This window comes from Pagrus pagrus (genome assembly GCF_965226575.1).
Source record: "Pagrus pagrus genome assembly, chromosome: 11".
In the NCBI taxonomy this organism is placed as follows: Eukaryota; Metazoa; Chordata; class Actinopteri; order Spariformes; family Sparidae; genus Pagrus; species Pagrus pagrus.
The window spans coordinates 17,815,025-17,958,086 of NC_140195.1; the positions used below are offsets into that span (position 1 = coordinate 17,815,025).

General features: G+C 41.2%; 9 protein-coding genes across 18 annotated transcripts; 3 read left to right on the forward strand and 6 right to left on the reverse strand.

Annotated features, from left to right (window-relative positions):
• Positions 1-17,129: 17,129 nt before the first annotated feature.
• Positions 17,130-43,972, reverse strand: kcnc4 (potassium voltage-gated channel, Shaw-related subfamily, member 4). The gene is made up of 4 exons (XM_084367977.1): positions 42,481-43,972; positions 24,268-25,204; positions 23,224-23,400; positions 17,130-18,111 (listed from the first exon to the last, which is right to left on the reverse strand). Exons 1-4 carry the CDS (start codon positions 43,096-43,098, stop codon positions 18,044-18,046), a joined length of 1,800 nt encoding a protein of 599 aa, XP_084224103.1. The 5' UTR covers positions 43,099-43,972; the 3' UTR covers positions 17,130-18,043.
• Positions 43,973-45,325: 1,353 nt separating this feature from the next.
• Positions 45,326-48,855, reverse strand: hspa1b (heat shock protein family A (Hsp70) member 1B). Its single transcript, XM_084366986.1, has 2 exons — positions 48,479-48,855; positions 45,326-47,345 (listed from the first exon to the last, which is right to left on the reverse strand). The coding sequence occupies exon 2, from the start codon at positions 47,321-47,323 to the stop codon at positions 45,404-45,406; it is 1,920 nt and encodes a 639-aa protein (XP_084223112.1). The 5' UTR covers positions 47,324-47,345; positions 48,479-48,855; the 3' UTR covers positions 45,326-45,403.
• A 68-nt stretch (positions 48,856-48,923) lies between these two features.
• Positions 48,924-69,544, reverse strand: ahcyl1 (adenosylhomocysteinase-like 1). Of its 2 annotated transcripts, none has more exons than XM_084366987.1 (17): positions 68,906-69,544; positions 60,019-60,133; positions 58,653-58,796; positions 57,779-57,879; positions 57,580-57,682; positions 57,013-57,107; positions 56,803-56,909; positions 55,040-55,156; positions 54,074-54,137; positions 53,854-53,942; positions 53,617-53,687; positions 53,294-53,388; positions 52,690-52,788; positions 52,210-52,278; positions 51,989-52,067; positions 51,138-51,258; positions 48,924-51,038 (listed from the first exon to the last, which is right to left on the reverse strand). In XM_084366987.1, the coding sequence occupies exons 1-17, from the start codon at positions 69,095-69,097 to the stop codon at positions 51,032-51,034; spliced, it is 1,668 nt and encodes a 555-aa protein (XP_084223113.1). In that variant the 5' UTR covers positions 69,098-69,544; the 3' UTR covers positions 48,924-51,031. The 2 variants fall into 2 exon arrangements, with proteins under 2 accessions (XP_084223113.1, XP_084223114.1); XM_084366988.1 differs by lacking the exon at positions 68,906-69,544 and adding an exon at positions 63,276-63,379.
• Positions 69,545-71,782: 2,238 nt separating this feature from the next.
• On the reverse strand, positions 71,783-78,273 carry nfyal (nuclear transcription factor Y, alpha, like). Of its 6 annotated transcripts, none has more exons than XM_084367166.1 (10): positions 78,172-78,273; positions 77,287-77,391; positions 77,033-77,116; positions 76,035-76,181; positions 75,366-75,497; positions 75,171-75,273; positions 74,903-75,054; positions 73,999-74,172; positions 73,653-73,763; positions 71,783-72,811 (listed from the first exon to the last, which is right to left on the reverse strand). In XM_084367166.1, exons 2-10 carry the CDS (start codon positions 77,365-77,367, stop codon positions 72,746-72,748), a joined length of 1,050 nt encoding a protein of 349 aa, XP_084223292.1. In that variant the 5' UTR covers positions 77,368-77,391; positions 78,172-78,273; the 3' UTR covers positions 71,783-72,745. The 6 variants fall into 6 exon arrangements, with proteins under 6 accessions (XP_084223292.1, XP_084223291.1, XP_084223289.1 ...); XM_084367165.1 differs by having other exon boundaries at positions 77,030-77,116; XM_084367163.1 differs by having other exon boundaries at positions 74,885-75,054; positions 77,030-77,116; positions 78,172-78,272.
• A 129-nt stretch (positions 78,274-78,402) lies between these two features.
• On the forward strand, positions 78,403-80,108 carry ngrn (neugrin, neurite outgrowth associated). Its single transcript, XM_084367169.1, has 3 exons — positions 78,403-79,002; positions 79,094-79,204; positions 79,288-80,108. The coding sequence occupies exons 1-3, from the start codon at positions 78,785-78,787 to the stop codon at positions 79,865-79,867; spliced, it is 909 nt and encodes a 302-aa protein (XP_084223295.1). The 5' UTR covers positions 78,403-78,784; the 3' UTR covers positions 79,868-80,108.
• A 963-nt stretch (positions 80,109-81,071) lies between these two features.
• sort1b (sortilin 1b) lies at positions 81,072-98,172 on the reverse strand. The gene is made up of 20 exons (XM_084367162.1): positions 97,541-98,172; positions 95,254-95,313; positions 94,943-95,016; positions 94,752-94,854; positions 94,453-94,614; positions 94,044-94,117; positions 92,961-93,010; positions 92,593-92,720; positions 91,499-91,643; positions 91,174-91,329; positions 90,654-90,760; positions 90,126-90,228; positions 89,847-90,018; positions 88,609-88,799; positions 88,327-88,516; positions 86,982-87,098; positions 85,379-85,487; positions 85,157-85,269; positions 84,892-85,021; positions 81,072-83,224 (listed from the first exon to the last, which is right to left on the reverse strand). The coding sequence occupies exons 1-20, from the start codon at positions 97,811-97,813 to the stop codon at positions 83,210-83,212; spliced, it is 2,472 nt and encodes an 823-aa protein (XP_084223288.1). The 5' UTR covers positions 97,814-98,172; the 3' UTR covers positions 81,072-83,209.
• Positions 98,173-103,058: 4,886 nt separating this feature from the next.
• sypl2b (synaptophysin-like 2b) lies at positions 103,059-107,270 on the forward strand. 2 transcript variants are annotated; one of them, XM_084367170.1, is made up of 6 exons: positions 103,059-103,242; positions 103,385-103,462; positions 104,138-104,256; positions 104,343-104,544; positions 105,004-105,195; positions 105,936-107,270. In XM_084367170.1, exons 1-6 carry the CDS (start codon positions 103,222-103,224, stop codon positions 106,056-106,058), a joined length of 735 nt encoding a protein of 244 aa, XP_084223296.1. In that variant the 5' UTR covers positions 103,059-103,221; the 3' UTR covers positions 106,059-107,270. The 2 variants fall into 2 exon arrangements, with proteins under 2 accessions (XP_084223296.1, XP_084223297.1); XM_084367171.1 differs by lacking the exons at positions 103,059-103,242; positions 103,385-103,462 and adding an exon at positions 103,531-103,660.
• Positions 107,271-108,724: 1,454 nt separating this feature from the next.
• On the forward strand, positions 108,725-114,827 carry atxn7l2b (ataxin 7-like 2b). Of its 2 annotated transcripts, none has more exons than XM_084366149.1 (10): positions 108,725-108,866; positions 109,504-109,575; positions 110,314-110,629; positions 111,617-111,858; positions 112,102-112,184; positions 112,351-112,562; positions 112,993-113,170; positions 113,435-113,556; positions 113,672-114,323; positions 114,490-114,827. In XM_084366149.1, the coding sequence occupies exons 1-9, from the start codon at positions 108,770-108,772 to the stop codon at positions 114,318-114,320; spliced, it is 1,971 nt and encodes a 656-aa protein (XP_084222275.1). In that variant the 5' UTR covers positions 108,725-108,769; the 3' UTR covers positions 114,321-114,323; positions 114,490-114,827. The 2 variants fall into 2 exon arrangements, with proteins under 2 accessions (XP_084222275.1, XP_084222276.1); XM_084366150.1 differs by lacking the exon at positions 108,725-108,866 and adding an exon at positions 109,049-109,132.
• Positions 114,828-116,190: 1,363 nt separating this feature from the next.
• Positions 116,191-125,018, reverse strand: amigo1 (adhesion molecule with Ig-like domain 1). Of its 2 annotated transcripts, none has more exons than XM_084366067.1 (2): positions 124,462-125,018; positions 116,191-122,579 (listed from the first exon to the last, which is right to left on the reverse strand). In XM_084366067.1, exon 2 carries the CDS (start codon positions 122,474-122,476, stop codon positions 120,938-120,940), a length of 1,539 nt encoding a protein of 512 aa, XP_084222193.1. In that variant the 5' UTR covers positions 122,477-122,579; positions 124,462-125,018; the 3' UTR covers positions 116,191-120,937. The 2 variants fall into 2 exon arrangements, with proteins under 2 accessions (XP_084222193.1, XP_084222194.1); XM_084366068.1 differs by lacking the exon at positions 124,462-125,018 and adding an exon at positions 124,313-124,443.
• Positions 125,019-143,062: the final 18,044 nt, after the last annotated feature.

Here is a 143,062-nt window from a genome sequence, read left to right on the forward strand (position 1 = left end):
CACAAGTATTGGTGCTTGTGATAAACAGTCAAGGAAGAAGTGCTTTGTAAATATATTTATATTAAATTAGCAATACCAAGTTCAAACACTGACACAAGTTCTGCATTCAGACATTTAACTCAAGTAAAACTATACAGCATACAAGGATCTACAGTAAAATATGCTCACATATCATTTCTCATTTAATAAATGGTGCCTGTTAGAATTAAAAATTTTTTTTAAAAATACAGCCTTAAAGAACAAAAAATATATGATATGAAACGAAGTGAAATATTGAAATTAATTAAATTAATAAAAGTCCACATATTTATGAAAATACATTTACATACAATTTTTTGCATTGTTATTCAACAGTATATTGTTACACTGCAAGTATATTATCAAATATACGTATATATCTTGTGCAATCCAATTGTCTCTGTGCAATTATATTTATATACTTTTTTTGTATCTTGCACGCGTTATGTGTATTACAAATATGGGTGCAATTATCCTGTGCAATTGTCCTCCTTCATAACTGTAAGTGAAAGGCGAATAGAGTGTATACAGGCTTATTATCATTACTTCTTTGCTTTTTCATCCAGTTTTTTTCTTGCTTTGTCTTCTTTTCATTTTTATCCATCGTTGAACCACTGTTTAGCTCTTGAGTTGTTCTTATCTTATCTTATCTCGTATTTCGATATATATGACACTACAAACATAAATCTTAAAAACGTGAAGTGTTGTGTAGTTCTTATCTGTTTATTAGCCCACTCTTAATGATAAAGTGATAATTTACTGTAATGACATTCAATGACCAAAGACGAAATTTTGTTAAGTGCCCTTTCAGCTCCCACTGCTCCTCTTGACTTGGGATATGTGGCTTCTGTTTTAAATCTTCCCACATCCAAATTGACTAAATTGCTCACTTGTGTCCCGCTGTGACTGACAGTTGGTCAGAAATGGACGCAACAGTTTGGTCTGGTAGCCCACAGTGGTTTGCACCATGTGCAGTTTAGCCTACCAAACCACCACGAGCTCAGCTGGAGCTGTGCAGAGCTGTGCAGCCAGCTCTAATACAGCAGCACTGACACTAAATTGGCCTATTGCCAGAGCAAAGGCTGCACATGCTCATACATCCATCACATCGTAGACTTATTATGTACTGTCGACAGGGACACATCATCTTCCCCTTTGAGCTGCAAGGTCCATCACCTGCCGGCTCTTTACAGCTGCTCGCGGTGGCTCATTGTTTATACAAGTGCAGTCAGATGGTACAGATTCACATCAGGGTCACACAGGAGACACTTAGCAGAACATCAGCGGCCTGTTTCTCAGCGCGTGGCTCCTGTTGTTTTCATTCGGAGCCACAGAGAACGCCATATCCACTGCCCTCCACTCAGTATTCACACAACTTGAGAATAAGAGCAGCTACAGTACATAGGATTGCTGTTTGTTGATTTCAGCTCAACATATCCATGAAGCTGATCGGAAGACTTAACGCTCTGGGCTTGAGTACAACACTCTGGATATTGGACTTCCTCACAAACAGACCGCAGACAGTCGCACTTCCTGTACTTTACTGCTCAACACAGTGCTCAGCCCCCTCCTGTTAACACTGTACACCCATGACTGCTCTCCCAGGCACCAAGAGAACTCTTGTTTGAAGACGACACCACCATCACGATGAGATGAGAGTTCATATCAAGAGGAAATCACCAATATGGCAGAGTGGTGCACAGAGAACAATCTACTGCTCAACGTCAGCAAAACCAAGGAGCTGACTGTTGATTTAAGAAAGAAGGATGCAAAGACACATACCCCTTTCTACTTCACTGGAGCTAAGGTGGAGCAGGGTTCAATGAGACCCTGTCATGGCTCTACTTCTTACAGAAACTGGAGGAAGGTTAAATTCCGATTCAAAGTTCTTGCCAATTTTTAGCATCCTGACTGGAAACATCACAAACTGGCATTGATGGTGCACGGCCCAGGACAGGAAGGCTCTACAGTGTGTGACTAAAACTGCCTGGAAGATCATTGACACATTTCCACTAAGCATGAGTAACATTGGGGAAGTGAGATGCCTGCACAGAATCCAAAGGATACTAAAAGACGACACCCACCGGAGCCACAGTCTGTTCACCCTGCTGCCATCTGACAAAAGATACAGAAGTACCCGCTGCCAGACTACAGAGCAGCTTCTTTTCTCAGGCTGAGGCTCCTGAGCTCATCCTCAACACTCCAACATCATTTTTTATTTTGTTTGTTTGTTTTTTGCCATGTTGCATAAAGGGACAACAACGTGCATTTTGTTGTAAAACCCTGTGTTGTTGAATGACGATTAAATAAACCTTGAACCTTGAATTACTGTCTAATTGTGGCTTCTCTTCCGCTGAGCGGTGAATCTAATAAAATGCTGCTCCACTCCAAAAGGCCACCTTGGAGTCTACAGAGTGATTTTACTTTAATTGATATTTGATTGCGAGCACTCAGAGTTCCAATAAAGCCAGGACTGATGCTGCCGCTCCTGCTGCTGCTGTGTTGGTTTTGGCTGCACAGTCTGTGTGCGTAAATGTCAAGCTATTTGTCTCCCAGGCTGCGTCACACTTCCTCTCGGCTGTCCGGTGCACTTTGAAGAACATCTCACTATTCTGTATCCTGTAAACAAATCATTTCCCACCACAGTGTAACACATGACATACACAAATAGGCCGAGGTGACTTTATAATACAAACACAGAGTGTATATGCTCACGCTTTAATGGGAATCCCACCTGCAGGTTCCCCTTACAGATGTTTATCTAAGAACAGCACATGCAGCCAACAGGCCGCTTCCCATTTTCCCACTGCCCCGCCACCTGATCCAGGAAAAGACTGTGTCGGAGGACATTTTTCACACTTTGAGCGGCATTTTCCTGGCAGATCGGGATTGCGTGGGCAGAGGTCCATCACTCATATTCTCACATGGCTCTTTCAGCTGCTGTCGGCTTCCACAGCAGAGGCCAGATGGTCCTCTGTGAGGCCTGCTCAGAGGACTAACCCGACAGCCACGACAGCTCATTACTGTTTGACCAGTTAGTCTCACTGTAAACAAGGCTGAGCTTTAACAGCATCTCCAGTGAAGGAGGCCACATGTTGCTCACTAGAGAAAAGACAGTGATTTCATACTTGAAGAGGTTTGTTTTTTTCTTTAAAGACTAACACAGATGTCAGCTAAATGTGTTTGTTTTTAACATCACAAGGGTGGAGAGGTGTGCACAGAAAAAGTTGTTTGTTTGATTCCTTGTTTGAAACAAGGCTCCAAAATGTGAATGTATGTTTTACAAAACCTCCCAAAAATTAAATGAGTTGAGATGGTTTTAACCTCGCGAGCAGCACAGGCTCTAGGGATGGTAGGGACAGTGTGTCTGCCCACCACTTTGGTCCAGACTAGAATATATCGACAACTATTGGATAGATTGTTATGAAATTGCTTGTAGACGTTCGCCTCAGGATGAATTTTAATAACTTTGTTAATCCTTTGACATTCAATTTGCCACCATCGTCTCAAAATTTTAATTTGTTCAATACTTCGCATATCACGTCATCATGTGATTTCACAAATCCATCTGGCCTGGCTTCAAACCATGTGGCTCCTTTGAGGAGCTACCGGCAGCTCCTGGCGTGGTTTATGACGTGAAGACCAGCGAGAGAAGCTACTATTTGTTTGAAATCAACAATGGCGGCTCAGAAAGAAGTCAGTTTAGATGCTGCTTTTCCATCAGTTACATCCACTGAAGATGTTTTCACTCGTCTCCTGAATGGCTTTGATTAACCAACTGACTTCACTGGTGCTAGCAGCATTTTAGCTAATGGCTTTTCATTCCTGGTATTTTCAGTTTAGCTTTAGCTGGCAGGCACAGCTTAGGGCTAAAGAAACACTGAGCACATTCAGGGATATCTGTCACAATGACAGATACGGCTTACGAACAACTAATATGAAACACAGACAGAGAGGTTGCTCCTGAGTGTGCTCTGGAAAATCCATTTAGGACTGAGACAAGTTAGAGAGCGGTTGATCTGAAAACTCATGATTAAATACATAGTCTATACCTTACAGCTATTTCATAATATTGGTTTAATTTGAGTGTGTGGGATTGTTAGTTGATGAGGTGGTGAGGGATAGAAATAGCAGTCACAATCAGCTGGGAGACTATTGCGACACAGAGAAACAGGTAAAGCAGGTCACGAGAGGCGGCTGTTTCCGCTCCGTTTGTTTTTTCCTGTTGGATGAGCAACACGTTGTGTGCGAGGCTTCACGCACCGCCGTGGGAGCTGGAAAGGTCAATTATCTGAGACGGAGTAAAGGGAAGCAGGAAGCAATGAGACAATTTTAAGAAACACCCAAATTTATCTTGGAACATTTGTTTTTTTCTTAAATAGGATCAGATGAGGATATAGCTACTTAAAAACATTTATATTTACATCACAATATACAGTAATGATGAATATAAAGATTTAATCATTGAAAATAAGTGGAACATTGCAATTATCTCCACACTCGAGCCCTCCTGACCACAATGCAGCTCGTCTTCAGAGATTCCAATTAGATGGTCGAGGCGACTGTGGCCTCAGACACCCACTGACAACCAGCTACCTTTAATAACTGCAGCGATGCCATGAACTGTAAAGAGGAGAACCTTTCATGTTTCACTTGTGGTGTATTAAAGGAGAGCTGAGAATATCTCTGGACGGACAATAAAGATGAAGGGTTGTGTTTCCAGTTGGCCTGTAAAAGCAGCTGTTGATGGACAGAAAACCTTCGTATCAGACAGATTGTGATCGTAGGAAATTAAAATAAAACAAAGCTCTGTTACAGAGAAAATGTTGTGCTTGTTTTGAAAGCAGAGTGGTTCTATTTATCTTCACATAACTCTCTGTTTCTGCGAGGTTGAGAGGTCACAGGTAAACAGGAAGACATTTAAAGTGCACCAGGAAAAGAGAGAGGAGGCAGCGCAGAGGTCACGGGATCCGTCAGACTGATACAGAACAAACAAACAAGCCCGCAGACAAACACTGACATCTGACTGCATCAATCACTCTGAGAGTCAATGCTGAAATATTTGTTTCGAAACAGAAACATAGTTTAACTGTGGTTTGTTTTTCTACTTTTTTTTTTTTTTTTTTACATTTCCACCAGCATCCATTAATAGAAACATTTCTTTAATTTAGTGCATGTGATTTTTATTTATCCATTTATTTTTTAATTTATTTGGAGCATCTGTGTTTACATATATGTTTTTGATTCCTTGACATTGAGGTTCCTCTTTAAAGTAGCTTTCAGGTTGGTGGCTTTGTATTTAATTTCTTTATGTATACATTGACTTTTATGGCACCCCTCAGCTATACTTCAATATAGCCTTGAACCATTTAACACATCCTCTGCCAGCCATCCTCTGGTAATCTAAGAAAGGCAACGACAACTGAAAAATAAATGAATAGATTACGCTTTGTCAATGGCTATATGGCTAGTATATAACTTTGTTTTCCGCAAAATTGTTATCTATAATATTCTATATTGCATGTTTTGTTATTTAACATTTGTTTGTAAAATAAGAGATACAAGCACACAGCTTTGCTGTATTACCAGCTAATGGCTAATCTAGTGTGCTGTCTTGACATAAGATAAGCCACTTAGTTATATATTTTATAAAAATATAAAAAGTCTTTGATTGAGCCTTTTTGTGACTGATTTTTTTATGTTTTGTAATCTCTCCATTGCTTCAAGCTATATGATGTTTACACTGAGTAAACAAATCAAGACCAAAACTCTTGGGAATCGGGAAATATTTTAGGTATATCATTTTATATGTTTCCCCCCAAAATTTAGCCTGACATATTCGTCAATTTGCAGGAAACTTTGAGACCTCAAGTAGAAAAATCTAAGAACCTTTGTGCAATGTGTTGTGGCTGCACAGCACGAATGTGTGGTGTGTAATTTACGGTTAACATCAGCAAAACATTTATTAAACCTAATACTGGAAACTATTGGTGGTGCAATCTCCAAAAATTTCAGTTGAAGGTTTGTGAGACGCAAAGTGGAAAATAAATCCCCCATAAACAAAACATTACTCAAGAAAAGCAAAGACCAGACCCACGAGCAGATGGAAATATCAACGTGGCTTCCTGTGATGAGTGTAGGGAGATATCTGGCAGCAGGATCTCTGGAAATATTTGGACCCAGTTCATTCCTTCAGATTCTTCTCCAGCAGCGCCTTGCAGGAATCTTGTAAGTCAATATTGTGGTATTGATCTCACTTAATCAAGCATCTTAAGTGAAAACACAACATCCTTCCACATGGTGCAGTGACAGTGATGGCTCACACCAATTTTAAAGGCAGGCATGCTGTATTTCCCACGTGATTTTTACCTCTGATTTCCTGGAGTGCCTCTTCAAAAGTGCAAGAGATTACATTTCACTTAAAGAAATGTGTCTGTGGTTACGTTCTTATACACATATATTTGCACACACAGATGAGAACTGTAGCTGATCAACGACATGTGCTTCGGGTATGTTGAAAACGATCCCTGCATGTCGGTTTTGTTTCCTCCGTTTCTCAGCTGCAGACTATCATCCCACAGTGGGAGGAGCTGAGGTGTGGTTTCTCTTGTGAGTCTTCAGACGGTTGATGAGGCTGATTTGTTGCATTGATCGCTGCATTGACTGAAGAGATACTCTTTGGTTGCTATGGTTTCAGGTCTACGCTAAATCTGTCAGTTGATGCTGCCTCGCACCAGGCTGGATTGTGTGAATGAGGAGAGGAAAACACCACCAGGGAATAAATAACCCAGATGGTGAAGCCTTATGTACAGACATGATGCTGCTGGTGCGACTTGCATGTCTAGTTTTTTTTTTTAGAGGTGAATTTTGCAGCTAGAGTTGTTTGTTTTTTTTACAGGCCTGAGACATAGGGTGTAAGGTTATGCAGTGTATTCAAGCTGTGTGGCTTTGTTAGAAAGGCCTGCTTAGCTGCTGTGTAAGAGATACAACCAGCTCACAACTTGAGGGTTAAAAATTTTGCTTCAAGTCTCAAATCAAGTCAAGCCTTTAGATGAGATGTTAAGAGATGCCTCTCAAAGCTCTACTTTCTGAAAAAAATATCCCTACATACAGTGTAAATCTGTCGACAGTGAGGTCGGTGGATCATCCAGAAAAAACACATTCCCTTTTTAATGTGAATTTAAAAAAAAAAAACAGCAAAAGCAATTTAATTTCCATTCACTTGTATTGTGGTCGCAGCTATAATCTTAGATGAATACCTGTTCAAATAAAGGCAAGACTAGAGGTGTGAATCTTCACGCCTCACGATTCGATTACGACTCAGAAGACTGAGCGCTTGTTGAATGTGGCAAACAGCACAAGTGTGACTCTGCTGCACACACCTCTCTCAGAGTTAGACAGTAAAGTTGACAGCGCATCCACAGTTCTTGGCTGATCAGCTGGGCTCGCTGTTTTCTTTATGGCTGCACACGCCTAACACCGCTGCTAGGGGCAGTGCAGACCCTAAATCATGGAGAACAGACTCTTTTTATGTTAGTATGTCTTAAGTCCAAGTTTCAGACCTGCAGCATTTTTCTCTCTTTTCCAAATCTTCCTGGAGTTTCCTGAAACTCAGCTTGAAGTCAGATGATGGACCAACATGCAATCAGAGCTTACTTGACGGGGCTGCCATCACTAAACAGCAATATCAAATATTTAACAACTTCACGTTCAATACCAAGGAGTTGAAGATAATAACATAAGTCTTTGATGATAACAGTGGCGCCTCAATGATTCCCCACCTACCTGGTGATAGCCTCATCACTAATGCATTAGCCATTTAGTGTTTGCTGGCCCGGTCAGAGGGTTGATTGCACCATTCGACCATTTTGTTGGAGTGCAGCTCTGAAACGCCCCGTCCGTAATGACAGCTGAAGAGTGGTGGGCGCTGATTAGACCTCTGCTGAGAAAGAACGTATGTTCTCATTTTCTAAATAAAAGACTTTGTTATGCATAATTAATAACACGCTGTCGCATCAGAAGTTTGCATGTGGCGTTACTGTAAGAGAAGATACAGACTGTTGTGTTTTAACGGAGGCCTTTACAGCACATGAGGAAGGAAGACAGGAGAGATAAATATTCATGAGCTCCCACTTTTCACTTCTATGGTCCATTTTTTAATTATTCCCTTTCATTGTGTCAGGAAGTGAATGCATGGGTATCTAAATGGGCCCGGTATTACAGAGACTTCAGAGGGTATAGTGAGGAGGGAAATGCACATACTAATGGCCGAGCTATTTCCCGCCTGCCTTTAGGCATAATGGCCCAGCTCTTACTGTACTGAAGAAACCCCTCCCATCCGAGAGGAATATCATCCCCCAGTAACGTGACTTTACTAAATGGTAATAAAGAGCTTTAGGAGAGGCTGTCCGGAGAACACTGACTTCAAAGTCTCATACTACTTTCCTGCCGCTTAGCTGACTCCAGATTCAAAGCAAAGATAAGCAGCCACAGCGTTAATGTCCCCCCAAAAATGGTCCCTTGGTTAGTTACCTGTCACTGTGATTGATGATATTGTTTGTAAGTTTGTTCAGGATACATAAATGTTTCTTGGAAAAGCAACCCATGATTGTTCAACTGTTTACTACAGAATCCAGCTGGGAGATATCTGTGTATGAGGGGCTGACTTCTCAGAAAAGCAATAAGAAGCAGCAGATTTTGTTTGTTTCACCAGCTGGCACAAATCCAATCAGCCGGGTCACTTGGTGAAAGTTGATTGTTGAGACTCACAGAGCTCGAACAGGAATTAAACGTTCAACAATCAGGACACTTGAGAGGTGAAAGATGGAGTACACATGGGTTTGGATTGTGTAGCTCATGCTTCTCTGTTATGTAGATTATTGATGTAAGTTATTTGATTTAATGTATTTTCACATAACCAAATGAAACGTGTAAAACATGTTTTATCAGATATAAAATGTTAAAATCTATGTTCCTTCATAACAAGTAAATATAAGCCAAGTGTGTGAGAATTTTTAAGCTATATCAAATCTATAGTGATTTTATTAGATTAATTTCTATTTTAGGTTATATTTAATTATATATATAAGATATGTGAAAACATTTTGGGAAAATATGTGTATTTGTTTTCTTTCCACGAGTTAGATTACAGGATCAGTGCCACTCTCATGTCTGTACAGTACAGCCAGCAGCCAGTTAGCTTAGCTTAGCACAAAGACTGGAAATGGGGGGAAACAGCTGGCCTGCTCTGTCCAAAGATAACGCTGTCCAATTTTCAGCACCTCTAAAGCTCACTAATTAATCTGTTTTATATCTTTTATTTCATCTGTACACAAAACAAAGAGTAAAAAGGACGTATTGTGATTAAATGAAGTGGGACTGATTCTTGAGCAGACAGTCACTTCCTGGCATCGCTTGGCAACTTCATGGTGAGAACAAGAGGGAGACATATTGTGTTCATTTTCAGGTTCATAATTTTATTTTGGGTTGATACTAGAATAGGTTTTCTCATACTGTCCTCCCCTATGAAGCGCTCTATTTTAGCTCCTGTCACTTTGGTGGCATTTTTGGTCAAAACTTGAACTGAAGAGGGGAGTTGCAGAAAACCTCTGTCACGAAGTCACAGAAATAAACGCGGGACTTCAAACAAGGCGGTTGAGGAGCAGTGTTTTCTGCGGGAGAGAGGACCTTCTGTTGGTGTGGACTTTGACCTTTTTAACTTTCAAGATCTCTTACATGCACAAGCACCTACCATAACCACCATCCATTGAGATGGATGCACAACATCTGACACTTCTGGACAGCTGATGGGAACAAAAAAACAATTATTCACATTCACACTCAGTCCTGAAGACAAAAGCAACACATAAAACCATTTACTTGTCTTCACGCACATGTTTTATTATTTCCACTATGTTAAAGCATCAGCGATAATACCTCACTGAGCAAACCTTTACTGTATTATTTCAGACACACGCTGTTTGTGACTGACTGTCTCCATGTCCTGATGACTGTTCTTGGCCTCCTCTTGGCGCTACATTCTCGAGACTTCATCACTACTTAGTGTCGGTAGCAGCCAGCGTTCACACATTATATCCAGTTAACCAACCAGAATAAAAGTGCTACTTCAAATAAAATGCAGTGCTGTTTCTGATTAAAGTGTTTCAACTGGTGGTCTGATCATTATGTGGAGGTGGCTTAGGGAGAGAGTGGTGGCAGGATTGGGGGAACTGGTGTGATGCATAGTCCACCAGAGTCAATGCTGATGGAGCTACACACACACACACACACACACACACTGGGGCACAGGAGAACAGGGAGTGCTGTCCATTAGTGGCCCACAGGAGACTGGCCTGCTGAACACATAATGCTTCTGTGGCGGAGGGAAGCTCCCTTTAGGACAGTTGACTGAGAAATAATTCTCCTGCTCTCCACAGATCATTACGTCTCCTTCCCCGCTCGCAGCGTTGGATTGGTTCCACTTATTATTTTGGGTTTTGTTGTTATAGTCAGTGGACTTTTCACTTGAGGACATGTTGATCTCTGGCGCCCTGATAACACTGAAGCTGCAAACGGACATTTTGGTTCTATTGTAAAGGACAATTGTGATTTATTACAGCCCTTATTTTAATTTTTAATAACTTTGACGATCATTTCAAATGGTTATCATAACTGTTCTCACTAACTGCCCAGATTTGGGATGAAAATTGTTACAACAGGCCAAGAAACACAAGCACTATGATGTATATTGTGTAATTATCCAGCCAGACTTATTGTTAGCAACATTGCTGCTATGCTAGGTCTCTTCAGTGAATATTTGTAATAAACAGTCATCCTCAAAAACCCTTAAACCTTTAACTCTTCATGAGGGCAGCAATAAAGAACACTGAATCATCCACGTACAGCGAGAGAAATGTCCTCTGAAGTAATCTAGATAGCAGGATACTATAGATAGATAACGCTAGATTGATTGATTCACAGCATTTAAGTATGATATGTATGTAACATTTCTGCATTTAAATGTCTAAAAACAAGTAGAACTGTGTTATGTATGTATAACTTTCAGAGACAACAACTCCCATGATCCCACCCTGCTTATGTCTTTTGTTTTGATTGAGCGACTGCTAGTGGTAGAAATGTACAACTGTGCACTTAAAGGGAAATGACAACAAAAGTAGGGATTAATACAAGTATAAGTAACCGATAGATCTGTTTTCTGTCTATTTGGTCTTTCCCTATGGTATGGATTGTGTCCGTGTGAAGTTATGGAAAGAAACGTGGTGCCTTTTTTTGGAAATTAGTTGAATGATTTTTTTTTTATGGTGTTCATTTGCTATTCCTGTCCCATGTGGAATAAAAAGTATGCTGTGAATGCTGATTTATTAATTTAATCCAGACCGTGATGTTTTTAATCTTCTCCAAACCTAACCAAGTAGCTTTGTTGCCTAAACCTAACCAAACTGCGATAGAAAAGTGGAAATACTCCTGCTCTGGAAACAAAACTCTACTAACATGCCAGATGCAAACTCTGGCCACCCACAGAAAAGTCATACATACTATCCACTTTGCCAGATCATTATCCTAATATTCTGATAATTGAGCATTTTTATACTACGTCATCTAAAGACCTACCTTTCCAAAAGGTTTTTCCAGCAGAAGGCTTCTCATAAAGCCACCCAAACGGTCTTACAAGTCAGAATATCACCTTCCATGCAGATAGATGAGGTCAAATACACAAATCTTTTACAAACAACGTACATACAGAGTACGAGGCGGTCACAGAGCATTATTTCCTGTAAAACCACGCCCATCTGGGTGAAATGCCAATTTTTTGGGGAGTCCCTGAAAGATAAGAATTGTTTTACAACATCAGATTTTCTTTTGGAAGAGATTCTCCTACAGACAGTGCTACATTATCTGTCTGTAACCTGTCGCTAGATTCAACATTAAATATGTTTAGGAGGCCCAGTTCAAACTCCAGAAGTTTCTGTTCGCTTGTGTAACGTGTTTACTGCTACAGAGAAAAAAAAACATTTGCCTGGTGGAAATAAGTTAAAAGCATCTCCCAGGGTCGACTGCAGAAACACACCGGTGGCTGATTCATCCGTCAGGCAGGAAGATTTGTCGCTGTCACATATTAGGAGCTCAAAAAAGACTGAAAAATGTCAAAGAAAATTGTTTTGACCGCTTCTGAGAAAGAGACAGGAGAGAGTTAGTATGTGACTGTGATTGAAGTTGTTCATGTTTTACTTGTACATATTTTAATCAACACAGAACAATACAAAGACGTATTCTCTGTTGGACTACACGACTGCTCAATCTGTGAAAAACACGAGAATCATAATGAGTTGTGAGCGCAGTCAAGAAGCAGCACGACACGAGATCTTCTGCTCCCCGTAATGATGGCAGTGAAGAGCTCCTGTGGCTCCACATCCACTCAAGCTCTGAAGGCTAATAGAGGTTAGCTCTCCACATCGAGATGACCCTTGAACTCAGTGAAGAGCCCCAAAGCTGCATCTGCATAGCAACCACATTGTGCTTCAGTTTTCTCCCTTTTTCCAACTGTCCCTCAGAGGCTGGTGGATCCAGACTAAGAAGCGCCTGTATTGCCATCATTGTGGCTTCACTCAAAAGCAGTACAACAACTTTCTACTTGAAATCCTAGATTGGAAAGAGAAGTAAGAGCCAGAGTTTTAGAAATGATAAAAGTCGGGTGTTGCAGGAAGATTAATGGACAGCCTTTTATTCTGAAAGGCGCAACTTGCACAAAGTGAGTTCAATACATTGATCCAAATCTTACTTTACACATGTGTTCATCATCAGTGCACTATTTTTATTTGCAGGCCATATCAGTGCAATAATGGTGTATAATTTATATATTAAATCCACTCTGCCTGTTATAAGCTGATCTCTTAATAACATTCTCATCAAGACATAAATAAGTGAAAGTTATTCCATCAGCCAGGATAAGAAGTCATGATGATCCCTTTTCCACACAGATGAATGAAATGGTGAAGTGGCTTGGGCTCAGCCATTCTCCATGGAAACTGTGTTCAATATTGTCATGACAACCTCCAACGGAGGAGAAAAAAAATGAAACAAGGAAAGGGGGGAAACAATGAAATGGGAGTAATGAAGGATGACAGGACAAGCCCTGACAGATTCTGTCTCTCAACTTCCAGCTCCGACTCCTTCTCCTCTGCCCGAGCTCATCTCGTTTCATGAATCACAGACTCGCGGATCTGTCAATCACCTCTCCTCCGGGCCCCCTGAGCGGGAGATGCTGCTCCGCTAATGGAGTTATTGAGGTGTGGAAAACTATCAGCTACTAGCATAATGGCTGCTTTGTGTTGATGGAGTCATCAAAATATGGCATTCAACCAGATCAAAGGATCCAGCTGGGCAATTATCACCTCTGAGCACAGAGAGGAACACAGGTTTAAAGAGGACTGTTAAGGTGGTATGTCCCTCTGGGGTTAGAGAGATCATTTGTGTACAGATACAGTATGTTATATATATATATGTGGCTCCTGCAGTGGTGAGACGTTATAACCAAATGATTGTGATGATACCATCGATGTATGACCATGACATTCAATTCTCAACAGAGCAAAATGGCCGTTAATTTGATGTAAAAACCTAAAATAAAATCATTAGAATTAATCTACTGTAGAGGAAGCAGCGAAATCCATGTCACTCAAACTTTCAGTGTATTAAAGGGTCAGTTCATTGAAATTTAATAAAGAAAAAAAACACATTTTCTCACACTTACCACTAGAGCAGTGTTTAGAATGGTGAAAAAATGACCTCCGACATGGAAAAGTGCACTGGAACGGACATCCTGGTCAGAATTCCAAGTCGGAAAATCAGGGAAGAGCTGCGTAGCCCGCGTTTGCCGACATAAAAACAGATGACATCATGGCAGTATGGCAGGGCACATAGTGAACAATTTCTTTTTACCTCTTCATCAATTTTGACTTCATGTAGCTGCTTTGTGAAGTCCGCAGAGTTGCCATTCAAACACCTGTTTGCAGCGAGCGTCCAAGTTTTTTCAAGCAAATGCACTGAAACACTTTCAGATTGGAAGTCGGAAATACAGACTCGGAAATTCTGACTTGTAATGGAAAGCACCGAAAATGCTGCATGTTTTGAGATATATTCTAACATATCTGTTTCAAATGATCAGCTCATCATCAAGCTCTACTGAAGCCTGATAACCACCTGTTCATTCATCAACGAGCCATGCAGATATTTTTGTTTTTATTTGTCCATGTTTTAAAATGTCTCCACCCTAATACAGTGGATTTAAATGGAACTGTGTTGGAGGTTCCCACAGCACTGACGAATTACTTCTTATTTATTTATTGGAGGCAGCAGGTCTTCGGCGGATTGCGTATACCTTTCTATCCATTTCCTTTTGTTGAAAAACAGACTGAAGTAAACTTTATATAAAAAAGAAACCACTGCATTGTCACTGGCCTCCATGCTGCTTCCTGTTTCCTGTTTTCCAGTGTCAGTGACGCTGAATGTGGTACACTGGAAAGGCAAATGTGTCTATTGGCAATGGGAAATGAGTCACTTGCCGATTTTCAGCAGGTTTACCCACCCTTAAAAAAACTAATTTGGAGGTAAAATGGTATAAAAGACGTATCAAAAACTGGAAAAACAAATTCAAACTGTCTGCATGATCAGATACCACCTGAGGTAAGTGGAAAAATAGGGAACTGTCCCTTTAAATTCCCTGTAATTTGCTGCATCTACCTTGTGAAAAATGCACTTGTCACAAAAATGTTCACCATATCACAATATATCCACATTTTCAATCAGATCCAGGTTTTGAGATGCCGTCACATGAACAACTGCAATAACTCATCAACTTATGCAATATTTCTCTGTCCATGTTCGTGTCTCTCCTCAGGTTAATAGTTGATATCAGTGCAGCCAAATACTTTGAGAGACAGAGGAAGAGCATCTTGTCATGTTGTCACCCTGCTTCTCCCTGACCAGTCTATGTTTAGCTGTGGTTAAAAACTGGGTCTGCTTTTGTATGAACGCTATTTTATTTTATATTCATGCAGCCTTGATGGCTGAGACTCACCTGTGACATCCTGACCCCCCCTTCATCACCACAGTGCACTGCACAATACATCCCTAAACATCAAAACGTTGCTCATGGGCGACAGCGGTAATGATGATCACGCTGAGCTGAGGTGTGTGCAAGGCTAGGGAGAGAGTGGTGTTTCTCTGCGTGTGAAAGACGGAGGGAGGGGGAGATGGAGGCAGCCGAGCAGTAATTAGTCTCGCCTGTCATCCCAAATCTCCATGGAGATTTGTTCTGTATGCCATCTACACCTTCGCTACATAACCATGGAGGCACAGGAGAGCAGGAGGCACGGCAGTGACTGCCATTACACCGCTTTGAGCAAGCACAGGATCAACCACCAGACGCCACTTTTGTCACCTCTATAAATAGGCGTACAGTAGATGACACAGCAGCAGCGGCGGCGGCGGCGGTGGTGGCACTACATGGCCGCAAACTGTGCAGTTTATGAAAAAAATGTAGATTCTGTAATGCAACAAAAAAATGTACAGAAACAAGAATATTTTATCTTCAACACCAGGAGGGGGAATGAATTTTATTTCTATTTCTGCATAGAAACACATGCCTACATGATACAACATCACACGCACACGCACGCACACACACGCACACACACACACACACACACACACACAAAACATCTGACAGTTTAAATCTATCACAGTCACCTATACAATCCATAATGGCGAGATATGAAACTGATGTGCTGTGTGCTTCTCCGTCACATTCGAGTATATACAAGAGGGAAAACAGGAAATGAGGCTTAAAAGGTGAATTATCAAAATAATAATCTTTCATTATTGGTTAACAGCTATTTCATGATGCATGTCATATACAGAGAAGAAAGGATCCAGAATAATGTACTGTGCTACATACAGTACGTACAGCTGTGCTTATACATACTTACAGACCAGCATAGAAACAAGGCTGGAGTCTAATGAAGATGAAACCAACTTTCCCTTTGTTTATTAAACATAAGGCCACTATGGTAGACCATGAGGAATATATCATAAGTCACAAGTGAAGGAAACCCACACTCCTCCTCCTCCTCCTCCTCCTCCTCCTCTTTCTCAGTGGAAACATGGAACAGAGTTTCTACAGATCTAATTACATTACTGCACACATTTTAGCTCCATTACTCAACATGAGGCACAAGTGGAACTGATGGCGTTGCACTGTATGTATGATGGTACTGAAAATCTACCATGTAATCTAAGCGTCAACATTTGGTCCGGACTCAACCAGTAGTATGTGTTCAACAATACTGCTCCATTGATATTTTCTTCTTTTGTTAAACTCTCTTACTGTACAAGGATTTACAAACAGTGAGTTGCCTGAGCAGCATTCAAGCCACGCCGTGTCTCTACAAAGTATCTGCACGTTGTCCCCGTGGTCAGTGTTAAAAAGCAGTGGCACGACAGAAGGCAGAGACTGGACGATCGGCGGAGAACTCTGGGTCTGTTTTGATGACGACCGAACGACAATTTCAAGTTCGCATCTAATCCTAGTTCACAGTCACAGTATCGCTGTACAAACCCATATGCATTTGGGTGTTTTTACACAACAGTTAACAACATTTATGGATATAAGACGTTAATCCAAATGTCGGTGACCTTTTTTTTTTTTTTTTAAGTTTAAAAAATGACGGTTTCTGTACATATTTATCCAAAAGAAAATAAGAATTACGTCAACAAATGCAAAGAAAAAATGTTTTCAGATGGTAAGCACAGACTCACTTCAGATTAAGGCCCCTGAAAACTTTCTATCAAATCTTTATTACATTATTCATAAATTCATAAACATAAATATTTATGACTAAATAAGCAAAGTCAAAGTTGGGAAACGATTTAGTAAGTTAGTTATTATTTATTGAGAGTTTACGACCTTTAAGAACTTTATCAGGACGGTGTGCGGTGGTGCTTTAAACCTGCACTCCTGCTCATCGCCAGCAGTGGGCGACTCCACTGGTTGCAAAAAGAAGTCAGATTGTATGTAAGCTTATGAGAAAATGACCCAATGACTTTCTACTTGATTTATCACCTCAGTAAACAGTTTCCTAGTGAGTTTATGGCCTCAATCGCTAATTTAAAGTCTTCCTTAGCACAGCACTATGTCCACTTTGTAAATTATGGTCCCTTTTCAACAGATACCAAAGCAGGGTATGCTTTATGGAGTGGCTATCTTGTGATTGATAAGTCGCTACCACAGCGTGTCCTCGAGTTCTCAGTCAGATCCAGTAGGGATGTCCTCCCCGCTTAACCCTCTCGTTCAAATATCGTCACTTCTGGCTCCAAAAAAACAAGATTGCGACAGCCAAAAAGCCAGACTACAAAACGGTAGTCCACAAACCAATAGGTGACGTAACGTTGGTTTTACACTTGTGTTTGACCAGAAACCAGTGATGCTCAATCCTGATTGGACCTCGCAAACACATGATATTACCTTTTAATGATGAGAAGAGTACGAAAAGAAGAAAAAAGAAAAACAGCAACAGAAATGAAATGTTTCAGTATTTTCAGAAATGTGTTCATATAGGATCCCATTACAATAAGCTAACTGAGAAAATTTTCATTTTCAGGGTCATTAAGACAAACTATGACATGTCCACTGAATGACAACCATACAAATGGCAGCCAGTTCTTAAAGTACATCGTACAATGCTAGATCATGCAACACATGCAAAATGTTTGTAACATGTAAAATGAGAGTAAATGCGGTAAATCTGCTAGGCAACTGATTTTGTACCACAGGGTTTAGGATGTATGACAGAAACAAAAACAAAACTAAAATCTTGTCTTGAATAAAAAGAATCCGCCTGCAGTTCATTCAGGAAAGAAAACAAAGCAGGGACCGGAGCTGCCGCTCTGCGCAGCATGTACTCCACAGCCAACTCATGCTCTCTCTTCTTTTCATAGCCAATCAGTGTCAGGTCAGAGTGGTGACCTCCGGCTGAGCGTAGTTTCCAGTGGCAGCGAGGATGTCTTTACAGCCCTCTGTGAGGAAGCACAAAAGACAGAAATACAATCAAACACAGTGACTTATGATATGAGCATGAAAGACTGAGAAAATGGAGCTTGAGTGCTACTTTTTTCTTTTTCTTTTTTTTTTTCATAGAGTAAAGAAATACCTGCTGAATAAAAACTGAGCCTCTTTAGGTCGCGAACACTAGGGCTGCGTCTCATAATATGCTATTTATAAGCCAATCCTTTGTTTCTTAATTATTTTTTAATCACAAAATGTAAAAAAAAAAATGCAGGTAGCATCCTCAAATAGCTTGTTCTGACTGACCAACAGTTTTAATGCACAGTTAATCATTTCTGCCGCTGTGAGGTCTGTCACTCAAAACAACGAAAACAAAAGGCGTAGTTTGATTATGTAGCAAAGGATCATGTGTTGGCATCAGGATCTTGATGCCATTCTGTTTTTAAGCGGCTTTAACGTTAAATGTATCGTTAAACTTTGTTCTTTACTCTTACAGCTCATTCACAAGTGTTGCCAATCTGATTCAGGGTCAGCCCGTCATCCTATCCTGCTGCCTGTGTAAAGTAAGCGTTTAAAACCCAATAAATGTACACATTTTTCTTTTTGATAAGGGCTCTCAGTGTTTCCCATTAATTAACGAGACTCTGGCAGCCCTTCATAGTCTCATATTAAGGCGGAAATATTTGCACTTTTCATTTTGGCGCTGAAGATCTCTCATGTTTGGATGAAATCATTCAGAAATCATTCCATTCTGCTGCTCACACCAGATGACCGGGCTTACTGAACTGGTGCTGCTTTGTCAGTGATGAAGAAAGTGACAAAGACAGGATTGTGTAAAAGTTCACATCTAAAAATGGAGGACAACGCAGCTTACTGGAAACATGTCTACTTGTCGAAAGGCCCTTGACGAAAACAGCACAAAACACATGCTCTTTGTCTGCGGTTAACAGACAAGACCAGTTGTTCCTGTAGAAATTGGACAAATCTTAATATGTGCAAAGGATCATGGGAGTTGTTGTTGTTATTGTTCAACAACCACCACTGCTGCTGAAAATGAATGTGTCGTGAATCAGGCAGAAGTGCTCACGGATGAGGTAATGTGCTCAAGATTTATTCGCGTTGCATTGAGTCTTGTTAGCTGACGTCCTTGCTCACTCTCTGACATACCGTTTCCTCAAAAGTTAAACCGGATGAAACGCATCGTTGAACATTGTTGGAAACATTTTTACGATAATGTAATTACACAACTCAACAAAATATATAACAAAGGTTGGGTCATTTTTAGACATTTTAATGCAGAAATGTTATATATTATATCTTGAAACTTTTATTCAATTTAAAATCACATAAAAAAAAAAACTAAAACGTCAGGAGCATAAACCAGAATCATAACTACTGTTTATTATTTCCTGTTTAACGTATAATTGACTGATTTTAGCTCTTCTCCACGTACAAAGAAATCCTACAGATCTGAACTTAAGCAGGAGCCATTTGCCTCGACCACCCATGTTGTTAATGGAAACCTATTAGTGGTGATCATCCTAAATGGGAGTCACTGGGGAAAATGGGGGCTCATCACGTCTCTCTGCTTGTCCATAGATCCGCCTGCTGCTTGCTCTTAGGAGCACTTGAACGGTTTGCCACAACCATAAAGCAGGAAGTAGGCTGCAGTGAGACAATGCGCCTTCGACCAGGACAGTGGTTGCTTTTGTACGTATAAATTGTGACAGCAAGTGCACACACTGTCACAGACCCCCTGTGACGACCATAATCACTTCAAATCCACCAGCGTTTTGTTCCCACTGCAGGGCGGGTGACCATTTCCTGTCCCTGATAACCATCTGAACATCTTCAGACCTGCTGCATCCATCTGTCCGCTTCTCTGTTTCCTGCCATACTGCTCTGGTGAAATATGATCCATACCTTATATCCTGTAACCCCACCAGCCACTATGGGCATAGCTCTGAAGAGCTGAGCCACTGTGCCCATAATATCTCTCCATCTCATCAAAATGGCTGCAATCACAAAGAAAGCCTTTTGCAAGTTTGACAAAAAAAAGGGGGTTTTTTGTTGTCAATCTCTGCCCCAACAGTTTTTACCACCGTTAGAAAACAGTGGAAGTCTACTTGAACCCTTTTTGCAGGTAATGTGGACTAAAATGTGTTGTGTATGTGTTATATTCCCCTGTAATAGACTGGGATGTCATTATCCACATATACACCAGACACAGGGCTCTGGATTGAATTACTCCCCCCCTTCTCTCTCGCTGTCTCTGTCTCTCTCTCTCCCTCTGTCTCTCAAAGATTGGTTTTGAGGTGTTCTGGCTTTGCTCAGCTTTCCATTGTTTTGTCTCCGCCATCAGGAGACAGCATGCTTGGCAATTTCACGAGCTGACCAGATAATTTAGCCTATTATTAGAGAAATCAGTGTGAAACAGGATGGTTAAGATTTGTGTTTCTATGTTTGCTTCTTTCCCAAGCTGGATGATAGAGCAGTATGGAAATGTACAGTATACAGGATGTATTACTCTCTATTATGACCTTTTGTAGCATATTACAACCTTTTGTCCTAAGTTTAGTGCATTATTAATGACAGATCTTTTATTGATCTCGTTTTTCGGTATGATATTGTGTGCCACAAATTTGATAAAATGTAACTCTTGGACATCTGATGTGCAGATGTCAGTCATTTCAGACACACACAGGACATGGCTGTCTGCACCGTCCTGTCCTGACGGTTAAACACAGAGAGGCCGGAGGAGTGAACAGCAGCAGAGCTCCAACCTGACACAGTGAGGAAACTATGTTGTCAAAATGTTGTCGCCTGTTTTTAATTCTGAAGTGTGCCATAATGGGAAGCCCAGTTAACACTAGCTTACCTGCAGCATGTCAATTAGCAAACGTAACTTAGATTTGAGTGAATAAAGCTCTTTGGATGGGATTTATTCCAGTCTGGGAGGCGGGGTGATTTTTGAAGGTGCTCTGGTCGATCGGCATTAGTGACCTGCAGTGGTCGGTCATTTGAATCAGTCCTGAGTGTATATGTGGTTAAAAGTAGAGTAATAATTGCAGCTGTAATTAAGGCTGTTCATACTCATGTTAGCTCTGTTTCTAGCAGATTATGTTTACATTTGGGCAAACTAAGTTTTCTCAGGCAAGTTCTGAAGAGTCATTTTTCTCTGTTTTTAAGCGGCTTTAACGTTAAATGTATTGTTAAACTTTGTTCTTTACTCTTACAGCTCATTCACAAGTGTTGCCAATCTGATTCAGGGTCAGCCCGTCATCCTATCCTGCTGCCTGTGTAAAGTAAACTTTTAAAACCCAATAAATGTACATTTTTCTTTTTGATAAGGGCTCTCAGTGTTTCCCATTAATTAACGAGACTCTGGCAGCCCTTCATAGTCTCATATTAAGGCGGAAATATTTGCACTTTTCATTTTGGCGCTGAAGATCTCTCATGTTTGGATGAAATCATTCAGAAATCATTCCATTCTGCTGCTCACACCAGATGACCGGGCTTACTGAACTGGTGCTGCTTTGTCAGTGATGAAGAAAGTGACAAAGACAGGATTGTGTAAAAGTTCACATCTAAAAATGGAGGACAACGCAGCTTACTGGAAACATGTCCGCTTGTCGAAAGGCCCTTGACGAAAACAGCACAAAACACATGCTCTTTGTCTGCGGTTAACAGACAAGACCAGTTGTTCCTGTAGAAATTGGACAAATCTTGATATCCTATGTGCTCGGTTCCTGGTTATATCTGTACAATATCCTGACAGAGTCTAGCAGTATAAAAGTGGTACCATACAGGGAGATGAGACTCTCCAAACATGAATTCTGCAACTCTCATGATCGGAGAGTATCTCTATGGACGTGATCATATTTTGATCATATCTTGAACTACTCAGGCATTAATATGGCTGGATTCTTGGGGTTTTTGCGCAGTGATGATTTTCTCTGTTTGTCCACAAACATCCCTTCTTCTCATTCATCTCACAGATATAACTGAGGCTGTGACATTTTTTTAAAATTTCCATCTGCATGCAATAACATGCCATTAACCTAGATCAGTCTACAACACTCGACACACTACAGCGATTGACGAGGCTTTCAGGAAACACGTCCAAATACAATTTCTTGTAATGGGCTGTTGAAAAAAAAAAAAGCGGGGGTATATATACTCTCATAGGAGCCAAGCTACAGTAAGTGCCCCATTTATGTGCTGTTTTTTCCTCCACAGTGACACGCTAATGAGCTTTAGTAGAAAAATGCATGTCGGTAAAGTGCAGTTTTGCAGGAAAACACCTTCTGTGTTGTTGGGCTGTTTGCAGACGAGAGTCAGGATGTTGACTGGGTGGGATGTGTGCTCAGGATGTCAGGAAAGAAGCCATGGCTGCCAAATATAGAGCCTCTTCTCACAGGGGGCTTTTGGGTACTTTGGGAAGCTCAGATGTGAGATCCAGTGGCCATCCAAGCAGAGAGAGATGGCAGGCTGACAGTGAATATCAACTGAGAGAATTAAAGGAGCCTCTTTGTAATCATGTTACCTGTTTCAGACAGCTCTTGAGTCAAAATTACAGAATATTGGTGGTGCATGTTAAAATTTGCAACCGTAACCTATCAGTGCTCCGTGAAGATGGTTATTGAAGATAAGCTCCTTCACTGAGTGCTCACAAACAGATAGATGATGCAATTAGTGCTACAAAGCTCCTCCATTGATTTCCTTTTGATCTGTCCGGTGAATTATGACTGAAATCTGCGTAAGTCAGTTGGAGGTTTTAAGAGAGGTGATTTAAGTTCAGGAGGGGAAGTGGGTACATGGTGTAACTGATATCACCATGTAGCTGTTGTTCCTGCTGAAATGGAACACAGTAAGAGACATTGTATGTCCACATACAGTCCACAGCTCTTGTGAGATTCGTCTAAATGGGTCATTTGATCAAAGAAATAAAAACATTTACTATGTACTAATGAAAAGAGGCTTAGTTAAAGTCGGAAGACAACTTCCCAAATTTGAATTTTGTCAAAGAGTTCATTAAAACTAGGAGACAGCTAAAATGCAGAAAGCTTGCAGTACAATGCGCAACTGTACAAACAGTAAATTGTGAATTGTATGTGAGTTACCAGTATGGACGGTGGGTTCCCCGGAGGTCAGGAGGAAGCAAGTGGACTCTTTCTTAGTCTTGTCTCGCCCCCGGGAGCACCGCAGGGACCACTTTTCACTGGGGGACAGCGGCTGGGTCAAGCTGCAGCCTTCCTCCTCTGAAAGGGCCACATTTGCATCCCCGTTCTGTTTTGAGTCTGACAGAAAGACAAAAACACACGGCGACGTAAATGCCAAAGCTTTTACTGAGACTACCCCGAGGGCCCAGACAAAAGCAGAGGTATATTTCATAAAATCTGTATTTTTCTGTGACGAAATTCAATTTGACTGAGATGTTATGAGGAGTAATTTGATCCCGGTGTGTTACTGTCTATATGAGTGTGTGCGACTCATCTGTCAAAGTCTAAAAAGCCCCAGGAACCATAAAACTGGACATACACTGGCAGTTTATCTTACTTTTAGGCTCAAGATCATTCAAATATTTAGCATTAATAAAATGAACAGGTTAAACAAAATACATTTTCTGAATTAAAAACCTAATGAATAAACACAATAAACAGTAGCATTAGCAGAAAGGGGCAGTTCACCCAAATTATAAAGACAACTTACTTCCAGGTGTATTAAGTCATGCTGGTAATTTTAGTTTTGAGGGATTTCACATGAGGATTAATCTATTACTACGATGGAGGTGAATTGAAATTTGTTTGTAAAATCTCTTCCCAGCAACAATTTCCCCATCATCCTGGTTAATCTACAGAAAACATAGGTAACAAATTCAAAGGGAATATTAATTTGGTCAAAGTATGTCTGATAAAAACTGCTCACAGTGACGTCTGCAGATTATTCAGTCACTAGGACACTATTTCTGGAAGAGAGACATTAGTCATAATTTTTCATGATGACGTCATGTGAGCACCATTATTCTTTTTTAAGACTTAAAATACTTCATAAAACCTTGATCAAATAAAACCAGAACTATTGGCAGGGGCAGCTGTCACAAAAGGTGAGAGAGAAAATCTTTAATTCGGGTGAACTGACCCTTTAATATTGCATTGCAGCCTGACCTGAGCGGTTCCTGCTGACGCTCTCCTCAGCAGCCAGTGGACACGTGTCGCTCTGCGTGCTGTCTCTGCGCGAGTTGGTTTCTGACTTCCCAAACGAGGCCGAGTCAGTCGGAGCGTCTGGGTTCGGGTTGTGCTTCTTCTTCTTTTTCGGCAGCTTCTGTTTGGCCATCGCCAGCGAGTAATACATCCCAAAGTTATTGACGATGACGGGGACCGGCATAGCGATGGTCAACACCCCAGCCAGCGCGCACAGAGCCCCCACCATCATACCCAGCCAGGTCTGAGGGAACATGTCCCCGTAGCCCAGTGTCGTCATGGTGACAACCGCCCACCAGAAGCTGATGGGGATGTTCTTGAAGTGTGTGTGATTCGTGCCTCTGGGGTCGTCCGGCTGGGCTCCGATGCGTTCGGCGTAGTAAATCATGGTGGCGAAGATGAGTACGCCCAGTGCCAAGAAGATGATGAGAAGGAGAAATTCATTGACACTGGCTCTCAGCGTGTGGCCTAGCACTCGCAGACCCACAAAGTGCCGCGTCAGCTTGAAGATCCGGAGTATCCGAACGAACCGCACCACGCGGAGGAAGCCCAGCACGTCACTGGCAGCTTTGGCTGACAGACTGCTCAGGCCCATTTCCAGGTAGAATGGCAGAATGGCCACAAAGTCTATGATGTTGAGCGTGTTCTTGATGAAGACCAGCTTGCGTGGGCAGCAGATGATTCGCACCAGGAACTCAAATGTGAACCAGACCACACAGACGCCCTCCACCAAGGTGAGGATGGGCTTGGTCACTATCTCTATTCTCTCCACTTGGCGTGTTTCATTGCCCACGACAACCTGCTCCGTCCAGTTGTGCAGTTCATTGAAGGCTTCATGAGTCTCCAGGCAGAAGGTGGTGATGGACACCAGGATGAAAAACAGAGAGGCGAGCGCAACTCCCTGCATGAGACACATGAAAAAATTAATCAACACTATTTCATGTCTTCCCACAAGCGAAAACAGAATCAATATTGTGTTTATTATATCAAATATGCTTTGCCTGCATATCGGCCGCCACTGTAATTACCCTGCTAACTGTACAGTATCACCAATAAAAAGATAAGGATGTGCCAATCAAGTTTGTAAAGCAGCTTGCTTAGAAGGAATATTTTCTGGAGGAGGCATCAAGTGTCAGCTGATTGACAGGAAGCAAAGACTAAAATAATGAACACGCTGATACGGGAACACTTAAGTCATGCACAAAGAAATCCGATAACACACAAAGTTTGACAACATCAAAGGAAGGATGTCATTTCAAGTTAGTTTAGCATGTAAAAGAATGATGTGCTGCAAAAAGATGAGCCCTGATACCGCCAACTATCGACTGTGTGCAGAAACTGATGTTCATGTGTTAAGATTATGAAATCAATCCAAAGATGCGAATTAACTTTCAGCGAATTCTCGTTCACCTCGTCGGATGCAGAGCTAGACCTCCTGGAGGAATGAACACCTTCAGTCGCATTGGATTCTTCTCTGATCAGGAGCAGTTTACGAGTGGGAGGAGAGCTCAGAGATTACTTTTAACCATCTGGGATTTATCGTCACTCACGTTTATCAGCCTGACTGCAGCAGTAATCTGGGAGGTGACCTCCATTGTTGGGTGTTTATTTAATCTGTTGACTGGAGCGGCAGCATGCACTTTATTTTATCTAACATACAGAGGAGAGGGCAGAAAGGACCGAAGTCTTAGGCGAGTTCTGAGTTCATTCAGGAGGATCAACTGAATTCAAGCACAGTGTGTGCTGTATGTTGCCCTCTAGCTCACGGCTAATGTACAGAAAAGTATTCGGTCTGTTTGAATAAACACTTAGGAAAAAATAGGAAAAAACACAAATGGTTGGACAATCAACCTCACACCAGTAAAGTGAAAATTTGCTTTGTGTTTGGTGTGAACACACAGTGGTGCTTTGAGGTAAATGCTAACATCAGCATGCTAACATGTGCACAATGACTATGATAACACTGAAGCTGATGTTAGGCAGGTATAATATTGATGATGCTCAGTTTGTTAGCATTTTGCTAATTGGCACTAAATACAAAGTACAGCTGAGGCCGATGAGACTTGGCTGGTCTTTGTAAGCCAAAGTAATGAACAGATTAAATGTTTGACCTGATGGTGGCGCTAGATGAGACATCAGAGGACCAACAAAGTAACAACAATTCACCCTGAGGGGGAAATGACAACTGAACCAAATTTTATGGTAACAACAATGATAGTTGTTCGGACCAAAGTGAGGTCCGAACCCTTGACTGATATTCCTATCTCCGTTCCAAATATATGATATATTATTATTTTATACCAATCATGCAGTCCAAGTGGATCCCACCACGCAGCCCCTAAAAAACCCATCAAACAATCTTTTTTCTCTCTCTGCATCCCCTGTGGCTCCTCGTGACATCCTATTACCTGAATTACCTGAGAGGAAATAATTCATTGTCAAGATGTCCACTGCCTAGTTTGAAGATGAATGAGTGAAGGTATATTTTGTATTATTATTATTATTATTATTATTTTAAAAAGCACTTTGAGAACAGTCCTCTGAATCTCCTGCAGACAGAGAAAACAGACCAATTTCAAACCAATTACTCCCATGAACACAGAGACTGGGTCATGCTGAGAGAAGACGTGATTCTATTAACATGAGGTCTCTCGGTCGCAGACAGCAGGGGGCGCTCACATCTAGTGCCTGAGAACTGAATTACTAAAGGAACCATGGGGCTACTGTGTGAGCTGTGTTTCAAATATATCATGAAGGCAAGATCTCAAACCAAAATCCAACCACAGAGGCAGGAGAGTGAACAGACGAGCAGAGCCAAAGCAGAAGAAGGAGAGACTGACCTGAGTCATGAAGGACTTACAGTCACCTGTCCTGTTGTCAGGTTTATTAGACATGTGTCAGTGCTCCAATACAAATCCAATACAATATAATGCAAATGATGTGTCTTATAAATACAAACTCAACCAAAATGGTGAGCGAGTCGAACCACTTTTACAATTCAAATGGGAGGTAAATTGAATGATGTGGCTGCCTTGTTTTCACCTGACCCGGCACAATGGCCATGCCTGTCTGTGTTTGTGTTAACATTGTGTGCTAACTCATACCCGTGCTGTCTTTATTGTTTACTAAAGCCGGGATAAATTATAATGCCTCTCCAACCTTTCTAATCTTCCAGCTGGATAAATATGTACCTGTGCCTTCTATGCACTTAGCTATTTTCTCTCTGCAGGGCGTCTCATATATCATTCAACTGTATAGTGTTTGGGACAGTGATTAGAAAAAACAAACTAAGCCTGTAATGTCCAATGGGAGCACTTATTCATTGAGGAAGAAACAAAAGTGGACAGTTTATGGAGTTTAGCGAGCCGGAAGAACAGAAGCCCATATTCAAAACAACAAAAACTCACTCACACACTGCATGCATGTCTGTTTATACAATGTGTGCACCGAGATTATGTGCAGCTTTCTCCCGTGACAACCTTCTTCAGCTTCGTCCCTGCAGAGCTCTGAGGCGCTCTCAGCTCGGATCCCCTGGGAAGACGAGCAGCAGGACAAGAAGCCTCAACTCCGTCCCAGGAGGAGCTTGGAGTTCCCCCTGTTGGACACGGTCTCCCTGCACATCACCAAGGCTTATAGTGTACAGTGTGTGTGTGTGTGTGTGTGTGTGTGTGTGTGTGTGTGTGTGTGTGTGTGTGTGTGTGTGTGTGTGTGTGTGTGTGTGTGCCATGGTGGAGTCATGGGGTATATCACAACAAGCCAAACAGTATAGAAACTACATAGAAACTAACAATAACTTAAGCACATGGATGGATAAGTTATTAATTTAGATCATTACAGTGGCTGAAAAAGGATTTTTCTGCATTTCACGACCTAAATGATGTGTTTATTGTCCTCTGTTAGGCTCTTCTGTCAACATTTGAGAAGGATAAAATAAACAGATGCTTGACTTAAAAGGTGCAATATGTAAGAATCAGACACCTGTCAAATTCATATTCCAAACAAATAGGAGGCATATCACCAGGGTAACTGCTGCCAACTGTAGCTGTCGTTAGCTAGTTAGCTCAGTTAGCCGTGCAGCTAGCAGTACAGACATACACAGACGTCATAACGTCGTGTTATTCCTTCACATTCTGTTGATAATTTTAGTTCGTTTTCGAATGATTTCAACTAAAATTCTTACATTTTGCACCTTTACGTAGAAGTACAATTACTGGAAATGTACAATTAAGAGTTCTGCATATATATTATTGGATTAGTATTGCCAAATCATTAACATGTAAACAGCATTTTATTGTTGAGGCTGGTTAAAGCAGACGAGTTACTGTTGGCTAGTTTAATCAATAAATCATAATTTGTACATTCACAGCTTTTGCACGTAAAATCTCAATAGCTATGTAGTCGTGTAAAAAGTAAATGTTTCCTTCTGAATATGTAAGTGCTAAAGTTAAGTGCCTCAAAACTGTACTTCATTAGATCGTTTTTAGATAGATATTAGATAGTTAGTCATTTTGAAATGTATTATGTCTCTTTGAATCTTTATATTGAATCTGATTATATTCTTGTATTCAGTAACACTGAATTTAACAGCCTTTATTTACCAAAAAATGTATTGAAGCTGCTGTAAGCGTTGTTGTTTGTTTTTTAGCTAACCTGTCCATTTTGCAGTTAGCAATCCCCTCCCTCGATCCTCTCCACCTCACCACAAGTGCACGAGTCCTTTCTTTTCTTTAAGCGTTTCTCATCACTTGGCCTGTTTGGTAGTATAAGCCTTCATCGGGAGCACTGGAATTGGTAGCTTTCCATGTTCTGCCATTGACGGCAGGTACCAGAATAGGAGGATCCTGCTTTCTACCTGTTCACCTGGCAGACAGGCCCGTCTCTTTATGGAGTTCTCTGTCCTGATTGGATTAAATGGACAGGGATAACATTTCTTTTCTCTTTTAGCGCATGAGCGGGGCGAGGAGAGACGTGGGTTACTGACCAAACACTCTATAACAGTGATAACTGTTGTACAGGCTGTCTTTAATAAGAAAATAACACTTGCAGCAGCTTTAAGCACTAATTTACATGCACTCACAGTTTCTCTAACGCACACCAGGTTGCAAAATATGTTTTCGCTGTGTCCTCTCATCTATGATTTCCTACTGGAGAGCTATCCAGACAAAAGAGCCCCATATACAGTCAGCGCCAGGTAATTAAGGTGTTCTCCATCAAACAAGAGAGTTCAGCCTTTGTTGAAGCACCTGGGCAAGACTATTTCCAAAGTCAATTAATAAAAAATGACCCCCGTTTTTCATCAATCCTCTCTGGACTTCTGAGTCCCACTCCTTCACTTCATAGACCTGAATAATAATAGCGGAGCCCAGTGTGCACATCTGAGGAAGAGTTGTTAAAGAAGGAGCTTACAGGAACACGTTAGCGGCCAGAAATAAACCAATCATTAATCCATGCAAGTGCATGAATAACAAGGGCATCAAAGTTCTGTCGAAAACAGCTAAATTATCTGGATATATCCAATAGAACAATAAGTAAACAACACTTATCAGGGCGTTCACACCAGAAGTGCAAGTTTGCAATTATTACCTCCGCAAATCCAGGAATCTTTTCTCACTTTCTTTAACATTGCAAGATGGGGCCTTATTCTGCATTTTTGTTAAAATTCTCAGGGAAAAAGATCTGGGGTATTTAGCTGGCTGGTATTGGCCTTAGCTGAGGTATGCACTCTACTCAGTGCCAATGTGGAGAGAGGAAGAGCTCTCTCAGGAAGGTTGCCATCGTGGTGCACCCTACGCATATTATCGTCCAGGTTGTGTGGCAGAAGTTGAACTAAACTGAACTTTGACCCCAGATTCTGGTCACTGACCTCTACAACAGGTGTCATTCTGTGCAATCTGTGGCACAAACTGACAGCTGAATGAATGTGATGAGCTTTAGATTACAGTTTTTGATCAGTTCTAAAAACACAATTAGATTGTTTTTTTATAGAGTAATAGGGTTCAGTAGCCAGACATATTGACGACTGGTGATAAGGCAATACATAAAAAAAAAAATACTTTAGCACTGAAAGCAAATTAATTTAAAAGCAGGCAAGCTAGCCAGACATATTGACGACTGGTGATAAGGCAATACATAAAAAAAATAATACTTTAGCACTGAAAGCAAATTAATTTAAAAGCAGGCAAGCTGGACGAAAATGTGTACTTCTATAAGCATGTTACCACAACAACAGGGCAAAAAGTAGCATCAGTGTAAACAAAAGCCTTTATTATTGATAAATATGAAGCCAAATTGTTTTCACTGACCGAACAGGCCAAGCAAACTCAACAACAACAACTAGCCCTATGGAATAGGCGTGTCATGATAAACCGATAACGACGATAATCCTGATATTAAAAAATGAAAGACTGATATCATATCAAAAATGCACATAAGATAATATTGTGTAAATAATCCAGCAACTTCATTCTTGCATGTTCATAGCAGGTGGCAGTAATGCTCCTTAGCGCTGGTCGCCACCCACCATGAAACATTTAAAGGAAGAAAACGATGCTAGCTAGCTGCCCATAACCTTACTACCAGTGTGTGACTGCTACTGCTGCACAAAATCCTGTCAGAGGAGAAAACAGACACGAGAGCACGACACTCGACTTCAGGTAGATATCGCGATAATATCATTACTGTGAATTCTATCGGCCACAATAATCATATAGTGAAGATCTCATTTTATAACAGCCCTGTGGGATATTAAATCATCCACCTTTGCTCGCTGCATCTGAGGCTTTCTTATCCTCAGTTGTGAATAAACTACAGGTTAGGAAACAAATAACAGAAATGTGAAATGATCGTTTCTTAATTTTTGATACAAGTCCTTGCTGGATACAGCATACACGTGTTTCATCATCAGATCTCTGTATCAGTCTCATGCACCTACACACACAAGAAGTGGCTCCTGCACCGAGCTTCAGTATGAGTATTGAGTATTCACACAAACCAGCAGCCACCAGAGATCATCACATGCTCACGATGAGCCCAACAGGCTCTGACAGCGTTCGGTTGACTCAAATGCCAAACGTTTATCCCAGAACTAAACAGAGCTGGGTATCTGCGGCCGGGGGCACCTCTGCAGGGAAGGCGCTGGAGGTCCTGGCACACGCGAGGACAATTTCCTCTGCTTATGAAAGGCTCAAATTCTAACAATAACATGGCTCAGCTTGACCTCACACCTTTGTGTATGCATCTGGTGGTGGCCGCACGACTGCTCAAAGGTTTCCTGGGTTTGTAGTGAAGTGTTTGTCTCTGTGGCTGTTTGTATCTTTGATATGTTCGTGCATCCACATCCACAAGTCATGTTCAATCAATCTTGTGGCATTTAAATGTGTCTGTAGAGTTTATTTAATCCCTGACACAAAAGGAGACCACATCATATCGTGTTTACAGCACAGTAGTGGAAACTTTAAACACAGCCACAGTGTCGGACTGATTGCTATAATGTCTCTTTGCCACCACAGAGTGTTTCCATGCCGGTCTGCTGAGCCTGCTGATGTTATACACACAGGAATCATAATGAGGCCAGATGATTGTTAACACGGAGCTTTTTATTTTTCATTTCCTGGGAATGTAAATGTACTGTGGCCTCTACAGTGTGTGAAATATGATACAAACACTATATAACATTATTTATGTTGTATACTGTTTATCTTTTCTTCATATATCGTCCGGTAACTTCCTCTAAGTGTCGGTTTCTTGTGTTGCTGTAATGGTAAATTCAATAAAGTTCTATTTTAAATTAGCTTACAGTACATTTACTGTACTTTTGTACAGTTTTGAGTTACATTAACTTTCCTTCAGCATTTCTATTCTACGACGTTGGGGGCAATTATTAACATTTCTAGTTCAGTCTAATTACAATTCACTTCATCCTGCCATGGTTTAGATACTTTCTGTTTTATTTTGTAGTTCTCTCTTTGTGTGTCATGTTTCACTTTCCACTTCTTCCTATTGTCTGTTTATCTGCCCTTCTTCTGTGTACACCTGTGTCTCATTAGTTAATCACCCCCCCGAGTATTGAAGCCAGTGTTTTCCCCTCACTCATTGGTTCATCTGTTTTGTTCCCATGTTTCCTGGTCCCGTCTTCCCATCGTGTTTTAATGCATGTGCTCATGTTACTCCGGTTTGTATTTTGTTTTGTTTTTTGCTTTTGGATTACTCCTGTTTTGTTGTCTTGGTTGTCTCATATTTCTGATTTAGGATTAGGATTTTTGGACTTCAGTTTTCATGAAAGCTTGCTTTTAGTTTCCACCTGCCTGCCTCAGAGTCTGCATTTGGGTCCCTTTGTGTTAAACCCAACACATTTGTTCTATCCAAATAGTCAAACAATTACTGTGGCAATGACTGTCTACATCTGCTGATGAAGACCATGAGAACCAATTAAAAGCTCATGAAAGTGAAATGTAACACCTTAGTCAAACCTAGGGTATCTGAAATTTTGAGAGCGATGACAGTTGATCCAAAAATAGTAAAGTCCGAGTTAAACAATGTTATAAAGATCTGTAGAGCTGATGGGATTGGCAACATAGTATCATGGCAGTTTGAGAAAATGGCACAAAATATAATCTGCAGGATTCATGTACACAGACACAACTTTTAAATTGTTTTATGACAATAAGCAAGATTGTCTTCTGTTCGTGCACCACATTTCTTCGACTGAATGAAACACTACATTGATGAAATGCGCTGGAGCTGCAGCGAGGTGCTTCGGGTCGATTGCAGACATATAAAGTCAAAGACTGTCGCACCAGAATCCAGGGTTTACATCCACCTTGTGGTTCTGTTTAAGCTGCTGGTTAATGTCATATTGATTTTGGTTACATGTCTATCAGTTCAGATACTGACAAAAGAGCAATCACTTTTGTTTTATTTAATCTTTAAGATTCTCATACATGAACACAAAGAGTCGTGCTTAGTATCACAAAAAAGGACAATTTGTGCCCATGCACACGAATCCTATATCTTAAATGTCTTCAATATTTCACTGGGTTGAAATTGACATTAATAATCTGTGAATTTCTCACTATGAATGGCAAGTTGAACATTACACAATGTCATTTGATCCATTGTTAATAAGAATATTGATGCTTTAACTAAAGGATCTGAACTTCCTAAAGAAGAGTATGGTAAAGCCTTTAAGGATAAGTAATGTCAAACACTGGTGCCAAAAAGACATCGATCCAAGGTCATCAGGTGTCAGAGTCCAGACAGAGCAGAGGTCCCCCGAGGGGACAGCCGCTCGGTCCCAGCTGGGAAAATCAGAGCGGGAGGGAGCGAGGCAGGACGGGCGACAGGCAGCAGGCTGTGAATCGGTGAGCAGCAGCTGGGGAGTCCCATCACAGCCATCACCTCCAGCTGTTCAGCATCACGCTCTGTTACTAACAGACACGCTACACGCAAGAACCACAACAACGATCCCACTGAGCAGTCAACAGCTGCAAAGCCCAGGAGAGCAGCCACTTGTGAGGTTTTCTCAGAACTCATGTCACACTGGTTTACGTCTGAGAGTCGGCACAAGTGAGGACGGAGGACGATTAATGTCCACCTATCGGCTCTATTCATGTAACCAGAGGCAAAGAAAATGGTGGGAGGGACGATCTATATTGTTATCAATAATGTGACAACATAATGTAAGACACAGTTATACCTCAGACTCCCTGCTATTGAAGGGCATTTAGTTATTTTCAGCTTTAATCAAACTTCATCATCGATCAGTGAACTGCAGCATGGACAGGACGCAAATCCATAAGCCACCACTTACAACATAAAAGATCAGCAGTGAACTCTCCAGACCGACAGGTACGAGAGACACACCAGAGATGGGTTACAGTCTCCCTCTATATATAGCCATTTGTTATGGTGTGACCAAAGCTCCACTCTTGAGATGACAATAAAGCCATCTGCAGGACAACTAAGCAAACCCTATCCCGATGAAGTCAAATGTCAGTATGTAGATATAGCTGGGGCCGATCTGTCACCGATCCATGTACCGATAGTGACTCCATAGTCTGACAGATTGTCAATTCCCCGTTGGACTAGTTGATAATGTACTGCTGTGCACTTGATTTGTTTAATTTTGTTAGATTTTCCAAACTACCTAAAAGAGTTGTCATTGCAATTTCTCCAACATATGTTTCGTACTTGACGCTTATTAAACCCAGAGTACAGCAGGTGCTACGTGGTGTACTTCAACCTCATGTGACCTCACACATTATACTAATGCACACAATAATATTCAAGAAACTAGAATTACTGCCTTGTGGTTGTACGTCAAGTTGCTGCTCCCAAGCTTTGGCGTGAACATTTTTTGCAGTGCAGTATGACATCATAGTGAAGTTGACCTTTGACCCTTTTGATCTAAAACGTCATCACTTCATCCTATTAGACATTTGAGTAAAATGTTTGTCATAATTATCCTGGGAATTGGCCAAAAATGTGTTTTATGAGGTCACAGTGATCTTTGACCTTTGACCACCACAATCTAATCAGCTCATCCTGGAGTCCAGGTCGACATTTGTGCCAAATTTGAAGAAATGTCCTCGGGGCATTTCTGAAATAGCGTTCACATGACTGACAACCTGAAAACACCGAGCCTCCGACCACAGATACTCTCTACGCGGAGGCCTAAAAAAGAGCTCACAAAATCTGCAAATATATTAAAAGTAAAACAAGAGGAACAGCTTTTCTTTTTTCCGTCCCTCCTGCTGAGGTTTCAAGCTGATAAAAAACACCATTCAATCTTTTTTCCTGATAAATAAACTGGGTAATTAAATCAGTTGAATGCTCTGTAGCAAATTATTCATTTTAACTGTCTAACCAAATTGGCTTTTAAAAAGGGAGAATCACATTGACGATTGACAGTTAAATTGCAGCTCAAATACCAACAGTCCACCTCACTCATAATTGCTCTCTGGTTGATGTTGAAGGGGGATGATGTTTTCAGTAATGTGTAATTATTGATTTTTTTTTCAGTCGACGAAAAAAAGTCTGCAAAGTCTGTGTGCAGACGCCGTGATGCGTTCGCTGATCTCACCGCAACACAGCCAATCTATTTTCAGCAAACAGCTTAGAAACTGAGCAGAACAAACAACGGGCATAATCACACAGGATTACACCCCTCTTTCCCCGAGAATACGGTGTTATAAGAGTCTCCTTAACGAGGCTGCGGAGCTTCGATGGGGTGTGAAATATCAAATTGTGTGTTTCATTCAAAGAGCAGCAGAGAAAGGTGTCGCGCCCAGAGGAGAGCTCCTTTATTATTTATCAGCGGGGGGTTGTCACACTGAGACAAAGTGTGGCATGTGAGAATAAGTTTCATGATCAGCAACACGACGAGGAACGTATCGGTGGATACTGACTAATATTTTATTATATTTAGGGTTAGACCCACCATCAATATTAATATCAACATCAGTTATATCTTGGGTATCTGATCCATAACTAATGATTTGAACAAACATCTGTACTTTGACAATAAATGGACAAAAGCATTCTATGGATTCTTATCCAGGTAATATGTCTGAATGTTTAAATGTCAACCAATCAATCAATTAATCAATAAATAATAACAGCATTGGTATATTGCCAAATAGGTTATTGGAAATTTAGGCTCAGACCTCTAGAATCCCACCTCAGTTAATCCCTCGGTCTCACAACAAAGACAAATTGATTTCTTTCTCTATGTGGGATAAAATACGTCGCTCCTTTCTGTGGGAAAGGCGGTTTTAATTGCTCACCACTGATAACGAGTTGCAGCTCATTACCACAGCGGTGATTAATTACAGGCAGCAGGGCCGTAGAATTAATGAAATATCGCATTGGGGAAGATTGAACAAAGTTATCAGGTCTGAGCTTAATGTTAATGTCGAGTCTAATTGTCACATGTAACGAGGCTGAGATTGCACAGCCTGGCGCTCCATCAGAGACACGCAGCTCTGCAGGTGTTTCAACTGAAATAACAGCATGTCTTGTATTATTATTATTATTACAGCAATTATGTGCTTTTATTGTTTCCGCTCTGCGCTCCAGTATTTTGGTTTAAAGTGAAGCAGTCAATGTGAGGTTAACGTTGAAAGTATTCACGGAAGTGGAAGTGCAGATCTTGACATTTTAATACTTTGTTCCCCACATTAAGGACGACACAGCAGGTAAGTGACTCTAAGGACAAGGCAGCCACGACAGTTTTAAGGCCTGGACGGGAATGTTACTTGACTGGCAGAGTCATTCACCTGACCTCAGTCCATGGGAACATGTATGTCACTTTGTTAAGACTGAACTAAAGGTGAAAAGCCCCTGAACGAGAGAGATATGAAAATGGCTGCAGCACATGCCTGTTCTGTATCACCTTTACTTTCACTATGATATTTGATCTGCCACTTGCTGACGAAGGATGGATATTGGCACAAAGGAAGCGTGCCTGCCATTGCGCAACCAAAACAGGAAAAGGCATTGTTTTCCCCCGGTCACTATCCCCAGGAACAACTGGAATAACTGGAAACTCTACACTGCAAAAGAGGAAGAAGCGTGCTGATGGAGGAGGCGAAGGAGGCGAAGAGGGAGAGTGATAGAAACAGTGAATGGACGAGCATTCACTCAATGGAGAGCGCTGCTGTTGTGTCAAAGTCTGTTCCCCCGCTGATATGTGTTTCCTGTTACTACCAGGACTAGAGACAGACAAAAAATCAGCATTCTTTCAATTAGATGAGTAACAAAACCTGCCTACTGACAAATACAACCGGGTGTTCAACTCTCTCTTTTCACAGCACTGATATCAGGGTTTCTAGGTCAAATTGGGATTCTTACGGATGTTTTTTTGCTTTGGACAGTAGCCAGGCTGCTAACAGTAGCCATGATGCTAATGCTGTCTATGCAACAGCTGCGCCAACAGTGACGCCACAGGGAAATACAAGGAGGGAGGAATCTGAAATGTTGTCTGTTTCCGCTTTAAGTATCAAAAGTACAAGTAAAATTAAATTACACGTATGTTAACATGTATGTATGTATATACTGTAATATACGAGTTGACTGATTATCCGTCTGGACAATTATTGAATCCGATTTTCAGCATTGAACACTGAAGCTAGAAAGGTGGCAGGGTCCGCCACATATAAACAAAGTAAAACAGTATGAATTGTGTTGTCCTCTAAGGTCAGTTTGTTTTTTCAGTTTATTCAGTCATGAAAACAAAGAGTTTCTTTATTTAGTTTGTTTAGGGATAAAAAAAAATTAAAAACAGTCAGTGAAGATCTTTCTCTTCTGATTAAAACTTCTTTCCAAAAACTACATAATGCTCCTTTAATTTAAAAATGTGGTGCTCTGGCTATAATCCTCATTGTTACTTGTAACTAAAGCTATCAAATAAATGTAGTGGAGTAAAAAGTACAATATTTGCATCTGAAATGTGGTGGAAAAGTACAAATACCTGAAAATCTTACTTAAGTACAGTACTTTTGAGTAAATGTACTTAGTTACATTCTATCATTGCAAATATCATTGAAGTCAGTTGGATACATAATCTGAGAACCATGAATGACCCTAAAAAATGTAATGGCAATCCATCTCATAGACGTTGAGATGTTTCAGTCTGGACCAACAGGAAGGTTCATCTGATGTGACAGTAAAACCACTCAAATTAAAGCTGAGAGTCAAAACTTAAATCTCACAGTCGCTGTTTCATTTCAGATCTAACGTTGTGGAGTAAAGAGCCGTCTGCCTGCGCTGTATCTTACAGCTGCATGTGATCCTCTCATGTCTTCATGTGCTGTCTCTCACAGAGCTGCACCTCCAGTCTGGGTTGATAGTCAGACGGAGGATGTGGCTCAAAGTGATAGACATATTAACTTCCCTCCGGCTTTCAGGAATCACATTACCTGAGATGAGCTCGGAGGCGCTTTGGAATAAAAAGGCCATAAAGGTAACGTGAGTCCCCGAAAATGCACTCTAGTCTGCATGCTTTCAGAGCAGAGCACACGGGGAACATGCTTACATGCATCGGCTGCAGAGGAAATGGACAAAGAGGTCAATATTTATCCGCCCTCACTCACTTTTTATAACCTACTTCCAGAAAGATCCACATATGATTAATTTACAAACAATCAGCAGTGAGAGACTTGATAAAGTGGCAGGCACAAGCGCGGTCATCTTCAGATGGCAGCTGTGACTCAGAGATGTCGGTTGTTCCACAGCGACAGCCTGCAAATGCCACCTGGACGAGAAGCTAAAATAAACACTGTTTGTAGAGTGACTGGCATGCAATAAGAGCACCGTACTTCTGCAACACAGTGAGAGTCTCTGAATAGACCATTCAACTTCACAAACAGGCAAACAGCAATTAAAGCGAGCATCAGCCTCTCTCTTTCTGGACTAAATGTATTTTTCTTTTTGTTGAAAGCCCCTGGCCCTCTGCCTGACAACTCCCGCTGTAATGACACTCGATACTTTACTTTCACGTTAACTTCACTAAGCACTCTGCTGCTGTTGTTGCTAAGCCATTAGGCATGGCGTACTTTTAAATGCTTACAGCTGGCTCATTTCCCCCTGTGGATGAAATGAGAGCAAATTGATTTTAATTTACAACGCAGCAACATTTATTTTATCGATGCACCAAACAGAAGTGTATCTTGTTCATCAGGAGAAAACCAGATCTACAGACTCCAAGTGTTGATTAGATGTTTTCTCTCTTGCCTCTGCGCGTACGTAGAGCCTGTTCTTCTGTCTGATATACTGTATGATTTCCTGTATATGGATGTACACTCCAGCCTTTCAAACACTCATGTTTTGAGGACCTGTGAGTGCAAACCTTGAACAGGATGTGTGGGAACACTTCAGCATCACTGTATTTTCGCCATGAAACAGCATTTTCCTCTATTTTCAGCATGTTGGTACAATTTCGTAACATATATCGAAGTGAGAACTGAAAAAAATGGTTATTCACAAGACTGAAAGAAACATCAAGGTGTCTGGAGAGAGCACAGGTCTTCAGTTGCATCATAGGGAGAAGCTAAGTAAATAAATTAATCAAATTAACGGTGACAGCTCGAGCTTGACGCATCATGACGTGCTAGTTTTATGAGAGTTGCTCATAAACATCATTCAGAACCGATCGCATATTTTGGAGTTTTGCTAAAGAAACATGCTTAAACATGTTCCTACTACCTCTCCCCAAATATCGCACATCTATTTGGATTTCTGTTGGAGTTTTTAGACCAAGTTGTTCATAAGAGGCCTAAAGTGGAGAGACAGCTCACTCAGTTTAAAGAGACAGTTCATATTTATGGTGGTATTTAACCATCTAGATTGTTTTGCTGTGAGTTACAGAGTTTTGGAGATATCGACCGTGGAGATGCCTGCCTTCTCTCAAATATAATGTAGCTAGATGGGACTGGGTTTTTCAAGATACATTTGAAAAACTCAACAGCACTGTCTCTCAAGAAATCATGACCTGGTTCCTCAAGATAATCCACAGACCTTGTTGTGAGCAGCTTCATGTAGGAACTGTTTTCTTTGCATCTACTCAAAGACAAGAGGCTCGTGCTCACGTCAGCTCAGGATGTAAACATTAATGGTGTCATACTTGGCTGAGTTGTAATGTTAGCTAGTTTAGTTAGATAAGTTAGCTAGCATTTCGTCTATGGTCCGAGGTCTGCGGATTATCTCGAGTAATTTATTTTTTGTCTTCAAGCATCACAAGTCGAGTGCCATTATGTTCAAGAGAAAGCGGACATCTCTACAGTCGATATTTCCAAATCTGGGCGACTCACACCAAAACAATTTAAATGGGTAAATAACACTACAGGTTAGAGGGAAAATATGCATATTAGATTTTGGGGTGAACTGTCCCTTTAACTGACCCCAAACATAAGTGACAATAGGAAACTATACTGTAGATTTCCGTCTGTAAACAAGTTTATGTGAAGAAAGAAGAAAAAAATATAATAATTAGATTAATCAATTAATTGTAAAAATAATCAGCAGATGAATCAATAATGAAAATAACCTTTAGTTCTAGTACTTGCTCTGTGAAATCCCAACCAATGTTAGTGGGAGACCTGAACGATCCACTGATGTGACTGCTGAACATCTTATTCCAAACCTGTGGGCATTACTACGATGCTGTGACAGCCTCCACTATTATGAGATTTTCTTCTGCTGCTCCCAGTCAGCACCAAGAGCGTCGCTGAGGTCGGACCTGGCTCACAGTCGGTGTTCCAGGTCGTCCCGCAGGTGTTAGATGAAGGCTGAGATCACGGATAATCAAACAATTTCTTTAAGAACTGGCTTACAGGGCTGGAACTGATGCTGGAACCGATTATTTCCAACGATAAATCAGTTGATGTTTTAGTCTATAAATTGTCAATAAATTGTGAAAAAAGCTCGTCATAATTTCCTACAGCGACATCTTCAAAATGCTTCTTTTGTCCTACACACAGTCTAAAACACAAAGACTTCATTTATTATCACAAATAACAAACAGAAGGAGCAAATCACCTCATTTAAGAGGCTGGAAACAGTACACAGACGATTAGCTTCCGATAGACTGATTGATTAATTGACTAATCGTTGCAGTAAAAGGACGCTTTCCACAAACGGTTGCCACAGTTTGACTTTTCTCATTCTTCATATCCTAGAAATGATGTTTTACAGAATGAAAATAGTTTTCAGTGGCAGAAAGCTCCTGACTACCTGCTTTTACGACAGTAACCAACTCAAACAAATGAGCACGTTTGTTTTTTTGTAAGATTTTCCTCTGAAGTGTTGTTTAAACACAACCACAGTGATGTACAATGTAGAGGATGTTCACTATGCCCATCATTTTAGGATGTTCATGCTTGATGTGTGGGCGAGTTTATGTCTGTTTCTGGAAACACAGTCAATGAAACAGACAGGAGCATGTGAACTGTGGCCAGAAAGCAGACATATCCTAAAAAAATCTCATCGAGACTCAACTGAAGCTGCCAAAAACTTCTGAGAATAGTTTCAAACTCAAAGAAATCCATGTGTGTACTTGACCCTAACAGTCAGCCACATGGATGGTGGGGATGCCAGGATATTGCAACACTGACTGAAAGAAGTTTTCTGCAGCTTATTTTGCTGCCAAACAATAAAACAGGAACATTTAAAGCCACTGAGGACAAAACTGAAATCTGAACACTTGACTGGCAGATCGTTGGCTTGATTAAAGGAACTTTGTAGTTTTGGTGAATACATTTTAATCAGAAGAGAAAAATCTTCATTGACTGATTTTCTGTGCCTAAACAATCTAAATAAACTCTCTTTGTTTTTATGACTGGATGAACTGAACAAACAAAGTGACCTCAAAGGACGACACAATTTCATACTGTTGTACTTTGTCTATATGTGGCGGACCCTGCCACCTTTCAAGCTTCAAACAGTGTTCTGGGGACCTTATTTTCCTCTGAGAACAGCTTGTTTATTCATTTATGGAAAATATTTCCGAGTTTGTATTATTACCTTATTATTAATATTGTCAATATTGTTTTTGTGCCCGGTGTTATTTTTGTAAGGCATACAGGAGAACTGACCCTTCAGACGATGACAGATACAAACTAAAACTGAAGAAAGAGGGTTAATCTCCAGCTGATTTTCATTATTTTTTACACATACAGCCGTGGGCTCTGTGCAGAGCTGCAAAGATTAGTAGATCAATCGATTGAAAGAAGATTAATCGCCAACTAGTTTAACAATCGATTAATCATTTTAATCATTTTTCATGCAAAAATGTCAAACATTGCTGCTTCCAGCTTCTTAAATTCAAGGATTTTCTGCCTCTCTCTGTCATTTATGATAGTTATTGAAGAGTCTTTGGGTTTGGGGGACAATTTGAAGACGTCACTTTTTTGCAATGAGCCTTCTCTTCACAGTGTTGTGACATTATAAAGGGGTAAATAATAACAACCTCGCTGTAAATACAAGTGTAGATGTCTCACATCCACTCGGTACATCTCTGCTGCAGCCTGATTGGCTGAACCTCGAGGGGACACCTGTTGATTAGGACAACATGTGCGCCTTTTTTCCTGGATGGAAAATGACTCGCAGGCCTCGCGGTGTCACCCTGACGGATGACCTGCCCGTTAAAGCGCACAGAGGAGAGGAGACACGTGGTGAACTCACCCTGGCTGCTCTGGACGAGTACGGGTCGTCAAACAGGGCCCAGACCTTCGGCTGCCAAACTTCGCAGCAGCCCCTCGACCTGTCGGGACAGTCCTCGATGCCGAACCGTCTCGATATCTCCCTCTCGTCGTCGGTGTCGTCCGGGTCGGGCGGTTCAAATATATCCAGAGCCTCCTCCGCGTCCCGGTGCTGCCGGTAGGTCATCCAGCAGCACGGCTCCACGTCGGTCTCGTCGATGCCCCAAAACGCCAGCTCCTCCTCGAAGAGCGGCCCGCACACGTCGGCCGGGCAGTGCAGCTTGCCGGTCCGGTAGTAGTTGAGCACGTAGGCGAAGATGCCCGGGTGTCTGTCGAAGAAGAACTCGGAGGCGCTCGGGGGCGCAGCGTCCGAGTCCGAGCTGACCTGCGAGTCCGCCGGGTCGGCCAGCCAGGCCAGGCGCGTCCCCGGCAGGGTCCTCAGGGTGCTCTTGTAGGTCTCGTGTCGAGTGCCTCCCACGTTGATGATGATTTTGTCCGAGTCTTCCCCTCTGGACATCTCCTCCTTCAGACATGATTTAGACGGCGGTTTGTTGCCCGACTTGCGCCCTCGGTACGACGAAACACACACCGAGCTTATCATTGAAAGGCAGGGTCCTTCTTCCTTACAAACTGGTGTCCACTCGCAAAGAGACAATCAGAAAATCAACGCAAAGTGCGCCCTCATTTCAGACCTCAAGTCTTACAAAGACCCGTGCGTCTCATTTATCCAGAAATACGAGGCAAAGTGAGAAACCACCTGTTACTGAACTCAGGCTGGCGCCGTGGCAACACGCAGGTGCTCTGTCTCAAGAAAGCGCAATGTGTCTTCAGATGATGCTTCCAGATGTTGCACTCATTTACAAGCAGCAAACACAAGGTTGTAGCCGATTAAAAGGAAACATAGATGGCTAATTACGCGCGGAGGTGCGGACCGACAGGATGAGACACTTTTCCACAAATCTCATCCAAATTCTGCAAAAAAAAATCCACAACTGCCCCTGACAACTTTTCCCTTCTCCACACGAGAAGAGGCAGCCTGACAACGATCCAGATGTCCCTCCTCAGCTCCTCAGCCAGATGTGCGGTTGTTTTCCAGCTGAGGGAGATCTGTTGCTTCTCCTCAAGTCTCCTTCCCTTAGCGACACAGCCCGGTTGGATGGTGCGCTCAACAACAGGCTCGGCAGATTTAACCCTTTGGCTGCTGGCGGAGGTTGGCGCATTACTGAACCACTCCCTCTAATCAGACCTAGAGGACGGGCTCGTGGAGTGTGTGCGTGAGGGAGACGTTTTCATCATCCCTCAGGTTGACGTTTTCTGTCGGCTGAAATGTTTTGACGCGTTCAGGTCCGGGTCGCCATGCTGACCCGCACACACAAGCTTCATAGCATGAGTCATGTCGAGGATCAGCAGCACAGGCAGCAGCAGCTCATTTCGCAGCTCCCATGGGTGTTGCGTGAGATTGCGCCAGGTTGTACAGGTGTTTATTATATGTCCGCTCCTGCGTGTGAAAATGTGGAGGATGTAGATACTGTAGCTGCTCACACAGAAACAGCTATATCACATGAAAATACAGCTGTGCAACATCTTTAATGAGGTCGTTTCATCACTCTCTACATCAGGATTAATGCGTGTCTGAACCTCAGTAGATCAACTGAAAGATCCAGATGTGATTTTACTGTCATTTCCGAGAGTAGCACAAGATTATTATTGTTACACAAAGTGTGATCCAACAGGTAGCTGAGTCCTCCAGTGTGTTTACAAACCTCATGTGTTGCTTTCACAAACTAAGATTGCCACCTAGTGGATCTTTAAGTGAACAACATGTTTAACCTCCTGAACTCTTAATTCTCCCTTTAATTTCCCCCTCAACAAGTGTAAAGGTAAAAAATATATTTTTGGTATTTGCTTAGTTAAACACACCTTTCTTGCTATGATGATGCTTTTAACAGGGGATGGCCCCTTATTTTAAAGGCTGCATCACAACAAAATGAAATAATCTTAAATTCCCCCCAAAATTCAGTATATTTTAAGAAACATTGAGATTTTGGCAAGAAGTTAGATTTCTGTGCAAAAAGAAAAAAACCCATCAAGGTTGCAGTTACGATCTCTCGTTTAAAGGGTAACTCCACCAATTTTTACATGTTACAGTGTGTTTAAAAGGCCTGGGGAGTGCTACTGCAGATGAGGAAAAGTAGTATAAAGCCTTTTGTGGCTCCAGAGGAAGCTGCATGTAATCTGATACATTTCCTCCAGTGATGTCACTCAGTGGCTAAGTTGCATTGTGGGAAATGTAGCTTTTGACAGGAAGAAGAAGATGTGGAGTGAAATGGTGAAATCTCTGGTTCTGTGTTGATTTTGGTCATTTTTTAAAACTGACCGCAGTGACTCCAACAGTGTTATGGGAGTGCAATGTTAGACCAGTGGACTGCTTTTTTTTTTTTTTTTAGAAAAAAACAAGTTTAAAAGTGAAATAAATCTGGGGTGTGAAGTTAAAATGAAGTGAGCTGCTCTTCATTTCTGTTTGAGGCTTCAGGCTACAGTACATCTTACTAGCATAACATCACCGAACAAGCATCATTCCTAAAAACGTATTTTGGTTCCCTTCACATATTTTCTGCCCGTCAGTCACAAGAGTGTCAAGCATTAACATCTGTTGTAAATTATTCCTGGAGGCTGGAGGAACATAACTTAAAGCAAACTTTGTGGAACCAGTAGATGAAATAATTCTGCAGAGTGAATGTGTTATACTGAATATGTATTTGGTCCTTAAGAATAAAAAGAACAAATCAATAAGAGTTTTAGTTTTTAAAATATTTTATTAAGCCATGTAGTTAAATTACAACATTGCTGGTACCAAACAACAGTGATAAAGTGTTCCTGTAAACAAAATGCTGACGCTCATAGTTTTAGTCTACTTCCTCAATGGTAGGGCCCTTAGCGCTGCCTCCTGCCTGGCTGCCGCAGCTTCCTGACGGTGCTGCTCCCTGGTACAACTTTGTCACAATCGGCTTGCACACTTTCTCCAGTTCCTTCTGCTGATGCTCGTACTCGTCTTTCTCTGCCAGCTGGTTGTTCTCCAGCCAGGAGATCGTCTCTTTGCACTTGTCAACGACCATCTTTTTGTCCTCCTCGCTGATCTTTCCTTTCATGTTCTCGTCCTCGACGCTGCTCTTCATGTGGTAGGCGTACGACTCCAGTGAGTTCTTCGCTGCAACCTTCTCCCTCTGCACGTCGTCCTCAGCCTTGTACTTTTCAGAGTCCTGCACCATCCGCTCTATCTCCTCTTTGCTCAGTCGGCCCTTGTCATTGGTGATGGTGATTTTGTTTTCTTTGCCAGTGCTTTTGTCGACGGCGGACACATTCAGGATGCCGTTGGCGTCGATGTCGAAAGTTACCTCCACCTGTGGTACACCTCTGGGAGCAGGAGGGATACCTGTGAGCTCAAACTTGCCCAGGAGGTTGTTGTCCTTGGTCATGGCCCTCTCCCCCTCAAACACCTGAATCAGCACACCTGGCTGGTTGTCTGAATACGTGGAGAAGATCTGGGTCTGCTTGCTGGGGATGGTGGTGTTTCGTTTGATTAGAGGCGTCATGACTCCTCCTGCAGTCTCAATGCCCAGAGACAAGGGAGCCACGTCCAGCAGCAGCAGATCTTGGACGTTCTCTGAAGTGTCACCCATGAGGATAGCAGCCTGGACCGCTGCACCATAGGCCACCGCCTCATCTGGGTTGATGCTCTTGTTCAGTTCTCTGCCGTTAAAAAAGTCCTGCAAGAGCTTCTGGATTTTGGGAATTCTTGTGGAGCCACCGACCAGGACGACTTCATGGATCTTGGACTTATCCAGCTTGGCATCTTGCAGGGCCTTCTCAACCGGTTCCAGCGTTCCCCTGAAGAGCTCCGAGTTGAGCTCCTCAAAGCGTGCCCTTGTGATGGAGGTGTAGAAGTCGATGCCCTCAAACAGAGAGTCGATCTCAATGCTAGCCTGGGTGCTGGATGACAGGGTCCTCTTCGCTCGCTCACAAGCTGTGCGCAGCCTCCTCACTGCTCTCTTGTTTTGGCTGATGTCCTTCTTGTGTTTTCTTTTAAACTCCTCTAAAAAGTGGTTGACCATCCGGTTGTCAAAGTCCTCCCCACCAAGGTGTGTGTCTCCTGCAGTGGATTTCACCTCAAAGATGCCGTCCTCGATGGTCAGGATGGACACGTCAAAGGTGCCTCCACCCAGATCAAAGATGAGCACGTTACGTTCTCCTCTTTTGCCTTTATCCAGGCCGTAGGCGATGGCTGCTGCTGTGGGCTCGTTTATAATCCTCAGCACATTCAGCCCAGCAATCACTCCGGCGTCTTTGGTGGCCTGTCTCTGTGAGTCGTTGAAATAAGCTGGAACTGTGATGACTGCATTTGACACCTTCTGTCCCAGATAGGCCTCAGAGATCTCCCTCATTTTTACCAGGACCATGGAGGAGATTTCCTCAGGGTAGAAGGCCTTGTTCTCCCCTTTATACTCCACCTGGACTTTGGGCTTTCCGTTATCACTGATCACCTTGAAAGGCCAGAGTTTCATGTCGGACTGGACAGTGGAGTCGTTGAACTTTCTCCCAATGAGTCGTTTAGCGTCAAAGACTGTGTTGCTGGGGTTCATGGCAACCTGGTTCTTGGCAGCATCTCCGATGAGCCTCTCTGTGTCGGTAAAGGCCACGTAGCTGGGAGTGGTCCTGTTGCCCTGATCATTCGCAATGATCTCCACTTTGCCATGCTGGAAGACCCCGACACAAGAATAGGTGGTGCCCAGGTCAATGCCAATAGATACTCCCTTGGCTGAGGACATCTTGATTGTTGCTGTAGAGTTCCTAGAAAAAAAGAGAGAAACATCAGGTTTTATTATTCTTCTGAAAGCATTCAAAATGACCAGATCACTGATACCCACAGTACTGATCAACTGTTTGTTGTGCCACCTCTCACTTTTGCATCAGACAAAGACATATCTTAGAGGTCCAGTTCTGTACCAAAGTAAGGAAACACTGACCGAGAAACTTTTTTTAATTCTGCTCTGCTGAGCGGACCGCAGTGATGAAGAAGTATTCATATTATTTCCTTAAGTCAAACCATACATAGGGGCCTATAGATCTGTAATATTTAACTGCATTTATTGCCAGAAAATTACTTTTGATACTTAAGTACATTTAATATCAGATACTACTAAAACTTTTACTCAATTTATATTTGTATGGGTGACTTGTACTTTTGACAAAGTAATATTTTAACACAATATCTTTACTTTTACTCAAGTATGACTTGAGTACTTTTTACAACACTGTTTGTGGCACCGCTGTCCTGCGAGAACCATGAAGTATCTATAAAAAGTAAACGCTTTATGGGCTCAACAGCCTGTTTAGTTTTGTGACAGTGCATTTTCCAGATAATCAAAGATCAGTTTATTTATCTTAAGATGTAGGAGAATTATCTCAACACATAAAGGAACAGTTGAGTAAAAAGTCAAATATTTGCCACTGAGATTAAGTAGAGTAAAAGTTTAAGGTAATATATAGTATAAGGAACTTCAAATTTGTATTGAAGCACAGTACTTTAGTAGACTGTTTAAACTAATTGCTCCACTAGTGAAATAAATAATAATGATAATAAATGGTTACATTTATTCCTGATTTATGTATTTCCTAAATTAGACATTTTTTCATTTTGAAAATGTCCTAAACCACAAGCTTAATGTAATTTTAACACCTTTTCTATTATAAAGTACTCAAATACAGCAGTTTCTGTGATGTACTATAAAATTAATTTCCTACCATCATTAATAATGATATGAGACATAAATGGTGCATTAGTGGCCTAATGGTAAATTTCAATGTTATCTTTCAGTGGATTAAAATAATGTCTGAGGATGCTCCAACACCATTATAAATATTTCAATATATAAAAACAGAAATTCATTTATTTAAAAACAATCAGATTATCAATAACTTACTTTCAGTGAAAATCTCTGTTCAAAGATGTTGAAGGATCTCAGCAGTCTGCTGGAGTAGTTCCCCTTGAGTCTTGATCTTTTGCCTCTTTGTGGTTCCTCTTGTAGTATTGCCTGGACTGACTCAGGCCCATTGCTTATATAGTTACAACCATGTTTCCAGAACACTCCCTGTACTCCCTCCACCCCTCCTCCAGGCTCAGTGACTCAACTGTTAATATTAGCAAGTAATGCAGCTGGCCCGGTCCGAGAGAGCTGGTGAATATTCCAGAGCAGTACAGCAGTTTGTCGTGGGCCAGCAGGGCTGACTGCAAGGGAACACAATGTAGCAGGAAGGCACACTGAGGGAGGTATGTGGAGGAGAAAGCAATCTTTATCCCCAAAAACCACTGAGCTCAAGAGGCCTCTCTCTGTCATCCTCTGGCTTCATTTTTCTTGAGACATCATATTCAAGTTAAAGAACTCGCTTTATTGCTGATTCTTTTACATACATAGTATACACTTATGCATTTTGATCACATGAAATATTACTTTAGGTGACCCAGTTGGATCAAATTAAGACAGCGACAATCATATGGCAAACATAAAGTCTAATATTTTTCCTCAACATATAGCTCATCGTACATTTACAATTAATACCAGAAGCAGTGGAAGGAAGACATCAAATGTGCCACTAATAAACATGGTTTTTACAAAAGAGGAATGCTCATTTAATTAAGGTCAGTGCTGATATTTACGTGTTGAAAATGATTTAAAAGGCACATTCATACCATGGCCTTAAAGGTATTATCCAGTCAAGCAGACAGATCTCAGCTGGAATGTGAATGAGCAAATGGAAATTTGGTATCAAATGAACAAAATTACAGCAGTTTGGAAATGTCTTGTGTGAAAGTGGCTTCTTCTCCTCAACATTTTAAGTATAGCCTTATCTTTAACATAACATCTTAATCTGCTGTTAGCACATTAAACATCCCTTTGGTTCGCACTGGTGCAGGAGAAGCGTTTTTAGGGCGAGTGTTCAATGCCAACAGCAAGAGTCAGGAATTCAAAAGGCACTGAGCCTTTCACAGGCTATTATAAACTCTTAAAATAAACAACATTGGGTCATAATGTTTAGCGAACAAATGCAATATTTCATCACTGTACTGTAATGGAAAGGATGACTGGATGTTACCTTTTAGGGCATGTATGCAGATACCATTCAATGAGGTTATTCAAAGGAGTGATTTGTAAGGAATGGCCAGAATTCAAAGGTAGCTCCAAAAATATAAAGGGTAGCACAACTGCTTACTGCTGCTCATTATACTCTTTGACTGTAGCGATTAGCTGTTGTTAGCAAGTAGCTCATAGCTTTGAAGCTAAGTAGCCCTAATAGCTGACAGAAGTCTGTCCACACTGAAATCTTGGATCATGGGGGGAACATGGCTGAACATCAGACTGAGAGATTGATGGAGGTCATAGTGGTCGAGTGACAAAGTAAGGAGGCGATTTACAGTGTCTCCAGTCAGGACTATGAGTTCAGGAACGAGAAGTCATTGCACACGGGGACGGGAGAGGCATGAAGCGGCAGACAGTGAGAGTCAGCCATCAGAAGCGAGACGGGCATGTAGAGTTGGAATATTTTCACATCTTACTGAGGATCTATTTAGACCAAATCAAAGATGATTGTGGAAACTGTGTCGGTGAGTTTTAAGTCATTCGTGTCAAGTTTGAATGAAGTGTGTTTTAGGATAAACGAGGCAATTAAGCTTGCCTTAGTACTGTCAGAAGCTGAATACTGGTATTTTCTGTTTAGTAAGCAGGAGTACAATTTGTTTTTAACATTTAGGGAAGTAGGGAACTCGCAGCTGACATACATCTTCCAGCTGAAACTACGGTAGTCCCCTTGAGGTACAAAGTGGTATTACGGGACAGGACCACCCCAGCCTAGCTGGTTAGCATGCAACTTCATTATACAATTTTGCAACGCAGTACATATAGATGTCTTTGACATAACGTCAACACTGTTGTTTATTCACAGTCTGTTGATAATGTTTTAATTCTGGCCATATCTTACATATTGCCCCTTTAATGCATGTACAACAAACATTTCTAAAATCAAGTACATTACAATAACGAGTTTGTTTTGGCTCATGGAATGTATAATAAAATGTTAATGTCATTAACAGATAAAACAAAATTCAGTTCCATTCTTCCGGCCATCTTTTGGCACTGTGCGTAGGGTAAACAAACAAATCAACAACTCTGTGATCTAGTAACAGAAGCATTAGCAACTAAATGAGTACATACACATGAAAGCATGCAAGCAGGCTTTTCTCTTTAAAACACGTGACAAGACAAGTAAAATGTTAGTTGGTTATACGTTGTATGTTCCCTACATGTCTTACTCTTATTTTTCATATGTAACACCATGTCTGAAGTGCTATTAATAAGTTACATTCAGCATAAGTAAAATAATTCCTTCGTTTTGTAGCAATTTAGAAAATAAAATAGATATCTCTGTTTATCCCAGGGCAACTGTGTGTTGAGGATCACACCATCAGTCAGACAGTCTCATTAATACCTGTGAACAAGATTCATGTTATTGTAAACATGTGAATTTGACCATTCATTATCATTGTAAAAAAGGAAATGCTCAGAGATGTTCAGAGTTGGAACATACCTGTAGTAATTGGGTTTGAAGGGGCCGTTCTTATTGAGGCCCATGTACTTGGCCTGCTCGTCAGAGAGCTCTGTCAGGTGGGCATCAAAGTTTGGGAGGTGCAAACTGGCCACATACTCATCTGGAAGAACGACACACATTTTAATCTACACTGTCTGGTGACATGTTCAGTGGATGGTGTAATTTTTAGGTCGAGCCACAAGGTGGGAACAATGAGCAGCAGAAATAAAGTAGGCCTTAAAGGAAGGCGCTGCAAAAATGCTATCCAACACATTTCACCATGAAACTTCCGTAGTTGAGTATTATCAAGACAAATTCAGTTAAACATTTTCTGAACTGTTGTGTTTGAATATGCAAATGAGACATTATCTGATTAATTTGCATACATTTTCAAGACAGAAATCTAAACATTGGATAAAACTAGGTTCAAAATTCTTGTTTTATTTTGTTGACATATTAGAGTCAAAGGTTTTATCAATCCATAACTAGGAAAACAGCCAACCCTAACCCTTTTATTAACATTGAAACAAATATTTTTTCTTTCACAAGTTATCTAATATTTTATGTTTAATAATGCAAAAAACATAGGCTATCAAATTGAATAAGGATTAATTTGCATACATTTCAGAACAGAAATCTGAATTAAAATAAACATAAACAAATATTTTTGGATGTTTTATTTCCAGGAGTCTGATAGAAGACATGTTATGGAAGCAGAATAGCCCAAAATCTCAAATGTTTTCACCTGTAATGTCTCCTCCCTTAAAAACTGCTAACAACATGCATCTAAAAGATCATTGTTAAACTAAATCTATTTAAAGAAATTTATAAATTGAGTCTGTTTTTCTTACCCATCTTCTTGGGCAGGAGGTACACATCCTGTTTGTAACGTCCCTCCGGAGCATTAAACAACTCAATCAGGGCCAGAGCCTACAGACAGCAGACACACACAATGTTTGTAAGGAATGCCAGGAAACTACATGTTTGTTCAGAACAGCAGGGTGTGTAGTGAGAGGGAAAAGTGTCCTACAGCTCCCCCGAAAGTGAGACAGACAAAAGACAGACTACTAACCTGAGTTGTAGCAGTGATGGACAGCACAAACGTAGGCACTGTGGAGCAGCTCAGATTTAAGAGGCGACCCTGAGGAATAACAGAGTAGATAAACTAAACTGATTACAAACAGTCACCAAAGCAACCTTGAAGCAACAGCATAAACAAGTTAGAATGTGACACAATAAGAATAACATGAAATATATGCAGCTGATGTAAGAACCACAGAGTGAGACGCCTGCAGGACTTTTTATACTCGAGGTTAAACTGACCCAGGAGATTCACTTAGCAGAATTTTACCCAGTCTGCTACATAACCCACAGTTACGACAATTTGCATATTATTACACACCAACATATTTCAGAAGATAAATGCATCTTAGCGTCTAGCTAATGCAAGATGTAGTCAGAGTTTTGTCTTGGTTGTTAAAAAGTGATATAAAACTTTTTTTTTCTTCTTCAAATTATAAGGGACACAGTTAAGATTGTAGAGTGACTTTACCTCTGCAAGAAGAACAACCCTCTTTCCGTCGGGCCAGATGATGTGGTCGACCTGAGAGCGCACCCTCTCCCAGGTCAGCTCGGGGCTGCGCAGACTCGCCTGAGGACATAAAAGACGGATCAAACTACAACTGCATGACAAATAGAAACATATTACAGGTAGAAGAATAAAGCATACAGCATGGACAAAAAAAATCAAACAAAGAAAAGCAGAACATAAAAGTTCAAGATGTTAGAAAAGAGGTTTATCGTGATGTTGCTCCTAAAGAAGGAGGCATTCTGGATTTCTAAAGTGGGCACGTAAGTGTGGGCATATTACACTCATTTTATTTTGAAATCAAAATAAATTAGGTTGAAGGAATAAAGAAGTCAATCTTTGTATCCCCTAGTGTGAATATAGTATTCTATAGGAAACCAGAAACAGCCTCTGACACTGTCCTGAAGAACACAGAACAGCCAAAACTGTGTGGTGAGGTGTAAAACATGGTTTACTGGAGAAAAGCTGTGCAACGTGTTTTAGTTTTGTCAGACTCACACTGGTCTGTAAAAAGAAATTCCCTGACACACACATTAGCAGAACAATCTATTATATATGCACACATTACCACATCGATCTCAGTATTGGAGTGTCCCATATTGCAGACAATGCAGCCATTCTTCATTCGGTCGAGCTGTTCTCTGGTGACAACGTTCTTGTTGCCTATAAATAAAAAGAATAAAGACCAGTAATTTGATGTGTGAACAGAGTCAAAGCAGACAAACAAATAGAAACATGCATTTCTCTCACTAGAATGGATTTACGACTACATGTAAACTAAATGTTGTGATTAAACGACGTGAATATTTAAATGAGGCGCGCATTTGTTAGCTGGAAACGCTGTGATTATCAAAGCAGAAGTAATGGATGTCACTGCATGGTGCACAGTACCAGTGCAAGTTATCACCACGTCCATCTGGCGGATGACCTCACTCAGCTTGACCACTCGGAAGCCGTCCATGCTGCGTGGATACACACAGAGATATTTCTCTTAGTTTAAGCAAACGTAACACAAAGTGGTGTTTATAAACTGTCTTTTTGAAATCAAGGTTAAGTATGACAAATGCACAGCTAGGAGAGCACATTGAGTGAGAGAGCAGCGCTGAATGCTAATAGTTAGTGACTCACCAGGCCTGCAGGGCACAGATGGGGTCAATCTCTGTGATGCACACAATGGCTCCGAGCGCCTTTAAAGCAGTGCAGCAGCCTTTCCCCACCTACACACCACAGCGCAGTGTAACAGTTGTAAACAGAATTATACAATACATGTAAACAGGTCTGCTGCACCTGTGAACATTCATACATCAAAGTGAGATTTCTTTGTTGTTTAAATCAAAGAATGATTCACCTCTCCATAACCGCACACGACAACTTGTTTTCCTCCAAACATGATATCTGTGGTCCTCTTCAAGCTGGCAGAGACAAACACAATGACACACACTTTTATCCATCTGCTCCACGATTAAAAAAAAGGGCTGCAGTTGCATGTTTGCAAACAACAGACCACATTCACACTGCAGCCATTTTTTTCTGACGTCACGCTCAGGGTGGGACGCTGAAGTGCTGGAATAATATCATGCTGCTGTGTTCTGTGTTGCAAATCCTATAAACAGAGGGAATCTGACAAATTGTTAACTTTTCACCGCTTCACGTTTGATCTGCAACTGATGAGATGATGGATATCAAAAAATCTGGAGGACATCGGGCCATATTTCAAGATAAAAGATATTTGATAACCCATTAGCTTCTTTTAGACAACAGCTAGAGTTAGCATTCAACCACTTCCTAGCTAACACTATGGTTTGACAGTCTTACACAATACGACAGGAGAGGTCTAAAATATCAACACACATCTTGGACATATGTATTTAAGCTATGAAGTGGTTAAATGCTTACGTTAGCTAATGGGTTATCAAATATGTTGTTTTACCTTGAGATAAGACCTGATGTCCCTCCAAATTTTCACTATTAATCATCTTTTCAGTCGATGATCAATCGGGAAGTAGTGAAATGATAATGATTTCTCAGATTTCCAATGTTTATACAGCCCATTAGCTAAGGTTAGCATTCAACAACTTCATAGCTCATATTATTGTTTGTTTACATTAGTGTGATTCACTTCCAGGCTTTAATAAATCTGTCCGAGATGTGTGTGTTGATATTTTAGAATTAATTTACTTTATTTATCTGTTATAAGTTATATGTAACACTATCAAACAGTGACGTTAGCAAGGAAGTGGCTGAAAGTTAATGTTAGCAGTTGTCTAACGGAGGCTAATAGAGGCGAGCTTTCTGTATGATTGATTCTACTCACCCATCCAGGATAGATTCACGGCAGCAGTACAGGTTGTCAAACTTCTGCTTGGTGACTGAGTCATTCACATTCATGGCAGGGACACACAGTTTGCCAGCCTTAGACAACTGGTACAATCTGAGAAGACACAAGGGGGAAACGTGTTCAGGCGGATACACACATGCACATATCCACACACAAACTGAGCAGCGGTCCTGTGTGACCTTCTACTTTCCGGAGTGTGTGGCTAATTGATTCCAGTGAGAGTTGTACATGCACAGCTGCTGTGACCTGCGGCCGAGCTCTGTCATGTTTCTCAAACTGGCTGCAGTCGAATCAGGCCGGTGACCTTTTCAATCTACAGCGTCAGGGTTTATTCATACTGCTATGACTTATATAACTGCTTTGGATACTGCCTGGGCTGACACAGTATACTGTGTATCATTCATCAGGAGGCTTGGTGTGCCTCCAGCTCAGCTCCATCTAGAGGACAAAATAATGTAAACACCTCACGAAAAAGGATTGTAGAAGCAGCTTAAAGGGACAGTTCACCACAAAATCAAAAGTACATATTTTTCTTCTTCTTCTTCTTCTTCCTTTTTTTCTTCTTCCTCATATTTATGCATCTAGATTGTTTTGGAGATATCAGTGTAGAGATGTCTGCCTTCTCTATAATGGAACTAGATGCTACTCGGCTTGTGATGCTCAAAGTAAAAAAAAATACATTTGACTTTATCCAGATAATCCACTGACTTAATTGTGAGCAGATTCATGCAGGAACTATAGTCTTGCTACTGAACAACAAGCCAATTATATCAAAGGGCAGAAGGAAACATACATCTACTCATGGGTGAGAGGTTAGCTGACTAAGCAAGTTAGTGTTAGAGCTCAGCTTAGGAGGACGCCATTAATGTTTACATCCTGGGCTGGGTTGAAAGAAAACAGTTACTACATGAAACTGCTCACAACAAAGTATGTGGATAATCTAAAGTAAACAGGTCATGATTTCTGGAAAGAGCCATCGCTGTTGAATTTACGTGGCTGATCTCTCCAAAATTTGGCAACTCCCACCAAAACAATCAAGACAGATAAATATCTCTACAGGTAAGTGAAAAAAATATCTGTATATTTTTGATTTTGGGGAGAACTGTCCCTTTAATCTTAGTGAAAACAGTGCTACAACAGTGAAACAGTGGTTAGGCTGAATATCTTAGTCTTTTAGCTATTGAAGTAATACAGTTATCAGAATTGCAAGGGGGCAAATTACAGTATCTGTGTGCGAAGTGTGGTTAAAAAGTGCTTATAAATCATTTTAGAAGGAAATGTTCTCAAATTCATGAAAACACACGCTGCATTGACACAAAAGGGACAGCAGTCACTTTGTGAAACTACCTGACAGTAACTGCAATCTGTACATTACGAAAGGGGTTGACAAATCATACTGAATTGCACGAAGCCTAACATGATCCACCTTTGTTTGCAGTCTAAATCGTAATACATCTTATTTACAAAGTGTTTTCATTATTTTGTCTTCCTCCTTAAGTCCAGTTCAGGTTATTTCAGTGTTAATGGTGCAGTAGGCAATATTTTACAATCCCATGGCACAAAAGGACCACAAAACAACTCCCAGGGGTTTGATCAATATTAATAACTCAAAAAGTGTAGCCACTGTCTGTATTACTCATAGTCCATTATGGGCGGTCTTAGCTTTGGCCATCATCCATCTTTACTCTTTCACATTAAAAAGACACAGGGGTGTAAAAAAAATCTATTGCCTATCTCACCTGTGCACTCCAGTGACACTCTCCTCCACGATGCCCCGGACCTTTTTGAAGACGCTGGGATACTTCTTGTACACCCAGTGGGTTAAGTCTCCGCCATCGTCCAAGATCTGGGACAAATACAGCAAGTAAATGGAAAGATAACACAACCTGTGATAGCACAGTAGAGCCCAGATTGATGTTAAACTTATTATGGGATTGTAAGGTTGATACCATATTGGCCTGCCATCCCTCCGTGTTGACACAGCGATCGATGCACCACCAGAAGTCGTCCTCTGACTCACCCTTCCATGCAAACACAGGTACCCCTGCAGGAAGCAACGCACGCACGCACGCACGCACGCACGCACGCACGCACGCACGCACGCACGCACGCACGCACGCACGCACACACACACACACACACACACACACACACACACACACACACACACACACACACACTTAATGGTGAAGACAGACATCACAGGAGAAGAGGACTGGCCAGCTGCATGAGCAACAGGTCCATTAGAGCAGCATTACACAGTGAGAGCACAAGCACAGACTGTTGCTTTAAAGTTGCATTAGCGCTAATCCAACTTGGCTTTAACACAAGACATTTCAAACAATTAGAAAAGACATGCAACAACACTTTTCAATGTATTATATACATCAATCTCGTCTATAGACCTGCAATTACCTTATTTTTAGCTAACAGAAACCTACATTGATAGCCATTTTTTGAGCTGAAGACCCACCAATCATCTCACATGTAACATCTTAGAGGAGAGAGGGTCTTACCTGTTTCAGCAAGTGCAGCAGCCACCTCATTCTGAGTGGAGTAGATGTTACAAGCAGTCCAGCGACACTGGGCCCCGAGGGCCACCAGAGTCTCGATCAGGACCTAAGAGGGAACGATGCAATAAACAGATACATGAATAAGGAGCAGAGATGAAGAAGAATCAGAGAGATCTGCAGTGAAGACGGTGAGAGGACGTACCGCTGTCTGAGCAGTGATGTGAGTACAGCCTACTATCTTCGCTCCAGCCAGTGGCTTCTCCCCCTGGGCTCTCTTCCTCAAGGAGATCAGGGCAGACATATCTGCAGAGGGACATATTGAGCCAAAGGACATGCAGGTCAGGTTTCGTTTTGTGAGAAGAATGGCGGACCATTTTGAATACAGAATTAAGCCCTTTTTATACAAGGTGGATGTGCAGTAAATGGCTGTAAAATGGAGACTGATTAAACAATATCATCAGCAACAGCTGTTGCTGCTCAGGCTTTGAGTCTGAAGAAGACTTGTCAAGCACTCACGCCTACATGTCACACACATGGGCAATGTAAACAGCCAGAGAGACAGAGACGGGGTATCAAAAGAGGAAAATTAGCAACAAGTGATGAATAGAGCTGAGAGAAAGAACTGCGATCATGTTTCCAGAATCATATTGACACTGCCCCAGCCTTGGGTCAGAAACTATTTTGAAATCAGGAGGAGACAACCTTTATCAAACAGTGTCTCAGCAGCAAAACCAATGCCATATGATACGTATCTGGGAACAGAGTCACAACAGGTAGCACAAAGCTCTTTTTGTATAAATGGGAATGATATCACAGTATCTCAGTAAGATCACAGAAAATGATTGATGATACACTCTCATTTACTCCGTGCAGGAAAAATGAATCCAAACGAGACCAGACCCTACAGATCCAATCTCAACTCCAACTACTTTACTGCTAAAAATGCTGCGTTTTTGAGTAATTAATCAAAAGAGAATCTATTCATTCATCAATGATGTCGTGATGTTTAAATTTACAAATGGGGGGGGGAATCAATAATCTTTAAAAAGCCTGTGTGCCTGTGAGGTCAGACATACCTTGTTCTGCAATTTCGATTTCACGTCGGCCAAATTCGGCCTGCTTGATGTTCTTCACACAGAAGTCGCTGCTGCCGTGGGTGTTGACCTGGGCCTTGTCCCGAGGGGAGGTCTCATCATCAGAGCTGTCGGTGTACGACGCAGCTGAGAAACGGAGACACAAAAGGTCACTATTGTGGAAAAGGATACAAAAGAGCCAATTATGAAATATAAACTTCAAATCCATTGTGTGAGGGGTGGAGCTGATGTGTGAGTGTGTGTTTTCGTGTGTGTGTGTGTGTACTGTACGTTTATGTGTTTATTACTTATGGCTAGATTTTTTAAGCTGACGTTGATATTTGGGAGTTTTAAAAACTGATTCTGGCTGATGGTGGCAAAAATCTGAATACGGATCCTTAAAATGTTTTCAAACAATTGTGAACGAGATACATACTAATCAGGATATTTTACAAAATCAACAGTTTCTAAATTACTCTGAACCCAGTTCGGCATTTCTGTACTGCATTGTCTTTTAAATACTGGCCCATTAATTGTTACAGCATAACTTTTATTTTGTATTTGTATATGTTGCTTTTGTGCATGGATTTATTTCATAAAAATTACATACATTTCTAGATAGATAAACTTAATGGGTCATAAGGGTCGTCATGGTTTCAATTCTAAATCAAAAGATGATTGAAATGAGCATTACGTGTCAGTTATCGAAATAAAAAGCAGGATCTGCAAATCTCCCAGTATTTTTTTTGCGTGTCTGGCGTGTGTCCACTGCTTGTCCAAAGAAAAACAACACCAATACTTGCAGGGTGTGTGTAATGCTACACACACGGCAGAACATGTGGGTTTTACAGATGAGGAAACTCAACCGGTTGTTGTAAGGTGACCCTCTGCCATTGAGTGACTCTTCTGTTGAATTTTGTGTTTAACAGTTTGTTCCCTATTCATTGGTAAATTATTGTTATTACATTTTAAATAAATTATTTCACTTTGACCATATGGCCTGGTGTGGTCTATCTTTTTAAAGAAGAATTTGAAAAGCTGTCAGGGCAAAAAAACAATGAACTCTTTACAGTATCAGTATCAATCCAGACTTAACAGTCGACAATGGGATCAGTGCAGGAAAAAAATATCTAAGTCTAAAAATGAGATTAAATCGTGCCATAAAATTAAATTTGCGGATTTGGATATTCATGACACCCTGACTGGTCAGTGCTTCAAATTTACAAAGCAAACAACTTCTGCAAACATTTGTGAGTCAAGGTCTTACACTGATCTGCAGTCTCAGCAGAAATCATTCATAATTACTTTTAGTAGACAAAAATACAGTTTGTATTTTAACATCCCTTGGAAAATTTCAGGTGTGCCGTACCTGAGCTGTAGCTGTCTGTGGAGGACTGCGAGATGGACCGAGAGAGGGAGCGGCGTCCTGCCTTGGTCGGGTACTTGCTGAACTCTTGTTTGTCCTCCGTGTTAGCGAACTGGATCTAAGAACCAGAACAAAACAGTGCACAATGTCAACACAAAAGGCAAACACAATCCAGATATTACTGTTAAGACTTTGTTCTGTCTGTATGCGCTGATTAAGCATTAACAATGAAATCGGGGGAGCGAAGAAGAGTGAGGAACAGAGTGTGCTGTAATCATCACACATTAACAGAGATGATGAAAACACTCTCAGTTATGTGTTTAGGTTAATTTGTTCACAGTCTTTTCATTTATATTTGAACTCATTTCACTGTTTCAGCCACTAAAACGCTCCTTTTTAAAGGTAAATCAGTAAATCCCAGGTGGGTCAGGAAGAAGGGAGCTGAAGCCTATTTTTAGATGTTTCATGCTGCTCTGTGATTTATGCTTTGTTCAAATACACAGGCTTCAGTTGTTGCTGTGTTTCACCGTGTCAACCCTACCCTTCAAAGAACCAAGGATCAAAGAGCTGGAAACACATAAAGTGAATCAGCAGCACAGAGCTAGCTCGGCTATTTTCTAGCCTTTAACAGAAGATTAAAGTCTCACCTGTCCGGTCTTTGGGGTCACTGTACCAAACCACAGTTCATCCAATATTTTAAAATCATATCATTCAGCTACTAACTAACAGCCAGAGCCTGGTGTGAATCCGGCTCTATTTAGGGCTTGGCAGGGTACAATTAGACTCGGATCTGACAAATCCACTAAGTGTCATTTTAACACCCTGAAACTATAAGAGTCAGGCTGTGACAGCAGAAGTCAACAGTCAGTTGTAAATATTAGAAACAGTAGAGGGGCTGCACACTGAGACGCTTTAGTAAACTGGGTCAGTCAGGACAGTGAGGAGTTACTAGTTACAGTCCAGCAGAGTAATCTAAATACAGAGAACCTAAAGGCAGATATACTTCATTTTCACAAACACAGCAGCCCAGGTGGGCGGGAGGCTGTCGCTTCTATTTTGCTTACAAAAGACTGTTTCCGGTAGATGAGCTACTCAGCATTTTACTTAAATAGGAAGTTTGCAGGTGGGTTTCAGGTCTGAGCCTAATAATGTCATTTGCTGCTGTACTTAATGTAAGACTCAATATCACATCACGTAAACACTGATGATTATTACTGCAATATATTGGTTTGAGAAGAGGGTGAAGAATTAACATTATCTTGCATAAAAGACACATGTAACCCTTTCCAAGAAATCCTGCAAGTGTCTTAGAGGCTTAGTGGCAAGTTGGCTCCAATCCAAGCTCAAACTCTGATGTCGTGTCTCTCGTCTTTCTCACAACTCTGTTTAATTTCACAACATTTTACACTGTCGTGCAATCAAGAGGGGCGGACATGAACGTTCACACATCCATTTTTAATAACTTCCTCTTTTGTTTGTGTCTTCATTATTTTGTTTTCATGGCAGTTGAGTGAAAATGTTTCAGAGCAAGGTTTTATAACACTGTTTTTGTTACTTAGATTCTCTAATTCCTCATCATTTGACAAAATCCAAAATGTTTTATTTAATCATGTTAGTTATAGTCATTTCTCAGCAGTAAGTGACTTCCCCCAAAATTTCTACACATCTTTGTTCTCACCCTTCACCTACATGATAAATCCTTTCAAATGTCTTCATTCATTGCGACAACGCCGCAGGATTTACCTTGTTCTCTTATTTTAGATGTCCATAGTACGTGTTTGCACTAAAAACTAACGTGCAGGCCAGCTGAGTTGACACAACACACAGATGATAATTCCGGGAACACATGAACGCCAGACTCACAACAGTGAGTCTGGCCGCATTTAAGTGTGATGTGCACCGCACACACAGACATCAGCCTGCAACACGTCTTGCAGGTGAAGCTGAACGTTAATGATTATGACATTGAGGAGCAATGACACAACATTCACACAATACTACATGAAAAGAAATTCTTTGCACTGTCTAACATAATGCTGATGTTTTTCTAAGAGTAAGCTCACAACTGGATGAAACTAGCACATGACTCAGGTAGTAGGGCTAACGATTATTTTCATTATCAATTGAACTGAAGATTACTCCTGAGTCTTCAAATTGCTCTCAGTCCAAAACCCATAGACTCTTGAATTACTGTCATAAATGACAAAGAAAAGCAGCAAATCCTCACATTTACGAAGCTGGAATTAGTGGATGTTTGACATTTTTACTTGAAAATTACTAAAACGATCCATCAATCGTCAAAATAGTTGGCTATTAATTTTCTTTTAATTGTCTAAAGGTTGCAGCTCTTCCTTGTAGTCACCACACAAACATTAGCGGAAGCTGATTGGGGCTTCATACGGACAACACTAACATAGTTAATGACCCCTAAGGGGAAAAATACTTAACGCAACTGCAGTAGTTCTGCTTTATGTGAAACCGTTTTACCTCAAATTTGAAAACAAGTCATGTTTACCTCAATGACATCATACGTTTAAAACTAAAGTCTCTGTGGCAGAAATGGCTAAAACAGTAGTAACCTGATTCACTTAGTGTTTATATCTCACAATCCCATTTTCCATGTGCAGTGACACCTCAACAATCTACTATGTCAGTATGCGGAAACTCAAGAAGCTTGTGAGACAGTGTGAACTGAGCACATCTCTGCATGTCGGCTTTCACAATTGAGAGTGTGCTCTGTCTCATACACTTGCAAAATACTTTTATGTTTGCTTTGCATCAGTTTGGACTCTTGAGGATCCAGCAGAGCTTTTGCACAGTCTCTTGCATTGTTCTTCCCCCAATTCACAGGCATCAAAATCAGAGACAGCTTCTCTTTAGGTCACAGCTTTAAGGAAAACACGAGGTTAATCGGATTAATGATGAATTACTCAGTGTTATTTAAGACAGCATTCTGTCTCTACTACTCTTACACAGTGAGTGAACTATCCCAGAGGTGAGCTCTGACAGCAACCTTGGCCTTTTGAGGAGACGACTGAACTTTCAGCTGAACAATTTTGTTGCAAGTCAAAGATAAACACATCTGTGTGGTCCGCATTGTTGCATAACATATGAAATCATTCTACATAACTGCAACAAGAAGACAGAAAAACTTGTGACATGCCAGAGGTAACTCCGGCACATCTGTGTGTGGGATATGCAGTATCTTTAAGAATAAGTGTGCTGGATGAGCTCCCGGTGATGCATTAGTAGCGACTCACCCTTTCTCTCCCGTGCACATGTTTGTGTGCCATGGCTGCCAGTCACTGCCTGGTCTCTCCAGTTTTCCAGCCAACTTCCCTGTGCCTGTGTCCTCTGTGTGTGATGGTACTAGGTGTCCCTGATGCTATTATCCCAGAACACTCCCAGGCAGAGCCGGGGGGAGGTTCCCACCTATTATCGTGATTTCTAATGGCCAACCTGGAGGGGGAGAGAGAGGCCTAGAGAGAAAGGGGGAGGTTGATTCCAACTGAGCCTCTCTCTCTCCCTCTCTCCCTCTTTCTGTTTCACTCTCTGGTTCTGCCCTTGACAACAGGCTGCTAAAGTCAGAAGGTTGTGTTTTGTGCTTGATTTTTTTAAGTGCTGAGAGAGCAAATGCAGGATATGTAAGAACGCACGAACAAGAAACAGGGAAAACATCCCATACACACACTAAGACAAAAAGCACATTTGCTTCCAGCTTTTACTTTCAGGCTCCTGGTTTGGACTACTAAATAAAAGGGGATTGACAGGAGGAATTAAACCCTGTTCCCATTAGCCTTCTGCTGCATCAATAAGCGGCCCATCCAGTCCCATCCTACAGCTAAAAATACCCTTTCTCTCTTAGATAGCAGGCCAGGTCACAGACTTAAGCTGTGGTGTTGCTGTCAGCCTGCAGTGTAAAGGGTTCAATGGAGGGCTGGCATAAGGCGAAATTAACTACTTAGCCAGACTCCACTCGTGCTCCACAGCGCCATCTACAAGCCAATGACAGAAGCATTTGATTTGAAGATTTGATTGAGATCGAATGGTGTGCAGACACCGAAGCGATGCCCAAGTCAAAGAAGAGGTCCCTTAGACAATAATCACCGTACTGTACTTCCTTTGGTCTGTGAGGCGCCTGTTTAGATCAACGCATGCATAACGGATTACTGTGTTGTGAAGAAAACATACAGTGTGCTAATCCTTCCGCCAGGACAACGTGACCTTAAGCAGAAACTATAACTTGTATTTACCATATACCTCAATCCTCAGGTATTTCATTAAATAAATGGGAAGGGTATGCAACCCCACCATTTGTAATATTATTTTGTTCCAAACGTGAGAAGGCAAGTAAGCCAGAATGCCTAGTGCACATCCTGTAGTTAAACCAGGGAGAGAGAGAGCCTTTAAAAAAACCACAGGCATGACTGAGAACAGCTTTAAAATGATGAAACATGTCAGTATGGATGTGTTATATTTCTCAGCTTATGGTGACTTTTCCCTCTATGTTAATATCGGTCACACTGTGGAGCAAACCTGTGTGGATATGGCAGACTGAGTTTCAATGAACACTACAATGAAACTGTTGTTGTTGTCAGTGTTATTTTTCTAAATACAGCTTGATGGACTTATTATGTGATTTCTTTTTTGTGTGTGTGTTTGCAGGAAACAGTCCTGATCGTGCCCAGGAAAAGATAATCTCCAAAGACACCCTCAGCATATATTTGGAAGGGTTAGAGGAGGCCTTTGGACTCTTTTGGGCCCTTTCATTACCCTGGGCTCGGGACAACTGACCCGTCTGAGGTGCTGTTCCTAAAGAAAACTGGTGCAGTTTACGTAATTCAGCTCATTCAAATTTAGTCTCTCAAGTTCTGATCCCTCCACATGAGGTCACCAAAGTCACACGTTTTCAAATCCTACACTGAAGGGGCTTTAAAAGTTAACAAAACAACATTCACTGCCACTAGATATCAGACTAAAGCAAAACCCAACACAAGGTTTGAGACTGTATCAACATTTGTAAGTGTGAAACAACTGGAAAAATGTTTAAGGAGACCTCTGGACCGTGGATGTTTTGAGAAACATTTTATTTTATGGTTTAGCTGTGATATAAGTAAGTTTCATACCAGGCCATCTTGTTGAAAACAGATGTGGGTAGGACGAAGAAGGACTCTCATGCATGCGTGGCCGGACCGGCTACCAAAACTACGTGCAGAGAAGCTCATATCACAACACACAGGGGAGTGAGACGTCAATCTCTGTTCAGGATGCCATTACCCCACTATATTTTTACATAACAAGTAGCTGTTTGTCGCCGTATTAATGTTCAAAATATCACATCTAAAATAAGTTTTTAACACAGAGGTCTGAAGCTGCGTTGAGCAGAGACTTCTATCTCTATAATTTACTAAACTGCATGTTTAAACACCTTCATTTAAACTTGCCTGTAGAGGGGAAACAATCAGCACTTGACCTTCATGAAACCCTGCCATAATGTTGGCAGACAAACAAGACGAGATGGTGGAAATAAGAACACGTTTGAGAATCTCTGTAAAACTGCCCACAGGGACGAGATAGAAATGATGATGCATGAACAAATTCACAGTGAGCGAGTCCTATTCCCAGGGGGGCGTATTGTGTAACTGCTGGATGGATTCAGAGAGTGGAGGCAGAGTAGTGGTGTTCTTTGACTCACCCACCCACACGCTCTCTCTCTCACACACGAACACACACACACACACACACACACACACACACACACACACACACACACACACAAAGTCATTTCATTTTTAATTTGTAACATTGATTGTTTTTGTTCAGGGCAGCTTTCAGTTGATTATGTGACAATGCACCAGCCTCAGTTGAGCAGACATCCACCTCTACTTGCTCAGCTGTGATCTGTGATTTCAATTAGTTTTATCTTTTTACTTTTCATTTGCAGTTTATTGTTTATTTCATTCATTTTTTCCCATGTAAACAGGTGGCTCAGTTTGACACGGGGCTCTCACATTTATTCACAACACGCTGCTTTGTTTTCACGAGCGGAGTGAACATTCCTTCCATCCAATATGTTTTCAATCTGGCTCCCTGAGGCGACTCACGGTCCACACATTATTGCCTCGTCAGACAGGGGGTCTGAGCCAATATTTTGAAGTCTGTGAGCCCCGCTGCTGGGAAAAAAGTTATTTTTATTATTCTGATTATTTTGTCCACCTCTTACACCAAATATTACAAGATTTAGTTCACTGAAATCACAAAGGCAAGACATATCATTCAGAATAAACACTACTGGCACATTATATTAAAAAGCATTAACTCACGAGTAAAGGCCAGTTTAGTGAAGTAGTTTTTGTTTAGACTGTCAGAGATGTTTATTCCCATTTGTGATGATTTATAAGGCTGTATTTATTTATTTGCTTGTTAGTTTGTTTAACAGGGACCACACAGATAAACACTGTTACATAAGGACGAGCAGTGACTGAAATATAAAGTACTGGTCTGCATGTGACTACTTGTCTGCCTGTGCCTCTGCCACTGCAGTTTTCCTGTGCTGGGTACAAGTCATCGTGACTTCTGCTTCTGCAATGTTTGTCACAGATTCATACGTGAACTAATGAAGTCAATGACTCATGTCAATCTGAACATTGAGAGTTTTTAAGGCAACATATGGAAGTAAAATGAAGACAAAAACAAGGCGATTATGTGATAAAGTAAAGGGATCATGATTAACATGAAACATGCAGCATTGGATTTAGGAGGATCTACTGGCAGGAAGAGCTGGAAATATTTATATTTTTGAATGTTAACTAAAAACCTATTCTATTCAGTATGGCCTTCATGTTGTGTTTTGTAATTTTATGGTTTTATTGTTTATACTTATTTTATCTATTTATTTTTACACCATTACTTTTGTGTTTATCAGCATTCTATTTTATTGTATGAACATTTTTTAATCTTAATCCATTTGTATCCATCATACAGTATTTCATCATCTTATTTTCATGGTAACTTTTAGAGCTTGTATTATCGTTTATTACTTTAACTACCCATATTTTATTTTATGTATATAAAGTTTGATTAATAAGTATCAGCAGGAATTAAATAGAATATTCATAATTAAGTTGTTATTAGTGAATGATCACCTGAAACTAAGAATTGTTGTGTTTTTGTTACTTTAGAATAAACCTGTTATAACTACAGAGGGAGGAGGTCTGCTTCAACGGAGTCCGCCATGTTTCACTGCCATCTTCCCACAGTAGTCCAGAATGGACCAACCAAACTCTGGCTCGAGAGAGGGTCCTTTAAATTTTTTGCGCTTTCAGTGGCCTATGTGTAGTGAAGGCGAGGGGTATTTAGCTGGTTGTAATCTGCATCCTCAACACTAGATGCCAGTAAATCCTACACACTTGAGATGTGAGATTTAAAAATTACATGAAGATCAGCAGTCGGTGCCAGACTAGAAGGTCATGTCAGTCACAAGCACTGCATTATTATTTAATGTGTCACGCACAACCCGACTGAAATGAATACTGAATTTGTGAGGCTGGTATCAGGATAAAATAACATTTTGCACAGCCTCACTGCATTTAGAATAATTCTTAATATCTATGAATAGAAAACACAAGTACAATACATTAAAATAAAATCTAGATTATAAGGATACCAGGACTTGTTGGTGTACTTACCAATATATTAACATATCAGGACACACACTGCTGCATCACGCTCTAGCTCTTAAAATCATGTGCACAAGTAATGACAGTTATCATAAAGGTCACCTTGAGGGACAGACAAATGCTTCGCAATCAAGCTGACAAACTGGACAAAATGGCATCAAAACATCCCAGAGAGGTTCATGATCAGCTCTGTGAAGCAGTCTGGGCTAAAAGTGTTCCCCAAAACCAGTTCAATTTAAACACCTGAGCAAGTTAGTTCTGATACACAAAGAAGCAAATCCCTGTCCGTCCCATGTTTGTCCACCGCCTGCTGCCAGCTGTGACACACGGTGGTGGATCTGTAATGATATGAGCAGCCACCTCAAGGGAGTCTTTCACTCTGATGATCGCTATGTGGCGTTGTGTAACAGCCAAGAAATCCAAGGCCTATTCTCACAGGTGCACCTCGTGCTGCAGAAACATGCTCATTATGCTGTTCTTGTTACTAACAATGATGAAGCCCACACATGCACGCACACTCCTGAACAAATACAAGATTGATACACGAACACAAGGATGAGTTCACTAAAGGAGAAAATCCTCTGACTGCAGTTCAAGATGGATTGAAATTCTTCAGAAGGCAAAGCCTACACCATGCTTAGTGTGCAGACCCCCTGTGAGGTCTTGCATTTCTTCACTTGCAGAGATGTTGAATCAGAGGTTTAAGAGCTCAACTTGGCTTTTAGTTGTTTTCCTGCCTACAGATTGTTGGCATGATGTAGACATTGTGATTTTAAAAAAACAGGAAGGCAGATTTTACAATGATCCAGTCTTGATGAGAGCTGAAATTATATGTTGTTACCTCAGTAATAACAGAGCAAAAGCTATGATTAGACCCGTGAAGCAAAAGCTTTTCTTTGTGGCCTAACTTCCCCAGATTCTTTAGTTGGATGCGACTATTTCAAATATAATTTTTACATGGAGGGACCCCCCTCAGTGGGATGGCTGCAACATACAGTAACTGTGTAAATGTGTGACGCTGCAGCATCACATCCATCAGTTGTCCATGGATCTCTGTGCTGAAAAATGCAGACACACAGCGCCTGCCCTTGATGTGCATTAGCTCTCCGCTGCGGTACAATGCGTACGTCCTGCTCTCAGCTGCCTGCCGACAGCACACACGGTCTCTGTGCCCGGCGGCTGTGACTGATGGCGTGCATCACGTCTCTTACCTTCTTGACGGATTTCAGAGTGGGGACTGCGGTGAACGCTGCGGAGGGCATTTCCCCGACATTCATATTCACATCACTGCTGTTTTTGCTGACAGTCAGCGCTGAATATTTCTCCGCGACGTTTTCGGTCTCTTTGACATATTTCGTGGCTTGTTTCACCTCCGCCTTGCTGTCCACAACCGAGTCGGTCATCGCATCCAGGTGACAGTGACAGTGTTACAGGAGAAAGAGGAGAAGCCGGTGCTGGACTGAGTTCACACTAACGTTAGCTTCTTGCTCTCGTCGTTAAGCTTCGTGGATTAAAATCAGCGAAGCACGCTGAAGCACTCGGACAAGACCTCGGCGATTAGTAGGCTGCTTCAGGAGAGATTAACCTGTTATCTAGCTTCAGTACTTCGTAAAAGAGCGGGTCCTCCAGGTCTGCTGTCATCCACAGACGGCAACATCTCCGGCAGGAGGGGGCGGTTTGTTGAGGGTGTCACCTGAGCCAGTGGGCAGTGTGTAGGCGGTGATAGTCCGGTCAGCGCCGCGCTGGAGCAACGGCACATTCAAAATGGCGTCAGCTCAGGGTAATTAACTTAGCAGGATGTATTAGTTTGATTTGTTGGTTTACTACTTGTCAGTCAGTTCTGTTATTTCCTTAGCTGCCTAACATAAGCCCAGAGTTTAGCCTCCCAGGAGGATGAGCATAAGTCCCGCCTCCTTCGCTATGATTGGCTGACCGTGGTACCTACGTTTACAATCTGAAGCGTCTGATTGGTCGGCCGTGCTTTGGACAGTTTTAACCTGGGAGGTCTAACTCAGGGCAAAATCAATACTTTATTGTCCCATAGCCTCCAAGAATTTCAATTAACTGTGCTCCTTTGTTATGTAACATTTGACAAGTGATTTAAATGATGACTACATACCTAATTTAAATGGTCTTTGCTCAGAATCATTGATTTAGATAATATAATGCTATAAAACAGTTAGATTACATGTACTCAAAGGTAGTATGTACCCCAGAACATATTTGAAGTACTCTATATAGTTACTACACTGCTCAAAGAAATAAAGGGAACACTTAAACAACACAATGTACCTCCAAGTATATCACACTCGTGTGAAATCAACCTGTCCAGTTAGGAAGCAACACTAATTGTGAATCAATTTCACCTGTTGTTGTGCAAATGAAACAGACAACAGGTGGAAATGAGAGGCAATTAGCAAGACTACCCCTATAAAGGAGTGGTTCTGCAGGTGTGACCACAAACCATTACTCTGTTCCTGTCGTTTCTGGCTAATGTTTTGGTCACTTTTGAATTTTGTTAGTGTTCTCTAGTGTTCCCTAGAGGTACAGTAGCATGAGGCGGTGTCTACAACCAACAGAAGTTGCTCAGGTTGTGCGGCTCATCCAAGATGACACATCAATGCGAGCCGTGGCAAGAAGGTTTGCTGTGTCTGTCAGCACAGTGTCCAGAGCATGGAGGAGATACCAGGAGACGTGGAGGGGGCCGTAGAAGGGCAACAAGCCAGCAGCAGGACTGCTACCTCCTCCTCTGTGCAAGAAGGAACAGGAGGAGCACTGCCAGAGTCCTGCAAAACGACCTCCAGCAGGCCACTAATGTGCATGTTTCTGCTCAAACTGTCAGAAACAGACTCCACGAGGTTGGTATGAGGGCCCGACGTCCAGAAGTGAGGCCTGTTCTTACAGCCAGACACCGTGCAGGGCGATTGGCATTTGCCAGAGAACACCATTATTGGCAAATACGCCAATGGCGCCCTGTGCTCTTCACACGAGAGCAGGTTCACACTGAGCACATGTGACAGACCTGACAGAGTCTGGAGACGCCGTGGAGAACGTTATGCTGCCTGCAACATCCTCGAGCATGACCAGTTTGGTGGTGGGTCAGTAATGGTGTGGGGAGGCATTTCTTTGGATGGCCGCACAGCCCTCCATGTGCTAGCCAGAGGTACCCTGACTGCCATTAGGTACCGGGATGAGATCCTCAGACCCATTGTGAGACCATATGCTGGTGCAGTGGGCCCTAGGTTCCTTCTAATGCATGACAATGCCAGGCCTCATGTGGCTGAAGTGTGTCGCCAGTTCCTCCATGATGAAGGTATTGATGCTATGGACTGGCCTGCCTGTTCCCCAGACCTGAATCCAATTGAGCACATCTGGGACATCTTGTTTCGTTCCATCCACCAACGCCACGTTGCACCACAGACTGTCCAGGAGTTGGCTGATACTTTAATCCAAGTCTGGGAGGCGATCCCTCAGGAGAACATCCGCCACCTCATCAGAAGCATGCCCAGGCGTTGTAGAGAGGTCATACAGGCACGTGGAGGCCACACACACTATTGTGCCTCATTTTCTCTTGTCTGGAGGAATTTTCGTTGACGTTGGACCTGCAATGTGATTTTCCACTTTAATTTTGAGTATGGTTCTGAATCCAGACCTCCATGGGATGATAATTTTGATTTACATTGATAATTTTTGTTATTTTGTTCTCAACGCACTCTACAATATATTGAATAATGATTTTCAACTGCAATATTTCATTGAGATCGAAGATGTGTTGTTTAAGTGTTCCCTTTATTTTTTTTGAGCAGTGTAGATACTTTAGATTTTGAAGATTGACATTTTAAGCAGAAAATATACATTTAGTTTTGAAATAGTAATAATATATATGATGCATTGGTATTGATTAAACTACCTAAAAGCATATTAATGGGGACATATTATGCTCATTTTTAGTTTCATAGTTTTATTTTTGGTTACTAGAACATGTTTACAATATAGGCTGTTTTAGCTCCCATCCCTTTGAGGATATCCCTCATGGGATGATGAGTTTAAATTGACAAAAAATGCAAATGAAGAAGGCACAAATAACCTTGAGTCACATGATAAAATTTAATAGACATAGATTTCATGAATATGGTGTCCAACCTTTTTTTTTTTTATTAGCAAAATAATAATATCATTGCAGAATTGCATCTGATGGGTAAAAAAATCTATCTACAATGAAAAACAACCAAAACACTTTAGGCGGACTCACCAATGAAGAACTACATAGATAGAATATGAAATATGATGCAACACCAAGTCATTTTTTCTTACAAACACTATTTCTAACCACAAAATTGTATAAAATGCATCCACGGAATTGGGTAAATTAGTAAGCACATCCGAACAACACTGGGGATGAAAAGAATTTCTGTACAATATCTTCACATTTGTATCACATTTCAGTTTTTGCCGTCAGACTGAATGTATGGTGCCGAGTCCATCCCCCCACAGTACAGGGGTGGAAATAAACCAAATGTCAAAATACAGGTCATCACATAAAAGATAAAGGACACAAGTGTAGCATCAACGCTCGAGTGTCTCTGAAAAAAAATCTGTACCATTTACAAAAAATATTTAAAGCAACAAGGAACCACTAGCGACAAATTCTCATCTTTTACCAGCCCAGGGTGTGACAGAGTATGGCCTCACTGCCTTCATTTCCTGTTGGACTAGCCCTGGCAATCCATAACTTCATGTCTCATTATTGTCCAAATCCTTACAAAAAAATAAAAAGCTGGTCGTAAGTGCTTGACCAGTTAAGATGAACGTGGAAGTATCCTCCATTTTAAAAGAAGACAGGAGCAGTCCACATGGCCAGCTCCCTGGAAGACCCCTGAAGGAGTAGAGAGATAACAGAAGAAACCCAGTGGCAGTGCTGTGGTCTGGGGTGTGTGATGGTGGGGCAGGAGGGAGTGAGAGGAGAAGGTGCCGCAGATGGGTTAACTAGGATGAAGGGTCTCAGGCAGGGTAGAGTTCACGGGCAGAAGTGATGATCACTGGCAACGGTGCTACGAGACTCGGATCATCTGAGCCACCGTCTCATCTGCTGCTGCCTGAGCTGCCTCCTGCTGTTGCTGCAACAGAGGAGGAGAAAGGACCATTATTAGAGATGCAACAATTACTGAATTCGTTGTTTAGTCGATCAATCATTTTGGTAATTTTCAAGCAATATTGATGGCTTTTGGTATTGTTTTTTTGGTAATTTATGATAGTAAATAGGTTTTTTGATTTTGGGCTCTGTAAAAGCATGGCAAGTGTGACATTTTATAGACTAAAGGATAATTTGATTAGTCCTAAAAATAATTAGAAGAATAAATAATGACAATAATCGTCCGTCGCAGCCCTTATTTTTATAATTAATCAGGCGTCCTTTTGGGATTGGAATGAAACGACTCATAATTACAAACAAATTACAAATTAAATCTTCCAAAGGAAGTTGGGCAGTTTGAAGTGCTTTGTTGACAGTTTATAACATAATTACAGGCCTGAGTCAGTATGTATATTGTAATGACAAAATGACAGGGCTGGGCGATATGACCTGAAAGTAGTATTGCGACATCTTTAGGCTATATGGCAATACATAATATATATTTCTATATTTTGACAAATCCTAGGACTGGGCAACAAAATCAAATATGACAAAAAATGTTACCATAATATTGATATTTTGAAAATATTGTAGGAATGACTACTGATACTTAAAAAAAATATTAACACAATGAGATTTTTGATAATAATCATCAGTAATGTGGATATAATGTCTAAGAGGGTAACATTGCATCACTTTACTGTACTGCAGCCATTAAAATCTAAGATGATGAGTAGTCTCATATTACAATAACAATAAAATATCAATACATTGCCCAGCCCTACTGAGTGATATGTAGGTGATGCTTACTACACACAGCTTCTTACCTGTGCCAGGGCCAAGGCCATTTCCTCCTTGTCCTTGGGTGAAAAGAAACGACCTCCGTCTCCTCGCTTACGCTGCATAGCGTGACGGTGGCGAGACTCGTGTAGGTATTTCTGCCAGAAAGAGAGAGTGGATGTATTGGATGATTGCCAGTTTAAACACTTTAAATACACTGTGCCACCTCTGTTCCAGTACTGGTTGAAAGGTAATCTCCTTCTGAGATCACATGGGTAGATAGCACTACAGCACTAAACTGTGCAGTTTGTAAAACATTTATGAGATTTTTTGATATTGCCCATAATTTAAATGACTCTTTGTAATGTAGAAGGGTTGGAAACAAGGACTCACCCTCCTTTCTTTGGGGATCTTGCCCTCAGCCTCCAGCTTGGCCCGGGCCTGTCTTCGCTTCAGGATGCGATGATACTGTTTGGCATTGACGTACAGAGGTTCCTCCTCAAGCATCTCAGCCCCTGGCAGGGGAATACGCTGCATGGCTGGAACTGCACCACCTCCAGGCACCATCTGATAGAGGGAGAGACACAGAGAGGGATATAGTGTTTCATCAGACAGGGAAAGTATCAAGATACTGACACAAACAAGCAGTTACTGTGCAAATAGTTAAGTCATTATCGCATCTACCTCTGGGCCTTTATTCAAAACTGATATACGATACTGCATCATTATACAGCTTTCACCTTTATAGGCTCATGTTAGCAAAACCACACAGGTGTTTTCAGTCATTCAAGCCGAATAGACGTTTCTACCTGCTGAAACTGGGTGGAGAAATGCTGGGAAGGAGCCTGAACTATTAAGAATCATAAAGGTTCAAGTTTTCCCATCCTAACAAGCACAGTAGAGGTGAAGGAGATGTCAATCAAACACAGTCTGCAAACACTCACAGTCTTGACAAAAGGTCTACTCTGGCAAAATAAGTGAAAACACCAGTGTGGGTGCACAACGGGTGTAAAATAAATATAGTTATGTTCACATCATGGTTCAACAAACTGAACTGAAACTAACACAAAGCAAAAATGTTCTAATAATGTTGCTTGAGAAGTTTCATGGCTATTTTACATTAATAAACCAGATTCTACAGTCTCACAATGACAATTGTAATTAGCACAAAATTATAAATTGATTAACTACATTTGGTGCTCTTAAATGCTCCTCCACCACAACACACACCCTTGTGTGAGTCTAGATTTTTAAAAAAAGGTAAAGAGATGCTGGGTACCTCTGCACAAGGTCTTACCATGACCATTCCACCTGCATTGACCATGTTACCAGAGACGGGCAGGGTGACGGTCACAGTGCCTTGGCCGCTGTTGGTAGTGTTGGTGTTAGCACCCCCTGCCTGCACGATCTGGGCACCTGCCAAGCTGGCAGCTGGAATTGTGATCATTCCTGCAAACACATTATCATCACAGTTCTTATTCCAAAAGACAACTCCACAGTGCTCTCGTTTAAAAGGTCTACAAAGCAGAAGGCAAACACAAGAGGTAGGAGAAAACTGAGTTTACCCTGCTGCAGGACAGTGCCATCTGCATTGACAGGCTGGTAGACGATGGTTTGTCCGTCAGCCGTCTGTGCCACCTGCTGGCCCTGCACGCTGATCTGCTGCCCCTATGTGACCACGAGAAAGGAGAGAAGACACTCAGTAATCACATTAGTAATAAACTGGTCAAATGGCCACTCAACTGGTCAGAATTAAACACCTGGTTCTGTCCAGCTGTGATGGCTGTCTGTGGCTGCTGGATGATGATCTGCTGGGGCTGACCCTGCTGACCCTGGAGCTGGAGAGTCTGGCCGCCCTGCAGCTGGATCTGACCTGGCTGCACCAGCTGGATCTACACATGGAAACAGGACACAGATTGGCCTCAGTCCATTTTTCAATTAAATTGGTAAGTTCAGAACATCACAGAATAGTTTAATTTACATTTATCTGCACTGATCTCAAACATCTACACATACATACTCAAAGGAAAACATCTTTTGGCCACTTTAGATAAGAGAAACTTGCAAAAAACAGCTCCACCTGCACTGCAAATTCTAAATCAATTCAATGTTACAGAAACACACATGTAAGAGGCATTTGTTAACAGACACCGTTAATTGCTTAGCACCCAAAGTGATGTCTCCAGATACCTTATGACCGTCTTACAGTCCAAAATCCAAACACTCTTAATTTACTATCATAAATGACAAAGCAGCAGCAAATCTTTATATTTCAGAAGCTGAAACCTTCTCATGCTTCTCATACTGAATTGGACCAACCCTTATCGTCTAACAATACCATTCCACAGAGAACACTGTGTCCTGGCACAGGATAATGTGGTATAATTTGAATACAGATATTAATCTAGTAACTGATCCTCATCCCTTACCTGCTGTAGTCCCTGGGCTCCAGATACAGGCACCTGCATTATGGTTTGACCCTGACCCCCCGACATGGCCTGCACCATTATGGGTTGCCCCGATGATGTGATGAGCTGCCCACCGCTCACCTGGACCATCAGAGGCTGTCCTTGGACCTACAGAGAGATACAGAACTCCATTATAGGAGCACTAGCAGCGTCTGTTACCTCAGCACCCCTCATGTGTGACGCAGAGGACCGCAAGCAAATGATATCAAACCAGGAACATCCAGGATACCACATTATGGATAGAAGTGTTTGATGATTTGCTGTCATTCTTTTCTTCTGGGATGTACAATAATGAAACCATCCAGTTCCATTGTGAATCCAAACTATAGCCCATTTACAGTATATCCTCAAATATACAAAACCTCTGCTTTCATTGGTTTTGTATTTAATGGAATACTGCTTCAGAGTTTAGTTTATTTGAACTTGATTTGCTTAAAAGAACAAGCGTCCACATCAGAGACCACAATGGATGACTGATAGTATGTGGCAGCAGTTGTACCATAGGAAGAAATGTAAGAGGGAGGGAACCCACTGACATTTCACAACAGGATGATAATAATAGCTAGATGATGAGAAGTGACAGCAACCAATGACTATGGATTCATGCTGTTCAGAGCCGGTTCTTTCTGCCAACTAATGGCTTTCATCTCCACCGGGAAGAACACTGTCTGACTTACAAAACTTGTTTTTCGAACGCAGGAGAAGAACACAACTCAAACAGTAGTCTGTTGACAGTCATATGAGAGCATAAGCGGAAACCTGAGGTGGACACACAACACACTGTGCTGAGGAGCATGCAGTTCAGGCAGCTGTAAGACATGCTGGGGGGGAGAGAGGATGAACCAAACAGCACTGAGATGGGTCATGGAAAACAGCCCTACAACAGAGTTGTAACATGCAAACTCGGCAGGCTGTAACACGGTCATGACACTGACACAGGCCGGCGGTGACACCACTACCTGGAGTGTCTGAACCTGCTGGCCTGAGGCCGTCACCACTGGCGCCTCTGTTTGCAGCTGCACAGCCGTCACTGTGCCCTGCGCCTGCAGGCAAGGCAGGACAATACAGTCTCAGGCAGCTTATTATCAGGGAAATGGATTGGATGTGGAATCCACTGGGAGGCTTTAATGCTGGGTACCTGTTATCTTACAGCTGACGGTATAGCAAACATTTTTATTAAGACCAAATGTACCTGAGTGAATTGTGAGCTCACCTGCTGTTGGATCTGTCCATTGGACGTCTGCACAACTATCTGCTCCCCGGTTGTAGTGGTGGCAGTGGTGTACTGCTCCATAGCTTGTTATTATCACGGTCCTCTCTTCAGACAAAAGACAAACAAACAATATTAGATCGTGTTTATTTATATCTATTAGCTCCTATTTAAGATGCGACCCACGACGTACGTGTCCATCCAGAAAAAACAAACAAGGTTGTAGTCCTGTCCGACCCTCACCCACTGTTAACGCTAGCTAGACATTATTTAAATGTGGAAACATTAGCGGCCTTTTTCACTTCTTACACTTACATATTTGTACATGTGAAATGTTATGTCTGAAATTAAGAGATGATACATGTATCCCACGCTTGGTAAAATAACGTTAGGACAGAGGCTACGTTGCTCTAACAGGGTGTTTTGGTGAGAGCCAACAGGGCTACCGTCAGTTTTAGCTAACTGTTAGCTAGCGTAAAAAGCGTGGTAAATGCCAGAAAGCATACACGGAGGATAGTTAACAGGTACAAATGCTTAGGTCAGTCTTTAGGTAGGTTGTTGTTTATTATAACTGGTGGTGAGTTGCTGGGCAGCGTTTAGACAGACTGGACCCTGCTATTATCAACCCTCCCTTTGTTTGAGAGTCGATATTTAAGCTAACTAGCTAAGGTTAGCTCGGGCTTGTCGCCCACCATAGATCATGTTTCCACACAGGAGCCAACATAGCGAACAAGAAGTTATTTGCAGCCTAACCAGCCTGGGACGCAGCGGTCGGAATCAAACTGCCATTCGATTTTTTTGCATTTAGCAGGGTTAGTAATTTGGTTGGTCCGTAGCAAACCAATCCGTGCTGACAACTACCAATGCCTTCAATCGGGTCTCCCTTACCGTATCTCCGCTGTCCGGTTTCCCTCTGATTGGCTCCAGTACAGCTCGCTAAAGCCCAATCAACAAAGTGAGCGGACAAAATGGCGCAAATGAAACAACGGCGCCTGGGAGGAGGTGCGCAGCTGCGTGACACATGAATAGACGGGGACAGGGTGGGGTGCAGTTTCCGTGGCGGCCGGCAGATGTCGCCATTTAGCTACATGTCCTGTCCCCTTTGGCAGATCCCTGGGGGTATATTATTACTTCTTTTTATCTATTCATCGCATTATTTAGAGGCGAAACATACAATAGATGTTTAATCATGCAGTGTATGTGTTTCGTGTTACAAGTGAACCTATTTGTTCAGTTCAGGTTAATTTAACAGCTGCACCTCCGCGCCGGTAGGGGGCAGTACCGCGCCCCCTCTCCGTGTTGTGAAGAGGATGTTTGCGGAAGTACGTCCATCCACGAGTTTCAAGGGGGTTTGAGGCAACTGTCGAGGTAACTGGTGAAAGTGGCTTCTGTGTTGACAGTTTGACGACTAAACGTGTCAGTAAACTTGTGTCTGACTTCCTCTTCGGCAAAACAAGCCAATGCTATCCGCTCAAAAAGGGAGGACACAGCATCTGTGAGCATGGCTCGACCTCTCCAGCTCCTCTCCCTCCTCTGCAGGCTCGGTGCTCGGTCAGTGCCTCCATCAGCCTCTATTAACAGCTGTCGATCTGCAAGCAAAGGTGCCAGCAAGGCATGGATGGACCACAGCCCTGTGCACAGGGACAGAGTATCAGACAGAGATGAGATGTTTGATGAGGAACAGGATGATGTAGAAGACAAACTCCAGGCCGTGGCTGAGTAAGTGTCAGCAGGAGTAATCACATTTTTAAAGTGTAGGAAAAAAAGTGTGTAAGATTTCTGTACAATCCCTCACTCTTGTGTTTTTCAGTGATGAGAGAAAGAGGCGGAGGACTGTGAAGTATCATATACTGAGAAGGCAGATGACTCCACCAGGAGCCCCACAGAGGAAGCTAACCTGGGATGCTATTGAGCAGATCAGGTGAGGAGCTTTCCCAAGAAATATCTTTCCTGTCTTGGATGTAAGTGCACAATTGAGGACTTGATATGAAATGTTACTTTCAGATATCTGAAGAAAGAGCAACCAGATGAGTGGACAGTGGAGCGTCTGGCTGAGGGCTTCTCTGTCACCCCTGATGTCATCTGGAGAGTCCTCAAGAGCAAGTTCATCCCCACTCTTGAGAAAAAAGCCAAGCAGGATGCTAAAGTAATGGCTGGACTCCATCAGCAGGTGCTGCCTTCAGGTGCTGGGAGTGAGCTAAAGCTGCCTGGACACCACACACCAGCTGCACTCCCACCTGGAGCTAGAGAAGGAGCAGTGGTGCCTGTGGCTGAGCAGACTCTGATGCTGCGAGGTGAAGGCTCAGCATCCCTGGCCAAGAGTCCTGCCCCGGTTACTGTTCTGCCCACCCAGCTCAGAGCCGGTTTGAGTAAAGATGCCCCAGTCACAGGATACACAGAAGAGGACAGCAGCACTAACACAAACACCACAGAGGAGGACAGAGAGGATGGGGAGAGCTGGGATGGACAGGTGATGACCGAAGAAGAACTGGAGGAGTATATGGAAACGGAGAAGCCGTCTCCTGTCGTGCAAGTTGGAAAAGACTTCTTTGATGCAGAGGGCAACTTTTTGTATAGAATCTGAGGACTAACCATGTTTGATGTTCAAACGTTACAATCTGCTCATTTACTTTCTGAACAGATTAATACTGTGCAGCTTAAACATATTCATTTATCTCAGTGGTGGTTCGGTACCTGCACTGAAGCACTGTACAGCCTTAGTTACTTTACAAACTAAGATTTTTGCTCTCAAAACATGTAAAGAGCTTATAAATAATATATGATGCCTTGTTATAAATTAAACTACTCAACAGTGTATACAAGTACAGAGTTTTACATTATTGGTTGGACAAAACAACCATTGTGAAGGTGTCACTTTGGGCTCTGGGTAATTGTGAAGGCTTTTCTTACTATTTTCAGATTTTACAAAACAGTCAATTAATGGAGAGACTTATTAGCAATAAATCTGTAATGAAAATAATCATTAGTTGCAGTCCTATAAAAAATTAGCTCCGTGTCAACCAACTACAACATTAAAATCTACCTACACTACTGTGTGAGTAATAATATTATAATAATGAGTGTAACAGTCACAGGGCACATTTTTATGCAATGTCTGCTTTTACTTTTAGTATTAAAGTAGACTTCTAACAATGAATTGAATAGTTGTCAGTTATTAAATTATTCTCCAACTATTTTGCTAATCTATTCATCGGTGTGAGTAATTAACAAAAAAAATCAATTCAAAATTCTCTGATTCCAGCTTCTTAAATGTGAATATTTTCTGGTTTATTTACTCCTGTATGACAGTAAACTGAGTATCTTTGGGTTGTGGACAAAACAAAACATTTGAGGACGTCAACAATCAAATTAATCAACAGCAAAAAATAAAAGCTATGGTTGCAGCCCTAAGTTTACGTAACAGTTTCAATGCAGTATTTTTAGTCGTAACACAGTATTATTCCAGTGTGGTACTGGTACTTTTGTTTGAGTGAAGGAATCACTGAATTCTTTCTCCACCGCTGATGTATTTCAACATCTGTTCCTCCATGTATTTATTTGCCGATCTCTCTGTGTATTCACTTAATTTCAATATATGTTCATCCAGGAATAAAACCTGGCAAACACAGAAATTAAAGCTGAAATAAATGCAGCGTTTATGGAATTAAGCAGAGGACACAGATCAAACTCAGGTTGTACCAGCAGACATCCTGCAACCAGAAAGTGTTTTGGTGTCTAACCTTTGTGAAAATGTCATCAACTGATGAAATAAGATCAGGTGACAGAAATAAAGGAACATATGAATTTATTGGCAAACCCAAAGAAAATTGCCTCAAATATACAGAAGAGAGAAACATAGCAGATACAAAGATGTAACCTTGTATATTTACAGAACCATCACAATGACTTATTAATTTATACAGCAGTTTTCAACTGTAAGAAAAATGTGTTACCTTCACTTAATGCATAAACCATCATTAAATAAGAACTCAACAAGTGTTTCCCCGTGTAAAGCAGCTACATAATAACCTTGTATTCAATCTGTGTTTTTTTGTTTGTTTCGGCTCACTCTCTTCAAAGTTTTAATCTCATGCCAGGACATAAAGGAGTGATAACCAGGTTATTTCCTTCACAAAGCTCTGTGGATTTAAACATGACTCAAATTTAACATGCAGTTCAATGGGAGCTGCTATGAAACGGACACTTCCTTCACGGCTCGAAGACTCGTCCTGCCTAAAAAGTGCAATATACTGGATGAAACTGGCTGCACTTGATATAAATAATCAGTAAATAGACGCTGGCCATACATTGGGAGGGCCTCACATCATATCGTCACACCAGGCACTTGTATAACCACATCCAATTTACTGCACTCTGAACCTGCTAGTCACAAATAAATAAAACTTGTAATAAAGCAATATGTTTAACACGAGACAGACAAATAAATGTGCAAAAAATGAAGAAAACCCTGTAAGACGCGATGCGATGTGGAGAGTCATAAAATCAGTAGTATGAGGATGATTACAAAGAAAAAACAGCAGTTCACAATAAAAGACCTGTTATTTTAGAGAGTCTGCTCCACCTCAGATGCACACACCAGAAAAATAAAAGAAAGTCTCACACAGTGTTGCAGCTTAAACGACCACGTCTGTTAACTCTTCTACCAGGCTACAGTGTAGTTTTTGCTATACAACATTTACATAACTGAATTATTTTTTTCGCATTGCTCGTGTGCTTCTGTCGCCAAATCATATCATGGATGTAAAAAATATCTTTAGATATTTACTATCAAACTATAATTATTTCTGTAATTTTCTGAACATAGTTGAACCGCAAATTTGTCATCAAAGATTTGTTAGTACAAAACGGCTCAAATGATTATAAACACGACTTGACTACAGTGATTATTACAGTCTTATCACGTTAATCGTTAGGTCACAGTTAGGAAAAATGTTCAACCACAAACTCTTAGCATACAAAGGACTTTGTGCTTTAGGCAGTTTGAACTGCACACATTAATTTCTGAGCAAATCCTGTCTTGAAACAGACACAATTTGCTGTCCTATACATCGATGACATCTTCATTCATCAAACGGAGTTACTGGATACATCAGAGACATCGTGCCAGTGGGATTATTTCACATGCAAGGACAAGATACTGAATCTTAACATGTTATTGCTATGAACCTAATACAAATGGACCTTTTCCACTTGCGTCTTATTACTTTGGAGTATCAAAAGTATGCAGGCTTGTATTCCAAATACAGACTACAACAGGGGATTTCACAAATAAAAAATATCTATAATTTACATACTCTTGGCCATCCGTTGGGACACTTATTGACCGACAAATACTTTATTAAAAGTAAAAGTAAGGGATAGACTTGTGTGGTTTGGGGGAGTTATTACCAACAGCAACCTTTTAAACACCGACCAAATTGATACCACATCGAAAAATGACAAAATAAAACAGGTTTATGTACAAGTGCATGAGAAAAAGGACACAGAGCTTCAACAGAAGTGAGAAGTGTTTCCAGGAGCGCTCCCAGGACGACAGGAGAGACGGGACCCGTAAAGAAATGGTGGTGGATTTATACAACGAGCTTTGCTTCCATTACTCTGTCAGCAGTTCAAATGACTGCATCAGTTCTTCGTCCCTACAATAAATTAGATTCAAACTCAATCAATAGAATCAATAACTGGAGCACAACACTAACAGACCTCCTACACATAGCTCTCCTCAGCAGTGACATCAGTCCCAGGACGCCTCCGTACATTCATTATAGATGACAGCAGATTAGCACAGACTCTCCGTCTGGTAGCTGAGGCCAGAGTTCATACGAGTGACAGGAAGATTTAGCTGGAGACAAAAGAGTGACAGGAAGAGCGGCCGGCCACCGGGCAAGCTGGAAACCTGTTGTGCCTGCTATTCAAGCAGGTCCTGTGTAAAGACAAGACAAGAGGAAACAGTGAAGCTAGAGGCGACACAGGTGAGCAAACAAGGAAAACACTGTGGTGATGTTTGCACACACCTAACGCGATAACTCAAGTGACCTAGTTTGAAGGGGAATTCATGTTAACGTCCTAATTTTGTAGCAATAATATAAAGTCATGCTCTGATTAAAAAACAAAAACAAAACAGCTGCAATGCTCAAAGTATCTTAATAAGGTTGTCAGAAATATCACTACCTCACTTTTTGTTTTTAATCTGGATCCAACCCCTTATATGTAATTATTACTTTTATTTTTATTACCAATTTTTTATTTTTTTTAAACACGTAACTATCATATTTTAATAATTATGACATTGTGCTTCTTGAATTGCATGTCTTTTTAATACACTTGTGTTCTCAGGTCTCTCTGTCCCAAAGGGCCTGATAAAATAACGGCTATGTTTTGATACCATGTGTTTAAGGCTACACAATCTATATCGAACCTATTGAAAAACAGATCTACACTCAGATTTTGATCCCACAGCTGCACAGATATTAACATAGACATAAATGTTTTGGTGGTTCAGTAACCTTTTCTGTACCAGCACTGTGTGCAGGTTGTTCATAATTAATGTTTTACAATTATCTTATTTAAGGGCTATTGTATTGAAGTTTATCGTGACAACCTTAATTCTTAAATTTGACCAACATTCCTTCATTCCTTCACTTTTGAGAACGTATATGATCAACAGCACGAGGACAAAACATTGGATTACAAAGCTGTTGACAACATGTCTCCTCTCAGGAGTCTTGATTCTGACTGGAAAATAATAGCTTATCGCACATATCTTTTGTATCGGTGTATACATCGGCTCAGCTGACAAGTAACAAGAAATTGCAGCAGAGAAAGGACAAAGACTTGTTTAAGGTAATTTAGAAAGTTTCATTACATAGTTTGTCCACCAGGGAGCGCTGAAAAGCTGTAACCAGTGGGGACAATTATTTTTTAAAAGCACACTTTTAAGGGATTCTTATAAATAATATAAATATAAAAGTGATTATCAGCTAATATCTCTCTATTATTGTTTTATTGTTCTTTATTATCTTCTGTGTCCTTTTGTATGGGCCTGTACAGCGGGTGTGCACAGTGGGACAGTATGGCTTAATCACATAGGGCTCTAAATATTTAATAAGTTAATAAATGGCATTTGTGTTGACTGTAATGTGTAATATATGTTTTAAAATGTGTTGAGTGGACATCAACTTTTGTATGTCTGTATGTTTATAAATGTGGAGCCCAGGAAGCCTTGCTGTGCTAACAAACAAATAAGGCACCTGACATGAAAATGTGTTGGTGTTCGCTGCTGACAGCATCTGAAAGTTACAAGAGCTGATTTAACAGGAATTATCCTCTGCTGTCCTTAACAACAATGATTCAGCGATTCAAGTTATTTGTTTTCAGCAACATGGTGTGTCACGGATCATTTACAGCCCGTCCTTTCTTTTCCATGTCACCGTAGCTTGACCTACATAAGAGCTTGACGAAGGTGTGGCCACTTGAGTTTCTAAATGACATTGTACTCTACACCACAATGAACCAGTCTTAGTAGAAAAAGCTGGTACCCATGTTTCTATCTTTGCCTGCGTAAGAGGGAGGAAAAGTAATCCACTGTACCTCATCTGAGTCATCATGAAACTCGATCTTGCCATTCTGAGTGTGGTTGGTCTCCAGCGGGTCGTCCGACCCCTCCGCAGCATTGTCCTCAACATGCTGCTGCAGCACCGAGTACCTGTGAACCAAGAACCTGTAGGGCACATTCAAACTTCTGTCAGGTCACTAAAAACCATGTGGAAAAAACACAGAAAACACAATGGAGGACAGTGGAAGAAGAAGACAGGTTTTGGTTGAACTGTACGTGTGTGTAGAGAGATGCACTAACCTGCCACCACAGACATATTTCTTGACGAAGACGACTCCTGCTGCGATGCTCAGCAGCATGACGACGATGACTGTTATCACAATGGGAACAGATTTGGAGGAGTGACTGTCTATCTGTAAAAATAACAGCAGACCAAATATTTAGGCAACAAGAATAGAAACAGATATACAGCAGGCAAACATACAGCGTAAATAATAAGTGTTAGTATGCAGGGGTACTGACCAGAAGTGACGGGCCCACCAGGTCGCTCACACACCTCTTACTGAGGTCAATCTCTTTACGCTCAGGCATCTCTCCTCCCTCACATTTATCTCCAGGGATTTTCCTATAGCTGTAGACCAAGGACACATCAACAATTAATATCATCAAATTTGCCTAAAAGGGATTCACCGATTATTGTACTGGGTTTCTGAGCCAATACTGATGTTTAAAATAACATTTTTTTGTTTTTTATTCCCCTTTTTGTGTCAGGGGAACAAAGAAATCTTCATTGTTCAATTGTCTAGTTGTCATTGTTAGAGGTCATCCATCCCTTCATCACACACTCTTTGGAAGAGCACAAATTCGATCATACATATTTATAAACAACTTTTAATATAACCTACTATCACATTAAAAAGATATGTTTTTTTTAATGGTGAGGGTTAGTAAATGTTGGTGACTGCTTCAAAAGCCTTCTTAGCCCGCTATACAACAACCTACTCAATGAGAAGAGTTTCTCAGAAGCTTTACAAACTGATGGCAGGGATGTCACGAGCCAGTCGCTCATGAATGTGCCGGCAAAATTGATTTGACTTGTCATATAAGCATGCCACCAGTATCAGTGAATGTCATCTTATCTTATTGATTGCAGTCAACAAGGCAGATACAAGCTGATATATCGTTGAATCCCTATTAACTACATATAAATTCATCTGAGAGCCGACCCTACCTACTGCACATAGTTGTTTAACTGGACTTACACAAACATCTGTTTAATAATCATTCACTTTCTATTAAGAATCAGAATGCGTGCAGAGAGACAGGCATGATGAACCTTTGCATTTTTGGTCAGCATTCACTCTTCCTCATTGAAAACATGAGACTCACTCTCGCCCTCATCGGCTTCCTCTGCATGACAAGTACTTCCTCATTCACATCACTTCTCCTCTCCAACAAAAACTGAAGGCAATCCCTCTCTGCCTGTCATCATCTAATGGTGATGGAGCAAAATGTCTTTCACACTCTTATATACAGTATCCGATTTAATATTGGTCAAGTTGTCAAGCAGAATGAATCTCTAGCAAAAGTTAAGTCAGGAAGGCTTTTCTTTGCATGCTTTGGCCTGTAGTTTATTTCCCACAGCATCTTGCCATTCACTCCTCTCGCGCATGCTTACTCATAACTTCCTGCTGTCATTATCTGAGCTGAACGAGACATCACATGTTCTCATTAGCTGATCATGTCTGTCCAATAGCACATTAACACACCTCAAGTGTTCGCCTATCAACTTGCGCTTTTCTTTTCTTTTTTCTTTCTCCGCCCTCCACCTCCTTATCAGCGCCCAGCTTCATCATTTCATCAGCCTATCAATAGCAATAGAGTCGATCACAAAATCTTGTTAAGTCTAAGCAGCAAAGACTTTCTGACAAGACTTCATCATCACATATCATCTGTTATAATAAACAATTATCTTGACCTAATTTACTTTTCTCTGCTACCTCCTACATCTTGTGAAAAAGGACACTGCCTGTAAATGGGATATTACATTAATGAAATTTTTGTTGAATAATAAACCAGTATTGAACCAACAAAGTGTCCAACAGTGTTGGACTACAAGACTTACCCACTGGTCTGCAGTTGCTCCTCTTTGCCGTGCAGACAGAACTCCAGCACCTGTCCTTTCAGGTCCGGCTGCTCCACACACTCTGAGCTGTTCTCCTGACGGTAGTAGCCAAAGTCGCTGCAAAGAGCCGGAAGATGCCGGGAAGGTTAGCGAGGAAGGAAGAAGTAATCTACATTTAGTCTTGCCTTGGTTTTTTTTTTTAAGACACAATTCATTTCTACTTAAAGGAAAAATCCATTTTGAAATACTTTGACCCTGCTATTCAATGCCAGTTTGGCATATTTAATGTTGGCTCCTCTTCAAGGTATTTCATTTTATGTTTTTAAGTGCATCCATTTAGTTCGAGCTAAAGAGAAGTTAATCACATTTAAATGAGCAACCTTTTATGCCTCCACTTAAGCAGATCAATACACCAGTAATTTACTTTCAACGAAAGCAATGACAGCCAGTTAGCAGTACTTCCACCTCAGCCACCCAGGACAAGTACAGACAAATACATAATCACCAAAAGTATGTTTAAATCTAAATCTAAAAGACATTAAGTTGTTGTGTTTGACAGTGTGAGCATAAAAGTCAAACCACGTCTCACAAATCCCAAATCTGTACTAAATCGAAACTGTTTTTTAGTATACAGTGTGTCCACTCTGGAAGAAATGAGATTACTCAACCCACACAGATTGCAAACTAAACACGCTCGATTTTTGAGTGTTCTGTTGATGAAAAATATTCTCCCACAGACCAATGCACAAAAGAAATAAAAGAGCTGCTTAAAGATCTCCTCCCATCTCCCAAATTGATTTTAAAATATTTTATTAACACTGTTTTTAAAGCCAAAATCCTTAACATGACCCCTATCACTCATAAAAATGCCCTTAATATTTGAAATGCAAATATTTTTCATTTTACTGAAGTTTAACAAGTTTAACTGCTGGTGCAGTGCACCATGGCAACTGCTGCTGAACACAAGATGTCTCCTACTTCCGTTTTGAGTTTATTCTCAGTGTATGTGCACTGGAGGCTTCAGGTTTCCACATCACATTTGCATATGCTGAATACTGGACATAAAAGAAAGTGAAAATAAAGTGGCAGTGGAAAATTGGTGGCAAAGCATCTCTAAAATATCTCGTTTAGAAAGACATTTTACTTTCTGTTTGTGAAGTTTAACCCACAGTAACTTTTCAAAGTTGCACTTTGATCTGACATCAAATGAATTTTATCATTTCCTGTTACCATTGTTTTTTTTGTATACTAGGTGCAAACAGAGTAAACTATGACAATACGTATGTAGTACATATGGTATAGAACTAGTATGTAGTATGGATTTGGTGCACAGCGAATGTCTTACCACAGGAAGTCATCCAGGGTGCAGGGACACGGGGTTGGCTGGGTGTTGACCGCATAATCTCTTCCATTCCAGCAAACAGAGTCTTTCCTGAGACGAAGGAACTTCTCTTTGTAGCCTAGCATGCACCCGTCATTGGGGTCACTGATGTCATCAGAGTGGGCCAACCACTGCACATAGTCCTTGTCATCACCTGTATACATCAATATGTTGGACTCTGTTTACATACGATCTCTAACAAATGGCAAAATATTGACAGATTGATAAACATATCACGTCACTCACAGTCTCTGGTGAGGAGGTCCCTGAAGTCGATGGTGATGGAGATCCAGTACTGGCTGAGGAGGGAGTCTCTGTAGCCCCAGATGCTGACATTCATGGAGCGAGCTCCCGGCTCTGATGCCAGCCCAGTGAAGTAGATCGGGTCTTGAGTGAAGTTGTAGACACCCCAGCACTGTCCTTCATCGGTAGAAAATCTGTTGAGACATTGAAGAGTGTACAAACCTCAGCATTAAACATTGAAAATCCCACTGAGGCAGTGTGATTTGGGGCTATATAAATAAAACTGTAATTAAAGTAAAGAAACAACATATGAGAGGAAGTTTTATAGCTGCACTATTAGCACTGCTGTGATGTAAAGAGGGCACAAGGCTGACCTCAGTTATACAACATTTAACATTTCCCGTATGACATGTCAAAAATACCTGTGGTGAATAAAAACAAATACAGTAGGGTTGGGCTGATTTTCAAACTGTTTGATGGTAAGCCAGGACTAGACTGGTTATACCATGTTTTACTACAAATTGTCTCACTTGACTCATCCTTTTTTGAGTGGAACAAAATGTGAGCCCATGAATGAGAGAAAGACAACTGTGACAGTTTTTTTTTGTTTTTGTTTTTATTTCTCACAGATATTTCACAAGATAGCAGTAGCTACATTTATAGTATGAGTATGGGAAGCCTGCAAATATCTCACAATGAAAGCCTTGTCAGGAAATGGAGGGCTACTCTTCACTGAAAAGCTCAAGGGGGTTTTAATTTGTAAAGGACTAGAGGAAGTGTCTAGTTTAACAGCGTAATACAGTGACTTTAAGAGGGCATATGGGAGTTGACCAAAACGAGGCTTCATACTAAAGTATTGTAGCGTTTAGACAACATAGCCTGCACCAACTTGTTACTGATGAGAGTTGTCTCTTGTGGACATCAGTCGGAGTCGTATAGCAGCCCTCTTTACAACTCTCAACTCCAGCACATCACAAGTAAAAGGCAGCACAACCATGCTCTGAGCTCATCAGCTATCCTGGCACTCCTGCTAACTAGTTACTCTCCACCTGCAGCTGACAAATGCTGGTTCACATAAAATCAAACCGGTTTAAGTACGTACACCGGACCAGACAGGCAAACCTACCCAACCCTAAATTACAATGAGCTTATATTTAATTCCTAGTATAAGTAGACAGATTTCTGCATCAGCAAGCACAGGTCCAACCCAAACTCCTTTATACACTTTAAGTGTAACTCACTTGATCTGGTTGATAGGTTGAGTGGGGCTGTGCTCCACAGCCACCAGGAGGCCACCAGAGTCCAGGATAGCGTAGTGATGGGGCCCATCGAGGGCCTTTATCCAGGTGTACCCTCCATCATCAGACACATACACATCAGGCCTCATCACTGAGATGGCATCCCCAACACTCCCTGAGGAGAAACACAGAAAGGCTTAGCAATAGTTTACCCATTTAAATAACTCATGTTTATCCAAACATGGAAAAATATTAGTATGAAAGCTCTGACGAGTGACTTACCATGAGCTAAGATGAGACCCACAGCATTTGGTTCAGACATAGGCAGCATGGGGACATTCAGCCTCATAGCAGTACTGTAGGCTGCGTGGATGTGGAGACTGCACTATGGACACAAACAAGCAGTAGAGTTGCAACGATTAGTCAATTAATTGAAAGGTCGATCGAAAGAAAATAAATCGGCAACTATTTTGATGATTGATTAATCATTTCAGTCATTTTTCAAGCAAAAATATTGAACATGTGCTGGTTCCAGCCTCTTAAATGTGTGAATTTGCTGCTTTTCTTTGTCATTTATGATAGTTAATGAAGAGTCTCTGGCAAACTGTGATGAGCATATTTTACCTTTTTTTTTTTTTTTTTTTTTTACATTTTATAGACTAAATGATGAATCAAGAAAATAATAGGCAGATTTATTGATAATGGAAATAATCATTAGTTGCAGCTAAAACAAGCAGCATGTGGTATCTGACTGTTTGTAGTACCAACAAAAAGTATCATGTTCCAAAAACACCAGCTCCCTCTCTTTACCTTGTCTGGGTCTTTGGCGGTAGCATCACACTTGCTGTCGGCAGGTTTCCGCAAGGGAACCCATTCCCCTCCCTGATCGAAGGACACCACAGTCTGCACTGACTTATCTGGAAGACCAGGACACAACATTTACTGGTAGTCTCGAGTGTTTTGCTGACACTCCTATCCACAATGTGTGCAAACGAAGCTTTAATACAGGTAACCCACAGTTAAAAGTAAGCAATGCAACCCTCAGACAGGTAAGAAAGACAAGATAAAAATAAAGAGAGGCAGCAGGAGAGAGACGGCAGCAGACGTGATGGAGTTCAGATTTAGCAGGTGAGGAATTTCTGGTGAAGTGTCAGCCAGCCGCGTCAGACACACAGCACATCTAACACTGAACAGCTAATTAAATATTTACCCAAAGCGCTCCCTGCGGTATGTAATGGAGAAGTCATACATGCGTGTGTTTGAGGGAAATTTGAGTACAGGCATGTGTTGCTGTTCCTTTATCAAAGCACAGGCACATGAATAGAGCTACCTTCAGCCAGGACGCTGGTGATGAAAACTCCTCGCAGGGAGGTGACGTTAGTGAAGTCTGTCTCGCCTCCTGTGGTGGTGTAAAGGTGGCGCTCCAATGACTTCGAGTACACAGTGCCGCGGTCATCTGATACATAAATGGTACCAAATCCTGAATCTGCAGAAAAAAAACACAAACTGGTTCACACATGTTGAAGAGAAACTTACACAAAGGATTGCATTTGTGGAGTTCATTACAAGACCGCTTTTTTTTTGCATTGCGCTCTGTAATTGTTGCTGCTCCTCTTTACAATATGAAGGATAAACAGGTTTCAGTGTGGACTTACCTCCAGGCTCGTCGACATGCATGAAGACCATTTCATCGTTAGCTGCCAGGATGGAATAAAACTGCTCGTGGCCGACAGGGGGCAGCTGGGCCATGTTCCACGTCTCACCCTGGTCAACTGACACATGGATCATCCTCAGAGTGCCCTGCAGAGAAAGAGAAGGACAGAACGACACACAGGGAATAATGAGAAAACTAAGTTGTGCAAATTATAGACCTGACCCCGAGGCCTGATTATGGAGTCAGATTTCTGACATTTCTGATAAAGCATGCTCATGAGCAAATAATGTTAATTAACAGTAGCAGATATGGAGGCCCTCAAAAGTAACTCTGCTATCAAACCTGAGTTAGGGGGAGGCACTGATTAGTCACTTTTAACATGATCAAACACTCCTCAAAGCTTGAGAAAAACAGAAAATATGGCCTAGTTTCACAAAAATTAGTAAATTAAGTTATAAAGTTGTGTTTCTGTACACTGAGGCCCGGCCTCTGGAAGCACTCAGCGTTTATTGCTTGCCAACCTAATTCTTCTCTAACCTGAGGTCTGATAGACATGAATTTATCAAAAATTCAGTGCCCCATGTTGCTATTTTCCTGGTTTTTATAAAGTAGGTCGGAAAATTGACTTAATTGTTTGAATAACAAGCCTCTGGCCAAACTGTCTGTTGTTCAGTTAACAGAAGATTTCAATCAAGGTTTAAGAAGGGTGTGATGCAGTTAATAGTGACTAATCATAAAAGTGCCAGTGCCTCCCTTGGTTTCCAACCCTTAATTGTCAAAAATCAGGTGGATTCACTTGATTTTTGACAACTTAACTGTGACAGAATTTTGATTGAAATAAACACCAGTACTGGTGGGTGAAACTTATATCTTCCATTTAAAACAACACACGGATAATACTAACACTACATACTAAATAAACAAATATTACAAAAAATATTTTCATCTCGACTCATAACAGCATATTGCCTTTCAAATTGAGTGGACTGAAGCTTGTTCTTACAAATCCAAAAGGTCTAAACAATCAATATTTTGCATCTGGTTGACTGATTTATTTCTGTATCTGCTGGTGATTTGTACAAACTGTATACTGACCTTGCCTGTCATTACAGAGGCGAAGAGGAAGCGTCCACCCAGGCCGAAGGAGTATATCTTACTAGCGACTGTCTTGATGGTTTTACCATAGTCTGTCGTCCTCCTCAGTTCCAGCATTCCCCGATCACCTGGGGGAAAAAACATGGGGAAAGCTTAGAAATGGAAGTGCAATAAAATCTGTGTAAGGTACATACAAGTGTATAGATATAAATACTTTGCTTCATTTGGCGAGGATCATGTTATTGTCATGGTCTGTTCATGGTCTCAGTTATCTAAGTCCATACATTAAATTTATATGGTAGATCTGGGTTTGAGCTGCTTATGCCAACTTTACATTTTAAGATTTTGCTTAAAGGGGTATCACTTACTGCAGGATCCATTGAGGCTGGCTGTGAAAAAGATGCCATTTTTCCTTCCCCTAAAATCAGAATGGAAAGTAACAAGAATTTCAGATAAGCTGACACACACATTTGAACACAGAGAAGCAGAATAGATACAGAGTGCTTTTGTTACTGTCGATGTGACAGCTCTTAGTGTGCTTACATCTCAAGGAAGAAATTAGGTCTCAAACAGGAGTCTTTGTGCATTCTCAGTCTTTTCTCATAATAGGTTTTACTTTGTTGTGTAAGTAAGCATCACATGGCATGCTTATCAAATACAACCAGCATACAGCCATGCCCTTCTTAAATATGTACTCTCGTTGGAGTGTTTTGACTTCACAAAGCTCCTGCTCCAGTTGCAAATGACCCATTTTCCTAGAGCCTGTTTGGATCAGCATCTTTGGGATAATAATAATACAAGGTTTTGTTTTAGGAAGACTGTTTTGTACTTATAGTTCTCTCTCACACACAGTGACCTTGAAAACACAGCCTGAAAATCGAAACTACAAAGATATTCAAAGCTGCCAGGGTTACTAGGTGATTCATACCAGGAAGTGCCTCTAAAACAACAAACACTGCTGCAAGGGTTTGGCTGCAGCAGAGCCGGTTGAACAGTCACTGGGTGGAAAGCAGTTTTACTACCCATCTTAAAAAGATGCAGCACCAATAAAAGTCTGAAGAGAAAAACTATGATCATGTTTGTGTCTGGTTATTACAAATCTTACAAGTTTGATGAAGTCAAAACACGGTTAAATATACTTTTCTTTGGCTACCAGTAAAGTAAAAAAACTCCACTGTCATCCATTACCTGTAATAATTTGCTCGTTGGAGGAACAAAAACTTAAGAAAATACTGCACAACTGACTAACAGATATCATATCACTTATTGAAATCTTTGCTACATGCCAAACCATTAAGAATGGGGTTCTTCCACTCCTCCCCCATCTCACTGCAGGAGAAATATTTCCAATGAGATGCAGACACTTGGGTATATTGAATAACATTACTGTTTGTTCACCGAGCACCTGACAAAGGGGGCTGCTGATATCATTACTTTGTCTCGTATCTTACCATTTCACCAGGCACACCATGTCGTGGAGCTTTTTCCAGGTGCTGCCCAAATCTTCAGACAGCCACAGTTCATTCTGAGGAGAGAAAAAACAAGTTTATTAAATCATGAATTCAGAGTTCAACAGCTTTGACAACTCAGTTTACTGATACCATCAACACCAGAGCCATGTTAATGAATGTACACTGTGCAAACATAAGATTGACCAAAAGGTGTTGTCCTGCCATGAGGAAGTGAGGTGGCGAACTTTGCTTAAGGGTTTTACAACAGGCCATGAAAAGGTTGTGCATACAAATGAATGACTAACACACACACACACACACACACACACAGAACTGGAGCTTTCAAGTTCATATAGACTGGCTGACCTACATCCAAACAAAACATATCTCTTTAAGATTCACCACTTACGTTGTTGCTGAGGACCAGCAGCACGATGGAGTTTTCAGGGTTGTACATAATCTGCATGAGGGGGACGAAGGGAAGGTCCTGGTGGGAGAAACTCTTTCCAAAGTCATCAGAGACAAAGATACGAGACCCATGACCTCCAGACACTTCTCCTGTCAGGATCACCTATAAGAGTTTAAAAAAAAAAATCAGACTGAGGAAACCACACAAGATAAGATCTTGGATTAGGCACATGTCACAGGACAACATCAAGTAAATGTGATGAATTTACAGCTAGAAGAGTCGATGAGGAAGTGACTTACTTTGCCAGAGTTCTCGGGGCCGATAGCGATGCCAAACTCTGATCTGATAAAGGTGTTGTTGATGAGGCTGGTCACATCCTGGAATGACTTCCCGTAGTTCTCACTGGCGGACAAACAGTTGCAGCGAAAATTTATAATATATCTACAGAAACAAAATGGTGAGCTCAAACAGAGGAGATCATAAGACGTACCTTCGGTAGAGTTTGGACTGCCCAAGTCTTATCATGAAGAAGGGCACCTGAAAAGTTGTCAAAGCCAGGATGACCTGCCAAGAAAGAAGGTTCAGCTTGAAGAGAAATGGAGCACGAATCATTTATTGATGCGCATGAGACTCTGATGTGAGGGAACTTGTGTACTCTACAAGGCTCTTTGCAGGCTGCCCAGTCTGTCAAGTTTCATACAGTTCACTGAATAACCCAGCCATGTTTGTCCCACTCATGTCACAGCAGAACAACACAGCATCAAAGACATGTTAGGTGAAAATGGAGAATATTCGACTCACCCCTGTGCCATCTCCAACCCAGGCCAGCGACACCGACCCACTCAGGTCGTTGAAGGTGTACTGAGAAAAAGAACAAAATCAAACATAGACATATTAAAAATCTGTGTGAACGATTGATACTGAATTTTTGGAAGAACGGCCGTTTGAGTCTGGCAAACAAATCTCAATGAACTGAACTGACTGCAGTCAAAACTTGTATGTGCCCTTTAGCCTCCAGACTTGACTCAGGGCTCCAGGCTGGCTTTTCACACTGGCTGGTGCGCCTAACTTTTTCATTTAGGAGCACTGGTGCACAATTTAAATGCATCCAAAAACACTGTACATTTTAACTTAACGTCTTAGCAAATTATGTAAATCATTGTTTTTCTTTTCTCCTCAAATGACAGCACAAAGCAAATCGCAATTTCAGAAATACTTTTAATATATAAATAATAAATTTTTTAAACTGACCTGCAGGACTAATGAAAATGTTTCGTCGCACTTGACAGATTTTTGGGTGCTTGTGCGACTAAAATAGTCGGCCTTAGACTGAATTTTTGCTTTGACTGGAACTGTGCTTCCCCCTCACCGTGTGACAAAGCGCAAAAAGTGAAGCACCACTTATCAGGGCGGACAGGCATTTCAGGAAACACCAGACTCAAGCCAAGCGCTCTCAGCAAATACGTCTGAATACAACTGCTGAGTAACCCATTAAACCTGAGGTCAAGACTTCGCTTTTCACTCTTGTGAATTGTGTGCAAGTTAAAGGGGCACTATGTAGTTTTGGAGAAGAAATTCAGAGTAAGAATTTTATTATATAATGATTTGAATAGGTAATAATATAAACTCAGATATATTTCTATTTTCCATAACTGAATAAACGAGCTGTTCTCAGAGGAAAATAAGGTCCCCAGAACACAGTTTGAAGCTAGAAAGGTGGCAGGGTCCGCCACATATAAACAGAGTAAAACAGTATGAAATTGTGTTGTCATTTAAGGTCAGTTTGTTTATTCAGTCATGAAAACAAACAGTTTGTTCATCAAGTGTGTTGAGGCATTTAAAAAGACAAGTCAACCAGGATCTGTCTTTTCTGATTAAAATTTCTTTCCTCAAAACTACATAGTGCACCTTTAAGAGAGTTTAGCAGTGTGGCTCCAACAAAAATACTTTTACTTTCGTTGTTAATAGAGAGAATATCTTGTTTCCTTTCAGTGTCCCTGCCTGTTCTTCTTTAACTATATGAACATTCACAAAGTGTTTGAGGCTCATGCTGTAAGCAGCTTCAATACCGGTGGGACCTGCAGCAGGAACCTCGAGAGGAGAGACGTGGCTGAGCCTCCAAGAATTCTGTCGACTTTAGATTACCGAGGCCAAGTATTCAAATACTGCAATGCAAAGTTGATCACATGTCGATGGGGAGCTAGGCAAACAAACAGCACAGGGCTCTGCTGAGGTCAGCCTCCTGTTTGTTTAGAGGAGAGAACTGCATGGTTGCGTAGACTGCATTAATTTGTCTGTGCCGAACCTGTGAAATCCATTACACATCTGGTGAGACCAAATCTAGCCTTCTCTCCTCTGCAGGATTTCAATGCGAGTAAGCGCAAAATACTGTGGCCTCTCCCTGCCGCACAAACACAGCTTTTAATTACAAAATAACTACCACACAGTCGGTCACATGGATTCCCCTGGGCCAACATCCCTGTCAACATTCAGGCGGGCTGGCTGACTGTGAGGCAGAGACAAGTGGGATCCTCAAACACAGAATAGAGCTGCATCCTTGAGAAGAATCAGATATAGGTCAGGGCCATTAGTGGAGCATTGAGAGGTAAAACGCTGTGCTCCAGTGGAGCCTACGTAGGTCTTAAAGCATGAGGGAAATAGGCGTTGTAGCTGTTTCCCTACACTGGATTTCACTGCAGCAGATACAAAAGAAAAGAAAAAAAATGAAGGCACAGAAAAGGAAAGGAGGTGCCTTTACTGGCTTTCTGAGGTGCAGGAAAAACCAGAACTTGGACTCAGAAGGGGATTTTAATGATGAGACATGCTTTTTATAGAAGAGTAAAAATAAATCTACAGACTAAAATCCTCCGTTTAACTGTTACCTCGGGCTTTAAGGCTTAACGTGACAGTTGAGTGGAAAACAAGCCCATCAGGAGCTCGGTTTGTCAGTACACTGAATAGCTGATTAGGCCTCTCCGTGCACCTGCTTAGCACCTGCGCATCATCCTCTCTCGGCTCATTTAACCGTCAGACGTGTGAAGAAGAGGAAGAAGAAGAAGAGTAACAGGAGCTCAGTTGGTTAACTTACACGGTGGGTGTTGTCTGCTAACTTGGTGTCATATCCTTGCAGGGCTTTGCAGGAGTCGCCCTCCGGCACGCTTCTTCGTTTTATCTTGTGGGTGGCTGATGGAGACAGCCATGCAGGCAGAGACCTCTTGACGATTTTCGCAGCTTTCTCTTTAACGTATGACTGCCTCGCGAACACCGACTGTCCGGAGGCTTTGGATCCCTGCTGGAAATCTAACCCGGCTGTGAAAGTGCAGACACACAACAGCAGGATACAGGGCAGCAGCAGTCCCATCCTCGTTGCTGGTGTCACTGGCACAGAAAACAAAACCAAACACCCAGGAACGAGTCTTTGTTTACCCCGTGCTTGCCTTAGAAATTGAAGGTCGCTAGAGCTCTCTCTCTGCCGCGGATGACATCAACAAAACAGTAGTCCTGACAGCGACTATTTCGGGCTTTCAAAACACGGAGCGCCCTCAGTGCTGCCACTATTCTCCCGAACGGCAGCGAAAATACGATAAATACAGCAAATAACGCAAATTTTTCAAAGTAACCTTCGTGTTTAGCATCAATTATTCGCGCTGCAACTCCTTATCCAACATGATGCATAGTAACGATGGGGAGAATTGTGGCTGCTGGTCGTAATGCTCTGTGCAGAGAGGGGACGCTGTGATTGGCTGGTGTTCTATTCCGGTCTGCATCCGCTGCTGTGATTGGTTCAAATTCTGAAAAGGCGGTGCCAAACAGAGGAGCTGCATAATTAGATGTCAAAGCCTGTTTAGATAGGTTGAGCAATACTATCATGTAACATCAGCCAGACGAAACTTCATTTAAAGATAGAAATGTGCATTTTTCTTCATTCTTTTTTTAAATAAACCTTTATTTAGGAAAGAACAATTTACAAGAAGTTCAGGTAAATCGAACAGCAGCACATACAATCAAGTATTTAAGTGAAAATAAGGTTACATAGAGGACAATACTAATAAATATGTGTACGAAACATAAAATAAGATTAAAAAAAATTAAAAGAGAGAGAAAATAAAATAAGGGGACAGACGGATTGGTACATATATAGATTATTTGTTATGTTATGTCCGAGTGTTTGGACAGACGCCTTGGCAACATTGTTGTTAAACTTTCATGCCCCTTTGAATTTGAATTTGATTTGAATTTATAGATATCATTAGTCATAGGTTTCAGGGTAGAAGGTTTCTAAATAACTCATAAATTGACTTTAAATAAATAAAGAGAACAAATAAGGTTCATAATGACGTTACAAACACACCTTGATGGCACACCTTGATGAAACCATAATAAGTCTAATAGGTGAGTTTAAAAAATAACACAAAGGATAAAATGTGAATTTAATCACACGTTTGGTTTTTATGTGTAATTTGTGTGAACTGTCAAAGAAGACGAAAAGCCTCTCACCCCCTCACATTAACTTATTTTAAACGTGTACTAATGATAATATTAGTTTATTTAGAGTTCATGGTTTGTTTTACATGTAAGCACACAATTCACAGGTGGAATAAGTCAGTGGGAAATATTCATATCACATATATATCACATATATAATATGTCCACAGACAACAATATAATACAACACATTTATAATATCTAATTTAAGGACATTTCAGTTTAATTCCTGGAATGCACACAAAGTTAAATGCAATCATAATTTATGATGCCATGTGTTAAATGGACATTTCATTCACACTTACATCATTTATTCACACTTGTACTATGGTTAACTTGTCAGGGATTAAAAATCTTGATCTGGCGTGATGTTTGGAGGCTCACACGTGAGATTAAATCACACTGAGTAATCTCTGCTAGTGTAACAGTCTTGACATAAATGAATTGAAACCCTGTACCCTTAGATATGGTCTATTTCTGTAAGTATACATTAACACGGAAGGTGGGGGGGGACATGTTACACCATGACAATCGTTGTTACTAATCAAATTTGTCGTAACAAATGACCAGGAGACCCTTTTAATGGCAGATATTCTTAGAGAACGCAGTTTCTTGAACACAGTGTAATTCATGTCTCTGCACTTCAATTTCAGCTCTGAATCTGAACAATTTCTGGGTAGCTGAGGGCGTGAGCTGAGGGAAGAGTAAAGAAGTACATGACCTGAAAGGAAAACTAACCTTTCCGTCATATGAGCTCAACTTCAGTAAATTGATTAGAGAGGCTGTTTCTGTAGGCGGCTGCATTCCTAAATCATATTGATTCATTTTGTTGGTTGCAACGAGTCAAACTGTGTCCTTGATTAAATTTGTGCATGTGACGGGACGGTGGGTCATTACAAACACATGACCACTGGTCATGTGTTGCAGGAAAAAAAAAACTCCCTGAATCCATAGCTGCCATGATTGAACACATTCAATCGACAGACCACAAACTGTAATATAACAATATGCAGTCTCAGGTTTCCCCAGTGTTGTATGCAAGGTCATCTCTCCTGTAAATCTCCATGGGCAGGGTTAACTGTCTCCTTAGTTGCCCTCACCACCAGGGAAACTGCAACTCTGTTGGTAGAAGATGGGAGTAAGCTGATCAGATAACCAGGCTCACTATTTAATTAGTCTCATGTTTATCCTTTGGTGTGCTACAACCTGTGAGACAAGTTTGCAAGCCTGTAACAACAAAACAAGGCGTCATCTCGGCACAGGCCAAAACATAATGCTGTTGAACAAGTTTCAGTGCTTTCCCTGAAACCTTGAACTTCAATCCGCAACTTAGCCACTCTCAAATGTGCATCGTAGCATCATGAATATCCTTTGTGTGCATTAAATCTCGCTATTCTTGATTCCCAGATTCCCTCAGAAAGCTAAACAATCTGAACTGTAGTGCAGCATTCCTCCACAAAGGGACTGTACAATAGAGGTGCAGCCCCTCCCCCATGGCAGCCCAGTCAACTATTAGAAGGTGGAGAACAAAGCCACTCTTATTCCTTCGAGATGTTCTCTGTTAAGATGAGAACTGTGCCTTTCAACAAGGACCCAGCTTTTACTTTTTTGGCTGCATGGTATGTTGAGAGAAAGGAGGCAAATTAAAGGATGGAGCAAAGTGTACTGACATTTCCCTGCTTACCAAACTCAAGAACAAGCATTTCCACGAACCCAAACTGAGGGAATTACATGGACAGCCTGTGTGTGAATGAATTCAGCCTTCACTGTTCAGTCATGGGAAACACATTGCTTGCTTTACATAAAGAGTGTTAGTTTAATATTGCTCATGTAGTGTCCGTGGAGGTGGCGACCTCTAGTGAAAAGCAACCATTATTGTGCATTCACTCCCAGCGAACTCAAACATTTATATTTTCAAACTTGAAATGAAATTGTTGCACTTCAACTTTTTGGGAGTTTTTCAGTTGTTTCCAGCATCATGTCTTGAGCAAATATACAAGTAGTACCAATGGCAAGATGAATCTGTTAAGGGGCCCCAGGGTAGCAAAAAAATCGTTGTTTGGGCCCCAATAGACCCCCTACTTACATCTCCTGCCCTTTGTGCTTTGTGTGTGTACCCTGTCACCTCCAAGTTCCACACAGTCTACACAAAAGACAACACATGATTTCATTTTAGGCCTCGACCCAGGCAGCCAGAAACCAGCAGTTCTGCTGGGTTTAAATGAAGAGTGAATAAAGTATAAACTAATGGCACTCAGTAGAGCACATATCTCCACCAAGGCCCAACAGTCCCCTTTAATTCAAACAAGTCTAATACTACATCTAAATTTTGAACCACCCATAATTGCTGAACCATAATTTAAGCATACCAGCCAGCTACTATATACTTCGACTCCACTACATTTTGAGGGTAAATATTGTACTTCTCATTCACTATATTTATTTGATACCTTTTAGTTACTAGTTACTTTGCAGATTGCATGCTACATCAGAGCCAAAGTAGCACATTTTAAATTAGCATATTTTACCGGCCAGGCCAATAATCATTTGAGCAATATGCAGTATATACATACATATAGTTTTGTAAAAACTATCCAAAAGACATACTTGAATAAAAGTAAATATATTGTGCTAAAATATTACTATGAGAAAAAGTGTGCGTCACCCTTGAGGAAAAAGTATCAAAAGTACTTTTCTGGCAACAAATGTAATTGAGTATTAAAACTACATATAAAGGTAGAATTAAACATATATTCACGAAAGAATACACTGTATACTTGGGTCGACTGATTATCAGCATTGATTTATTCAGCACTGATTTTCTGACTATCGGGTTCAGTTTTTTTTTTTTATCCGATTGCCAATAAAATTAATTAATTTAAAAATGTATTACTTTGGCTCTGATGCAGCATGCAATCTGCAAAGTAACTAACTTAAGTTATCAAATGAATGTAGTGGAGGAAAAGTACAAAATTTGTCTCCAGAATGTGGTGGAATGGAAGTATAAAATAACAAAAAATGGGAATACACAAGTAAAGTACAATTACCTCAAGTACATGTATTGCTAGAAAATTACTTTGATACTGGAGTACACTGAATATCAGATACTTGCTTCGGGAGACTTTCCCTTTCACCAAAGAAATATTTTAACATATCTTTACTTTACCCAAGTGTGATTTGGAGTACTTCTGGGCAATAATGGAATGTAGTACATTTACTCAAGTACTGTACTTAAGTACGAATTTAAGGTACTTTACATACTTTTATATTTTATGCTTCTTTATAATTCCACTCCCCGATATTTAATTGATAACTTTAGTTAATGGTTACTTTGCAGATCATAAAAGTAGCGCAATTTTAAAGGGGCACTATGTAGTTTTTGAGAAGAAATTCAAACTCCAAATTTTAATATTTACAATATTAATGAGGTAATAATACAAACTCAGAAATATTTATTTTTCCACAACTTAATATAAACAAACTGTTCTCAGAGGAAAATGAGGTCCCCAGAACACTGCTTGAAGCCAGAAAGGTGGCAGGGTCCGCCACATATAAACAAAGTAAAACAGTATGAATGAAATTGTGTTGTCAGTTTGTTTATTCAGTTTATTCAGTCATGAAAACGAAGAGTTTGTTTATTTAGTTTGTTTTGGGCATAAAATTCAGTCAATGAAGATCTTTCTCTTCTGCTTTCCTTCCCAACACTACATAGTGCACCTTTAAAATAATTTATTTTATTGGCAATGGGAAGAAGAAAAAGAAGAAGAAAAAGAAAAAATAACTGATTTCTGAAAAAATTCTGAATATTAGATCCAATAATGGTCCAGGCTGATAATCAGTCGACATATAGTTTAAAGTGTGTGTATGTAATTTACTTTTACTTGTTGTTTTGATACATTTATAGCCAAAAAAATCACTTCTGTTACTTAAATTCAATTAAAATCAGATACTTTCTGCTCATGTACTATTCGTATGGGTGACTTTCACTGTTACCAAAGTAATATTTCAACATGATATAATCTGCTTGTGCTCAATAATGACTTTGGGGTACTTCTGTGTACAACACTGGAAACTGTTCATCCACATTTCACCACTTCACTTTGACCACTGTGTCCCGGCAGCGCCCATGCCGACGCCTTCACGTCAGCGATCACGTGTCATCTACTACGAGTCGCTGAAGTTGGAGAAAAGTTTGACAAGCCCTCGGAAGCCCTGAAAGATCAGCTACAGACGCAGGAAAAGGAGCCGCATTATCGATACTAACGCTGTTTTTACTGCGGACACATGATGCAATCCGTCGCCCAGGTAACGGCGCTGACAGGAAGCGTTTATGGCGGAAAATGATCGGACACTTTTACTTTCAGCAAACACACCTATTTGTGTTGCGTGACTCCTCTCACAGTTTAGCTGCTTCTTTCTCACATCGCATTGTTGTGTTTCTCATCAGAAAGTGATGACTTCGGGGTTCAGCCTCGACTTGGGCCCTCTGAAAGAGCCGTTGGCATTCATCCGTTTGCTAGAATGGGTAAGTTTCTTCTTCTTCTTGTTTTTTTTAATTTTTTTTACCATATGGCCTATGGCGGGGTGCCTTCTACATTAGCTCTCCATCCCTGGTAGTAAAAATACCTTACAAAATTGATTATGTTGTCAGTCTTGTGACCCTGTGAACGCCTAGAGAAGTCATGCAACTCATCCTTTGAGCCGTGACACCGTTTCAAATATGGTATGCACCGAGAAGTATGAAAACTCAAGATGTCAGCCTAGGAACAGATAACCTGTAGGAACTGATGGCTAGCTTAATGTGCGTTAGCCATACTTGCAGCTAATAATGTTATAATGTGGCCAAATACTTTGTTTTCTTACTGTAAGGTTGATGTTCAGCTTGACGTGACTTCTTATCCATATAAAACATGTTAGGTTTTACTTGCAGGTGGGTGTTGTTACGTTTGCTTCAACTTTATGATAAAAACATTTCCAGTACACGTTTGCTAATAATTTTCTTCTGCTGTGAACTCTGCTCACCATTCACAGTTCTGGCATCCTGTGATTAAGATGAGGATTTCCTGTCAAAAGTGTGTTGCATAAAATAAAAAGGGAAGTTTGTGTGTGTGTGTCTGTGTGTGGCGGTTGGCTCACCACCCTGCCTTGAATATCCTCACATGCCAGTGCTTCTCCTATTATCTGGTGTCTGTGGCTGCAGGTGTTCTCCATATTTGCCTTCGCTACGACTGGTGGTTACAGCGGCACCACCAGTATCAACGTCCAATGCCAAGGGAGTGACAATGTAGAAGTCCTGGCAAACTTTAGCTACCCATTCAGGTGTGAACAAACACAAACAGTCTCACACCCCTTTTACAATGACGAATCAGCTCCAGTATCAGAATATCCTGTTTGTGTTTGAACAGGTTGATGCAGAGTAGCTACAAGGTTCCTGACTGCAACAATAAAACGTCCAGCTCTCCTTTCCACCTGACTGGAGACCATGCATCCTCGGCACAGTTTTTCGTCTGTATTGGAGTGTTCGCATTTCTCTACTGCACCGCCACACTAGTCCTCTACCTGGGCTACCAGCACGTATACAGAGAATCTAGTCGTGCTCCCACTGTGGTATGTTTGTCTTGATTCTTCATGTTTCTCAGTTGTTCTGGTTAAATGCTTGTGCGTAGCCAGGCCCTACTCTGCACCTATAAATAGCCTAGCAATGTGTGGACTTGAAGAGACTATTTGAATCAGACAAGTGTTGAATTGGTTGACTTGGTGCTTCTGTGTAAATTCAGTCGTGAAACCACTGATCCTAATGAATGATTGTCATTTTATCTACGCAAGCTATGTTTATAATTCATGTTCTGTGTGTAAAACTTTGCATTTGACACCAGCTGTTGATTTTCAAGCAGTCCACCTCTTGCTGGCATCCAACTGGAGGTCAGAGAAAGTGCATTTAACAGAGTTGTGTAAATGAAACAGTAGGGAGGGTGTGGTTCCCATGCAACTAGGCAACAAACACACTAGGTAGTCTCCTTCCAAGAGGTTTTTTTTTTTTGTACTGATCATTTTTCCTCTTCTAAGGACCTGTTGGTTACTGCAGCCTTTGCCTTCTTGTGGTTGACATCATCCTCTGCCTGGGCTAAGGGCTTGACAGATGTGAAGTGGGCCACCAGTCCTGCAGTCATCGTAGGTCTTCTTGAAGTTTGCAAAAATGCCGCAAACAAGTGCGCCCCGGGTGCTCTGCCTCACATGGGCCGACTAAACGCATCTGTGGTAAGTTGAATGCAAATGACTAGGGTTGACTTGGCTGAAACTAGAATCCAGCACAGATAATGTGCTTACGAGTACGAGTATCATCTGAGTAAAATGTGTCAATATCTGTACTCTATCGGAATTGAGGATTCCAAGTACGGATATAGATCATAGATTTAAAGAAGAACTAGATAGTGAAAGCAAAGATGGCGTCTATTCAGTCCATTAAGAATTGCTCGCCTAGTGCATATGGCAAAAATGTTTTCAAGCTTCCAGATTTACTTCCTGGTTATGTGGCCCATTGAATGAGCGCATTGGTTTCCCCCACCTGCAGGTTTCTGCTCTGTGATGACATCACAAATTTATAAATCACTTTTCTTTGCTCGAGGAAGTTTATCAAAATAAACCTTCCTGGGATCCAAAATTCATAACAGAAAGAGTCACAATTGACCTTGTTTGCAGTTCAAGGTGTCATTTCTGCAGTTAAAGGTTTTTATAATGGAAGTCTATGGGGAAAATGCTTTTTTTTCCTCGCTGCAATACTGTTAGTGGCCACTGGGTAAAACTGTAAACAAAGGCTGAACGGCATCTTCGTATCCAGGCCTATAATATGTTCATGCTACAGATAATGTAGTTGGTTGGACAGATACAGATACAGATGATGGTGTACTCGCTTATCCCTACAAGTCAGTCTTTTCCACTCCTGCTTAAACTTGTACATACAGCCTGTGGTATCTGAGTTGCGTCTTATTCTTTGGCAGATTTTTGGATTTCTGAACCTCATCCTGTGGGGAGGCAACTGCTGGTTCATTTACAAGGAAACACCTTTCCACAAACCACCCAACCAGCCTGCAGATTCGGAGGGAGGAGTTGGGTCATCGTAACTGCAGAGCTTCCTCATTTCAAAAGTGTCTAACATGTAGTGTTATCGACTGAGTCATTTTGGTACTAATGGTTTGAAGAAAAATACTGTAGATTATAAGGCATACATTTCTAAAAATTGGCTGCTCCTCTTTTGTATTAATTTCATATTTAGGGTCTCAGATACATTTCAGAGCTAAAATTAGATTTTTTCATAGTGAAATCAATGAATCATAGCAGTCGAAAATGTGACTCATAGATGCTCAGTTTGTATTTTTTAACATAATTATACCCACAACTAAGTGTTTGTTATGTCAAGTGGTACTGCAGGTGTGGATGTGTTGATGAGAAATCATAATGAAGCATCACTCTGTCAGCCTGTGACCTACCAGCAGTATTCTGACCCAAACAGTACATCGGTTCTGCCAACAGCATTTCTTTAAAAAACTCAGGGCTATTCAGTGTACAAATGATTATAAAATACCTAATAAATATTAGACACTCGAGGTGCATTTATTATTAACACTATTAAGTCTAGACTAGACAAAACCAAATTTGAGTCCAGTCCTAAACAATTAAAAAAACTTTAGTAGTTACATTGGTTTCATGTTACATTATTGTTCATTGGAAAGAAAATCAGTTGCCAATATGAGATTATTTATAATGTGTGAAAGCAATTTTATTGAATCTGTTTTGTGTTCATTTGCTCTTCATCATCTCTATATTAGGCTAAATTCTAGCAGCTGTATATTAAGTTGAATGAGGTTGATATATCCGTTTAGAGCATTTAAAAACTGTTCCACTTATTTGGCAGAATTTGTGCCTTTTTTTTACATTCTTTGTCCTGAATGTTTTCTAATAAAACACCCCAGAAATGTCTTACTGCATTTCAAAGCCAATGTACTTATCAGTTGAATAACCTTAGCAAGTTATTAAATGTTGCTCATTTTCCATAAACAATTGATTGATCTCTAACCTCTTACTAATTTACGACACACTGTTCTTGCTAATGTCTAGCTTCTACCTCCACTTTGTTTCAAGGGAAGGCAAGCTGTTTTTTTCAATATTACTGCCATCTTTATGATTTTCTACTTTGATATAGCCATGCTTGATTCACAGTTTCTGGCTTGATCCACTGTTGTGTTGATAAGTGTCACATAGATGAAACTGGAGTTCCTTTTCCAGTTCAGGAAGATACTGCGTGGACAACCATTAAAAGAAAGAAGTGGATAAATCGTTGTGTGTCTCATTATGTCCCTGGTGGAAGCGCACCACACAATACTGTACATATTGTTTTCATGAGACATAAGCAAAAATATGCAATACAGTTTGAGACTCACTAGGTGGCAGACATGCTGCTTCTAACAGACATTATTAGCTGACAAGAAAACAATCACACCCACACACAAGCCTTCAAATGAACCTCCTGACCCTCATCACTCTGGTCAGGCTTTAGGTTTCATTCACAATGCTGGGGTCGCAGTGAATCACGTGAAGGCACCAGTGCCTGATGCATTAGTGAAATTCACTCATATTTTAACATTGAATTCATAAAAATCATTATAATGAAAGTAATAATTTGTTCCAACAGATTACCATATGGCCCTACAGATGGTCTCAAAAACAAATAAATCCAAAGTGCTATTTAACTGAGAAAACATGCAAGGGCACATACCACATATAGCACAGCAAGTATTGAGGCACTTTATGTTGCTTGCTCTTTATCTACAGACCAATGTGTGTGTGTGTGTGTGTGTGGGAACAAACTCTATCCACATTTGTAATAAAAAAATGTATGTAGTATTAGTGGTTGTGATGCAAGTACAGTTTACCCTAAATTAAAAACAATAAAGAAGGAGGCTACTGTTGAGTTTTTGTTTGCTGCATGAACAAGGAAACGTGTAACACCAATGACTGGCCCCTGACATCTGAATCACACTGACAGTTAATAACAGTGTATGTATTAAATCTGCCAGTTATAAAACAGATATAGCTGGTTACATTTGAAGGGGACCTTCACCGTAAAATTTGTAGGCATATTGAAAAAGACTATATTCTAACAGCCAAAGTGCTGGACGTGCAGGGACGACTGGACCACAGAACATCTGCCTGGTGTGCACATTCAGACAAAAGGATCCAAGAGCCATTCAACCATTTATGGACGGCTGGATAATAGGATGGATGATTTTCTATACAATTCAAATATAAATCAATATATCGTCATATGTGCCATAACTAAGTAAGTAATAAGTGCAGGAGAACAATAAAGGTAGCTTACATTATTAATGCATCCACTAAGGTGGAGGACTCTTAAAGCGTTCGCTGTGATTAGGATTAAACTTGACTCTCTCCACATACTGACATTTTTTTCATTTCTAGACTGAAATTTGGATGTTGATGAGGGGAAATCTATTAAATTGGCTTCCTCAATGAAAACCAGATGACAGTAGTCTTACGTGAATGACATGTGACAATGAGGGACATCTGTGCAGTTTTTCTTGAGACAGATTTGTTTGTATATTTGTTTCCCTTCCAGACGGATGGACAGACTGTGCTGTGACACTACTGCAGGTTCAGATGTATAGGAGGACAGCTCTGTAGATAGCTGTCCCCTCGGTAATGAGCATGGCGTCATCTGTACGCGGCCACACGGTTCAGCTCGGGAGCGAGCTCTGTGACGCGGTTGTGATGCGCGTGACTGACAGTGTCACCTCGTGAACGCGCAAGAGCAGCAATGGCCGCTTTGGATCGGCGAAATCCTAATCTGGACGATTTTGTCGGATTAAACTGGAGTTGTTGGGTAGATAGGGTGAATATTTCCCCATCAGACGGTGAGTCGCGCTCCCTGTCCCACACCTGGTCCTCATCCCGTCACAGTGTCTGCGTCCTGTGCTTCATTTTCTTTACATACACATACAGCGGCATCAGGAGCGACCCAAACAAAAGACCCGCTGGGTCCTAGTGCAGGGGGAGTTCGCTAGGGATGTTAACTGACAACAAACAAACACATTTAAATCATTGTTCATGAGGTTTTTTAGTGATGTAGTGATAAAACACTAGGTAGTAAACATAACACGGAGGGTGCACCCGTGGACAGGTAGACGCACCGTTAGCGTTAGCCTGGCAGCTACTGTCACACCAAACACAACAGTAACGTTACTTAAGAAGGATTTGTCCTGTTTGCTAACAGCAAAACAGACTAGCTAACAGCTAAGGCTGCAGCACACAATAAATGCGCTGCTAGCTGTCTTTATATGATAGAGGGAGTTTTTCTGAAGCAAGTTTTTATCTGGATAACTTTTAAATTGATGAGGAAAACCCGGCGAAATGATCAAATCTGGAGCGAGGACTGATGTGAACGAGCTGTTCCGGGTTTTACTCAGCAAAGCTAACCAGATATCTCAGAACACCTGCCTGCACGTCCCATCCTAATATATTCATGCTCATTGTTTTTTTCCTTTTGTGCAGCTGGGTCTCATGCTGAAGACAGCAGCAAGTGTGAGAGGGACGGCCCTGAGACCATGACCCTCAGGAGAGAAGGTAAAACTCAATCAGTGCATTCAGTCACCACGAAATCTGCACTGCTCCAAATTAGACTGGGATATGGGTGCATATGTTTTGACTCACAGTATATTTGTTGATTCACTGAATAGTCATGTGTATCTGAGTTATGAAAAATGGTTTTGTTTGTTTGTTTGTGGATCTTCAGCTCAGTTGTCGGGCTATAACTCGAATGAGGGCCAAACTCAAAACTATATAATATAGTGGAAGCTGTTATTGAGCAAAAATGTTTGTTCTTTTGCTTCGAGACTCCACCACAGAAATGATAAACAGTAAATAAAATGTATACAATGTTATATAATAATAATAATAATAATAATAATAATAATAATAATAATATAATGCAATAACAAAAAAAAGAAAAGCAAAAACAGAGTATGCAGAATAAAAATATGGACAGCACGGATAAGGTGCATGTGTATATACTATCTATACATGTATGTACATGAGACACAATTATGATTACAGAATGTGAGGCAACAAGGGTGTATTGTTGTTGTGCAAAGATAATAATAGTGTGTATGAGTGTGTGAGTATTTTAAAAAGTGTAAAATAAAGCAAAATGTTATGAAAACAGCAATAAAAAGTGAATTGATTAATTGAAGGTGCAGTTATAAAGACTAACCAATCAAGTGAAACACTAAAATATCCCAATATCCCTAATTAATTTTGAGTACTGTATTTCACTTTAACTCCATTTTCTATTCTCCTCTCCAGATATGCACATATATGGCGACTGCCCAGCACATGATGATATCTATCTGGTGGTGTGCAGCCACTGTGGGCAGGTGGTGAAGCCTCAAGCCTTTGAGAAGCACTGTGAGAGGCGGCACGGTCCTCTCACCAAGATGTGCAGCCAGCCACCTACTTTGGCTCCACAGCAGCGTCCGCGCCCCAGCCGCCCTCCTTCAAACCTTTCCCCCGCTAGAGAGAGGCAGAAGGATGGCAGATGTCATGAAGCCAGCGCCCCCTCCTCAGCTGTGTTACCAGTCCACCAGCACAGGCCTAACAAGGCCCAGAGGGAGGCAGTGAGGTACTGTTTAAGATTGTTTACATCATAACAACACAAGAACATATGCGATAAAGAGATGCTGAACTCAGTCCTGTTTGAGTCCTTTATTTATTGCTTTGTTTGAAACTGTAACTAGAGCTGTAAGAAGACATATGTGGGTGGTGCAGCGTAATGTTTGCTAGTATAGTGGAGGGAAAAAAGAACTAAATGTGTTGAAAGCTACCACAAACACTACAAAAAGTTTATGTTTACCCAGACAAAGTTACATTGAGTAGTACGTTAGCCCATTAGAAAGAAGAAGGAGGAGATTTTATATATATATTTTATTATGTTAATATTTTAACATATTTTGTGGTTTTGACGATGGAAACATTACCACTTTTGTCCACAGGGGCCTCGAAAATCAATAAAATATCAAAGTTGTTTGTACTAGATTTAAGTTTACAGTTGCTGTTAATTAATTCAAAGGAATTATTTTTATTCATTTACAAGTTCAGTATGACACTCAGGGTGTCTGCAGGTCCTCAAAATGCTAAAATGTCTTGAATTCATTTTTTTAAATATTAGGCCTTAAAAGTAAATAAATATTAGTAAATTTGAATTTGTTAGGTCTAAATTCCCACAAACATTTAATCTACTTGTATTTATCCATTATTGAATTTCTCTTTACCAAAATTATTCAACCTCTTCTGTATAAAATCCACATTTCTTACCTCTGCATGGGACCTCATACACAGTATTCAACATACCTTTATACTTTCTTGCAATGCTTGAATGTCGAAAAATAAATCATAAATAAATCTGGTTAAAAATGACTATGAAAAGGTCTTTACAAGTATTACATTTAGTGTCAATCTGTAAACAGTCTGGGAACCAATTTACACAGAGAACATAGAAAACGCTGTACGATCTGATCCCATTTATGTCATTTGGGACTTGCACAAACCAGAATTTTGTCACTAATTGTGAGCTTTTTAATTTAGTTTCCTTCTCTAACTTCCTCTGCAGTCTTCCTTCAGTGGAGAAGTTCCCTCAGGAGAATCCTCCCCTCCCACAACCCTCCTCCTCCACGCCTCGACCCAGGGTTCCTCCGTGGCACTCAGGACCTCTGCCCCCTGGCCACTGTTCTTCTTCCACTTCTCCATCAGAGAGACCCTCTGTGCAGAAACCCTCAGCTGGCCAGTCCACTGAGTCTCACAGTCCTCTGCGGGGGACGAGAACCTACAGCCGGATCTCCAAAACACTCGACAGTAAGCCTGCTGCTGTTCTGCAACATGTCTCTGAACTGTTGAGGACCCTTAAACATTTACTATATTATTACTATATTAGCCTTTTATTGTATGTTGTACTGTATATAGTATTTGCATTATTTATTTTATTTTGGGAAAATTACCATATGGGGGAAGTATAATCTCTCCGTCAGCATAGATCATGTTGACTGTCTGTGTCCTGCTGTTGCTCACTGAATTCTGTGTTTGTTTTCTTTCCCATAGAGAAAGAATGTGACCTGAACAAACACTGCCGAGTTCTGGATCCAGAGAGGAAGAAGCTGTGCAGCCGGGAGCTTATATGCAATGTAAACTCTCAGTGTTACCAGTGTTTTTATTGTTGTTCTTTACTGACAAAGAGATGAGTCTTTTGTCTTCGAGGTTGCATTTGTTATTTGTGGAAGATTTTTATCATTTCTTTTGGACGTGATGTAATGCCTTTTTTTCCTCCACTGTGTTGTTCTCTCTACACAGACTGACTCCATCCACCAGCAGCAGAAAGCGATGGGGAAGACTAAGAGCTTTGATCAGTTGGCAGCGGAGCAGAGAACAGCCTCAGCAGGTCGAGATATGGAGCAGCTTCTCGTCAAATCAAAAGACAAAGAGCAACAATTGGAAGCTTCTGAAGAGAAGACAACAACTCAGGGCAGCAAATATAACTTCAGCAGCAACTCTCACATTCTCAGGTATGATGATTTTATTTTATATTAACACAGTTATTGTGATTCACCAAAAACCTCTTGAGTGACCATTACAAATTGTTGCTAGAAATGAAGCTGTAATTGTGTAAACTGTGAAAAGTCATGAAAATAATTGAATGGATTTTCTTTCTCTGATTAAAATGTCACATTTTAATTAAAAAGTTCTGTATTTTGCATCGTAATGTCTGAGCACAACAGATAGTGAAAGAAGCAAACATGACAGAAAATAAATAATAATGTTGTTGATTAAACACAATTTAACATTCAGCTTCAGTTCAACCAGAAACATACATATTCTGAATGGTTAAGTTGGAGATAGTTAGTGTGTTTTATCTGAGTAATTCTTTTCCACATAGAAACTGCTGCCGCTCTTTCATAATGCATCACTTTTTGTTTTCGTTTGCTTTCAAAACAGGTCCAGAGATCCATCGAAAAGCTTTCCAGAAGAGGAGGTCAACAGCACTGTGGAAGTGGAGTTACAGCCTCCCTATCCCTTCAACCAGACTCTGGTGTCGAGTGAGGACAGTGAAAACGACGAGCAAGAGGAAGCCTCTGACTTGCCTGCTGCACCCTGGCACCCCAAACCTCTCGGGGTGAGTGCAGAAACATACGGAAGCAGAGCAGCAGCCAGTAGACGAGATTTGTTTCATAGGCCTACGTCAGACAGGTTCAAAAATATTGTTGCATGATTGTTTTAAGAGGGAGAATACAAATTTAAAGCAGTTGTGATATATGAATTTAGAGATTAAATGGTGGGGGTCACTGGATTTGACCATGAATACATCACTGTTGTTATGAGGGAAAATTACACCTCACACAAACACGTGTTTGTATTTATAAAACTTTCTGTTCTGTAGCTATGCACTTTTGGATGTCGCACATTGGGCTGCAGCATCTTCACCTTCGACCGCCGTTGGCACCACCTGCGGTTTGCCCTCAGTGCCATGTTGGAGCAGCATGTCAGCACACACTTGTGGAAGTGAGTGTCACTTCTCTATACTTAACACAAATGTCACCTATTTGAGCACCACAAGGTGAAGAAAGGAGAAAAGAAGGGATCCTAATCTGCTTCATGTTTTCCTTTCAACACACAGGAAAATGCCTCAAGTCTCATCAGATCTCAGGTCCCATCATGTCACACCTCCAACTGTAGGATCACCTGTCAGGAGTGGAGCCAAACCCTCCAATTCCACTGGCTCCCTCAGCCTCGAGTCTACCTCACTGGGACAACTGGAAACCAAAAGCAGTCAGCACAGTGCTCACAGTACCACACCGCCTTCCTCCACTGCGTCTACAAACTTGGGGACTGGTCGACGGCGCAACCCTAGCAAGGCTCGGCAGACCAACGCAAGCGCTGCTCAGAAAGCTGCAAAGCTGTCACACAGCGCTGAGGACAAATCCCCCAAATACATCAGGGACCCCCCACTCCATGAGAAGTGCCAGCCACACGTGCCCTCCTCTCAAGGACCAGTAAACGGTACATTCTCACAAGGAAAGAAGCCATGTCCTCCTCCCCAGCGCTCCCCCCGCAGCAGAGGGAAGCCCCCAGGGGTCCAGCAGCAGCTGGTGGGTTATGACCATGGGGGTCTTGCCCAAAAACGCAAAGGCACCAATGAGTCAGTGCCCCTCAGCTCTAAGTGTCAACGATTGTCCTCCACTTCCCGTTCCAGCCTCCTCACCTGGAAAGGAGAGAATATTGAGAAAGTGTTCGGCTGGGGCCTGGAGAGAAGACCAGACTCCTAAAGAGTGAGTAGACTAGCAAGCCAAGGTGTGCTATAGGGTGTATACCATCAGTGTTTTTTTGATGATGTGGATCCATCCCTTGTAATAAGTATTTGTGTTTTTGTTTGCTTTTTTAACAACATTAAATCATTTGTAGGTGACAGTTGTTGTTTACGTCTTATCTTCGCAGCCAACAATGAAGCCTGCCTTAAAATGAGCACTTGAAGAAGAGGGTTGCTGCAGCTGCCGCCAACATAGCATGCCTGTGTGAATGTGTGTGTATGTACTGTATGTTTCTGACCACATTTGTTTATGTCCTCACGTTTTTATGCACAGACATCAGGAATAAATATTTGTCTGAATATTATCGCATGTGTGTATTTTTGCAAGATGTCTATTTTTCTACTTGATTCAACGTCTCAGTTTGTTATCTGTGTAATGTAAAAACGATACCTCAGTCTACTTGTCATGCTGCTAAAATTAAAAGTCATTTCATAGCAAAACAATAAAAACATTCTTGAAACTCTCCACCCTGTGTCTTCTGTTATTTTACTGTGGTTCTGTACTAATGGAGCAATAAAAAAATGTTGTCAGTTTAGTTTACTCATTACGCATTTACTCAAATGATGGAAATTACAGGGATTTTTCTCTAATTGTCCCCAACTGGCTGCTTCAATCGTTTTTGATTTTCTAACACCAGATGGAGCTGTCTGGAGTTTGTAGAAATCAGTCAAATAGTCTAACAGAAAGCATTGAACAGTTCCTGTTTAACCAGGTCGACACTGTTAAACGCACCGTTTTTATAAAAGTGAAAAATTCCTGCACACATTCTGGCCTACTGCAGTTTCAGTGTGTAGACGAGCGCCACAACAGATCCATGTAGATACAGAGATGATGGGTTGAAGTTATTCAATCAGAATACCACAGAAATTAAGTGAATTTGTAAAACCATGTGGTACAATTTCAACTGGACTTACACATGGAGCCGTTATTATGCTTCTCCATACCCCTGATGCATGTTGCATAGACTAAAGAATGAGCAGCAGTGATTAAGACGCTTAATTTTTCAACTTTAATGCAACTTGTGCTGCCCACTGATGCCCCTGTCATACAGGCTGTTTCAGGTGTTTAAAAAAACATCCAAACATTTATTATTGCTCATGTTTCTAGAGTATATTTCTACATCAAAACTAGTTTCATGGATATTTTGAAAAACATTCTTTACCCTCGTTTTTCATTTTCTTCTTGTCATATAGTCGAATTAATAGATTTTTTTGAACTCCTCTACTGATAATTAATGCTATAATGCTTTATAATAGAAGTGACCAATAAATATCAATGTTTACGTTCAGCCATACACTAAGTCATCTAACCACTAGATGGTGTTAAACCATCAATTTTGCTCCTCAGAAAAAGCAGCGAGATGAATATTTAACCATTTCAACCAAGTTACATAAGCACAAACTGCATGTAAACCTATCTAGTCTGTTATATTGTGGTCATGAAACAGTTAATAAACATCACCTCGGGCATCATAAATCTTTTCTACAATAATATCTTGCAGGGAATTTATACTCGACACCCTTCATATGTGTAAACCAGACTTGTCACACAGCTCTCTGATAAAACGTAGCTAAGATGCAGTCAGTTACTAATCAAGGAAACACATTTTGTTGTGTCTAAAGTATCCCAAAATGTCAACTCTATATTTACTTTGTCAGCAGTCCCAAACATTAGTCATAGTAATTTGGCAAAACATCACAGCTTTGTCCTTAAAATACTCCATGAGCCACAAAGATTTAGAGGCAAATCACTACAGAATCAAGTTCCTGTTTAAGATTTCTGGAAATAGTAAAAGAAACAGTAGTAAAAATGGAGGCAGAACAAAGTGTAAATCTTGATCTTTTATTAAGTCAAATGATATATCAGTTTTCTTTATCTTTTTTGCCTACTAGTTTGCACCTATCCTGCAGTCAGAGAAACTCTTTAAGCGTACCATGCAAAGCCATTCCACTTTAGCTGAGAGACCTTTCAGATTTTATGGCGGTGACCGATCAACTTGTCTCTGAAGCTGTGGTCCATGAACTCGGGGCTTTCAATGCTGTTAAAAGCTCCATTCTTGTAGTGGCAAACCATATAAGTGGCAAGCGTTTAGCCACACAGCCTCAAAGAAGTTTGTTTTTTATTGTAATTGCTACCTCATGGTCAGATGAATGGAAACTACTTCCTTTCCCAATCTGTGGATGATCATTCAGGAAACTGTTTATGTGCTGTTACTACAGACCAAAGATTAAAGTCTTATTAATGTTGCAAATCTAAAAACCTTGAAAATGCAATTGTGTATTCACATTGCATTATATTAGAACTTAAAACTGACATAGTCCTGAGAAGATTTATTTAGCCTCTGTCTTCAAAAACCCCCTTTGTGTTTCAGGAATTCATTGGTAGGAGTGGAGAGATCTTGTGATTATCACACATTCCTGGCTTTTATAGAAAATGTTTTTTGAAAAGTAGTTGCTTTAAAAAGGTGCAATATGTAAGAATTAGCAAACTGTCTATTTCATACTCGCCACAGTAACTGCTTACTGCTGCTAACTGTAGCTGCCCTTTGCTAGTTAGCTCAGTTAGCAGTGCAGCTAGCAGGAGTGGGAGCTTGGGGGCAAAGAATCAAAGAAATTGACTGATTGTCTAAGACTAAACAAACTGAATAAAAAAAACTCTCTTTGTTTTCATGACTGAATAAACAAACTGACTTTAAAGGACAACACAGCTTCATACTGTTTTACTTTGTCTATATTTGGCGGACCCTGCCACCTTTGTAGCTTCAAACAGTGTTCTGGGGACCTTATTTTCCACTGAGAACAGCTTGTTTATTCAGTAATGGAAAAAACAAATATTTCTGAGTTTGTATTATTACCTCATTAATATTGTAAATCTAAAAATTCTGATTTTAAATTTCCTCTCCAAAACAACCTAGTACCCCTTAAATTTTTGAACGTTTTCAACTCAAATGCTTACATATTGTCCCTTGAATTGTCATAAAGCATCTGTTGTAGGACTCACCTACAACTCCCTACATCCTGTCATAGCCACCAATCTGATAAAGCACCGTCCTCTCTCCTTGAATTCCTTATGGCTTTATGAGCAAAGTCAAATACTGACTGGAAATGACTGGCGGCTACATACTCACTGCCCATAAGGATGTATCACGTTCAGTTGCACTCTTCCTATGCAGTTTTAAACACATGTTCAATATATATTTTTTCATTTAACCGGAGTGTAAAATACATCCTATTTCAATAAAAAACTAAACCCCACCCCGCTTAAAAAATAAACATTTAAGTCAAGACTTGAATGTCGAAACAGCTAACAGTAGCACAGCGGCGGACGAAATGCAAAATGATCAACAACATCAGATTATACAAGAATACAGTCAGTACACTGGTAGAACATAGCAGTACACAACTAATCAATACTGAACACAGAAAAGTGAGTCTTAATACATATATATACTGTATATATAGATATATATAGGAAGGCAGATTTGCTTTGGAGAGAACAAAGCCACTCTTCTCCTCCATGTTCGGACCTTCGCAATAGCACTTAGTTTTTCTCTGTACAGATCAGACCCACCCATTAGCCACAGCATATTTTACTGGGTTACTGGAGGACAGATACATGCTATTCATTATTGTTCTGGCAGTTCAATGCGTGCTATTCAACAGCCAAAAATCTGAGGTTTTAGCCATTTCAAATTGTGGCATTCATGCTGCCTTGAAATCTGAGGGGTTTCAGTTTGATCCCACAATGAGAACAGAGTAATATATTTTAAATCTAGTGGGGCCTGGATCCTTAAAAATGGGCCAGATTCTGCAGCAGTGCTAAATGTGGCTGCATTTAAGTGCGTCTTGTGGTATTTTTGCAGCTCTCTATTTCTCCACCTGGTATTCCTATGTGTGAGGAATGAGATGATTCACGCACCACCTCTCTGATAAGTGTGACTTCCTTTTCTCACCCACACATGAGATGCTGTGGTGCACACTGCAACTGTGAATATAACATTGATTTTTGCGTAAAAAACCCGTCGCACCCAAATATGTGCACATCTTAACAGATTCATGCTGTTGACATTTAATTGCACGATGTATGTGATTTTACATAAATGTCCTTTCTTGTGTAATTACTGTGGTATTTGTCGAGCTGGAAGAAACTAAAAAGCATTGAGCATTAATCTATAAGTTATACTCTTCCAACCACATGACTCAGTGGAAGAGCAAATGTTCAATAAAAGCTCCAGGCGGTTCCCTCATAAACAAATTACAGACTACTTAAAGGGCATCACATTCACCGCCTGGTTGAATGATTGCTTTTGAACTGGGAAGGGCAGCCTCGTAATGATGGCGGTACACAAACAAAGCAAACACATCTGGGCTGTCAGTGTCGAGCGAGCCACAGAGAATGGCTCTGTGGATCTGTGACTCACGATAACACCTAGTCCCCTCCTGCTCCGAGAGACAAAGACATGGAAAGCAGAGGGAATCTGCGTCCCATCGAAAGAGGCAATTAGCATTTACGACGGGCTAGCCTCGTTGTATTATGACACAAACGCAGCACAGATTCGCAAAATCACCCTTTCTTGCTTGAGTCTCCTGTTTCAAACCTTGCAAATGAAATTCGCACATCATACAAGGTGTCTTGAATGTAAATTGAATTCACAATAGATCCAATTATAATTGTAGAAAAGGGATCTGAAGGTTGAAAGAGGTTTTCTGTTTCTGAAATCAGCTCTCTCATGCCAAAAAATGTACAGCCTCATCATATTCATTATTCATAAGTTTCATCATCTGAAGCGACCCTTCAGGTTTAATTACGTGGCAGACCTTAATGTTTACATGCTCATATGACATGCAGCTTTTTGTACCTACCTCAGGGCTAAAACAGCTACATTTTTAAATCAGCAGGACTCTGCTAATTTTCTGTCTGAGCAAAATGCAAGATCAAATACTTAAATCTACATCATTTTAAATGAAATATTTCAGGGTTTTGGGTTGCAAGCTGCACATTTTACAGGAAACAACAAAATTAACTGAAACTGGCAGCTTTAACCATTGGCTTGGTGTTCAACTTCCTGATAGTGTGACTGAGAAAAAACAAATGCTATGACTTGGCCAAGAGGAGGAGTCAAACTCTGCAGTAAGTGGCACCTCAGCGGACAACAAACAGAAGCCTATTTGTCCTTGTAAGGACTCAGGTAGCTGTCTGTATACAGAATTGAGACAAAACACGTCCCTGCACCTACAGGACTCGTTATTTGTTTTTAATTGAGTAAGGCTTTGAACATGTCTTTTGGATTAACGGTGCAATATGTAAGAATTGGCCACCTGTTGTATTTATACTCCCAACAAAAAGGGGCAGCATATCACCAGAGTAACTGCTAACTACTGCTAATTGCATTTTTTTAACAATTCATGACTGTAGTTACTCTTAGCTTGTTAGCTCAGTTAGCCATGCAGCTAGCCAGACTACCATGGGAGTGTTGGTGTTTACGTCTCTAGCACAGGAGCTTTGGGCCGCTGGGGGGAAAGAGACTTTCAGGGCCAAAGAGACTTTCGGGGCCCAGGGCTAGCTGGTTAGCATGCTAACATAGACACTACATAGGCATCTTGGACGTAACACCAGAGCTGTTATGTCCTCACACTCTATTGATAATTAATTCTTACATACTGCACCTAAACTAATATGACTATTTTAATTCATTTATTAACAATGATCTGCCTTGAGCTGTTCAACTATTTTATAATATACCTCTATGTAAATTAATCACTTAACATAGCGAAGGAAAAATACATATCGCTACACATATGACTATGAACACGAATAATGATCAGTCTGATGAACTACATCTGAGTGCACATAAGAAACGGCAAAGAATGACCTGTGATGGCCTCTTAATATAATGTTTGCGTGGTTTCTAAACGTCGGGTGAATCTACATTTCCTTCGGATCGCACAGATCAGTCTGGGTCCTCGTGTAATGTGGGTTAGTGGCATGCTGCTGCTCTATAGATGACTCAAGGCTAATAACAGATGTATTCATAGCCTGGTGACGGCGGTCGGTCTATCTAAGTCTCCCCGTGTTGATAGAAGAGGGGTAAATGTGTCTAAGCTCTAACTTAAGATGCAATCTATTCTAGTGCTTGTAATGGATTCAATCATGAGCCAGCCATGTTTTTAATATATTATGTGTTTCTTTTAAATCTCATTTCTACCTGTGCATTGTATCATATGTATTCCTCACACTTTAAATGTTCACTTCCTGAGTGCTGATATCAACAATATATCATCTACTTTATACTCTCCTAAGACTGTTCATGTACACTGCCATTCCTTCACAGTATGAATATTAAGTGCTACAGATTAAAATGCTGGAAAAGTCCTGCTGGTTGTCCCTATCGACAACAAGACAGTTTTTTTTTTTTATCCCTTTGAGATCCTTATTTCATCTTGCCAGCAACTACAGATCCTTACGCCGTTTCCTCCCACAAGGTCACAGTCACAGTTTACAGGAACTAAAAGATGGCTCACGTTGTACCATATACATCCAGTCATGTGCCATCCATCATCTTTGCCAGTTTCATCTCAGACCACCATGGGAGTGTCTGAAAAGACGGAGCTGATGGACTCTGCTACTGACTTCTTCCTCTTCCCCTTCATAAGAGAGCCAGTCTCTGCATCCATTTCGTCATCATCCTCATCCCCGTTGGGGTTCAGCTTGCCGTTCTGGCCTTGCAAGTCCTTGGAGTCTATGAACGCCACATGTCTGTTCAGCTCTGCCTTAAGCGCCGGGTCCTCGTGGGTAGGTGTCACGCTGAGCATGGACGAGTGGATGCTGTCCTCACCCCGACCCTTACCCTTAGAGGGGCAGCAGAAGCAGCGACACGGTGTCAGGTAAAGGTACATGAGAACCAGCACCACACTGGCCAGACAGCCCACCAAGGTGGTGTATGCTGTGTTCAGGGTCTCCCCGTTCCCGTGCATGGTGAAGTTGTGAACCTTCAGCACAATGTAGATAGTCTCATTGAAGACCTCGCTCATCGCAATGCAAGTGTAGGTCCCAGCGTCCTCAGACCTCACCGGACTTATCTGCAGACTCCCGTCTCGCAGGACTTTGGCTGTCTGGTTGCTTCCAGGTGTCACCATCACATTACCAGGCATCATCCAGGTCTTTGACATGCCCCTGTGTTTGGTGTCGCAGCCAAGGGTCAGCGTTTGCTCCAGAAAAGCCTCTTGATCTGCCTCCGCGAAGGTGCTGCAGTTCATATAGTCACCGCTGAGTTCAAAAGCTCTAACTTGGGTTTTTTGCGGCCCTGGCAGAAGACATGTGTAGTCATCTTTGAAGTCCACCGCGGAGTTCAGCTTTCGAATGTACCAGTGGGCCAGGAGTGTGTAGAGATCACAGTGACACAGCAGGGGATTATTGTGGAAGTAGAGGCCATTTTTAATACAGGCAGGCAGCACCTGGAGCTCATCAAGAGGTAACATCTTGATCTTGTTGGAGGAGACATCCAGGAGTGTAAGTTTCTCCAGGCGTGACTTTTCTTTGACCAGCTCCACGGGGAAGCGGGAGATTTGGTTCTGGCTAAGGTAGAGCTTCTGAAGGTTGAGCATGCCGATAAAGGCTGCGCGGTCAATCTGGGAAATTTGGTTATTGTACAGCAAGAGGACTTCCAGGTTGACCAAAGGCTCAAAGATGAACTCATCCAGCTGCCGCAAGTTGTTGGAGGACAGGTCCAAGTAGCGCAGGTGCTTCACATATATGAACGCCTCTGAAGACAGGAAATGGAGACCGTTATGGCTGAGGAGGAGGTTATGGAGCTTCAGGAGCTTGACAGGGGTCCACTCGGACCGCAGCCGCGTTATCTCATTATAGCTGAGATCCAGCACGGCCGTGTAGAGCGGCAGACCCGTCGGGACAATGGTCAGATTCATCTTGGAGCAGCTCACTATGTTCGAGGCGCAGATGCACATCTTGTGGCAGTTTAAGGTTGAGCCCGCCGCCCCTGGGAGCCAGAGGAGAGCCACGCAGAGGGCGAGGGAGAGGGCCCATCTCGGACGCTTACTCCAGTGAGGTAATGTTTCCAACAGGCTGTCACCTGTTCTGGTGGAGGGCTGCAACATGCTAGCAGTTGATCTAAATCCCAGAGAGGTTTACTACGATCCCATTCTCAGAGAACAGCACGGGAGAGCAGCTGGAGGATTCCCAGGCATTGTTGACTGTAGGCTGAAAAAAGCAGAAACAAGAGTGTAGTGAATAGGAGATAGATAGATAGATAGATAGATAGATAGATAGATAGATAGATAGATAGATAGATAGATAGATGCGCTGAGTGTGATGTCATTTTAGACAATACAGTTCATTGTTAAACTGTAAAATATCCTGCCTCATTCACAAGTTTGTCACTCGTCACAAGTGTTTGATGAAGTGTTTGACCACATTTTGTTGGCAAATCCAATGCAACAGAGAATGAAGAAACTTGAAAACAAGCTTTAGTCCAAGAATGAAGATGAACTTTAGCTTCATTCAAAAAAATAATACTAAAAAAGGGAAAGACGGGGCTCCATGTGGTTTAACATTAGGCCCAGTGAATTCAATATTCAGATAGATAGATATGATGTGTGTCGATATAAAAGCTATTTTCCAGATTATAATACAGAGAATGATGTTTGGTGTAATTTATAGTTATTTAATTCCAAGTCAGATATACTGTTTCAGTGCACTGATGTCCTTTTAGACGCTAAAGTTTAATGTCAAACTGTAAAATACTCCGACCCTTTAACATAGCTTTGTCACCGGTGTTTAATAACCACATATTAGGGATCAGTACAAAAAATGTGTATATATTGGATATATACCGATATCATAATGTTTTATTCCCTTGTATCAGCATTGGCCCCAAAAATCAAGTATTGAGTGGGCTGTGATAGATAGATAGATAGATAGATAGATAGATAGATAGATAGGAAGTGAATATCTTGTGAAAAACAAACATATTGTAAATATAGACGCACGGAGGGAAAGTATTCAAAACAACACCACAATGAAACATCCTGCATTTAAAATGTTACTTCATGGACACAATCTGTGCTGCAAATGTAAACAAAGGGGCTGCCACACCTCCACAATTCAAAACACATGAACTTGCTGTCACTCCCACACCGAACAAGTCTGTTAATATGGCACAAACGCTGGATTAACTGGTGCTGTTGCTGCTGTTTCACATGCTGGTAGCATCTGTAGTACAGCAGTATGATCCCTTGACACAAACATATAGTAAATGCTTATTTTTCCACTACGGATATCATTAACATTTCTGCTCAATCATGGATGAACAACAAACAAAGTGTTGGCTTCTATTTACTGAAGTGCATGTATTCATTTGGGACGATGCGTTTTATTGCTGTGTCTCTTGGTGTAACTTGTTAATAGATGTGTTGTGTGGTTAAAACTCTAGAAGTACATATTTAATAAGATTATCCGCTGCCAGTAAAAGGATAATATGCAAATACAGAAGCTGCAGTCATGGATTCACTGCAATACTTCCCTCTAAGATGCAGAGTCAGCCTATCTAAGTGATGAAAAGTATTTGCATTGTGCATGCAGCACTTGAGTAAATGTCCTCAGTTACTTCCCACCTCTGCACCCATGTGAACATGCAGTGTGACATGCACAGTAGCTGTGTCTGTGTTGCCCACAGCTCCCTCACACATACATCCTGCAGCCTACACTGTATAAACTTTCCTGCTCTGCACAATGCGTAAAAACAAACACACACCCGGTACTCACGCTCACCCATGTGCATTCACACTCCCCCTGTAAGGCACGCATTGATTTTCTTCCTCGTCCCTTTTTCCCTCCCTTTCTCTCAGACAGAGAAAAATACTGTGTTACACTAAAACATGAAGAAGGAAGCGTAAATAAATGGCACCACGGTGTGAAATCATGCAGTTGTTTACGTTATGTCATGTTCTGAGATGTCCTTCCTCGTCCGTGTGTGGAGGAGCCGTGCAAACGTTGCATTGCACCATTCTGATCGAAAACAAACGAGCACAACATGGAAACGTGTGCCGAGAGATGGAGAAGGAAGCCGAGGAGAGCCGCCTACCTTCAAACCGGGATGCAGCGATGTTGGATCTGATTAAAAAGAGCTCCTCGTCTGTTTACGGTGCTGCTGCACACAGATCGTCCCCGTCTGGATGAGTCTGTGTCTGCAGTTGAGGACAACAGCGGATGCAGGGGAGGAGGGAGAGCACTACAGATATCCTCGCCAAAATAATCCCGCTCCACGCGCCGTCCAGTACCCGGTGCAAAATTACGCAGAAACGATTACGTAAAGAGCAGACAACGCGCGTCCTTTTAACGACTGACAATCAACCGATTTGGCGACTTTCTGTCTCAATCAGCTGTCTTTGCTCTCAACGCAGCATACTGCTCCGTGAACACACCGCCGCGCGTCCGCCTTCCGCAGGTAATTGGCGCAGTCTGAGCGGCTCCGGCTCCCGTCGGCTCTCATCAGCAGCCATGGAGATAATTAAGAAAGAGCAGTCTGTGGCTGAAGAGCTTCCCTGTGGCTCCTTATGGGCCTCCTGCAGTACTGCTGCTGCTGCTGCTGCTGCAGTGGTTGACGTGTTTTCTCGGCAGCAGTGCGCTCAAACCCAGAAGGCGCTGTTTACCGAAAAGACGCACCGAAGACGCACAGCTGACAAACCCTGTGGAGAAGTGAGGGGGGGCGAGCGGGTCAAGAAAATGTAACACCGGCGCTCAGAAGCACATTTAAAGGTTGATATTAGTGTAGGATAAGAGATAGTTTATATATAATGTTACATCATCATCATTAATTAGTCTATTGTGGTAACTCTGCTAAGAAGCATGAGGTGAAGTCATTGATTCAATCCAACAACAAAATAGTCAGATTGACATGTTTTGCTCCCAGGAGAGAAACAAACAACAACTTTGGTGACCCTTCGACGTTTAACTTAGCACCTAGTCCTCGGAGTTACAGCAGGGGGACCAAAAAGTTATTGTTTGATATTATTAAGTTTCATTTTTTTCAACAATTTAAAGGGTAACTCCTCTGATCTTACATATTGCACCTTTAAATATATATATATGTTTTAACTGTGTTTATCTTTGCTAAGAAGATGTTTTATTCATGTTAATGTGTATTTTCACACACATTTAAAGGGTAACACCACCAAAACCTTTTTTGTGGCTCCAGGGGAAGCTGCACTTCATCTGAATAATCACCTCCAGTGATGTCACTGAGAGTTGCATTGTGGGTAGTGTAGGCTTCAGGTTTTGAGAAGCAGCCCGCTTCTCAAATAATAAACAAATTATCATTGCCTTTTTTTTACGCCTTCATTACCCAAAATGCATTTTAGCCACTGAGTGACATCACTGGAGGCAATTAATCAGATTACATACAGCTTTCTCTGGATCCCCAAAAATATTTTGGAGTTATTTTGGTGGAGTTACCCTTTAAATGTGTCTGAAAATCCACATTAACATAAATCCAACATATTCTTTAACAAAGATGAATTCAGTAAAATATATATATATATATATATATATATATATATATATATATATTGTGAGGGGGGACTGTTGGCGTTTACATTGCTAACACAGGAGCTTTGGACCAGGACGAGTCGGGGCTAGCTGGTTAGCATACATAGACGTCATGTGGACAAAACTGATATTCCTTCACATTCTGTTGATTTCGTTAACTTTTGAGTGTTTTGTAACTTATCCAGCAAGAGACTCTGGCAAACCCTCCACTTCAGAAAAATGTCTTGGTGAGGCTAACATGCTAACATTAGTCATGCTACAACTGCTGCCGACTTGTTGTGGCACCATATGCCGCCCTACGTGCCTGCCTTACTCTTCTCTCTATCAGCTAAGAGGTCCTTAGCCTAAAAACTTTGAAGACACCTGACTCAACACCATCATTACTTCAAATACGCAAACTACATATTCATTTATATCTTTACACCTTTAAATACATGCACCACATATAGCTCTTGATCATTGTATCACTCTCCTTGTGTTCTGATATATAGTCATCATATTGCTTTCTCATGGTCTCCTGAAGGTGATGCAGCTAAAACGATGTTTCCTGAATTTCTGTGAGTGTATAATTTTAAAATATTTGGCACGAGGAGGTGAGACAAACACCCAGGTGGTCGGATGTTCTTTTACGCTTCCTGTAAAATTCACTTACATGTAGCTGAATGTGGCCATACGAGGCTGTGACACATTTTCATCTTCACAGTGCAATCTGACAGCTGAATATGTTAAAACTCACTACATGTTCTGACTCCTGCCACTATTTGTATCCTGTCATCGTACACATAGTAGGTTCCTGTTCATAAACTGGGCTATCTTTGGCTGATTAATTATCCGAGAGTGAGTTATACATGTCGTATCTGTTGTCAGTTTGTCTGTGATTGATAGGTTGGTGATTCAGCAGCAATTAAGCCGTTTTATATTCAGGCCTTGTGACTGAAACGTGCACAAAAAGCAGCCAACTTCAAAAATGATTAAATTGTTTCACTGGCAGCTCAGTTTAAAGCCTTGAAAGCTGCAGAGACAACCTTAATTAATATTGTTTCTGTGGGTATTTACTTGCTGATTAGCCGAGGTAGCATAATCTGCCTTTAATATTAACACCAGTACATTATTCTGTGGATGAGTGCTTCAGGTAGGCGTGCGGCCAGCGACCTGTCCAGCCTTTCCAACAATGATTTCCTCACGTAGCTCGTTCTCGCTCAGTCTGCAGACTCTGTTTATGTGTTTGATTAGGTCTGTTTATGAGCGCCGACTGAGCAGGGAAAACCTTGTCATTTTTTACTCAAGTGAATCCACCCACATGCTGCTTTTAGAGATTTTTTTTTTTCGGGTTTTCCTCAATTCACAGATCTGCTGCAGCGAACGAGCGAGCCTGGCTTTGGCAAAGCTGTGAGAACCCGTGCATTGCCAATAAGCTGCTACACCAGCGTAGCCTCCTACTCAGAATGCCACCAGAAATCATTTAATAAGTGAAGATTATAGCAACAGGGGATCATTTTAATGTCATATAAATTATTGTCTCATTATAGAAAGATATATGAACCTTCTCCAGAGATATTACATATATCAGGCTCATTGGAATTATTTCATGTGGTCAACAAGAGCAGAGTGATCCACGGAGAAAAAGCCGACCTGTGACCTTTTGTGCCTCATTGTTCTTCGAATGTCGTTTGATTTTAGCAGACATCATGTTCAGGCTCTTCTCAGTCTGGGTGCCACCTGTGTGAGACGGACAACCCAGGTGGAATATACATAATTGCAGAAACTCTGTCGGAGTTGGGTTTGCCTTAAAAAGATGTGCTTTGGCAGGTGAAGCAAACAGACTTGAAGCAGGCTCGACTGCAGGCCGACATCCCTCGTGAATTGTTTTAAAGGAAATCCAGTGCCAGATAAATTCTCCAAGCACAGGCATAAAAACCCTTTGAAACAGGTTTCCCTCGGTAAACAAACAGTGCTTTTAGACGGTAAACTTCCTCCTTTTTCAAACTCAGACTTGAGTTGAGAAATAAAGTGGGACAAAAATGGACTAATTATAAATATTAATTCTCAGAAATGTATTCCATTAATCATGTAAGAATGCCTGCAGACATTTCTCGCCAGGCCTTGAGTGTAATACCAGGAAATATGAACCAGAGTGACTTGTGAAACCTCTGTCTGACCGGCAGCATTGTAGCACAGTGACTCTTGTGAGATGGAGCCGAGAGTGATTAATGTTCTGTTCGACTCCACTTCCTGCTGTGATAGGGATAGTGTTGCCTGGCAACTGCCTGCGGCCTTTCGTTGACTGTTTTGGCTCCGTGGCAAATCTGAGGTGGCCTTGCCGTCTCTTGTTTATCTCTGTGTACCTGCTCAGACGGGGTTTCTAGCACGGATCGATGTCTCAATAAACTAATTCAATGACTCTCCATGAACACAGGCTCCGGCAGACGGACATCACTCACCCAATTTAGTTCCCTGCTCCATAATTCTTAAACATTACTTCTGTCTTTCTCTTCAAAGCTGTCAGTCAAGGCAGGCAGAAATCCCTGACTCCTCCACTTATTAATCCCTAAGTGGTGGCAGCGTTGTTACGTGACTCTTATCACATTAAGAACCAGGAAGTCATTTCTTCGCCTGAAATGACCTGATCATATCTCATAACACAAGGGTTATAACACACTCTCAGTTATTAACCTCATTCTCCGCCTGAGGGGATTACCAGCGTTATCTTTTCAGTTGTAAAGCCCGTCACACAGATGTAAATGATGTTTACATTCAGCAGGCGCTGTCTGTGCTCCACCTGGCCTCTCTGCTGACACGGTAAACACACACACTCTTGTCTCCGAGCTGAATGGTTTACACAACATTCACAATTGGATGCAACTCGACTACATGCTGGCTGCACGCATCAGAGCTGCAGCTGGGTCCACAACATGACACAAATGCAAAAGTTTATTTTTGCACATACCTGTGATCACTATTACTATTACTTTATTGTCGAATTGCATTTGTGAACATGTTGTATTTTGTCATTTTTTTTGGGCCACTTGAGCGCAGGGGAAACACATTGTGAACACAACATTGACATATCATCAGCTTTGAAGTTGATATGATGAACTTGATATGATCAACATTAGCATTTATTTGGAGTCTCTTATCTCAGTTTGTGGTCTCTACCAACTGCTGAGGAAAATATCCGGCTCCTCAGAAGCTAGATGCTCCACTAGCTAGTTGCTACCTGTCTGTATAGAGTACAGTGGGTTTGTCTTAACGGTTTATTTTTTTGCTGAATACAGCTGCTGATGAGAGTGAAGAAGGTAAAGTTTTTGCGTCCGTTTGTTGGTTGGTTTGTCAGGAGGATTTCACAAAAACTACTGAAGGGATTTCTACAAAACTTGGATGGAGGATGGGTCTCGGGCCAGAATAGACCCCAAGAACTTCTGGTGTGGATCTGGATAAAGGGACAGATCCAGAAATGTTTTCTCACTTTCTTAAACAATGCAAGATTTTTTGACATATTCGCTAATTTCTCGCGGAATAATGGATCTAAATGAAAAAAAAGCAGGCGTATTTACATGACTGGTATCTTTGAGTACAATTTAATTGTGTGTCCAAATAAAAATCAGGATCTAGCAGATTTAAATATGTTGTGTTTTTTTATATTGGATCAGGCTTGATTGAACTAAAGGGTAATGTTAGGCCTTAGCAGAGGTATGCGCTCTCCTGAGTGCCAGTCTTGTTCAGCGCTTCATTCATGTGATGACGTGGAGAGCAGGGACTGCAAACTGGACAGGAAGTTAGCTTAAACGACGATAACCCTTACAGCATCGTTAAGGTTTTTCACTACGTTGGTCAGTATTGCGTTGCCTGGAATCTTGCAATGTCTTGCAGATCCAGTTGCTTGCGCCTCAGAGCAAATGAATAGGGGTCTAATGGTAAAGACTGACCCACTGCAATCAGTGGTTCTGTAGGTTCATCACTATTAATGGCACCTTTCACATCGTCACGTTATTTACACAGCCACCTGATACATTGTTATATACAAATATTGGTAATAGCCACTTTAATTTAATTCAAATGTAAAATACTGAATGGTTTGTAAGCGCACACGATGAGGAATCACCATTTGTTTGCTACACATTAAAAACCGCTTCCAGATGAATTCATGGTTCATTTTCTCACTTAAAGGTGTTAATAGGCTGAAGTGTAATTGTTTTACATCTGCTGTTGATCATGCAAGTAAACACTGGGAGAGCTTGCACCAAAGACATTAATAATGTAGTGTAGTGTGTCTGACGCAGGTAACTGTAGCTAAGTGAGCCCTTTGGCTCATCAGGGGTCAAGTTGCCCTTCTTGTGGTCTCGCTTTCTTTTGGCTCGGCAAAAATCGGAGGCATGCAGATTGCAGGAATGGTCTCGAGAGGAAAGATAAAAATACATATATACCCGTAATCTTTGTTTAGCCTACGTCTGGACTGCTCTTGGTTTCCATGGCAACGCTTTCAGTTTTGTGTTTGATCAGAAGTGCAGAGATGAAACAAGGTCACTCGACAATCATATCTCGGAGAAAAAGCCCACATGGATGGCACATGCTTCACTAGAAGCAAAGCTGTTTGTAATCTTGGCACGTCTTCTTCTCCCATCGCTTAGCAACAGGCCGTGCTTTAGCCATGTGAGCCTTCGACGGCGGAGACCACTACTCTAAATCAGGAGAAGAGAAAGTGCTGCAGGTGTCAGCCTGTGCCGAGGCACTGTGAGCATCAACAATGGATGTAATCAGGAGGCAGGGCACACATTGTTTTCTCTCACTAATTAAAGCTGTCACTAATGCAGTTACAAGCTGGGCTGCAATAACTGGCCATAATTACCTCTGTCAGGTGAAACTGTCAAGGCAAGGACCCATTAAAGATCCATTTAAAGCTGCATCTGGGAAATATTAAATCTGCAATCAGGTGCACCATAAAGACAGAGATTTTTGTTGATACTCTGAAGAGAGAGCAAATGAAAGAGAGATTTATTGGACAACAAGGCATTTCCCAGGATGTGCCTCTAATACCTGTTAATTCCTTCCTCAGGGCAACGATAAAGGAGTGGATGCATGCCGGCTGTTCCCAAAGGAAACAGATGATTCTCTCCTAATTAACTATGTGGGAAAACAACGATAATCCTCTGCCTTTGCAATAAGAGCCGTGCCCCTGCACCCGGCCAATAAGACGAGCTCCCCTGCAGAAGGCAGGAAAAGACTCTAAATAGTCAGTGACTCACTGCCTTGAAAACGTTTGGCTTCCTGTGTCAGAATTCAAAAATATGGCTTGTGATAAGGATATATGTGCTGCTGCTTAAGCCTACAGTACGTCCTGTATTCAGCCCTCATGCCACATGTCCGTCTGTGTTTTCTCCTCATGTTCAGTTTCTGCCTCAGCGTCTCTTTCTATCTCCTCGCTCCAGAGCCATTTTGGGAGCGTGTCAGAGAGGTGCAGCAGGCGAGGCAGCAGCAGTCAACACAGAGCCCATTATTTGGCAGGGAGGACTTACAGTCTCTGGCAAATGACTGAGACTGTGCACATCCCGGAGTCCCTCTCATTATTTTTACTAAGAGCCCATCAAACCAGAGTGGACAGGTTAAAACGCTGACCTGCAGGGCTTGTTTGCCGAGCACTTGGCTCTGTTTTTTTTTCTCATCACTTTTCAGTTGTCAGTGCCTGTGTCTGTGGCCACTAGTGGCACATCAAGCCTGGATGAAGAGGTCTTCTCTACAGCTCTCCAGTCAAACGGCAATGATTGTGCTCCAGGGGAGACAGAAAATTGCATCTGCGTTTTGGAGTGGAGTGCAGTAATGAGGCTGAGAGGAAAGCATGCGTGGAAGTAAACGGGTGCAGTCCTGAATATCTTTTTATACCGTTGGTGCCATGTGGAGACTCGTTTTTTGCTCATTTTAAAAACAAGAAGCAGGGACATTAATCATTGCAAAATACAGCACAGTAATACAGTTTGAAATGTGAATACAATGCTGCAATAACAGAATGGAATAAGGAAGGCTTTCCCAGCGCGTCTAAATAAAATCGCACTTAGGTTTCCAAAATCTCAGCGTGCTAAATATGGAAACATTACATTGTAATGGGGTGAGTGCTATATGATACAGGAAGGGAATGTAATTGAGAAGCTATCCCTCTGAAGTCATTACCCAGAGGAGAGTGGCGTGAAAACATCAAGCATTAAATGCTGACGTAGCAACCCTCCAAACAGGAAAGCAGTCGGTCGGATCACGAGCAGGAGGAAGACACGCTGAAAGGGGATATCGTGGATAAAGGAGAAGGGAGGGTGGCAGAGCGAGAAAGAGTTGAACGCAGTGTCCTTTGGCTTTTCTGATTCAAGTGTCCCGTTGCATCATTAGATCAGGGCTGTTTACTGTGGGCCTTTTATTTATTCAACTCCAGGTCGTGAATAATGAAACACACACTCAGGAGGCTGCTAGAGATGAAGACAACCAGCCATCCTCCAGTTGTGGAAGAAGCATTAAAGGTCCAACATAGTGCTCATTTCCATTTCCGCACTTTTTTTGGGTGTCTATTGGAAAATGTTTACATGCTTTAATGTTCAAGAAACACATCTGTTTTCTCACACTGCCCATTGCCACCTTAATGAAGTCCTGACAGCTGGTTTGAAGACACAGTGCCTGAGTTTCGGCTGTGAGAGAATTATCTCAACTCATAAAGGAAAACTTAATCCTTCAGTGGATCAGAAACTGCTTTTCACTGGATAGGAAGGAAATGGAAACTGTGCGTTCTCAACTAAATGTGCTGAGTTACATTCCAGCTCTTTCTTTGCTCCTGTGTGTGTGTGTGTGTGTGTGTGTGTGTGTGTGTGTGTGTGTGTGTGTGTGTGTCCACTTGCCAGACAACTCACTTGTGACTTTGCTGACGTAATGGAGCGACCACCTCTTCGATTGATGGCCACATCAATGCTTTCTGCAGCATCTAAATTTAACACTCAGGCACACCTTCTCGGCTCCCATCATTAGCGACAGTAGTTGACTATCCGATACTGGGATGACGTCATTGCCTCTTCTCATCCCCCCTAAACACGGGTCGGCAAAAACACAGTGCCAGACAAAACAATACCTCACTGCCCTGATTGCGTAAGACAGACAGGCCTCACACATGAATGCACTGCAGTGACTCCAATGTGAGTAAGAGGATTTGATAAACAGGTTTTAGACTTTCCTCCTGTCTAATCAACTGTCACTCTGTGCGCTTTGTTCAATCCTACGATGCACCAGTAGGAAGTCAGCACAAAAAGCCAACTCAGCAGCAGCAGCAGCCGCAGACAGACAGACTGCCCCCTGTTAAGCTGGACGTGGCCTTTGCAGTTGTTATATAATGGCTGATGAGGGAGCGAATGAGTCAGTGACTTTGGTACCGGAGGATATATCTATTATTCAGGTGTCAGCTGGCCCTCAGGTGCTTTCCCATGTGCCAATCTTTCAGCCAGGACTGGACATTCAGTCAGAGACTCAGCCTGGGATCATCGTCAGCTGCAGAGGTGAAAGAGCTCAGTGTGGCAGTGCAGCACTCCTCCAGTGGTGCACAGGTCAGCTTCAAGAAGCAGGATGTTGCTTTTACAGACAGGAAAAACTTTTTTTGAAATGTACAGGTGTTACTATTAACATTAACCACGGTGGCATTGTGTTCAAGTTTCCTATTATCTTTGCTTTTCCTACTGTGACATGACAAAAGACAAGCAGACACATCTACACCTACACACCTAAAACCCAAAACATTTCTCCAGTATATTCTCTGCTGACCTTCTGTACATGACATAGTAATTCAAAGAGACACACACACTGCTCATCTTGCCTGTATATTTGGCTCTCAGAGACAGATTAATAAACACTGATATTTCAAGACTTTAATGTAATATTTGACTTTAGTTCTTAGATGGTTGAAAGTGATTATGCAGTTGACATTAGCTCCATTTCAAGCAACTGCAACATTCAAATACTGCTTATATGTTAATGCACTGATAATAATCCGAGAACAGAATTACCTAACAATAAGTCAATTATACGTTACCTTTACTTAAAGCTGCATTTCATTATTTTTGTCCACTTGGGAGTAGAAACAAGCTGTAAACAAAACAGTGACGTATTATCATATTTTAAATGTATAGATTGGTAGATAAACAAATGGTCCAGTGATCAACCTCACGCCTAATGTGAGGTGAAATTTTCTTCTCTTTCGGTGTACACACAGTTAGCTTTCAGCTAGCTTGGTAGCTTCCAGCTAGGTGGGCTTGTTTAACTAACTATGCCCGCTTCAGCTCCATCCACGCTCCACCTCTTGCCCATTTTTGATTAGCCAGGAGTTATTTGGACTCACGTGCTGCTGAGATGGCGACGGCCTGCTTTGAGCTTCATTTTGGGCTCTTCAGACACCTATGGGTGACGTCAAGATGGCTCTGTCCACTATTTTATTTTTTTTACAGTAAAAGGGATGGTGTCATTTTTCTACAGCTATTACACAGTGCCAGTTTAAGAAAGTACTTTGCTCACCCTGCCTGTACCTTTAATCCCTCATTTTTAGTTTTCCCAGAGATGAAATTGAGGTTAATTTGGCCTTCAGATGCATTTGGGTAACTCATGTGCAAATCCACAATGCCACTGCAACGATACCATCAGATTAAGTACCTGGCATCTGTGTCATGATAATGGTTATCCAGGGTCCGAGGGCTTCGTACTGCAACCATAACAACCACAATCAAGAGACAAAGCCCGTCGCTGCGGTGATCACGAGAGGGAGCGCTCTACTTTAAATTAAACAGATTTGTTTCTTGCCAGTGTCAGTCTGTAATAATCTTCTGCTGTAGGAACAGCCTTGTGGCGAGCTTTAAGGGATTTAAAAGACTTCTCTTGCTGCTGCCTCTATTAATCACAGCTCTCCGCTCTCTGTAGTGTGTGGACGTTTTCTGGGGTTTAATGCAGGGTCATTATTACAATTCCTTCCTGTTTCGGCTGTCATTGTCACGGAGCTGTGCGCCTGTTGACGAGCACAAATAAAACTCTTCCTCTTACACAAACACACACATAAAAATAATCATGATTCTTAGAAAATATTCCCTTAAGCACTTAACTGCCCCCCATATAACCTTTTAATGTATTTCCTGAGTATATTTTTACATCTAATTCAGCTGTAAACACAGAGAAAAAAACACCTTTTAGTTGGCTTATGTTGTCAGAAATAAAAATCTGGTGGTTTAAAGCATTTGTCCTGCGGACTAATCTGCCTTCCTCCTAATGAGCACAAAAAACTACACAAGCACAATATTTATTCTCCAGTCCCTGAATACTGCATTACAGTGTTATTATTTTGTAATCTCTGCTCAGGCACATCACATTCGAAATGCTTTGGCTTTGGTTTAAGCTCCTTATTTTGTGTTATTTTTAAAAATATTGAGGATAATATCAAATGCTGTCCCTGAGGGATGTAACTGGCTAATTGCAGCCCCGATTCCAAAAAGTTGGGCGGCTGTGTAAAACAAATAAAAGAGGATGTGATACTTTGCTTTCCTTTTTGACATACACTCAGTGAAAACAGTACAAAGACAATATGTTTAATGACTACCAAATGACTCACCAAATTAAAAGATTTTTGTAAATATACGCTTATTCAAAATTCGATGCCTGTAACATGTTTCAAACAAGTTGGGACAGGAGCAACAAAAGACTGGAAACGTTTTGAGATGATCAAAAACACAAATTATTTACAAACTTTAATAAAAAAGGTAGCATTGATGATCACATAACAACATATTGTCATACTCTGATGGAAATAGGAAGCATTGAGTTAGTTTTACATTGGGATATATAGATCATTGGCTTTGTGGCAGAGAGATGCAACTTAAACATCTGTTTGGAAAATAGAAGACTACAGCTAGCAGGTGGTAAGCTTAGCTTAGCTTGGCAGTAGGGGGAGAATTGAATTTCCCCACTGAGGGATTAATAAAGTCTTATCTCATCTAACAGAAAAGGGGGGACACTAAGCTAGTCTGGCTCGGTTTACCTATAATAAAAAACAGTTATATATAATGGGTACTAAAACTGAAGTGTAAAGAGACAATTAGCCAGGAAATCGCAGCACTGATAGCTAGCTCTTTCTCTGTTTACATTTTTTGTGCTTAACTGAGTTTACCACCTGCTGGCTGGCACTGTTCGAACAGACAGGTTGGTTTCAATCTTCTCATGTCTGTTTGTAAAAAACAAGCTAGAGCTAGCAGGCGGTTAACTTAGCTTAGCACAAAAACAAGGAATGGGAAACTAGCCAGCTGAGTTAGCAGTGGTAACAAAATTCGCTTTCTAGTCAAGTTATCTGTTATCTCTAGAAAAAACAAAGCGTGAAAGCTGCAATTAGCCAGAAAATTGCAGCACTGTTTTGGTTTTTTTTGACGATTTTCAGTCTTTGTGCTAATCTAAGCTAGCTGCTGGCTGTAGCATTAGTTGATTAGCTTAACTAAGCACAAAAACAGAAAATATGGGGCAACTGGCCAGTCTGGCCCTGTCCAATTGTAACAGAATCCATCTACCACACATTTCACATGGTAATATTTAAAAACAACTAACAAAGTGTGAAAAAGACAATTAGCCGGAAAATCACAGCACTGAAATGTCAAATTGCTTTTTTGTATTTTGCAGTCAGCAATTAAAAAATGTTTGCCCTGCTCTGTGTGTTTGAGTTAATGTCCAGTGATGTAAATGTGTGCATGTGCCGCTATGGCAGAAGTCGAAATATGTTTGGGTTGTTGTGCCACTGAAGGCTGCTTGGCTGATTTCCAGTTTCTCACCCTGCTGACAGCTGGCTTGCATTATGAACTGTGCTGCATCTGTCTGGATACAGGCCATGTTTTCACAACAACCCTCCTCCTCCTCCTGACTACCCGCCTGCAGGACTCTGTGGCTTTAATGAGGTCAGAAGACATGAGCAAGACTGCATTGGAGAGAAAAGACTAGACTCCTTAGATGATGTGCACAGTGGTCTGATAGTCCTTATTGATGGTTTTTACATTTCAGTTGTCTCATAGGAGCTGCTCTATAAAGGAACAGCCACCAGCAGCATTGAATCACAGACAGAACTACATTTCATCTGACTCGAAGTGAAAATCTCACAATCTGTACCAAAGACATGGCAAGTTGTTGCGTCAATGTCCCGCTTTTGCAGACCTCTGGCATTTGTAATGTTCTCATAAATATGTATGTCATGACTATTTCTGTTACCTAATGTTCATTTGGACAGTTAGAGTGAGTAATGCTTTTTCATCAGCTGTCAATCCACAGAGAATAGGTTGTGCGATGTGAGCCAGCGTGATAACAACACGCCACAACTTTTATTTCACTAATCACTCCGTGGCCTTTACTGAGAAGATGTCATCAAACAGCCGTGCACGAAGAGAGAGAAGTTCAAGTTTAACATGTGATTTAGCCTCATTTATGTCAAAACAAGTGAAATGTGCCACTGAGAGTAATTCCACTTGTTGCCAAGGCAGAGAAGTGAGGACACACTGTGATGGGAACTCTCTTCGCTTTACTTTCAGAACCCTAAATATAGATAGAAGGAATTTGTTGAAATATATTTAGTCACAATCTGCTCAAATGATGTACAGACAAAAATATAAATATCAGATTTGTGGCCTTTGACTTTTAGTTGTAGTCGTGGAGGCCGTGTTGCTCTGGGGGCTGCAGTGTTAGTCGGTCTGTTGGTCCACCACTGTGGTGCAGATTGAAAGATGTGATTGGCCGACCTTAATGTTCCCCTCAGGATGAAATGCAATCACTTTGGTGATCCCGTCTCTTTTCGTGTAGTACCACCATCAAGTGTTTTTTTCAGTATTATTTGGATTAGGGCTATGAGAAATCATTTTTGGCCTTTCTCCTGATTGTCGGCTGCCTCCAGTGACAGTTCACAATGGAGAAATTAAGTATCTTCACATAAATACCTGGAAGTCATGTCAGACCATGGACTCCTCACATACAGTTTATTTGTAAGAAGTTGCAGCACTACATTTACTTTCTTCGCAGACTCAGATCTTTTGAAGCTATTAGCCAGATCATCTCTCTGTTTTTCTAATCAGTGATTCATGCTGTACTGCAGTACAGCCTGGCTCAGCAGCCTATCTGTGAAACTTGAACTTGAAGCTAAACTTTATAATCACATCCAACTTGTGCAAAGATTATTGGCCAACCTGTGGCATACTCACTTTCAAGCAACCCACGACAAGAGCACGCTCAGACTTGCCAACAGTATTTGTACCAGTATCCTCCGGTGTCCTAAACAGTGAGTACCAACTTCTGCCGTCCACCGGGCGATTTAGAGTCCGTCCACGCGACAGGCTGAAAAATACTCCAGTGTCTCCTGGTGCTAAACCAGAGTCAGTGTACTGCTAACAAAGATTTGAATCTGAGGATATTACGATATTCGTATTATGTGACTGAATATGTGTGTATGTTTCATATGTGTACTGTTATTATGAAGCCTCAGCTGTATTTTGTTTTTTTTGTTCTAATTAGCAACCATGCTAATCTAAGATGGCAGACATGGTAGACATTATACCTGCCAAACATCCGAGCTAAACGCTAATGCGCGACATTCAGTGTTGGGTAGAGTTACTACCAATAAGAAGTAGCTTGTTACTTGTTGACACTACACAGCCGCACTTACACATCCGAGGGGTGACTGCGTTCTGCCTGCTAAGAAGTATGAAAGTAACATACGGTAACGTTCTTACAGTAACTGATTACTTATTGATATACTTATTATCTCAAATAGCAGATTACTTGGATTGCAAAACTAGCATGTCACTTTGGTCATTACAACAAAAAAGTAATCTGACTACTCTAACTCATTACAGCCTCACTGAGCTGCTAGCGTGGCTGTGGACTCTTAGTCTTGTTTCACTGTGGCTGATATTATATTAATCCCATCTATTCCATCTGATTCTATTGTAATATTTATTTTTCTCAGTAAGTTTCTATATTTTATCCTGTTTCTGGAATGAGATAAACCTCTAGAGAAATGTTTAATACATGACCCATGGATCTCTTAATACCTCCACCCTGCATTAGTCTGTTGGCTCTGAGTCGTAATGTTTGTCACACTAGTCTCTGTAGGCTGGGCGTTGATGTTTGCCTGCATAAACTCTGTAAATATTCTTTATTTACATCATAAATTGTCCCATGAGTTAGCTGAACCTCTGATGATGATTCATCTTTCTGTTGGACAACCACTGTTTTCAATAATCTTGGATTTCCATGTTACTATTTACAGTATCATAAAATAATCTAATAAAAACCAGGAGGAAAGAATGATGTCATGTGTTATGTAACTGCATGTTTTCTCCGAAGAGAGCGACAATAATAATCCTCTTCTGAAAACAAAAAAGTTTGCAGATTACACCCACTCCCACGACATCAAAATGGATAAAACAAAAACTGAAAGGTGAAGAAGGTACATCTGCCTTCAACTGGGCCGTCATTTAGAGCAGCTGCTCACAAAATACACTTCCGTCATGTTGAGTGCTCATATTTATGGTGGATATTGATGTTACATCTAAAGCTGCTGAGCTCAAGCCTCCTGATGTGAGTGAGGATGGGACAGAGGGGCCAAATATAAATGCAAATTTACCATCCTCATCAGTGCAGAGGAGTGATGTATGATGGGTAACCTACAGAAGGGAGGGGGTGTGATGGCCTCGGCCTTGGTTCAGCTTGATTATACAGCCATTAATCACCTGACTGCACTTATTGGTTTCTAGGAAAATGACACTGCAGCTGTGGGACATCCTTTGAGTTTTCTGTTCCTTAGGTTCAAGGTTCATTCAGTTGTCACGCAGGATCAACAGTAACATTATAAATAAATGTTGCTGTGAAGAAGAACGGGATGCGCGGTGTGTCGGCTCTAAAGAAACAGCTCAACATCTTGTGAAAAAATGATTCACTTCCATGCCAAGATTCAGATGAAAGGAATGATAGCTGTGAGAGTGATACTTGTTTGTTAAATCTGTGCACGGATTCAAGTGTAAGCTGTGATTTTATGGGGTTATATGCTGAACTGTTTCTTAGAATCGCTGCGCTTTCCAAAAAAAAAGTCCAGCACGGGTCTTTCTGCTCCCAGTCTGCTCTTCATTTAGTCGCCCCTCTGGCTCTTACAAGTCAAATTTAGCAATGTCTTGACCTATGATGGGTGTGCATCCACATAAATCACTTAAATTATCCAGTGTAATTAAACTTTAACATTTCCAGAATGCTATAATTCTACATTATCTTTTGGTATAAAACACAAACTCATACTCAGAAATATTTATTAACATGACTGAATAAACAGGCTGTCCTCAGTGGAAAATAAGGTCCCAGAACACTGTTTGAAGGTAGACAGGTGGCAGGGTCCGCCACATATAAACAAATTAAAACAGTATGACATTGTGTTGTCCTTTAAGGTCAGTTTGTTTATTCAGTTTATTCAGTCATGAAAGCAAAGAGTTTGTTTACTTAGTTTGTTTATGCATAATAAAACTATGTTTTGTATGTTGGCAACCAATTTATTTATTATCTATTTTTACGGCTCTCAGGCAGGAGCCAGTTCCCGTCATTCACGAGCGACGCGACATTTTACACTTCCCAATCTTTATGCTAAGATAAGATAACTGGCTAAGCTAGCCAGCTGCTGGCTTTAGATACAAATCACACTGCGCAATATTCTCATTTAACATTCAGCAATAAATTGGATGAGAATATTTCCAAAAGATGTCAAACTATTCTTTCAAACTATACAGATGCTTTACTACAAACACCCTCATTAAGACTTGCTTTAAACACACAGCACGTGATTTCTGCCAGAGGGGTCTCCCAATCTGAACAATGAAAACAAAAGATGTGGTTTGATTTGTTGATTGTGAATCCGAGTGTGATGATGGGAGCTGTTGTCTTCAACAACCACCATTGCAGATTGAAACCTTTCTACTTTTGTTCACGTTATGTTTAGTTACGTTCACATTCTCTGACATATTATCTGATGTTTCCTAGAAGTCAAAGCAGCAAGCAACCAGATGAAACGCATCGTTACCTTGAAACTACAGACTTCTCAGGGTTTGAACACTGTGGGAAACATTTGGGATTATGTAAATATCAAAGACAGTATAAAGGTCAAGTCCTTTGTAATACATTTTAAGTAGTTTACATCATCACATCGTCCACCAGGTCTGTTTTGTGTGATTCTGAGCTGTGCGTCCTTCTGACAGATAAAGGTTGTGTTGTGCCACAGTGTAAAACACAGAACCTCCCTCAGGCCATTTGTGACTCAACCGAGGACATCTCACCTCACTGCACCACCAGCCAGACGATACATACAGTATAGTATGCAGCTGAATGTCCTCAGCCGTGGATCTCTGAAGAGTCAGAGTCCCAGAAGGCTTCGAAGAGTTTTGCAAATCTGTGTCATTCAGTTTAATGAGCAAGACATTTTTTTTTACGGTAATCAGAAATGAATAAATGAATCAGTCCAATGACATGAAATTACTCACAATTTAAAAGCGTGGACTTGGAGGGGAGTCATGATGTTCTCACAATAAAAAGTGTGACACTGAAAGAGTCATGGAGCATCTGCGGGCTTGTGCGTTGTGTTTTTCCAGTCAGAAATTACGTGATTAAAAGTTATGTTTTACTCGAATCACTATAAATCTAAAGCTTTCACACAGAAACAAATGATTCAGTAGAATCAGCAGCAAGGACTCAGACTCAGATGCTTGTCAGAGGCTCTGTTATGCTCAGTTATCTATTTTCATGACAGCCTTGGCTCCTTTTTTTCAGGTTGAGTGTTGTTCTGCGTCCCCAGGCAGACAGCGGCCCGGCACTCATCAGTGACTCAGTGTGTGCAGAGGATGACTGTGCCAACCTGGAGCCAATGGAGAGCGCTAATTGTGTCTGTTTGGACTCCAAAGCATGACTCTGGGAAAGCAAACCAGTTACCGTCACTGGTTAGTGTATGGTTGCAGGTTGTCCCAGGGCTCCCAGCAAGCTATTCCACATTAAACTCTTTTATTGTTGAAGTCAGCTCTAAATGAGTGGATTTCAGTCAAACTCAGATCTTTGCTTTATAATAAAATACATATTTCTTGTTGCCGGGTACCTAATGTGTCTGAAAGAGTCAGGTGTTTTTTCCGCAGTGCTGTAGAATAAAAATATGTTATGATCTACATGCTCTAATAACTCGAAGAGTAAGTCGAGCATGTAGATCAACATTTGGTGACTTCTTTCTCTGCAGACTGAGACTCAGACTCAGCAAACCCAAAGAAATCTATTTTGGTTCACTGCTTTTTCGTCCTTGCAGCTACATTCATTTAAATAAAGTTCATCGTAATTTGGGACAGCGCAGCTCAAACACATGTTGCTCTGAGGGCTTTTATCAGCTCGGAAATGTGCGCCCACCATCCTCCGTCTGGTGAGGTGCATGATGGGCTGTTAGCAATCAGTCTGATGTGACCTTCCAGGTGGATGTTATTCTCTGGGGTACCGTAGCGTGGGAGGATAAAACCAGAGTAAAACTAATTTAACTCTGGTCAGACGTAGGCTACCTCTATGTTGTAGGAAGGTACTGAATAATAAGCATCACAGAGGATGATGTAGAAGTCTAAATACCAATATATTACAAAAAAAGACATTTTTGCTTTTGAAATTATGTGCACACTCTGTTAGTCGCTAGTGTGATATGAATAAACATCAGTCACAGGGGCAACAGAGCGCTGAGCGGAACAATTCAATTCAGGATTTTTGCAGATCAAGTCAGGCCTGCGGGTTTGACGTCAGCCCAAACATGATCTCTTCCTGCTGGAGGAGTGAGCTTGTGTGTGTGTGTGCCTGCAGGAGTGTGTGCTCGACTGCATCCTACATCAAACTGCTGAAGTGAATTGCACTGACAGACGGATAAATAGATCCCAATATTTTTCTTTCTCAGTCTCATATTGCTTCTCTACACAATCCTGTTGAAAAACGCAGGAATTTGCCTTGAAGATTGATGAACTCACTTCATGTGTCCGAAACCTTTTGAGTGTGAACATTTCAGTGTGAAACATTTAGAAGAAAGAAACGAAAGATCTTCATTGACTGTTTTTTTAACGCAT

What these genes read in the sequence shown, in the direction of transcription:
- sypl2b (XM_084367170.1), top strand. Translation starts at nt 103,222, where the DNA reads ATGATGCAATCCGTCGCCCAG. An exon ending in TCATCCGTTTGCTAGAATGG is followed by an intron (nt 103,463 to 104,137) that starts GTAAGTTTCTTC and finishes CTGTGGCTGCAG; the next exon opens with GTGTTCTCCATATTTGCCTT. An exon ending in CTAGTCGTGCTCCCACTGTG is followed by an intron (nt 104,545 to 105,003) that starts GTATGTTTGTCT and finishes TCCTCTTCTAAG; the next exon opens with GACCTGTTGGTTACTGCAGC.
- ngrn (XM_084367169.1), top strand. Translation starts at nt 78,785, where the DNA reads ATGGCTCGACCTCTCCAGCTCCTCTCCCTCCTCTGCAGGCTCGGTGCT. An exon ending in AAACTCCAGGCCGTGGCTGA is followed by an intron (nt 79,003 to 79,093) that starts GTAAGTGTCAGC and finishes TGTGTTTTTCAG; the next exon opens with TGATGAGAGAAAGAGGCGGA. An exon ending in GATGCTATTGAGCAGATCAG is followed by an intron (nt 79,205 to 79,287) that starts GTGAGGAGCTTT and finishes TGTTACTTTCAG; the next exon opens with ATATCTGAAGAAAGAGCAAC.
- atxn7l2b (XM_084366149.1), top strand. Translation starts at nt 108,770, where the DNA reads ATGGCCGCTTTGGATCGGCGAAATCCTAATCTGGACGATTTTGTCGGA. An exon ending in CATGACCCTCAGGAGAGAAG is followed by an intron (nt 109,576 to 110,313) that starts GTAAAACTCAAT and finishes TCTCCTCTCCAG; the next exon opens with ATATGCACATATATGGCGAC. An exon ending in AGCAACTCTCACATTCTCAG is followed by an intron (nt 112,563 to 112,992) that starts GTATGATGATTT and finishes CTTTCAAAACAG; the next exon opens with GTCCAGAGATCCATCGAAAA.
- amigo1 (XM_084366067.1), bottom strand. Translation starts at nt 122,476, where the DNA reads ATGTTGCAGCCCTCCACCAGAACAGGTGACAGCCTGTTGGAAACATTA.
- ahcyl1 (XM_084366987.1), bottom strand. Translation starts at nt 69,097, where the DNA reads ATGACCGACTCGGTTGTGGACAGCAAGGCGGAGGTGAAACAAGCCACG. An exon ending in AATCGAAATTGCAGAACAAG is followed by an intron (nt 57,880 to 58,652) that starts GTATGTCTGACC and finishes GTCCCTCTGCAG; the next exon opens with ATATGTCTGCCCTGATCTCC. An exon ending in AGGGATGGCAGGCCAATATG is followed by an intron (nt 56,910 to 57,012) that starts GTATCAACCTTA and finishes TATTTGTCCCAG; the next exon opens with ATCTTGGACGATGGCGGAGA.
- hspa1b (XM_084366986.1), bottom strand. Translation starts at nt 47,323, where the DNA reads ATGTCCTCAGCCAAGGGAGTATCTATTGGCATTGACCTGGGCACCACC.
- kcnc4 (XM_084367977.1), bottom strand. Translation starts at nt 43,098, where the DNA reads ATGATAAGCTCGGTGTGTGTTTCGTCGTACCGAGGGCGCAAGTCGGGC. An exon ending in ACTCGTCCAGAGCAGCCAGG is followed by an intron (nt 25,205 to 42,480) that starts GTGAGTTCACCA and finishes TGTCTCATGCAG; the next exon opens with GGAGTTGCGCTCGCCTCTCT. An exon ending in GGAACCCACCGTCCATACTG is followed by an intron (nt 18,112 to 23,223) that starts GTAACTCACATA and finishes GCTTCCTCACAG; the next exon opens with AGGGCTGTAAAGACATCCTC.
- nfyal (XM_084367163.1), bottom strand. Translation starts at nt 77,367, where the DNA reads ATGGAGCAGTACACCACTGCCACCACTACAACCGGGGAGCAGATAGTT. An exon ending in ATGGACAGATCCAACAGCAG is followed by an intron (nt 77,117 to 77,286) that starts GTGAGCTCACAA and finishes CCTTGCCTGCAG; the next exon opens with GCGCAGGGCACAGTGACGGC. An exon ending in GAGCCCAGGGACTACAGCAG is followed by an intron (nt 75,498 to 76,034) that starts GTAAGGGATGAG and finishes TTCCATGTGTAG; the next exon opens with ATCCAGCTGGTGCAGCCAGG.
- sort1b (XM_084367162.1), bottom strand. Translation starts at nt 97,813, where the DNA reads ATGGGACTGCTGCTGCCCTGTATCCTGCTGTTGTGTGTCTGCACTTTC. An exon ending in CAACCTATCAACCAGATCAA is followed by an intron (nt 88,800 to 89,846) that starts GTGAGTTACACT and finishes ATGTCTCAACAG; the next exon opens with ATTTTCTACCGATGAAGGAC. An exon ending in GAGCAACTGCAGACCAGTGG is followed by an intron (nt 85,488 to 86,981) that starts GTAAGTCTTGTA and finishes CTTGGTCTACAG; the next exon opens with CTATAGGAAAATCCCTGGAG.